This window comes from Equus caballus, chromosome 1 (assembly GCF_041296265.1).
Source record: "Equus caballus isolate H_3958 breed thoroughbred chromosome 1, TB-T2T, whole genome shotgun sequence".
NCBI classification, from domain to species: Eukaryota; Metazoa; Chordata; class Mammalia; order Perissodactyla; family Equidae; genus Equus; species Equus caballus.
Window position 1 is genome coordinate 139,956,176 of NC_091684.1, and position 118,113 is coordinate 140,074,288.

At 43.7% G+C, this 118,113-nt stretch overlaps 2 protein-coding genes across 10 annotated transcripts; both read left to right on the forward strand.

Annotated features, from left to right (window-relative positions):
- Positions 1–1,646: 1,646 nt before the first annotated feature.
- On the forward strand, positions 1,647–64,308 carry DPP8 (dipeptidyl peptidase 8). 9 transcript variants are annotated; one of them, XM_003363658.5, is made up of 21 exons: positions 1,647–1,942; positions 3,686–3,822; positions 6,053–6,322; positions 10,823–10,935; positions 25,994–26,167; positions 26,979–27,147; positions 32,117–32,227; positions 33,443–33,571; positions 34,139–34,200; positions 36,453–36,553; positions 37,469–37,646; positions 38,536–38,695; positions 42,007–42,086; positions 45,176–45,328; positions 45,615–45,750; positions 47,228–47,373; positions 52,784–52,930; positions 54,118–54,270; positions 55,696–55,838; positions 56,408–56,519; positions 60,099–64,308. In XM_003363658.5, the coding sequence occupies exons 2-21, from the start codon at positions 3,786–3,788 to the stop codon at positions 60,219–60,221; spliced, it is 2,697 nt and encodes an 898-aa protein (XP_003363706.1). In that variant the 5' UTR covers positions 1,647–1,942; positions 3,686–3,785; the 3' UTR covers positions 60,222–64,308. The 9 variants fall into 9 exon arrangements, with proteins under 9 accessions (XP_003363706.1, XP_001497921.1, XP_070090724.1 ...); XM_070234605.1 differs by lacking the exon at positions 1,647–1,942 and adding an exon at positions 1,947–2,216; XM_070234611.1 differs by lacking the exon at positions 1,647–1,942 and adding an exon at positions 1,969–2,194.
- A 13,867-nt stretch (positions 64,309–78,175) lies between these two features.
- On the forward strand, positions 78,176–116,128 carry IGDCC4 (immunoglobulin superfamily DCC subclass member 4). The gene is made up of 20 exons (XM_023655262.2): positions 78,176–78,311; positions 87,754–88,104; positions 88,793–88,934; positions 95,121–95,257; positions 96,608–96,748; positions 99,534–99,689; positions 100,503–100,916; positions 101,449–101,613; positions 102,153–102,290; positions 103,184–103,354; positions 104,367–104,603; positions 104,742–104,843; positions 106,786–106,969; positions 107,604–107,731; positions 109,308–109,478; positions 109,690–109,827; positions 110,608–110,713; positions 111,181–111,409; positions 112,198–112,359; positions 112,924–116,128. The coding sequence occupies exons 1-20, from the start codon at positions 78,242–78,244 to the stop codon at positions 113,332–113,334; spliced, it is 3,753 nt and encodes a 1,250-aa protein (XP_023511030.1). The 5' UTR covers positions 78,176–78,241; the 3' UTR covers positions 113,335–116,128.
- The last annotated feature ends 1,985 nt before the right edge of the window (positions 116,129–118,113 follow it).

Below are 118,113 nucleotides of genomic sequence, written 5' to 3' on the forward strand. Positions count from 1 at the left end.
ATGTAAACTGCACAAAGACAGGGATTTTGCCTACTCTGTTCACTGTTGTAGCCCCAGTGCTTAGAACAGTGACAGACACGTGGCAGAGATTCAATAAACACTTGGATGAATGAAATGAAGTGCAGGATATTTCACTGTATTTTGTTAGTATGTGCACGTGCATTCAAAATCTTAAAACCTACTTTTTTTCATTTGCAGAAAATTCATAGAGGAGTCCCGGTGAAAATGACTGTACCTTTCTTTTAGGAAAGCTCAACTAAAAGCCTGAGGGAAGACTCACTTCATCTCAGAGTGAGAAATTACATAACTGAATGTAACATGGCACCCAAATGGATCTATACTAGTGCAATTATTATAAATCTTAATGACACTGATGTGGATTAAGGCTGCCCCAGCTAGAGAAGCCCAAGGTGACCTGGCCTACATGCCAAACTATACGACCTGGTGGATTTTTTTTATGGTATGAATTAGGGCTGCCCCAGGGAGAGAAGCCCAGGGCATCCTCACCTACATGCCGATCTATATGGCCAGATTCGTATCTAAAAGTTATATGACCGCACAGTAACCAGACCCCATCTGCACTGAAATCATTTAATGACTTTTTACATCATCTTTTCTTTTTCCAGTAAAAGTAAGTCACGTACCCATGCCTTATAAAATTAGCCCTAATCCTCAACTCAGGGCAGCAGCAGGAGCTCTGACTGTCCATGGGTCCTGTCCCCATGCAGGAGCAGAAGCTCTGACTGCCCATGGGTCCTGTCCCCATGCAGGAGCAGAAGCTCTGACTGCCCATGGGTCCTGTCCCCATGCAGGAGCAGCAGCTCTGCCTGCCCATGGGTCCTGTCCCCATGCTATTCCACACTATTCTCTAAATAAAAGAGCACTACTGCCAGATCTTGAGAGTCCAAGAAATCTTTCTTTCGACTCCTCGGCTCACTGACCCCGCATCAAAACCTCTGGCACACAGTTTCCTGTAACAACAGAAATCGAGGAGGCCCAGCTTTTCCAGTGTCTTGTTCTATGCCTACCACTTTCCCAGTCACATCCCCAGCCTCCCTTTTTCTCTTTCTCTCAGCCAATGTATGGTATAGACAAGGAAAGAAATTGCAGGTCAAGGAACCTGCCTCTGGTTCTGATCACAGCATCATTTCCCTGCTCTACGCCCCAGTTTCTTCATTTTTATGTGTTTGTATGACACATAGTTTTCCCTAATTCCAAATAAGTGTTATTATATCTGCTTTACAGATAAAGAAACAATGGCTCAAAGGGATTGAATGACTTGCTGAAGATCACTTGTTAGTACTAGAGCCAAGCTCTCTCACTGAATGTTCACGTTTCTTTCCTCCTTAACAATGAGACGCTCAGAAGATCCCCAAGGCCCTGGTCCTTTCCCTCTCTCTGTCATCTCCATGAAGGGGCAGGGACTCTTGCCTGGCTTGCTCCCTGCTCTGATTTCAGGGTCTAGAACTCGGCCTGGCACATAACAGGTACTCGATATCTATCTGTTGAATGAAAAAAGTGGATGAGTCGAGACGAGCCACAATTCGTCCCGTGACCTCGAGCAAGTCGCCGCCCCTTGCCGGATTTCATCTTTGTCCCCGACCCTCGCCCAATCTCCTTCCCGCGCCTCGTGCGCTCCTCCGGCCACCAGACGGCACTGTCTTAACCGACCCAGCCCAGCAGGCAGCTGCTCTCTTCTTGGCCCCGCTGCGCTTTCGCAGGTTGGAGGGCGCGTTGCGAGGAACCGGAAGTGCCGGAGCCGCCGCCGCCGCCGCCTTCGCCTTCGCTTTTAAGCGCCGCGTTCGCGTCGCGGGTTTTCGCGGGCGTCGTCGCCGAGGAAGCCGCTGCAGCCGGGTTGGGAGTGGAGGCGGCGCGGCATGAAGCGGCGCAGGCCCGCTCCCTAGCGCGCGTCAGGACGGTCCGGGCGGGGCCGGGGGGGAAGGTGCAGTATCCGCTCCCTCTCCTTCCCCTTCGCCCGCGAGGCCTGGGCCCGAGCCCAGCGGGGCCCTCTCCGTCTCACGGAGGAACCGCCAGGCGCGTCCTCCCGGCTGCCCGCTCTGCGGTTTCCCCCGGCGCGCCGCCCCGCGCGGGCCGGAGCCGGAGCCGGTGGCGGGGCCCCACTTGCCGGAAGAGGAAGCCGGGGCGCTGAGATTTCGAGTCAGCCAGCGTTCACCGGGCGCCCACTGCGCGCTGGGTGCTGGCCTCCGGACTTTCACGTCCGTTATCTTAATTGAGCCTGGCTGGGGTTGGGAGCCGCGTATTCTCCGGGTTTACAGAGGAGGAAACGGAAGCCCACAGAGGCGAAGGGATTTGCCTAAAGTCCAGTGGTGGCAGATCGGATTCGAACCGAGATTTTCGGGTTTCCCAGCTGGTTTTCCTTTCTTTCTACTGCCTCACTCTAGGTCGATTCTCTCCTTGCTCGCTGGCCCCCTCTCATTCTATTTCACTCGCCCGGGGTAGGATAGATACTTTCCTTTTTCGAACTTCTCCGCTCACGCTTCTCGTAAGACTTGACCCCCCCGTCCCCCGTCCCGCTCCGCAACATTCTGCGCTGTACCTCTCTTCTTCTTCCTCATTCATATTTTTGAGATCTTTGCCCACTCTGTGGTGATGAACCTCTCCACCGGCAGTGGACCCTAAAGAGTGAAATAGTTAGGCTTCACTGAGGCTTGTGTTTGAGTGGACGACGGTTTGGCCCTTGGATTAAAAATTAAGGAATGACATTTGAGCCAAATTCAAGAGTCCTGAAGCTGTTTTCTAACCCAACGTGCTCTTCTCTCAGTGAGGGGCTTAGTGCATGGGAAGGTATCTTGACATCTTAGTCCGTTGTTGCAGGGCTAGCGTAACTTCACTGTTTTCCCTCCCTTTGCCACTGTGCTTTTCTCACCACATCTCTTTGCATCACTTACTGAGGCTATGAGAGCCCAGAATTAAAACTGATAAAAGTAGGGTGAAATCACACATCCTCCTTGCTTTTTTCTTTCACTCGGCCAGAATTTCGTTAAATTTAACGCTTACTTTTCTAGAAAAGTTACCTAATTCAATTGTTTTAAGATTATACGTGGAAAAGGAAAGAAGCGAAAGTGTAATGCACTTGAAATGGATAGTACGTTCTTTGTCTTGTGAAAATCTTAAATTATCAAATACAAGTTAGTTCTCTTTCCACAAGATGGCCTGCTGTATAATTCTTTTGGTTATTCTACTGAGTCTTCTTTCTCCAGCCAGCTCAATTATGTATTATGTAAAATAATACAAATGTATTATTATGTAAAAGATGGAAACAGGACTAGGCACCAGAAATAAATTTTATTAATCACCTGTCATTTTTGAGGATTTGCAATCACCATGGATAACATCACATCTGTATGCCTTTTATACTTTTTAAAATTCTTCCATAATTTTCCTTTGTTTGTATGTCTGGACATCAGGATTTACAGTATTTTTAGGATATTCTTTTGAGTAAATTGGGCTGTATACTTCTGAAATAAAATAATTTTATAATTTTCATAACTTAAAATGCAGATACAGGATAATTCAGACATCATCTATTACACCAAAAAGAATATTTCTGTATCAGTTTTAAGTACTATTTAAAACTTTTTAGATTTAATCTTTTTGGTCACATATGATCCATTTTGATAATGATCAACAGCCTTATGTCTTATTTCATTATCCTGGTGAGCAGGATTGGATGGTGAGAAAAGGAAAGACTCCTGTGAGAAGAGAGCAGGATGAGCGGAGGGATCTATGCTTGAAGTTGAGTCACTTGAAAAAGATCTCTTTGAATGTGGAAGAGATCTGAGCAGATGAAAATACAATCAGGTAGGCACCAGGGAAAGCCCTTAAGTGAAGAGGTAGGTGGGGCAGTGAAATATGCACTGTGCTGAGAATGCTTGCTGACCCTATTTTCTAATTTCTGAAATTAGAAAACTCAGGTCACATATTTTGAAAAGCATTTCTATGTAAGGTATTATGGAAATCTGGAAATTAATTTAATTACACATTTGTGTAAATTGCTAAAATTATATAATATCGTCTGTTAGAAAATGCAGGATGTACATTTACCATAAACGTAGAGAAGTACAGTATCATTTGAACTGTAAAATTTGTGTGTATATAGAGAGAAGTAGTGAGTTCAGGGACCTAGTACAATTTAGCAATACCAGATAATTTTGCTGAAGTGCCAGGAAATGCAGCTTTTACATAGGAGAGATGTCAAGTTAATGATGGCTCAAGAAGCTGGGCAGTAAGTCCTGGGAAGTCTGCTGAGCTTCTCTTTTCTGTTCACCAGCCCTATTCTTGCAAGCAGTGGTTTGGAGATGAAGTTCCAAATTTAACACGAGAGTTAAGAAAAATGAGCCTGGTCTGTAGCTTCTCTCACTTGTCCTTCACTTCGTTAGAAATAAAACTAGATCCCTTGACACATTTGATAGAAAATAGGGCCTCCCCTAGCTTTTAGACGGGCAACCAACTGCCACTGTCATATACTGCCACTTACTATCAGTCTGCCGAATACCAGTTGAGCTAAATGACTTTTTCCTCTCCTGAGCTGTTTGGATTTTAATTATTGGAGATAAATGCCCAGTTGTTATAATATTACAAATTATATACTTGGTATAACTCTCCAGTGGGTTTTCTGGCCACTTTTGCTGCTGTAATATTGAAAATGGTAGTATAGTTCACTGTAAGAAGAAAAAAGACACAATATCCTGGCCACACAGTTATGTTCATTTTGCATGCCGTAATGCACGCCTGATGGACTAATTCACAGACCTCACTTGCTAATTACTTTTTCTCTGTGGTTGTTAGTTCTTACCACAAACTCCTGTTAACCTGCAAAACAGCTTTAAAAAAGACATCATGTTAAATATACAGCCATGTATTGATTGTTCTAGAAGTAGTTAGTAATTATGTGAAATTGGTTCTTTAAAGGCAGTTTAGTTTATCTCCCAAGTCCACATGTTTTGACATTTATTAGTTCAAAAAGAGGTTGCTCCAGAATTTTTGTTTGTTACTTCTTTGTGATAGTGTCATGAATAATGCATGTCAGAATGTCACACAATGGCTTTTGATGACACTTCTTATTTTCTCTGATATTTTGTTCCTGTTACATTTAAATATTGAAATAGATAAAGGAAAAATACATCCTCTTCTGGATTTGTAAAATGAAAAGAAATATCAGTAGTAGATGAAATATTAACAGTTTTCGGGTTGAACTGGTATATTGGGTTCAGACTTTTATCAAAATATTGATAGGACAAACATTAAACGCTTTCTGCATCAACTACTTCAACTCATTAAAGCCACTTGAAGATAGTATTTTTTTCCTCATTTAATCATGAGAATAAAAGTTGTATAATCTGTAGTAATAGTCACATGAATGTTTTATAATATGCAGTCACCACAAGTGATCCTAAGATAGTGATGTCTAGGCAAGAGCAGAAGACAAAAATGTACCAGCCACTTAGGTCTTTTGTTGTTTGGAGTTCCATTTAAAAGGAAACAGTATTTATATTATCTGGGGTAAATGCCCTAGGAAGGTTATTACAAGTACATTGTTTGCAACAGTTTTATTGCTATTCTAATTGGTACTGATTATTTCTGTTAGCTAAAGGAGTCCACATTTATCACATGTGTTACTTTTTTAAGTGCAAAAACACTTAATTCCCTTGGCACATTTAACTTCACTGTTGACATGCTGTTGGATGGAGCATAGCAGCCAACTGGCATATGGCCTGTTTCCTTCCAGTGTGGGAAAGAAAAAAGGAATTTTGGCAAGAGATACCTAAGGAGAGCCTTTTATAAAAGTTCCCAAAGGGATTTATAGTCACTGTGAAATAGACGTGACCTCAATTTTTTAAAAATCTCATTTTTAAACAACACAGAGAAGGGGGAGCTGTTGCTTTTCTTACTAGGTTTCATTGCAGCTATGCTGAAAAGCATTTTCTTTTTTTTGCCTTTTTTGGGGGGAGGGGGTCCTCTCAGACTGTCATTCTGATTAATGTAAAAGAAGACAGGCCTGTGAACAGCTTCATGTGCCTTGTTTTTCTAGGAAAATGCAACATGGCAGCAGCGATGGAAACAGAACAGCTGGGTGTTGAGATCTTTGAAACCGCAGAGTGTGAGGAGAATATTGAATCACAGGATCAGCCTAAATTGGAGCCGTTTTATGTTGAGCGGTATTCCTGGAGTCAGCTTAAAAAGCTGCTTGCTGATACCAGAAAATATCATGGCTACATGATGGCTAAGGCACCACATGATTTTATGTTTGTCAAGAGGAATGATCCGGATGGGCCTCATTCGGACAGGATCTATTACCTTGGTGAGTATGAAGTCATAGTTTCTGAGAGGAAATGCTTTCTTAATTCAACCTTAGAGGCTAGATACAATTGGCACTCAAATTTCAGTGAATAAATAAATGAATCAGTGACCGTTCCATTAAAGGGGGAAAATACTGATTTGAAGAACTTCAGTTTTGGTGCTGTTTTAATTTTGATTTGTCCCATTAACTTTATTTTTACTTGCAAGTAACAAATCATGAATTGATTATGTTCTTACTTTCAAGGTCAAAGTTAAAGATGCCAGAAATTGCTTCTTCTAGTTCAAAATGCCTTTCCTTAGGAATGATCAGATTAGGAACACAAACAAATCATTGGTTTGTTCCCACTCTCAACAGCTGCTGCTTTCTTTCCTTTTCCTTTTTTTTTTTTTTTTGAGGAAGATTAGCCCTGAGCTACCTACTGCCAGTCCTCCTCTTTTTGCTGAGGAAGCCTGGCCCTGAGCTAACATCCATGCCCATCTTCTTTTACTTTATATGTGGGATGCCTACCACAGCATGGTGTGCCAAGCGGTGCCGTATCCACACCCGGGATCCGAACTGGCGAACCCCGGGCTGCTGAGAAGCGGAATGTGCGCACTTAACTGATGCGCCACCAGGCCAGCCCCTGCTTTCTTTTTTTTTAAAGTAAGGCTGGTTTTGATCTCTTCTTCCTGAGCCTGTTCATTCTAGATTTAAGGTCTGTCTAAATTAAATATATTATGCCAACAATTTACTATTTTTTGTTTATTAAATTTTTAAAAATAAGTTTCCTCCCCTCCTTCAAAGCTGTTTCATGTATGTATGTATATATAAATACACACTTTTTTTCTTTTTAGAGCTATTCTGTACATGAGTCCATATCAGTAATTGTAGAATCATTCATTCTAAGGACTCCAGAGTATTCCATTGTGTAACTGTGTCGTATTTTACTTAACCAGGCCTTTAACAATGTGCATTTAGATTTTTCTATTTTGCTGTTACAAAAGATGAGGCAGGGAATATCAGTGTATTAGATCATTTTGTACATGTGTGAATTTACTGATAGGACGAATGCCGAAGAGTGGAATTGCTGGGACGAAGGTGTATATATCCTGAATTTTGACTGATGTTGCCAAATTGCCCCTCCAATGAGATTGTAGAGTTTATATTTCTATCAGCATTGTCTCAGAGTGTCTGTCTCTATACCTGTACCAGTAGTGAGCGATCACTCGTTTGTGTCTTTCCCAGACTGCAGTCTCCCATTGTAGTTGTTTATTATTAAAGATTTTTTTTTTCTTTTTTCTCCCCAAAGCCCCCCGGTACATAGTTGTCTATTTTTAGTTGTGGGTCCTTCTAGTTGTGGCATGTGGGATGCTGCCTCAGCATGGCTTGACGAGCAGTGCCGTGTCTGTGCCCAGGATTCGAACTGGCGAAACCCTGGGCTGCTGAAGTGGAGCATGCGAACCTAACCACTCGGCCACGGGGCTGGCCGCTGTGGTTGTTTATTATTATTATTTTTAATTGAGGTATAATTGACATATAACATTATACTAGTTTCAGGGGTACAACATAATGATTTGACATTTGTATACCTAGCAAAATGATTACAATAAGTCTAGTTAACATCTGTCACCTTACATACTTAACAAAAAAATTTTTTTCTTGTGATGAGAACTTTGAAAATCTACTCTCTTTACAACTTTCAAATATGCAATATAATAGTATTAACTATTGTCACCATGCTATACATCTCCATATCTCATTATAGTTTTAATTATTTCCTTTATGAGTGAAGTTGAGCATCTTTTCACATATTTAAAAGACATTTATATTTCCTTCTCTGTGACTAATCTGTTTGTAATTGTTGTCTATTTTTTGTTGGATTGTGTGTTTTTCTTATTGTCTTAAAGCATTTTTTTAATATAATGAGGGAATTAACCCGTTGTGGTATTTTTCCCTGAGGTTTAATTTATTTATCTTTTGCCATGTAGAAATCTGTGAATTTTTTTTGTAGTTAAATTTTTACTTTTTTTAAGTTTTGTGTTGTATCTAGAAAGGCCATCCCAGCTCCAAGATTATATTTTTAAAAATCTTTATATATTTTGTTCCATTCACGTGTCTGTCAAATCAAGTGCCAATGCTACGCTGCTGCTGCTGTTATTATCATAGCTCTCTGTGTTTTAGTGTTTGATAGGACTGGTCACCCTTCATCACTCTTTTTCATACTTTGCTTGACTATTTTTACTTGCTCATTTTTCTTCAAGAACTTAAAATTATCTTGAATATCTCCTTCCTCCCAATCCTATTTGTACTGTTTTAGGGTTACATTATATTTATACATGAAGTTAGGGAAAATTGACAATCTTTAAAATGTTGAGCTTTTCAAGAAACCTGTATGCCTTTTCATTTGTTTGTCTTTTATATCCATCTGAATTTTAGGGTATTTTCCTCCATTTAAATCCGTTGTTTTAAAAATGTTAGTATTCTTTGAACACCAGTAAATACCAGTGAGTCATCAGGAAAGAAACAATGGGAAAAGCCCATTTCATGCTTATCCAGAACTGGTGTTTGTGTATGTAGAATGCCTTGGAAATTTTTATTGGTCATGGATGAAGCCGAGGAAGCCATGGAAAGGAGCAGTTTCAAGAGGGGCAACTGATTGATTGTGGGAATGGCTCTCATTTGAAGATAGAGGAGAACCAGTTTTTTTATATTTGAGGGCTGAAGGCTCTTAGAAGGAGAAGGCTTAAGGAGGATATGATCACATTTTGTAAAATTAGAATGGTATGGCTAGGTGACCACAATCTTAAGAATTCTATAATAGTAACTCTGGAATATAGCAAATAGGTTTAAGACAATCAAGTGCTGAAGTAAATGTCGACTGATATCTAGCTTTTTACTTCAAAAGGCAACACAGAGTAAGAAAGGTTTAAGAAAAGCTTTAAGAAAGGTTTAGGAAAATAAAGGAATTAAGGAAGATGTGGCTATTTGGGGGTTCATCCCCAACCTTTGCAAGGGTTAGCATGAAAGTTACCATGCCCTTCCACAGGTTACCTTCTTTTTATTTTTTTTAAAATAAATTAATTTTTTAGAGAAGAAATAAGGTTTGTGTTTTGTTTTTGTTTTTTTGAGGAAGATTAGCCTTGGGCTAACATCTGCCACCAATCCTCCTCTTTTTGCTGAGGAAGACTGGCCCTGAGCTAACATCCGTGCCCATCTTCCTCTACTTTAACGTGGCACGCCTGCCACAGCATAGCGTGATGAGCTGTGCGTAGGTCTGCACCTGGACTCCGGGCTGCTGAAGCGCAACCTGCGAACTTAACCACTGCACCACCAGGCCAGCCTAACATAGGCTACCTTCTTTGCCATTATCCAAGTACTAGATAGGATCTGTTCCGTCTGAGAGAGAGTTTCTTGTTCTTCTTGTGTGATTTGTTTTCTCCTTCCTAAACCCTCCCCTAGCTTTTTTGGAAGTGATTCCTTTCCAGCTCCTTTTAAGGTAGAAGGGCTTTATTTTACTTTGGGTTTTCTTTGGTTGACATCTTTATAACCGTAGTGTATTTCTATTACTTTCTTTTATAGGTAGCTCATTCCACACTGCTGTGATCTTCCCCTTTATTTATTGGATGATTTCACAGAATAGACCTGGTATCTACTTAGTGTAGACCTCTTTCTTTCACCTTTCCTCAATAAAGACAAAGAGATTTTTAGCAAATTAGATATCAGATTCTGTGATTTAATATGACTACTTTCTTTTTTTTAAAAAAAAGATTGGCACCTGAGCTAACAACTGTTGCCAATCTTCTTCTTTTTTTTTTTTTTCCCCAAAGCCCCCCCCGTACTTAGTTGTACATCCTGGTTGTGAGTGCCTCTGGTTGTGCTGTGTGGAACACCGCCTCAGCATGGCCTGATGAGCGGTGCCATGTCCGCGCCCAGGATCCAAACCGGCGAAACCCTGGGCTGCCAAAGCAGAGCGTGCGATCTTAACCACTTGGCCATGGGGCCAGCCCCTGAGTATACTTTCATTTGAAACTTATTAGTGATTACAGTTATAGAACATTTATAATGAAGAAAAACTAGAACTCAGTTAGACCTATGTATGTTTCTAAATCAATACTTTAAATGATTCAGAAAAAGAAGCAATTTAGTAATCTGAAGTTTGCACAAAGCACCCCCATTTGGAATCTCATGAGTCTGTTGACAACTTGTAAGAGACTAACAGTTTTCAAAAAAACAAAATGATACATGTCCTTAGATCATCTTATATAATTTTCTGTTTGTTTTGAGAGGGACTAAGATCTGAATATTGAAATGAAACCTGAGCATTTTTCTTTGAAGCCTGGGTTTTACTGAAGAAAATTTCCATGGCAGATGGCATGTGCATCTCCTGCTTGTTAACATTCATTATAGATCCCACAGAGTGCAAAGTTTTGCAGTATATAGAGGGCATTATGTACTTACTACTGTGATTGCAGTAGATTGCTACTTTTTAAAGTAATGAAAAATGATTGTTTTCTCTTATAGCTATGTCTGGTGAGAACAGAGAAAATACACTGTTTTATTCTGAAATTCCTAAAACCATCAATAGAGCAGCAGTTTTAATGCTCTCTTGGAAGCCTCTTTTGGATCTTTTTCAGGTAGGATTAAACATTGTTATTCCTGTGATTTGGTGTATGTTTTCAGATACTGTGTTTATTGAGAGGCAGAAATTCAACTGAAGCTTTATATTTGAAGTAGGTGTGAATTAAAAGGAATTAAAACATTTTTATGTTTTTGCATGTCTGACCCTTAAATTCCATTTAACTCTCAATATCTGAAACTAAGGGATATTAGAATTCAGATTTTTTTTTAAACTATCTTCTTCCCGTTTAAGCACCTTTCCCCTCTATAAACTTGCTCGTTATGTAGTTGTCACATTTTTGGGGAGGAGTTATTCACATGAAAGAAGTAGTATATATTTCCAGAAAGCTTTTTCTTTAAATCTTTAAATTGAATGTGTAGTTCTAATACTTAGTAACAGTATTCACTTAAGGGTTAAATAAAGGTATTAAGTTCAATTTTTGTTTCTAAATAATATAGTTCAGGGGCTGGCCCTGTGGCCTAGTGGTTAAGTTTGGCATGCTCCACTTCAGCACCCCAGGTTTAGTTCCCTGGTGCAGACCTACACCACTCATCAGTGGCCACGCTGTGGCAGCAACCCACTTATAGAATAGACGAAGAGTGGCACAGATATTAGCTCAGGGTGAATCTTCCTCAAGCAAAAAGAGGAGGACTGGCAATGGATGTCGGCTCAGGGCAAATCTTCCTAGCAAAAAAAAAAAAAGTTTAATTTAATTTATGAAAAATCAAAGCTTAGGGTTTTTTTTTTCAATATTTTATCTTTAGACAAAATGTAAATAGTTGAAAGTCATTCCAAGAACAAGATGATAGTTTGGGTGTGATTCTTTGCCTTTTTGGTCCTCATTTATTATTTTTACATTGCATATTTCCTTATTGAATAGCATGTTTGGGCTAAATGAACTAAAATGTGTTATTTCTCTTAGGAATTAAAAAAGATAAATTGTATGACAACTAATAATTTTGACTGCAACTGTTTATCATGGATGTTGTTTTTTATATAGTCTTATGACTTTTCTTTAAAACAGAAAAAAATTCCTAATTCTAAGAACAGTGTGTTAAACTGAAATAATGGTAGTTTTCTCATGGAACAGTTTGCAAATTAATGAGCCAAAGTTCTTATTTTTTAAAAACTTTTATTATGGAAAATTTCAGACCATAGAAAAGTAGAATCACATGTGAAATAATTTCAACAGTTATCAGTCTGGGCCATCAGTGTTTCATTGTAGCCCTCCCAGTCCCCCCTCCCAATCCCAGCCCCCTCTTCTTGGATTATTTTTAAGCAAATCCCAGCTATGTGATTTCACTCCTAAATAAGTCAGTTTGTATCTCTAAAGGGTACACATTCTTTTTAGACATTACCACAATATCATTATCAAATTTCGTAGAGATGGAAAGTAGGGTCGTGGTTGCCAGGGGCTGGGAGAAGGAAAAAATGGAAAGTTGTTTAATGAGTATAGAGTCAATTTTGCAAAATGAACAAGTTCTGGAGATGGATTGCACAACAATGTGAGTATACTTAACGCTACTGAACTGTACACTTAAAAATAGTTGGTAAATTTCATGTTATATATATTTTACCACAATTAACAAAGAAAAGGATACTTCGTAGATAATGTTGTGTGCTTCCATCAAGAGACATATAGAGGCTTATTTATCTTCTTGTGATGATAGCAGCCTTTGATCATTGCCTAGATCCATTAATTTATTAGGGGTTCTGAAACAGTGATAATTTATCATTCCTTCTTCATTTATTAATTGAAATATTTCTATAAAGAGAAACTGCTATTTGACAGCCATTCGTTTATCCTGATGTCCAGTTCACAATGGAAAGGCAGGATAATGTTTGACTCTTTTCATTTTTCAAATAATTTGTTTCCTACAGTCCTCCACTAGTTACATTAGAGTTTTTGGAGAGTTTTTTGGTATCTTTATAAACTTACAGAGTTAATTTATTTGATATATTTTGATGCATTGACGGTTATTATTCTTATTGTATAAATTGTCTTATTTTTGGCTGGTGGAATTCTCTTCAACTTGAGATGTCGAATTCTTTTGACATGACCCTGGTAATAGTTGATAGCTCTCTAGCTTGCTTGTATGATGATGATGTTCCGCGCTCATCGTACACATTGCCTATCCTGTGCTTGGAATCAGCCATTTCTCCAAGGCGCTCTGGTTCCTTTACGGGAAAGTGGTATTAAGAGACCATGATCTAGGCACTAGGGGTGCTCATTATTGCTAAGTTGGTAATTGTTTCTAGGTCTTTTGATTCGATAAACTAGGTAATACATACATTGCATGTGTGTATCTTTGAAATGTAGGTATTAATATGCACTCTATCAATTTAGATAAAGTAAGGTCAGACTGATATATCCAATTCAAATTCTGCATTACAGGTTTTTTTTTTAACCTCATTTATCTTACATATGAATCTCCTTTCTCTGATTTCAAAGATCCCAGTCTAAATAACAACATAATTACTCATTTGATTTACTCGGTACTACACACACAACAGTTTCAAAATGACAAATGAATCAACACTATGATTACTTACAATAGTAACTTGGAATTGTTTTCTGTGTGGTTACAATTCTACAGTGCTATATGATTAGATGCATTTGTTTCATTTTGTTTTCAACTGTTAAGAATTCCTTTATTTCTAATTACTTTTGTTTTATAAAATAGTTACATGATTACAAAGTCAAATCCACAAAACAAAGTATATTCTGAGAAGCTCCCTGTCTCCTCCATCCTGTTTCCCTCCCTCTCATTCTAGATAACCTTTGTTTTTAAATGGCTCATCTTTCCTTTTTAAAAAATATAAGCAAGTACGTAGATAGCCATATGCCCCCCTTAGATAAATAGTAACTTACAATATACATTTTTTCCACCTTGCAGTTTTCAAATAACAACATATCCCTCAGATCACTCCATAGGAATATATCCTTAATTTTTATTTCTCTTTACATCTATGTTGTGTTGTGCAGACAAATCATATTCAACCTGTTCTTTCTTAATGGACATTTCAGTTACATTCAGTCTTTCTCTTACAAAATAGTACTGCAATGAAATGGCTTGGGCATACAACATTTTACATTTTTGGCAGTATGTTTTTAAGCTAGAGTCTTACCAATGAAATCACTGGACCAAAAGGTATTTGCTTTGGCAGTTTTTCTAGGTATTACCAAATTTCCCTCCATAGGAACTGTGCCATTTTGAATTCTCACCAGCAAGGTATAAAGCTGTCTGTTTTCCCGTGAACTCTCCAACACAATATATGATCAAACGTTTGAATTTTTGCCAGTCGATAGATGGAAATGGTATCCCAGTGTAATTTAATTTTCATTTCTCTTATAGGCAAAGTTGATCATCTTTTTATGTAGTTAAAAGCTATTTGCATTTCTTTTTCTGTAAATTATTTATTCATATCTCTAACCTATTTTTCTATGGAGTGAATGGTCTTTTTCTTCATTTTTAGGAGCCTTTTACTGGGCATATTAACACTTTGTCTTTGATTTAGTTTGCAAATATTTTTCCCAGGTTGTCGTTTGTATTTTTACTTTCTTTATGGTGCGTGTGTTTGTGTTTTGGCCATGTGAAAGATTTTTATGTAATAAAATTTATTGATCTTTTTCTGTATTGCTGCTAGATTTTATTGCTTCTGGAATTTGTATCTTCTGTCATAGTTAGGACAGTTTTCCCTACACCCAGTTTGTGAAAGAATTCACCCATGTTTTCATCGTACTAGATGGTTTCATTTTTTAAAGCTTTATTGAGGTATAATTAACATATAATAAACTGCAAATATTAAAGTGTACAAGTTGATAGATCCAACATATATATGTACTTATGAAACCATTACCTCAATCATTACCCCCGAAAGTTTCCTTGTACCCCTTCCTAATCTCCCCTGCCCACCCATCCCCTGGCAGACATTGTGCCAGTCTTGTACAATCTTTCATAAGATTTATCTCTAAGTATTTCACATTTCTTAATCTATTGTAAATGTTGCTGTTTTCTAATTTCAATTTCTCGTTGTTCATTGCTAGGTTTTAGAAATACAATTAATTTTGTTTTGTTTTGTTTTGTTTTGTTTTGTTTGAGGAAGACTAGCCCTGAGCTAACTGCTGCCAATCCTCCTCTTTTCGCTGAGGAAGACTGGCCCTGAGCTAACATCCGTGCCCATCTTCCTTGACTTTATATGTGGGACGCCTACCACAGCATGGTGTGCCAAACAGTGCCATGCCTGCACCCGGGATCCGAACCCGCAAATCCCGGGCCGCCGAAGTGGAACGTGCACACTTAACCGCTGCACCACTGGGCTGGTCCTACAGTTGATTTTGTATAGTAATCTTATATCCTGCCACCTTGCTTAAACTCATTTATTCCATTAGTTTTTTTGTAGCTTCCATTGGATTTTTCTATGTAAACAATCATATTGTCTGCAAACACTACAATTTTACTTCTTTTCCATTGTAGTTGCCTTTTATTTCTTTTTCTTGCCTTATTCTACTGTCTAACTCCTCTAGTACAATATCGAATAGAAGTGGTGAAGGTAGATGTTCTTGTCTTCTTTCTGATCTTAGGAGGAGTCATTCAATCCTTTACCAGAAGGTCTATTAGCTGTAGGTTTTTCGTAAATGCCCTTTATTAGGCTGGGGAAGTTCCCTTTTATTTCTAGTTTGCTCAGTGGTTTTATCAGGAATAGTTACTCAATTTTGTCAACTGTTTTTTTCTGTGTCTTCTTCTTCTCCCTAAAGCCCCCTAGTACATAGTTATATATTTTAGTTGTGGGTCCTTCTAGTTGTGGCACATGGGATGCTGCCTCAGCATGGTCTGATGAGCATTGCCACGTCCATGCCCAGGATCCAAACCGGTGAAACCCTGGGCCACTGAAGCAGAGCGTGTGAACTTAACCACTCGGCCACAGGGCTGGCCCCAGGCTTTTTTAATTTGTTAATATGACAAAACATCACTTGATTATTCCATGTTAAACCAGCCTTGCATTCTTGGGGAAAAGCCCACTTGGTTATAAGTTATTATCCTTTTAAATATTAGTTAATATTAACTTGGTTATTAATTATTATCCTTTTACATTTACTAAAATTTTGTTTAGGTTTTTATGTCTGTCTTCATGAGAGATTTTGGTCTGTAGAGTTCTTTTCTTGTAATTTCTTTGTCAGATTTTGGTGGTAGTAGTATGCTAGCTGCAGTATAAATTGGAAGTTATTTCCTCCTTTTTAATTTTCTAGAAGAATTTTTTGGTAGAATTCACCAAAGCTATCTAGACCTGTAGTTTTCTTTGGGGAAAGATTTTTAACTACATGTTTAATTTCTTCATTAAATATAGTGCTATTCAGGTTATCTTTTTTTTTTCAGTGAGTTTTGTTTGTGTTTTTGAGGGAATGTTTCCATTTCATCTAACGTATTGAATTTATTAGCATAAGGTTCATAGTATTCCCAAATCTTTTTAATGTCTGTAGAATCTGTGGTGATCTCCCTTTCTCATTCCTGATTTTTCTTTTTAAAGATTTTTATTTTTATTCTTTTTCCTTTTTCTCCCCAAAGCCCCCCAGTACATAGTTGTACATTCTTCGTTGTGGGTCCTTCTAGTTGTGGCATGTGGGATGCTGCCTCAGCATGGTTTGATGAGCAGTGCCATGTCCACATCCAGGATTTGAACCAACGAAACACTGGGCCACCTGCAGCGGAGCGTGTGAACTTAACCACTCGGCCACGGGGCTAGCTCCTGATTTTTTTTTTTTTTAACCTGGGCTAACAACTGTTGCCAGTCTTTTTTTTTTTTTCTTTCTGCTTTTTCTCCTCAAATCCCCCCAGTACATAGTTGTATATTCTAGTTGTGGGTCCTTCTAGGTGTGGCACGTGGGACACCACCTTAACATGGCTTGATGAGCAGTGCCATGTCTGCACCCAGGAGCCGAACCAGCAAAACCCTGGGCTGCCAGAGAGGAGCGCGCAAACTTAACCACTTGGCCACGGGGCTGGCCCCCATTCCTGATATTTTATGTAATTTGTGTCTTCCCTCTCTTTTTCTTTTCCTGATCAGTCTGGCTAAGCGTTTATTGGTTTGGGTTCATTGATTTTTCTCTATTTCATTGTTTTATGCTCTCATCTTTATTATTTCTTTTCTTCTACTTACTTTGGATTTCATTTATTCTTTATTTTCTAGTTTCACAAGATGGTAGCTGAGGTTACTAGTTGGAGACCTTTCTTCTTTTCTTTTTTTTTCAAAGATTTTATTTTTCCTTTTTTCCCAAAGCCCCCCGGTTCATAGTTGTGTATTTTTAGTTGTGGGTCCTTCCAGCTGTGGCGTGTGGGATGCCGCCTCGGCATGGCTTGATGAGTGGTGCCATGTCCACACCCAGGATCCGAACCGGTGAAAACCTGGGCCGCCACAGTGGAGTATGAGAACTTAACCACTCGGCCACGGGGCCAGCCCCTCTTCTTTTCTTATATAAGCGTTTAGTGTTATAAATTTCCCTTTAAGTACCACATTAGCTACAGCCTGTACATTTTGATATGTTGTTTCCATTTTTACTTAGTCCAAATCTAGTTTCCCTGTGACCCATGAGTTATTTACAAGTATACTTTTTAGTTTCCAAATATGTGAGGATTTTTCAGAGATTTTATTTCTAGTTTAATTCCCTTGTGATCAGAGAACATACTTTGTATGACTTGAATCTTTTCCAATTTACTGAGTCTTGTTTTATGGCCCAGAATATGGTCCATCTTGGTAAATGTTCTCTGTTCACTTGAAAAACATATGTTCTGTTGTTGTTGGGTCTATGAATGACCATTACATCAGATTGACTTACTATGTTGTCCAAGTCTTCTATGTCTTTACTGATTTTCTACTTGTTCTGTCAGTTATTAAGAGAGAATGTTGAAATCTCCAACTATAATTGCAGATTTGACTATTTCTCTTTGTAGTTCTATTAGCTTTTGCTTTATATGTTTTGAAACTAAGTTATTAGGTGCATAACTGCATAGGATTGTTATGTCCTCCTGATAAACTGATTCCTTTATTGTTATGAAATGACCCTCTGTTTCTAGCAATATTCTTTACTCTGAAATTTACCTTAATATTAATGTAAACACTCCAGCTTTCTTTTGATTAGTTTTATCATGGATTATGCTTTTTCATTCTTTTATTTTTTTGCCAGCTTTATTGAGATATAATTCATATACCATACAATTCACTCATTCAAAGTATACAATTCAATGATTTTTAGTGTATTCACACAGTTGTGCAACTGTCATCACAGTCTAGTTTTAGAACACTCTGTCATCCCACAAAGAAACCCATTAGTAGTCGCTTCTCATCCCCCTACCCTCCCTACCCCCAGGCCTATGCAACTGCTAGTCTACTTTGAGTCTCTATAGATTTGCCTAGTCTGGACATTTCATATAAAAGGAATCGTAATACGTGGGCCTTCATGATTGGTTTCCTTCCCTTAGCACAATATTCTCTGGATTTATCCACATTGTAGCAGATAACAATACTTTACTTGTTTCTTTTTTTTTCTTTGAGGAAGATTAGCCCTGAGTTAACTGCTGCCAATCCTCCTCTTTTTGCCGAGGAAGACTGGCCCTGAGCTACCATCTGTGCCCATCTTCCTCTACTTTATGTGTGGGGTGGCTACCATAGCATGGTGTGCCAAGCGGTGCCATGTCTGTACTCGGGATCCGAACCAGCTAACCCTGGGCTACTGAAGTGGAACGTGTGCACTTAACCACTGCGCCACCAGGCTGGCCCCACTTTACTTGTTTTTATGGCTGAATAGTATTCCATTGTATGGCTATACTACAGTTTATTTATCTATCAGTTTATGGATATTTGGGTTGTTTCAGCTTTTGGGCTCTTATGAATAATGCTGCTTTTAACATTCATATGCAAGATTTTGTGTAGATCTATGTTTTCAGTTCTCTTGGGTATATATCTAGGAGTAGAATTGCTGGGTCGTGTGGTAATTCTATGTTTAAATTTTTAAGGAACTACTAAATTGCTTTCCACAGCAGCTGCACCATTTTACATTCCCAACAGCAATGTGTGTAGTTTCCTACGTCCTCACCAACACTTGTTATTATCCATCATTTTGATTATAGCCATCCCAGTGAGTGTGAAGTGGTATCTCATTGTGGTTTTGATTTGCATTTCCCTAATGATTAGCAATATTGAGCATCTTTTCATGTACTTATTGGCATTTGTTTATTTTCTTTAGAGAAATGACTGTTTAAATCCTTTGCCCGTTTTTTAATCAGGTTGTTTGTCCTGTTGTTTGAATATGGAGCACCAAAATGATATGTCCAAGTCCTAAAGGTGTCTGTGAATGTGACCATGTTTAGAAATAGGGTCTTTGCAGATATATTTAAGGATCTCAAGATGAGATAATCCTGGATTTAGGGTGGGCCAGAAATACAATGATTGGTGTTCTTATCAGAGAAAGGAGAGGGAGGTTTTTTTTCCCCTAAGATTGGCACCTGAGCTAATATCTGTTGCCAATCTTTTTTTTTTTTTCCTTTTCTTCTTCTCCCCAAAGCCCCCCAGTACACAGTTGTATATTCTAGTTGCAGGTCCTTCTAGTTGTGCTGTGTGGGACACCACCTCAGCATGGCCCAATGAGTGGTGCCATGTCCGCACCCAGGATCCGAACTGGTGAAACCCTGGGGCACAAAGCAGAGCGCACAAACCCAACCACTCAGCCACTGGGCCGGCCACAGGAGAGGCAGTTTTGACACAGAGGGTAAAGGCTATGTGAAGACATGGAGAGAGATTAGAGTTATGTTGCCACAAGCCAGTGAACCCCTGGAGCCACCAGAAGCTGGAAGAGGCACCAGAAGCCCAGAGCCTTTGGAGGAAGCCTGGCCTTGCTGACACGTTAACTTTGGGCTGCTGTCCTCCAGAACTGTAAGAGAATAAATTTCTGTTGTTTTCAGCCACCAAGTTTGTGGTAATTTGTTATAGCAGCCCTAGGAAACTAATACACATCCCTTGACGCACAAGGTTTTAAATTTTGTTGAAGTTCGGTCGATTTGTTTTTTCTTTGATTGCTTGTGCTTTGGTGTCATATCTAAGAAACTATTGCTTAACCCAAGGTCTGCAGATTATCATTTATGTTTTCTTATATAAGAGTTTCATAATATTATCTCTAACATTTAGATCTTTGATCCATTTTGAGTTAATTTTTGTATATGGTGTGATATCAGGGGTCCAAATTATTTCTTTTACATTTGGAATGCAGTTGTCCCAGCACCATTTATTGAAGGCTATTCTTTCCCTAGGAAATGATCTTAGCACCCTTGCTGAAAGTCAATTGACCATGTATAATTCTGGACTCTCAGTTCTATTCCAATGGCTTATGTGTCTATCCATATGCTAGTACCATGCTGTCTTGATTAATGTAGCTTTGTACTAACTTCTGAAACTGGAAAGTGTGAGTCCTCCATTACTGTTCTTCTTTTTCAAGATTATTTTGGAATTCCATGTGAATATTATTAGAATCATCTAGCTTATCCATATCTTGAAAAAAGGGAATTGGAACTTTGATAGGCATTCTCTTGAATCTCGGGATCAATTTGTGGTCTATTGCCATCTTTATACTCTTAAGTCTTCCAGTTCATGGGCATGGGATGTCTTTCTGTTTATTTAGATCTTCCTTAATTTCTTTCAACAGTGTTTTACAGTGTTCTGTATACAAGTCTTGTACTTCGATTAAATTTATTCCTAACTATTTTATTCCTTTTGAGGATATTTTTTTTATTGAGTTCATAATAGTTTACATCAATGTGAGATTTCAGTTGTATGTTATTTCTTGACTGTCACCACATAAGTGCTCTGCTTCACTCCCTGTGCCCACCCCCCACCCCGCTTCCCCCGGTAACCACTGAAGTGTTTTCTTTGTCCCAGTACTTGTTTATATTCCACATGTGAGTGAAATCATCTAGTGTTCGTCTTTCTCAGACTGGCTTATTTTGCTTAGCATAATTCCCTCTAGGTCCTTCCATGTTATTGCAAATGGGATGAATTTGTCTTTTTTTCTGGCTGAGTAGTATTCCCTTATATATATATACCACATCTTCTTTATCCAATCATCAGTCTGTGGGCACTTGGATTGTTTCCATGTCTTGGCTATTGTGATTAGTGCTACAATGAACATAGGGACACATATGTTACTTTGGATTGCTGATTTCAAGTTGTTTGGGTAGATACCCAGTAGTGGGATAGCTGGGTCATATGGTAGTTTTATTTTTAGTTTTTTGAGGAATCTCCATACTGTTTTCCATAGTGGCTGCACCAGTTTGTGTTCCCACCAGCATTGTATGAGGGTTCCCTTCTCTCCACACCCTCTCCAACACTTGTTATTTTTAGTCTTAGTGATTATAGCCATTTTAATAGGCATAAGGTGGTATCTTAGTGTAGTTTTGATTTGCATTTTCCTGACGATTAGTGATGTTGAACATCTTTTCATGTGTTTATTGGCCATCTGTATGTCTTCTTTGGAAAAATGTCTGTTCATCTCCTCTGCCCATTTTTTGATCGGGTTGTTTGTTTTTTTATTGTTCAATTGTGTGAGTTCCTTATATATTACGGAGATTAACTCCTTTTCAGATATATGATTTGCAAATATTTTCTCCCAATTATTGGGTTGTCTCTTTGTTTTGATTCTAGTTTCTTTTGCCTTGCAGAAGCTTATTAGTCTGATGAACTCCCACGTGTTTATTTTTTCTTTTGTTTCCCTTGTCTGAGAGGACGTGGTATTTGAAAGATCCTTTTTAGTTTGATGTCAAAGAGTTTACTACTGATACTATCTTCCAGGAGTTTTATAGTTTCAGGACGAATCTTCAGGTCTTTGATCCATTTTGAGTTTATTTTTGTGTATGGCTTGAGATAGTGGTCTACCTTTATTCTTTTGCATGCAGCTGTCCAGTTTTCCCAACACCATTTATTGAAGAGACTCTCTCTCTCTCTTTCTTTCTTTCTTTGAGGATTAGCCCTGACCTAAGATCTCCCAATTTGTCATGGAGCTGCCAATCCTCCTCTTTTTGCTGAGGAAGACTGGCCCTGAGCTAACATCCATGCCCATCTTCCTCCACCTTTTTTATATGTGGGACGCCTGCCACAGCATGGCTTGACAACTGGTGCATAGGTCCATACCTGGGATCCAAAGTTGCGAACCTCAGGCTGTGGAATGTGTGAAATTAACCACTGTGCCACTGGGCTGGCCCCTATGATCCTTTTAATATGCTGCTAGATTCAGTTTGCCAGTATTTCAGTGAGGACTTTTGCATCTGTAGTCATAAGGGATATTGGTCTATGGTTTTATTTCCTTGTGATGTCTTTGTCCGGTTTTGGTATCAGGGTAATGCTGACCTCATCAAATGTGTTAGTAAAGTGTTTCCTCCTGTTCTCTTTTTTTGGAAGAGTTGGAAAATGATCGGTCTGAATTCTTCATTAAATATTTGGAAGAAGAAATCATTAAGGCCATCTAGACCTGGGCTTTTCTTTGTGGGAAGTTTTTTGGTTACTAACTCAAACTCTTTACTCATTATAGATCTGTTGAGATTTTCTGTTTCTTCTTCAGTCAGTTTTGGTGGTTAGTATGTTTCTAGGAATTTAATCATTTCATCTACGTTATCTAATTTGTCAGCATATAATTGTTCATGCTATTTCCTTATCCCTAGAATATTGTTACTAACAATGCTCTTTCACTCTTGATTTTAGTAAATTAAGTCTTTTTGTGTTTTTTGATCATTCAAGCTAAATTTGTCAAATTTGTTGATCTTTTCAAACAATAAAGTTTTGGTTTTGTTAAGCTTTATTTTTCTATTCTCTAATTTCTTTATTTCTAATCTATTTTATATTATTTCCTTGCTTTGGATTCAATTTGCTCTTTTTTTCCATTGGTCTTAAGGTGGAAAGTTAGGTTATTGATTTGAGATCTCTTTTTTAATATAGGCATTTATAGTTATAAGTTTCCCTCTGAGCACTGCTTTTGCTGCATCCCTTAAGTTTTGGTAGATTGTGTTTTCTTTTGTCTCAGTATTTTCTGATTGCCTTTGGTATTTTTTCTTTGACCCATTGGCTTCTGACTGCTTGTGCCAACCTTTGGAAACTGTCAAGGCAGTTAGCTGGGACAACTGTAAAGGCTCACCTCTTTTGGTTCCCATTTCTCAGGGGTCACTGTCCTTTGTCATCTGATGTCCAGTGTTTTGAAAACATTATTTGACATATTTTGTCCATTTTCTCAGTTGTTTCAGATGGGAGATTAAATCTGGTCCCTTCTTACTTCATCTTGTCTAGAAGTGGAAGTTGGTTTCATTTTTAATGAATTTGAATCTCTGACCCATTTGGAATATGTAAGAAGTGGATCCAGTGTTATCTTTTTGCTGTGCAGTAATTTCAACCGATTTAAAATTTAAATCAATAATCACTGATTTTATTAGTACTATCTTTTCTATACCACTTTTTCCTATTAGTTTCTATATTCAGCTTTCTATTTTGTATTTTCTATTCTATATCCTTGTTCATTCTGTTTATTCATGTTTCATTTTTTAATACCTGGTAAAGCTAATCTTGTTCCCCATAATTGGTCTTTTTCAGGGTTCTTTTTATCATCTTGCTTGTTATTCTTTTACATAACAAATTATATAATCACAAAGTTATAAATACAGAGTTCTCTTGTGAAAATTAATTTCTTAGCTCTTAAATTTCTTGTGTTCTGATTATTAAGCATAAAGACATATCAAGTACCAAGTCTGGTGACATTAAAGGAGAATAAAAGGGGAGAAATTAAAATATAATTGTACACTCAGAATTGCTCTTGGCTTCAATGGAAACAGTCTTAAGAGATATTTAAAACAAAAAGATCAGAATTCATAAAACTATATGTTCATCGAATTTGCTAGTTTTTTTCTGTTAGAGCCTAACACATGCCTGTACAAATGTGTATATATGTAATTAAACACTAATTTTAAAAATTATACAATTAATACAAAACCTAGGTAGGTTTTTAGCAGGATTCCAAGGTTGTCTCATTTTTAACCTCACCTAACTTTTGTTTTTTGAGGAAGATTAGCCCTGAGCTAACATCTACTGCCAATCCTCCTCTTTTTTGCTAAGGAAGACTGGCCCTGAGCTAACATCCTTGCCCATCTTCCTCTACTTTATATGTGAGACACCTACCACAGCATGGCTTGCCAAGCGGTGCCATGTCCTGTCCCCACCCAGGATCCGAACTGGTGAACACCCGGCCGCTGAAGCGGAATGTGCACACTTTACCACTGCACCACTGGGCCAGCCCCCTCACCTGACATTATTTTAGGCTTGCAAGTATATACCTGTATTTGCCATCCTGGAACAATATTTACTTTCAGTGTGCTGGCTTAGTTCTAGAGTGATGCATCCCCGCCAATAAGCTTATCTAGACTCTTTTTAAAAGTGTTACTCTTTGGGGCTGGCCCCGTGGCTGAGTGGTTAAGTTCACGTGCTCTGCTGCAGGCAGCCCAGTGTTTCATTGGTTCGAATTCTGGGCGCGGACATGGTACTGCTCATCAAACCACGCTGAGGCAGCGTCCCACATGCCACAACTAGAAGGACCCACAACGAAGAATATGCAACTATGTACCAGGGGGCTTTGGGGAGAAAAAGGAAAAAAATAAAATCTTTAAAAAAAAAAAAAGTATTACTCCTTGATAGCAGAAACCATGTCTGTTTGCCTTATTTATCATTCTCAAATAAAGTGTAAAAACCTCTTAATGAGGGAAGATGTGGATGTAATTTTTTTTTTTTGGTGAGGAAGGTTGGCCCTGAGCTAACATCTGTCACAAATCTCCCTTTTTTTTTTTGTCTCCCCAAAGCCCCAGTACATAGTTGTACATCCTAATTGTAAGTCCTTTCACTTCTTCTCTGTGCGATGCTGCCACAGCATGGCTTAATGGGCGGCATGCAGGTCTGTGCCCAGGATCCAAACCAGCAAATCCCGGGCTGCCGAAGTGGAGCACATGAACTTAATCACTTGGTCACGGGTCCAGCCCCCCTAGCTTTGTTTCCTTTATATTCCTTTTAAAATTTTATACACATTATCAAATAATATTTCTGGCTTGAGGAAATCTCTCATCATCATCAGTCGTTAATTACAAATATTCTTTGAGAGAGATTTTAGCAGACGCTGTAGGTAGGAGAACAAAATGACGCAGATTCTGCTCTAAGTTGTTTTAAAATCTGTTTCTACTCAGAAATACTGAAAAAAAAAGAAAAACAATAACATACCCAAATGAGTGTATGTGAGTATAAATGAATACACCGTAATGGATCAGGGAACTTTCCTGGTCAGGGTTAACTTAAAACTAAGGTTTGGGGATGTCAGTAAAACTTGGATGGATAGAAAGAAAAATAGCCTTTCAAGGGTGGAAAATGAAACAGACAAAGGCCAAAAGGCAGAGCATCCCATATTGGGTTTTAAGTCAGTGATGTGACCAGCCTGACCTAGGGTTTTATTAGAGGAATATCAGTAGATGTAGTGGGAAGGTGCTAATGACAGCTGATAGTTGAGAACTCTCTCCGTGCCAGTCATTGTGCCATAAACACTTTACATATTTTTATCTAAGTTAATGTTCACAAAGCTGAAGTAGATGATTTATTCCTACTTTGAAAGTGAGGAAAACTGCTTTTGAAGAAATTAAGCTACTTGCCCGAAGTCAGACTTCTTGTGAGGGTCAAAGCTTAAATTCAAACCACTTGACTCCAAAGTCTGTGCTTTTAATTGCATGCAAAACTGCTAATTTATGTTTAGGTTTGGAAGATCTTGAGTGCCGAGCCAAGGTGATGAGACCTAATTCTTGTTCTCTAATGTGTACAGTAATCACCTAGAGACCTTTTACCAGGAAATCTTTCAGCAGACTTTCTGAAATTTATCTGCTTAAAGTTGCTGGCAACTTTCGGAGTCACTCAAAGTGTAGACTCAGTAGTATTGGAGACGCTAGGGTTTAGTGCTAAAAGCAAAAGGCGAGCCTTCAAAGACTGGAACGGATGGCTTCTCTTTCCTTTTGCATTAGGCAACGCTGGACTATGGAATGTATTCTCGAGAAGAAGAACTATTAAGAGAAAGAAAACGCATTGGTACAGTTGGAATTGCTTCTTATGATTATCACCAAGGAAGTGGAACATTTCTGTTTCAAGCTGGTAGTGGAATTTATCACGTAAAAGATGGAGGACCACAAGGATTTACTGTAAGTTGGTGTTACTGTTAAATCTGTTTTTGAGTCCTAAAGGCTATTTGCACCCAAATCAGAAAGGTAATTAAACAAACCAGAAAATTCTGTTTACCTACCAACTAAGAAATTTTGTAATAAAGAAAACAGGAAATATGGGTATTAATTTCCAGTTTTAAGAGTTAATTTTTCCAGTGACATTAATATACAATTTTTAAAATGCTAAAATAAAAGCACTTGCTATATAGAAAGATATAGTAAAGGACATCACTGCCCATTTTCTGAGTAAGTGCTGAGGGGGATTTTGGAAGACTGTGATGTCACAAGACAATACATTTTGCCTCCCTTAAAAGCTTAATTCATCTTAATAGATGGTTTTAATGTTTGGTTTTATTCCACGCAATTGTTTATGTGCTATTGAACTATTATTTTGATAGAATTGTGATGATCCTGGTTTTCATTCCATTTTTATGAGAAAACTATTTTATATAGGTAAAATTAATTTGAAATATTTATTAAATAAAATATTCAATAAATACAAGTATTTAACAAACAATAATTACTCTGTTAAACCAGCTTGGGCAACAAAATTTATGAAGTGCTGTTATGTTGTCTTTATTTCCTCTCCTATTACCCTTAGCTTTCTATAGTAAAAAACATGAGTCCTTCCTTATAAGTTAAGGCATATAAAAGTATATTTTTCTGGGGAGCAATTATCATAGTTGACATTTTACTTGGAATTATTATTCATTTTATAAGGAGGGTGCTGGCAAATGAATATGTAGGTAGTAGCCTGATACTTGCCTTAAAATGTTGTTTACTTTTCTAGCAACAACCCTTACGGCCTAATTTAGTGGAGACTAGTTGTCCTAACATTCGGATGGATCCGAAATTATGCCCAGCTGACCCAGACTGGATTGCTTTTATACATAGCAATGATATTTGGATATCCAACATTGTAACCAGAGAAGAAAGGAGGCTCACCTATGTGCACAATGGTAACGCAAAGTTCTTCAAATCTACGTTCCTGAAAAGTGTTTTTAAAATTTAATTTGCTTTTGCTTAACATTTTGAAATTGAAGCAAGCTAGATGATCTTTATATTTTAAATTCAGATCTTTAAAATTAAAAAAAACGTTGGGGCCGGCCCGGTGGCACAGCAGTTAAGTGTGCACATTCCACTTCAGTGGCCCAGGGTTCGCTGGTTCAGATCCCGGGTGTGGACATGACACCACTTGGCAAACCATGCTGTGGCAGGCGTCCCACATATAAAGTGGAGGAAGATGGGCAGGGATATTAGCTCAGGGTCAGTCTTCCTCAGTAAAAAGAGGAGGATTGGCGGGAGGTGTTAGTTTAGGGACAATCTTCCTCACCTCCCCACCCCCCAAAAATTAATCTTGTTGGGAAACAAACAGAACAACCTAATATGCATTACAGAAACTACCTGAAAATTTATCTCCCCTTTTTGGAAAGCCTACTTAGTTATTTTGTCATAATAGGAAAAACAATACTTTGTAGAACTGTGTGTATTGTGGAAATATTTAATTAATTAATTAATTAATTAATATATTTTTTTAGATTTTATTTTTCCTCTTTCTCCCAAAGCCCCCCTGGTACCTAGTTGTGTGTTTTTAGTTGTGGGTCCTTCTGGTTATGGCATGTGGGACGCCATCTCAGCATGGCTTGATGAGCAGTGCCATGTCCGCGCCCAGGATTCGAACTGGTGAAACCCTGGGCCGCCGAAGCAGAGCGCTCCAACTTAACCACTCGGCCACAGGGCCAGCCCCAAGAATATTTAATTTATTGAAGTGACTATAATAATACTAAGCACAACCAAAGCACAGAAAAGATGTGGATGTTTTTCTCTAAAGCTTTCATACAAATGAAAGGTGGGAAATAGTGTGTTGCTTTTTCTTTGAACATATGAAACAGAGATTAAGCTTAAGCTCTATAATGAAGGATGATCATTCGAAAATGTCATTTGTCCAACTTTTGCCTAATCTAATGGTCACAAAGCTGATTTATTGGACATCTTCCTTAATAAATTATTTTAGAATACAATAGTGTATTGACAGAAGATATTTTTCCATCATTAGGATAATCAGTGTTGTAGAAGAAGCCTTTTCCTAAACAATTTACATTGATAGAAAGAGCACTGAATTAGGAGTCAAGAAATCTGTTCTAACTAAACCACAAAGTCAACCACAAAAATACATTAAGTTCCCGTGTGCCAAGCAATGTGACAGGAACTAAGGATACAGAATTGAGTAAGACACAGTCCTTGCCCTCGAGGAAACTGTGTAAACAAATAACAACAAAACAGAATGCTAAGAAGCAACCATAGGGTGTTAAGAGGGTACCGATGAGGGGTAGTGGTCAGGAAAGGCTTCCCAGAAGAAATGACATCTAAACTGATTTAAAATATAACTGCACATTAGCCGCTATGCTCCAGGCCAGGGGACTACATGCAAAAGGTCTTGATGCAGAAGGCACTGTGAGGTATGTGAAGAGTTAGAAGCAGTCTGACGGTCCGAAAGCGTAAGGTCTGAGTCAAGGAGGGAAAGATAAAACTGGCAGCTAAGAAGAGCCAGGACATGGCTGGGCTGTATCTCACATAAATGAACATTGTCTTTATCCTGATGTAGGGGTCCTTGAAAAGTTTTTAGCAGTTCACTGGTGTGGTCAGAGTCATGTTATAGATAAATTATTCTGGGTACTCTGTGAAAGTTGTATTTGAGAAGCACAAGACTAGAGACAGGGACACCAAAGCTTAAATGTTGGAATTATCCAGGTTTTATGGTCTAAAACTAGAGCATAGGATAGAGAAAAGGGGATGGAGTAGGGAAAATTTTAAGTAAAAAGTACATGTTTTAGTGTTTAATGAGTCTCTATGTTGGGTCAGGGAATCAGAATAGCTACCAGTGACAGTAGATGATTAGGTTGATAGTTAATAAATCTGGGTTGGAAATCCTAGCCATTTGTTCATGCTTTCAACAAACATTAAACACTCCCTATGTACTAGTTGTTGTACTTGAGGCCGGGACTGCAAAGCTCTGACAATAACTCTTAGAATTAAGGTATTTTTTAGTTTATTTTTTTTTTTCTGTAGAATTGTTTTCCATTCAGGATTATTATAAAGATTGGCAGAATTTAAAGTAGAAAGCACTGAAACCCTGCAGGATGCTATAGTAGTGTTTTTTATTTTATTTTTTCTGTGCATGTGGGTATGTGGTATATTTATTATTTTCAGGATTAGTGTAGTAGTTAAAAATATAGTTTAGAACCAGACTGTCTGGCTTTGAGTCCCAGATCTACCATTTTTTTTAACCCTGTGACTTTGAGTAAGTTATTTAACCCATCTCTTTGTTTCCATATCTGTGAAAAAACTTAATGGCTTGTCATTATAGAGTTACGAGGTTTTAATGAGTTGATATTTGTGAAGTGTTCAGGGCAGTGTCTGAAACCTAGTAAGTGCTTTGTGTTTGTTTAGATAGAAAGGTAGGGAGTGAGCATCATCACTCTTAGTCCGTTTATTCACAATAGATTTCCAAGTAAAAGTCTGCCTTTAGATGGGTTTAGTCAATCAGCATGTGCATGTGTTTATTCTCTGCCTAGTATGATAGAGGAATTTAACAGTAATATAATACCAGCCTCTACTCTCAAATGGCATATTTTAGTAGGAGAACAAGATGATATTGTTTATTCATTTAATAAATAACTCTTAGTAATTGAGGTCTGGGGGCTGGCCTGGTGGCGCAGCAGTGAAGTTCGCACGTTCCACTTCGACAGCCCGGGGTTTGCCGGTTCAGATCCCAGGTGCGGACATGGCACCGCTTGGCAAGCCGTGCAGTGGCAGACATCCCACATATAAAGTAGAGGAAGATGGGCATGGATCTTAGCTCAGGGCCAGTCTTCCTCAGCAAAAAGAGGAGGATGGGTGGCAGATGTTAGCTCAGGGCTAATCTTCCTCAAAAAAAAAATAATAATTAAAAATAATTGAGGTCTGGAATAAGTGGTAGGGAGATACAAATGTGACTGTTACCTCTTCTCACATCTAAGGGAGAACAAAATATAAAACAGTTTTGGGAGGGGTGTAAGTTTGGGGAAGTTGAAAGATCCAAGAAAACTGGGAGCTGGTTTTGGCTGTATCATTAATTCCAAAATTTAAGAAACTGAAAACTGAGCTTAGTTTTCATTAGCTTGGTGCTAAAACCCATTTGGTGGCAAAACCTGACCTGAACTGACCTGAAGATATTTATAATCTTAATCCTACTTAGTGTGCTTATTCCTAAATTTGCTGCAGGAATATTGGTGTATTTGATTACAGGGTATTTGATTACCCTGCTGGCGATGTTATGTAATTATCTGGTAGTATATGAATAATCCCCAAATTCTGGGTTCCAAGCACTTCTGGACTCAGAATTTTTGGATAAGGGATTATTGGTTCATACTTCACATTTGTTTCAGACAATATGTAGAAAATACAGATAAGCAAAAAATAATATGTTGAAACTTACCTATAAAATTAAAATCACTATGGGATATTCCTACACACCCATCAGACTGGCTGAAGTGAAAAATATTAAGAACACCAAATTTTGGAGAGGAACTTTCATGCATTGCCAGTAAGAGTATAAAATAACACAGATACTTTGGAAAACTGTGGAGCAGTTTTTTATAAAGTTAAACTTATCGTACTACCCAGCCATTCCACTCCTAGGTTTTTTTCAAAGAGAAACAAAAATGTACATCCACAAAGATTCTTATACAAGAATGATCATAGCATCTTTAATCATAATAGCCAAAAACTGGAAGCAGCCCAGATGTCCACTAGTAGAATAAAAGAACTATGGTATACACTGGAATGCCACTCAGCAATAAACAGGAATGAATTACTGATACATGTAACGATGTTGATGAATCTCAAAAAGCAGACAGACACAAAGTATATACTATATGATTTCATTTATATGAAATTCTAGAATATGCAAAACTCACCTATGGTGATAGCAGATCAGCAGTTGCTTCTGGGTGGGAATGGACATTGACTGGGAAGGCACATGGGAAAACATTCTGGAGTGTTGGAAATATTCTGTGTCTTGACAGGGTGTGGTTATACAAGCATATGCATTTTTCAAAAATGAACAGTGTACTAAAGATTTTGTGTATTATAAAGCAGTTTTTTTAGAAAGCTTGTCTATAGTCTTACCATTTGGAGAGAACCACATTTTGGTTTATATCCCAACACTTTTTTAATTGTTTATTTGCGTAACATTTTTATAAATGCAATCACAGTGTACATGCCATTTAGTAATATGCTTTTTTTTTTAAATTCAAAGATATCGTAAACATTTCCCCATGTCATGAAATCTTATGTAATTATGGCTTTGGTGTTTTGGTTTTTGCTTTTAGAGCAAGAGTTCCCTTCAGACTATTTGCTGGAAACCTAAATGTAAAACAGATAAAACCTGAGCCCCTCTGGTTGAATGGGAGGAAAGAGAAGGAGGAAGAATGGTGACTTACATGATCTGTAAGGCCCATTCTAGGCCTAAAGATGTACTTCTCTGTGTAGGAGAGTCCAAGTCACCACGAACCTTTATATGTATTCTTTTTTCCATGATCCTAGCTAAATGAGTAAATAATAACTAACATCTATGGAGTACATCCTATGGTTCAGGCTTTGTTCTAAGTGCTTTATGTGCATTAACTCATTTAATCCTGGTAACAACCTTATAAGGTGGGTTCTTATTCCCATTTACAAAAGGGACCTGCAGTGGAACAAGATTGGCTGATTTGCCCAAGGTCAGTCAGTTAGTAAATGATGGAGTCCAGATTTGAATTCAGTCCATTTGGCTCCAGAGTTCACCACTATATTACAGCCTTTCAAAATAAATTGAATCATTCTGCTTTATACCTATAAAAAGATAGAGAACTTCTTGTGATAATTTTGCATTTTATGTTTGTCTAGAGCTGGCCAACATGGAAGAGGATCCCAGGTCAGCTGGAGTTGCTACCTTTGTTCTTCAAGAAGAATTTGATAGATATTCTGGCTATTGGTGGTGTCCAGAAGCTGAAACAAGTAAGGGGGTTCAAAATAATATAGGTCAAAGTATTGTGAGATTCAACTACCAATTAGGTAACTGCACGTACTCTAAAGTCTGAATAGTAGATTCTGAAGTGATGAAGATTGGATCCTACCACTAGTTATTTAGAATAATCAGCCTATATCCTACCATAATGAATTCTAAGAAAAACAATTGTATTGTCATTCAGTGCCTTAGTCCTTCAACTCCCCTTGTCAATTTTTCTTCTAGAAACTGGTCTTGATAATACTGGTGGTGACATTGGTGGCAAAATAAAAAATACCACACCTTAATGAGTTGGTATAAAAACTAGGATTGACTACAGAGTCTGCATGAACAGATGGCCAAATTAGTGTATGAATGAATCAGAAAAAAGGGCACAAAATTCCTCCTTTTTCTTGGTGAATTCAGAAATATTTTACTGCCTGAAAAACAGCTCTCTAAAGCAGTGACTTTCAAACTTTTTGACCATGATTCAGTTTGTAATTTGCTTTACTTTCTAGCCTAATACATTGTACATATACTGTATACATAAAACTGAAAAATTTCATGAAGCAATACTTATCCTTATGTGTAATGCACTCTGATATTGTATATTTTCTTTGTTATATTTTTAAAATGCTAGTTATGACCCATTAATAGATTTCATGACCCACTAATGAATTGCAGATGGCATTCTGAACACTTCTCTAAGGGACCATAAAAAATATTTATTTTTAAGCCACGTCCTACATTTGGACATTTTGAGATGTAAAATGTTTCACCATAGCTGTATTTGTTGTAACAAGATTTTGACATAAATTAGAGAAACCATTAAAAAAAACTGGACTCTATTTAAATAGCATTTATTTTGTTATAGGAAATATTATAAATGTAATTAAATAATTCATTTTTCAACAAGGAATGCATTTTAAGTTATGCAAGGACTGAAGTCCTTCATAAGTGTGTTTCCTGTTTCAAATATGTATGTATACATATTTATCTTCAACTTTTGCCCTCTAAAAGGAGTAACGTTTAACTAGTCAAAGTGGCTTAGCGGTAACTCACCTTGCTACTGCAAAGACTAGTGATATTTTCATACATAAAAGGTAGCATATTTTATACATAAATTATTTTTCACTGTGGGAAATATAGTACAACAGGGAATGGTCAGTTATGATCACTTTCTGGAATAATTCTTCTAAATTTTCAATATTTGAATTCTTTTTAAGCTCCTAATGGCAGCAAGATTCTTAGAATTCTGTATGAAGAAAATGATGAATCCGAAGTGGAAATTATTCATGTTACATCTCCTATGTTGGAAACAAGGAGGGCGGATTCATTTCGTTATCCTAAAACAGGTACTATATCCATTGGTATTTATATTCAGTCATTTCTATTTTCCAAACAAGATTCTCTCTGCAATCATCAAAGATATGGTTAACATTGGTCGTTTACAGCCTTAGTAAGGATGGATTATTTCTTAAGTGTTAACTGAAGTAGATTTTTAAATTACAGGTTAATCCTTTTTAATTATTTTCAAATGTAGGGAAGTGCGAAAAACTGGTTATTTCAAGGAATGAATAAAAAAATGTCTTTGCCAGGAAATAAAGATTTTTAAAGAATTAGGTTCTTAATAAATTAGTAATTTTTTTTCCATTTTGCTCTTTACAGCATTTCAATTGTAAAGTGATCCTGCATTTCTCTTCTTTATTTCATATTGACTAGTGATGTTTTTCAGCCTCTTTTTTTCATACACATATTAAAAATAATGAATTTGAGATGGAATCCTAAGATTCTTATGCAATAAAGCCCTGACTCTATACAGTATTCCTGACTTAACTAAAGTGTAAGGAGGATTGATCTGGCAAAATTAGTTTGAAGAATTTTGGACATGCTTTACTATTCACTTTTGTCTTTTTCTAAAGGCACAGCAAATCCAAAAGTCACTTTTAAGATGTCAGAAATAATGATTGATGCTGAAGGAAGGGTAAGTATAAAATGTTGAGTTGACTTTTTGTGTCATTTGACTAATCTAGTCAGTCTAGTAGAGATCTTAGATAGCCTTTTTTATTTTTCGGATTTGTTGAACTTGCTGAGACATCTGTGGATCATGATTTCAGGCTGACCTAATTTTCTACTTTGAAAACTTGCCGATGGTTCCCAAGATAGGACTATGGGGATATGCATATTTGCCACTCCTTTCCAATAGTTTTTCTTCTTTGCCTTTGTTAAATCTTCAGATCAATATTTAAAAAAACAGTGGTTATTGACAGTGGTTATTCCTTCTGTGCCAGATAGATGTCTTTGGTAGATTAAATATCCTACGTCGCTCTTGTATTGCTGCTTTCCATTTGGACAGTTGAATGCTTATAAGTTGAATGCACACAAGATTAATTAAAAAGCAGTGAACTCTGCTAGGTTTTTTTTTTTTAGCAGCTTTATTGAGGTCTAATTCACATACAACACAATTTGCTCATTTAAAGTTTAAAATTACTTTTAGTATTTTCAGAGTTGTGCAACCATCAACATAGTCAATTTTAGAACATTTTCATCACCCTAAAAAGAAATCCCACATCTCTTAATCTTTAGCTCCCAACCTCCCCATACCTCCGAGCTCTAGGCAACCACTAATCTAACTCTCTGCCTGTAGATACGCCTATTCTAGACATTTTATATAAATGGAATCATATAGTATCCAGTCTGGTTTCTTTCACTTAGCATCATATTTTCAAGCTCCCTCTATGTTGCATAATATATCAACACTTCATTACTTTTTATCACCTAATATTATTCCACTGTATGGATATACCATACTTTATTTATCCACTCATCAGTTATATGTGACATTTGGGTTGTTTCCACTTTTTAGGTATTATGAATAATAGCCAAATTATGAATAATAGCTCTGAATGTGTATATAAGTTTTTGTGCAGGCATACATTTTCATTTCTCCTGGTTAGATACCTAGGAGTGAAATTATTGGGTCATATGATAACTCTATGTTTAACCTTTGAGGAACTGCCAAACTGTTTTACAAAGCAGCTGCACTATTTTATATTCCCATCAACAGTGTATGAGGTTTCCAGTTTCTCCACATCTTCATCAACATTTCTTATTGTTCATCTTATTTTTTTTTTTTTAAGATTTTTTTTTTATTTTTTCCTTTTTCTCCCCAAAGCCCCCCGGTACATAGTTGTGTATTCTTCGTTGTGGGTTCTTCTAGTTGTGGCATGTGGGACGCTGCCTCAGCGTGGTCTGATGAGCAGTGCCATGTCTGCGCCCAGTATTCGAACTAACGAAACACTGGGCCGCCTGCAGCGGAGCGCGCAAACTTAACCGCTCGGCCACGGGGCCAGCCCCTGTTCATCTTATTTGTTATAGCCATCCTACCAGGTTTGAAGTTGTATCTCATTGTGTTTTTGATTTACATTTTCTTTCTTTGTGTGTATGTGTGAGGAAGATTGGCCCTGAGCTAATATCTGTTGCCAGTCTTCCTCTTTTTGCTTGAGGAAGATTGTCGCTGAGCTGAAGTCTGTGCCAGTCTTCCTCTATTTTATGTGGGATGTCGCCACAGCATGGCTTGATGAGTAGTGCTGGGTCCACGCTGGGATCCGAACCTGTGAGCCCCAGGCCGCTGAAGTGGAACATAGAACTTAACCACTACGCCACCAGCTGGCCCCCTGATTTACGTTTTCTTGATGGCTAATGATATTAAACATCTTTTCATGTGTTTATTGGCCATTTGTATATCTTCTTTGGAGAACTGTCTATTCAGACCCTTTGCCTGTTTTTTAAATTTATTTTTTTAATTGTGTCGGCTAGACTTTTAAAGGGAAAAAGATTTGCTTGCCCAAGGCCATTTCACTAATATATGTCACAAATGATATTTTAGGCTAAAATATAGGGAACTAGGGACTACTATTTTTCTTAAATACTAGAGTCTAAAGTAATTAAAACTTGCTTTACCAGTTATTATCGGGGATCCTATTAGTACAAGCTCATGAGAAAAGACTTTTAGACTGTACTAATTCTTGTGGTTAGAACATTTTTAGGCATAAAAAACACCAGAATAGATAGCCCACAGTATACTGCTGGTTTTACTGTATCCTTTGTGTGCCTTTTTAAATACCTAAGTCTGAAAAAGTATCATGCTGTTAAAGATAATCATTTAAGTAGACTAGTAAGCTAGTTATTTATGTAAGTCTTCTATAACTAGGTTCCTTTTTTCTTTTTTAATAGATTATAGATGTCATAGATAAGGAACTAATTCAGCCTTTTGAGATTCTCTTTGAAGGAGTTGAATATATTGCCAGAGCTGGATGGACTCCAGAGGGAAAATAGTGCGTATGTTAAATTGTCACTTCTTTACAAATAATTTAGGATCCAGAACTTTAGAAATGTCTATGCTATTAGGTTTGCCTTTCGGTTGGAGCTACCTTCACGTGTAAATTTGCAGTGTAGTTATTTCTGCACAAAGAATATTTCCTGAACTAAGTGGACTTGTGGATTTGTAACCCTATAAGCATAGGTACATTGCATTTTTAATTCTCTCTCTTACTTAGCCAGTCATGGTTTCAGTGTTATTTGTGGTTAAATTGTGTGACTTTTAAGGCTCACATATAAGTGTGTTTTTTTAATTATTTAATTTAAGCAGAAATATTTGGAGAGCCTTATATCAAGATGATAACGTACATTTCCTGTTTCTAATGTAGACAACAGGAGTTTCACAAAGCTGGCGTTTGTTGACACTAAAGGGAGGAAACAATTTCAAAGGCCATCTGTGGTTTTGGAAATGTAAAGAAAACCACTTTTAAAGATTTTATTTTTCCTTTTTCTCCCAAAGCTCCCTGGTACATAGTTGCGTATTTTTAGTGGTGGGTCCTTCTAGTTGTGGCGTGTGGGATGCCGCCTCAGCATGGCTTGATGAGGGGTGCCATGTCTGCACTCAGGATTCGATCTGGTGAAACCCTGGGCTGCTGGAGCAGAGTGTGCAGACTTCAGCACTCGGCCACGGGGCCGGCCCCAAGAAAATCACTTTTAAAAACTCTGTTGAAGCCTAACTTTTAAAAATAAGTGTAGAATAAGCTAATACTTTTAATTAGAGATTTGTAAGTGATAATTTAACATATACTAAAGCAATTCTTTCATTATGATTATAGAAATAACTGATGGGTGCTAGAGGAGAGAGTAAGGGAATATTTATTTTCTGAGAGCTTGCTTTATTTTTGGTGCTTTTCTTTTATTTGTTTAAATAGTGCTTGGTCCATCCTACTAGATCGCTCCCAAACTCGCCTACAGATAGTCTTGATCTCACCTGAATTATTTATCCCAGTAGAAGATGATGCCATGGAAAGACAGAGACTCATTGAGTCAGTGCCTGACTCTGTGACGCCATTAATTATCTATGAAGAAACAACAGACATCTGGATAAATGTATGTGTGTTTTCCTGTACTTGGTTAAATAGTTTCTCAGAATGCTAAAGCAAGTGAAGTTTTAGAGCAGACTATCTAAGTGTATTTTTTAAGTTCAAAGTAACTGTGAATGTTATTTGCTTAGTTTGAACATTTCGGAGTCTAATGATGGTTCTAGAATGGAATGGTTTATAGATAGAAAGTAGATGCCATTGAAATGACATCTCCTTGGCTGCAGGTTTGCCCTTGTTCTTGGACACATCAGATACTGAAAAAACAGCCTCATCAGTGCCTCTGAGAGCACCCCAAGAGTCCTGTCTAGAAAATACTTTCTCTTTTGAGTTGGCAAACTCTATGAAAATATACCAGTTTTGGATTGAATTTTGCATTTTCCAATTTAGTGAAAAAAACTTAAGATACAAAATAAATAAAACCAGCTCACTCTCTGGCTGAATATAGGCTTCATATGATTCACCTAAACCAGATGAACATCTGTTTTCTCTTCAACTGTTAGAATATTTCTCTTTTGAAAATAAAAGCGAAACAAATTTTTCCTCATCATTTCTGTAATAAGATTTATATCATTAAACAAACCTCATGTCATGTTTCAAAGGATTACAGAAATGGTGAGTAAGAAAAAGCTTTTGGTCGTATATTTTTCTTTTTTCTCCATTAAGTCTCCAATTCTCCATTGGAAACTTATTTCTCAATCGATGAAGTCTTTGACTAAAGTAAAATAAATCTGAAAGGCCCTGGCAAAATCTATAACTGTAAATATACCAGACCCCCAGCACTGACATTTATATTTCAGAGTGTGTTTATCAAGTAATTCTTCTTTCTCTAGTTTATTGAATTGTTTATATAGTATTTTCATTAATGTGTATAGTAAATTAAGCTATTCATTTTACAGATCCATGACATCTTTCATGTTTTTCCCCAAAGTCATGAAGACGAAATTGAATTTATTTTTGCCTCTGAATGCAAAACAGGTTTCCGTCATTTATATAAAATCACATCCATTTTAAAGGAGAGCAAATATAAACGATCCAGTGGTGGGCTTCCAGCCCCAAGTAAGAAATCTTTTTTTATTTAAAAAAGAAAAAATGTTGGGGGCAGAAGATGGGAGGGGCAGGATAATTTAATGTTTCTTTTGTGTACTTTATAAGCATTAATACTTGCTTTATTAAACTTAATACATAAGTTAAACTAAAATGTAAATATAGGCATGTGTAAAAACATAGGTCAAAGTTCTTGATAGATACATAATCAACTATCAATAGTGAGAAATCTATGGGTAGTGAGATTACTTTTTTTTTTTTTTGCTGAGGAATATTCATCCTGAGATAATATATCCATGTCAGTCTTTCTCTATTTTTTAGTATGTGGGCCTCCAGCACAGTGTGGCCACTAACAGAGCAGTGTAGGTCTGCACCAGGAACTGAACCCAGGTCACCAAAGCAGAACAGTCTGAACTTAACCACTAGGCCACCGCGGCTGGCCTGAGATTACTTGTTTTTACTTTCTGCTTTTGCCTTGACTGTAATTTTAGTTTGTTTAAAGTGAGCCCATAACATTTTTAGATTAAAAAAGCTATTTTTAAAATCTTACATAGTTATTAGATACTATATACTAGATTTTTTTAGACTGTCCGCATGTACAGCAAAGTTAATTTATAGTTAATAGCTCTTCAGATTGATATAATTATGTTGCCCAAGTGAAATTAAATAGTGTCAGCTGAAGTTAATTTCTCTTTAAAGAGTGATGGTTTTCCTTCTGGGAAATGTAATACAGAATGGATGTGTAAGCCTAGAAGAAGTGAAATGGTACATCAAATACTTCTCCTGGGTTTTTTAAAAATTGCGTTAATGGTTTTCTACTTTAATAATATAGAGTTGGTTTTGGAATAGTAGCCACTTTACGTTGTTATGTTATATACTTAACTGCTATGTGTAACTTAACATAGCAGTTTTTTAAAAATTGTGGTAAAATATATGTATCAAAATTTAGCATTTTAACCGTTTTTAAGTATACAGTTTAGTGGCATTAAGTATATTCATACTCTTATGCAACCATCATCACCATCCATCTCCAGAATTTTTCATCTTCCAAAACTGAAACTACCCAATAAATAATACCCAGTTCAGCCAAAAATAATTAATTACTCCTCATTCCTCCTTCCTCTTGGCACCTGGCAACCACTCTCTGTCTCTATGAATTTGACTACTCTAGATACCTCATTCAAGTGGAATCATACAGTATTTGTCCTTTTATGACTGGCTTATTTCTCTTAGCATAATGTCCTTAAGGTTCATCTGTGTTGTAGTATGTGTCAGAATGTCCTTCCTTTTTAAGGCTGAATAATATTCCATTGTGTGTATATATATATATATATATATACACACACACTACATTTTGTTTATCTATTCATCTATCCATGAACACTTAGGTTGCTTCCACCTTTTGGCTATTGTGAATAATGCTGCCATGAACATGGGTGTACAAATATCTATTTGAGACCCTGCTTTCAATTCTTTTGGGTATATATGCAGAAGTGAAATGCCAGATCATATGGTCATTCTATTTTAAAATTTTTTGAAGAACCTCACCATACTCTTTTCCATAGTAACTGCACCATTTTACATTCCCATAAGCAGTGCACAAGGGTTCCAATTTCTCCACATCCTTGCCAAAACTTATTTTGTTTTATATTTTTATAGTAGCCATCCTGGTGAGTGTGAAGTGGTATGTCATTGTGGTTTTTATTTGCATTTTCCTAATGACTAGTAACGTTGTGCCTCTTTTTGTGTGCTTATTGGCCATTTATATATCTTCTTTGGAGAAATGTCTATTCAAATCCTTTGTCAGCTTTCTAATTGGGTTGTTTATTTTTTTAATATGGCCTTTTAAACATCATTCTTATTTGGGAAACAGTGAGCTACATGTTCTGACTAGCAAAGGAGATACTTCTGTGACTCTGCTCCTTCTTTAGCCTAATTTTCTTTTAAAGCAGACAAAATCTTACATATCCAAGATGGAAAATGTCTTCCCTGAGAGTCTTAGTTTAACTTAGCCCTTAGTGTGAAATTGCCATTACCAGTTCCTCTGTTGTTCAGAAATTAAATCCACTTATGGAATTCCAGAAAGTTTAGTAAGGAAGACTAGTCAGAGCTGTAAATAGTAGTTAATTAACTAAAACAGTATTTTGGCAACTAATAAAAAAGATGATAACTTAAAATTTTGTACACCAATTGAAGAGTGTAAGAAGAGCTGTTTCCTCAGTTAACATTCATGTTAGAATACCTAGGCTCTGTTCCCTCTCAGTGTCTATTTCTGGGCTCCTCTGTTGTCTACTGCTTCTTTCCCTCTTGCTCCTTTTTTTCTTAGTTTTTCTTGCTCCAAATCTTCCTCCTTTTCCTTGATGTCTACTTTATTTTCCTTCTCTCTTCTTCCTTAAATGGCTATGGTGTGAAATAATTAGTATTTGTTATATATAATATTTAATAAAATATATTTAATTAAAAATATAATATTTAATGAAAATATAATATTTAATAAAAATAATATAATAAATAATATTTATTTTCTGGCCATAAAATTTAAAGTTGAATTTTTGTATCTAAGAAAAAATAAGTTGATTTTTTTTTTAACTTGAATGGAACCCTAATTAAGACCCTGTACCATCTCACCATCTCAGCCTGTCCTTGGCTGTCACTCCCCACAGCCGTAGCTAGCAGCAGCTAGGCAAAGAGAAACGGTTTCCATCTTTTACCCTCCTCCTTAGGCCACTGAGAGAACCTCATCTGCCAAGACAAATGGGCCATGTTGGCATTTACTATGGTAATACAAGTTTGTTTTTTGGCAAATGAAGAACAGTTATATTAAAGTTTTCCTTCTGTGACTTTTTAAGTAGTTTGTTGCATTTCTGGAAGAAATGCCTTGTCGACCTATTAGACTTCTTTGTCTAACCAAAGATCTAGGAATAAAGTGCTTTTGAATTTTTTCCTTGCTTTACCATAAGACTCATTTTGCCATTTTCACTTTATTTACATGGATCATTCCATCATTATTCTAGAGTATTGTGAAGACTCATAACCTTAAATTTTTTTAATTGTAGACTTTTTTTGTTAAGGTGACATTCACATAACATTAAATTAACCGTTTTAAAATGAACATTTAAAAATGAACAGTGGTATTTAGTACAATGACAATGTTGTGCTACCACCATCTCTATCTAGTTCCAAAACATTTTCATTGCCCTAGACCAAACTGGAATTTTTTAATGCACCTCTTTGGAGGAAAGAGTTTAGAATACTATTCTTCATTGTTTCATTTGCTTATAGTTTCCTATAAAGTGCTGAATTATGACTGTATTTATCTTTAGGTGATTTCAAGTGTCCTGTCAAAGAGGAAATAGCAATTACCAGTGGTGAATGGGAAGTTCTTGGCCGGCATGGATCTAACGTATGTTCTTTTATTCAACTGATATGTTTGATCAACATCTGCTGTGTATATGCAGTGCTAAAAATCAGCAGTGCAGCTCCATATGATGCCAGTGTTTTGAAAATACTGAGTTAGGACCTAAAAGAATGCAAGTTGTTAGAAAGGAAGAATTTTAGTTTAAATTATAAATCCCACCCAATATATACCCCTAGTTTTAGATGTGTTCTGGTTACTAAAGGTCACTATTTTCAAATATAGTGTTGCTACTTATTAAGGAAAGGGCGTCCATGTTTCTCAAGTCCAGCAAAAGTTGTGAGTTAGGATATAGTTTGAAAAGTATTTTTAAATCTCTTATAGACTACTCATGTCATTTCTACATTCGAAATTGTATTTACTACTTCTGAGGTAGTGGTTCTCTTTCATTCACATGTCTATCGTATTTCACAAATTTAAAGTTTCATCCACTGCCTACAAGGAGTAATGGACATTTATACAGAGTGTAGTTTGATAAGGAAAAGGAGGGAAATCCACCCTCTGTTTCACTCTTAGCATGTGGCTTTCTGTAGCATTTCAGTGACTTCTAATTTTTTTCTTTTGCTTTCATAGTGCCTTGTATTTGTTTCAGTTTTCAGTTAGGTGGTCAGTTTCATGAGATCTCTAGGAACCTCCCTCCTTTACATGTGTGATACATACAGTTAGGTTGATGTATACTACCAGGATTTAGTGAAGGCCTGTGCTTCCTCAGATTGGTTCAGAGACTTACTGAAGGATTATGTATAGAAGTCACTCGTAGTCCCCAAGGTGATTAAGGAGAAGGAATGAAGATCCAGGTCCCAGGTTTGTTTTTGGTAAAAGCTTTAGAATACCGTAGGCGACCTTTTTTTTGTTTGAGGTAACATTGGTTTGTAACATATAAATTTCAGATGTACGTCATTTTTTTTCGATTTCTGTGTAGATTGCATCATGTTTACCACCCAGAGACTAGTTGTCATCCTTCACCATACACACGTGCATAGGTAAACTTTAAAGTGTAATTTCCACTGAGAATCTCACATGGCCTTTTGGTTATATATCCAAATATATTTTTTTTCTGTTTAGGAACCTTGGATGTTATTGTCACCTGAGAAAAATCTTGTTGTGGAATTCTAAGTTCTGACAACAAAAAATTAACACTAATGTAAACTTCATGCTGTGTAATGGTTGGATAATACTGAGGGAACCCCCAAAATTGTATTTATGCAGGTCTGAACCTTATTTGAGCAATCTAAATGTCTTTCTACTACTTGCTATTAAGTGCATCAATTTTCTTCTTTGTTTATGTCAGGGTCATTAATGTGATATATTTGTCTCTCTTTCTTAACTCTCCTATTTTCCCTCTATCCTTGCTTTGTTTATTTTTTAAGTTACCGTTTTCTTCCCTACTTTTGCCAGTGCACCTTGTTCCCACCCAACAATTTCTAATGGTAGTAATTGGGTAAAGCTTTGAGACTTTTAAGCCCATGTGCCCCCTACTGTTGAGGAGTGGTTCTCAAAGTGTGGTCCCTGGACCAGCAGCAAAGCATCAGCAACTGGGAACTTTTTAGAAATGTAACTTCTTGGGCCCACCCCAGGTCTCCTGAATCAGAAATTATGGTTGGGGGTGAAGAATTAACTAATTACTTCTTCCATTTCGAAAGGCCTGACTCCCAGCAGCTAGGTCAAGAGCAGAACCAGTCCTCCAATCTCTTCTCTATATCCGTGTGTTTGTTTGTTGTTTTATCTTCCACATCAATGAAGTCATACAGTATTTGGCTTTCTCCATCTGACTATGTAGTCTCTGCAGAAGTCGAAATATAATGATCTACACCTGAAATTTATATGATGTTATAAACCAGTGTTACTTCAATAAAAAAATAAGTTCAAAAAAAATTTAAAAAGAGCAGAACCAGTCCTAACCTTTTGCACAGATTAACACATACCTTAAAGCTTCATGAATGCTTGTTCTGCCAGTTCCTATGACCTGTCCTTTCTGTATGTCATATGGGACTACTTAATCTCAACTGTGTTTATTTCTGTATCCATGTATGCTAAAAGATGTTTAATGTTGAAGAAAAAGTTTCTTGAAGAAAATGTGGCTTTTAATAACACTTGCTTTTAGAAAGGTATCTGTTTTCTTTGCTGTGTAAAAAAAATTTTAATATTATTAAACATTGTTTGAGTAGGCTGATAGATTTTAAAAGGCTTTTATTAAAGCCTTTTATTTAGAATCTTACTACAATTTGGGAAGACTATTAAGTGAGTTCAGCTGTGAGTTTATTTGCAAATTTTTTTGAGTTCTAAATGAAGACTTAAAAGATCTTATCCATACTTAATATACCAATATTGAAACTGTGATTGAGTTCAGTTATTCCCCAACCAATAGATAAAATGCTTTTGCAAGTTTGTACAAAAGACCAAAAAAGTACTGCCTAAGGTAATACTGCACTAATTGAGAAATATACAGGATGCCAAAATTAGGCTCTTAAGTACGCATGAATGGTTGACCTACACTGCATTTTAGGTATTTTTTTCCCTATAAAGGATTGTAATTTTAATGAAATAATTCTGTTTTTTTTAAAAGATTTTATTTTTCCTTTTTCTCCCCAAAGTTCCCCGGTACATAGTTGTGCATTTTTAGTTGTGGGTCCTTCTAGTTGTGGCATGTGGGATGCCTCCTCAGCATGGCCTGATGAGCGGTGCCATGTCTGCCCCAGGATTTGAACCAGCGAAACCCTGGGCCGCCAAAGCGGAGCGCGTGAACTTAACCACTCGGCCACGTGGCCGGCCCCTGAAATAATTCTTGTATTTTAAGAAAAGCACACATTCTGACCATACAGGAAAGTCTACAAATAGCATGCAACTCAGGTGTCCTTTTTCCTTCTGGACAGGATCTATTCTTAGCTATAAGTCATAAACAAAACTGACTCCGGTTTGTTAACATTTGTGGCAAAATTCTTAAAAAGAGACACAAAGAGTGACTTAATGATTCTGGATTAAAATTGGGGATTGATTTATGTAAAATTGGAGGTTGAATTACTGGCCTTGCCAAGATCATGCTAGCATTGATTTTTTTGTTGTTGTTATTTTGGCAGATCCAGGTTGATGAAGTCAGAAAACTGGTTTATTTTGAAGGCACTAAAGACTCTCCTTTAGAACATCACCTGTACGTGGTCAGTTATATAAATCCTGGAGAAGTGACAAGGCTGACCGACCGTGGCTATTCCCACTCTTGCTGCATCAGCCAGGTATTAAGTCTCTGTTTGAAAAGGGTTTCCTGTCATATAAAAAGAAAATAAAAACCCACTGCTCATGTAATACTCCTTTTGAGTACTGTGAAAATTGGTGAAATTGGCCTACAAGAGTCTGATTCTGTTAGGAAAGGTTAAAAAGCTTAGCTTTAACTTCAACATTGTATGTATGCATAAGTGGTCAGACTCTCTTACTCCTGCTATAGCATCAGTGCAGATGTAGCAGCAGACAGCCCTTTGTACTTTTCCCTGGGGAAAAACTAACTGTTTCTTCTTTCTCTAGCATTGTGACTTCTTTATAAGTAAATATAGTAACCAGAAGAATCCACACTGTGTGTCCCTTTACAAGCTATCAAGTCCTGACGATGACCCAACTTGCAAAACAAAGGAATTTTGGGCCACCATTTTGGATTCAGCAGGTACTCATTTCCCTGAACCTGATCTTAAGTAAGGTTAGTGCACTAAACCTGTGTCATATGTCCACATTCCTGGACAGAATCTTCCCATCTCTCACTGCTGCTTTTCCCTGAGCTGCTGGGTTCCTATTGATCCCCACCCCCCCCCCGCCCCGCCCCTCATATCAACTCCTGAATAAGATGGGTTACCTTCCACTCTAGGCAGGAGCAGGTCTGGAAGGCCTTTTTGAAAATGAAATTAAAATGGTGAAGATATCAGCTAGGAAATGATTTATTCATGTTTTTGGGTGATTTTCCAGATAAACAAATGAACTTGAAAATAATGTATACTGAACTAGTAAGATTGAGCAGGGAAGCTGCAGCTTTAGGAAATAACCAGCCGGTGCTTTCTTAAACTTTTAAAGCACTTGCAGTGGGCATCTTAATAAAAGAACACTCATTCTGTATAGGAGTGAGGATCACTGTGAATTATGTATTTTTTAAATGCTTGATTTCTTAAACATAAAGAATGGACTGATTTTGTGGGGTATTTTTTTTGTTTTTTGTGTGTGGAAGATTCGCCCTGCGCTAACATCCATTGCCAATCTTCCTCTTTTTTTTTCCCTGAGGAAGATTAGCCCTGAGCTGACATCTGTGCCAGTCTTCCTCTACTTTGTATGTGAGATGCCTCCACAGCATAGCTGACGAGTGGAGCAGGTCCGTGCCTGGGATCTGAACCCATGAACCCAGGCTGCTGAAGCAGAGCACACAGAACTTTAACCACTCAACCACAGGGCCAACCCCTAAATTTATGTATTTTTTAATCCACTTTATCCCCAAATCCTTTTCCCTGTTAAGTATTTTCACTCATTAATATCTGCTAAGAGATTAAGAAATTAGTGCAAAACCACAGAGTATAAGTATGTTCCAATGTCCACACGCAGAATTTGTAATATTTCGATGATCTCTGCTTAGACTGTAACATCATCCAGTATACACAGACTTAGGATAGGTCTGTATAGCTTCGGTAAACCAGAGACTGATCGTGACTTTCTTCTTTTCTGGATTCTGGTTAGGCTTATATAATCTCTAACGATCAGAAACAAATGTTTATTGAGCACCTGCCATGAGCAAAGTTAAATTGACTTAAGTTAAATTTCTCCTTCCAGTTTGTAGTGAGGTATAAGGCTTAACCATCAGTAAATTACACTGAACCAAGCACAAAGTACTTGTGTAGTTCTGCATGTAAATAACTCCTAGGTTCTAAGGATTATTCACGGTACTGTGGGTCTGCTTCTGAAATAGATAACTTGATATGTTCATTAGATTTTCTTTTTTAAAGACAAATGTTCTTGCTTAATTTCTTGCTTATCATCTGAAAGGGGGATGGTCAGTTATTTGTATGTAGGGTTGTGGGTTTATAGTGTCTTTTTCTTAGTCCCAGATTATAGAGCTCCTGTAGGAACTCCTTTTACAGACTCTGTGTGTCACCTCTGTGCAGGTCCTCTTCCTGACTATACCCCTCCTGAAATTTTCTCTTTTGAAAGTACTACTGGATTTACATTGTATGGGATGCTGTACAAACCTCATGATCTACAACCTGGAAAGAAATACCCCACTGTGTTGTTCATATATGGTGGTCCTCAGGTGGGCATATTTATATACCTGTGTGTGTGTATATTTTTAACGTGATTTGTGTTTTAAATATCTAGACAATTGTTTAAGTTAAGATTTGAGCATTGTTGGGCCTCTGCTATTATTGACCCTAGCTATATTCTAATTATCCAGTTTAGGAGTTCAGGAAACTGGAATTTTTTTTTTTTTTTTTTTTTTGAGGAAGATTAGCCCTGAGCTAGCATCTGCCACCCATCCTCCTCTTTTTGCTGAGGAAGACTGGCCCTGAGCTAACATCCATGCCCATCTTCCTCTACTTAATATGTGGGACGCCTACCACAGCATGGCTTGCCAAGCAGTGCCGTGTCTGCACCCAGGATCTGAACTGGCGAACCTCGGGCCGCCGAAGTAGAAGGTGCCAACTTAACCGCTGCTCCACGGGGCCGGCCCCAGGAAGCTGGGTTTTGTTAGACAGTTAATTTGTAAATCAATGTCAATTTCTTAATTTACAGTGAGGACTATAACTGTCATAGGGAATGGAATATTCATGTCAGTAGGTAAATGTATTGTTTTCTATATAGAGAAACTTGTTTGGGAAATGAAGTTAAATAATTAAATGCCTTGGTAAATAAAAAGAGTCTTAATGGATATATTTTCAGAAATCCTTGGTAGCCTAATGAATTCCCCCTCTTAATTCTAAGGCTATATCTCTCAAGCAGAGTAGAATAGAATCTTTTCTTGTAACAGCTAGTTAAGGTAACTGCTTACTACTATTGAGCCCTGTAAGAAGTTTACACCTTGGTTTTCCTTTTTTGTATTAAATATTAACATATGAGTAGTAAGTAAATTCTCTTGACTATCAGTAAAATATTTTGGGTAGATGAATTGGTTAATTGGTAATTTTTAAAAGTATTTATTCTTGATTGTATATCTTACATTGAGCCCTTGAAGAAATTAGAATATAATTACACTGTTTTTATAATGCAACTCTTGGACTCAGTAAATATCCTCTATTCCTAGTTATTCAGTATCTGGAAATGTATCTAGATGCCAAATCATCCAAAAAATAAAATAAAAGTAAAATAACTATATAAGCCATAAAAATCTCAGCAGTGGCGGTCATATATCAAGTTAAATCACCTTGCCATCGTTAATTGTGTTTTACAAACAAACAAAACATGATTCACTTTTGTGTTATAATGATCTACACATAAATCATGAAAGAATTAAATTAGATATTTGTTAAAAACTTGAAGCCAAATCTTTGTAAACTTAAAAAAAAAGGCTTAATGCGGGGCTGGCCCCGTGGCCGAGTGGTTAGGTTCGCGCGCTCCGCTGCAGGCGGCCCAGTGTTTCGTCGGTTCGAATCCTGGGCGCGGACATGGCACTGCTCGTCAGACCACGCTGAGGCGGCGTCCCACATGCCACAACTAGAAGGACCCACAACGAAGAATATACAACTATGTACTGGGGGGCTTTGGGGAGAAAAAGGAAAAAAATAAAATCTTTAAAAAAAAAAAAAAAAAAAAGGCTTAATGCAAAGAAATTCAAGAGAAAATTACAGGACACTCTCAGAAGCTTCACATGTTTTGTTATATTGTTTGCATGTTAAGGCCAAGTAAGAAGGGTGTCTCTCCTTCCCAATGAAGAAATGATATGTGAGATATGTGAAAAATACACTATAAAAACTAGTTGGTTACCTAGATTTTAAGACTAAAGGGCTCCTTATATTAGTAATTAAGTTGAAGAAGTCTAAGCCACATTAAAAGATACTCAGTATCACTAGTCAGGGAAATGCAAGTCAAAATCACAATGAGACACCATTTCACATCCATTAGGATTGCTATTATCAAAAAAAGGGGAAAATAACAAATGCTGATGAGGCTATAGAGAATTGAAACTCTGATGCATTGCTGATGGGAATGTAAAATGGTGCAGCTGCTATGAAAAAAAATATGGCAGTTCTTTAAAAAGTTAAATGCAGAATTCCAGTGTGATCCAGCACTTCCATTGCTGGGTATATACTCAAAAGAATTGAAAGCAGAGACTTGAACAGATGCTTGCACACCAGTGTTCATTGCAGCATTATTTACAGTAGCCAAAAGGTAGAAGCACCCCAAGTGTCCACTGACAGATGAATGGCTAAACAAAATGTGGTGTATATTGGAATATTATAGAGCCTTTAAAAAGGGAGGAAATTCTGACACATGCTATAGCATGGATGAACCTTGAGGACATTATGCTAAGTGAAATAAGCCTGATAAGAAAGGACAGTTATTGTATTATTCCGCTGGTATGAGGTATCTACAATAAGCAAATTCATAGAGACAGAAAGTAGAATAGAGGTTGCCAGGGATAGGGGTAGGGATAGGGAGTTAGTGTTTAATAGGTATGGAGTTTCTGTTTAGGATGATGAAAAAGTTCTGGAAATGGATGGTGATGATAGTTGTACAGCAGTGTGAATGTACTTAATGCCACTGAATTGTACACTTAAAATGGTTGAAATGGTAAATTTTATGTTACGGATATTCTACCATAATAAAGTTTTACCTAATGCAATTAAAACAAAATTATTTAATTATTTGGAGTGCTTTATGAATACAGCTGTACTTTTTTGCACTTATAAAAACAGTTTCTTTCTCAAAGTATTCTTTGGAAGCATTCAGATTTGGTGAGGCCTTTGGAGAACCTGGTGTTCAGTTTGCAGGAAGATTTCCCCATGCGTGATAGAATGCTTCTTGCACTTCAGCTCCCTGGGGGATCATTCATCCTCTTGTGTGATGACTCCATTGGGGTAAATTATGAAGAGGCTCCTTAATGTAAGACCAGGTCTTTCTAATACCACACAATATTGTGTGAAATTTGATTACATCTTATAAGTGGTCCAGGCTGTGTTCTTTCTTGGTGTATATTCAGGTCAAAGTGGGAATCTACTGAACAGCAGCAGCGTCACAATTCATCACATGAAGTGAATTATTTTGTCATTAAATGCAACGATAGCTGTGGTCTGACAAAAGTGAAATCCAAGAAAAGCAATGAATATTTCCCATTAAAGTCAACAAGGCTTAGTTCTTTAAACTCTTCATTAATAACAGCTATATGTTTTAAAATGTTTATTTAATAAATTCTTACGATGCTTCGTATGTGCCAGACACTGTTCTGAAAATATAAATGCCCAGGAGAGCAGGCTAGGTGATAGCAGGACACAGGTTCTGAAGAATTGATACTGAAGGAGATTTTTGAATTCTCAGTGGCAAAGGGCATTATGTTTAAGTACCTTCTTCCAGAAGTAGCAGGCCTCCAGGCTGCAAAGGCAGAAACACTGTCTCTGAGGGAAAATGTTCATATCAGGCAGTTGAGGCCATCTGTATGAAAGTAGAGAAAGAAGTAAGGGAGTTTTCTTTAAATGCTCACATTTGTGTTCTACGCCTAGTACTTCTTTCAGCTCCCTCCCTTTTAAAAAAGCACCTTTGCCCACCAAACCCCTCCTCCCAAGGTCAGAAGGGAAAAACATCATTCTCCCATCTCTATTTTTCATTCATTCGTTCAGCAAATAGTTACTGAGTTCTTATTATGTATCAGGTAGTATTCTAGGCAATGAGGATACCACAGTGAACAAGTCAGACTAATATCTCACCCTCATGGAACTTAAAGAGGAAGACAGTAAACAAGTAGACATATAAATGATATAACTTCTTATAATGGGAGTGCTATGAATAATTGCTGGGAAAGAGGATGGCAAGGTGACTAAAATGGGGGTTCTGATAGGAAGGTCAGGGAAGGTCTCTGAGGGTGCAGAGGATGAGAAGGAATGAGCCAGGTTAAAGATCTGAGAGAAGAGCATTTAGATGGAGGGAACAGTAAATGTCAAGGTCCTGGGGCTAGAATCAACTTGATATAGTTGATAATATAGTCAGAGGACAGTGTGCAAAGGAGAAGTGTTGTGAGATGAGATCAGAGAAATAGCCAAGAACCAGATGATGTAGAGTCTCAAAGGCAATGGTAAGGAATTTTGATCTTATTCTGATCTAAGCGCCATACCATTAGAGGGAGCCAAGCTATAAAGTCGTATCTGATTTACATTTTTTTTTTTTTAGATTTTTATTTTTCCTTCTTCTCCCCAAAGCCCCTGGTACATAGTTGTATATTTTCAGTTGTGGATCCTTCTAGTTGTGGCATGTGGGATGACTCCTCAGCATGGCCTGGTGAGTGGTGCTAGGTTCGCACCCAGGATCCGAACCGGTGAAACCCTAGGTCACCAAAGTGGAGCATGAGAACTTAACCTCTCTGCCACGGGGAGGCCCCCTATTTTTTTACGCTTTTAAAACATCACTCTGCTACCATGTAAACAGACTGTAGAAGAATAAGAATAGAACCAAGAAGACCAGATTAGCAGTTGTTGCGGTGGTACTCAACCTCCAAAGTTCAAAAAGAAAAGATTCTCCATGCTGCCCCCAGCCCCAGCCCATCTAGCCCAATAAATAAATACTCAGTAGATTATTTATTGAGTGAAGATGGGATCAATTCTTACTTAACTCCTGGCTGACTTGGTTTTCCAGTTGGTTTCAGCCAGAGAAAATTTCTTTCTCATTTTTACCAGAACCTTTTTTTGTTGTTTAATATCTTATTGTCCACCAAACCTTGAAGTTCTGTAACTTTCTGTCCACTCATTAAAGTCCTCTTTTTACTAGATAGTTTATTTCTGGTGAGGCACTAAACTGCTTTTAATTTCTCAGTCATTTTGAAGTCTAGTTTCTAGGGCAATAAAGTGATTTAAGAATTATCCTACCTTTTGTACTCATTTTTGTAACAGGAAAAGGGAAGCTGGACTGGTCACAGTGTTTCATTAAAATACTAAATTTTCCCATTACTGGTAGGAGACAATCCCAGAAAGGATAAGTAGGGAGGAAAAATTATCTTATTTGTCCTTGTTTCCATCATTTGAACACACAGTTCAGGGTAGAGGTAATCATTTTAGTAACATGTTCTATGGGATAGGTTAAATCTCTTGTCTTATGTGTAATATCTGGGTTATAGTTTTAAAGTCTATAGTTACTCAGTAATTGCATTGAACCTTAAGTGTGAAGTTAAGAAAAGAAGCAACGTAAACATGAAAAGATTTAAGTTAATTTGAAAATAAATCAAGGAGAGAGAAAATGGAGAGTTCCTAATCAACGGACATAAAGTCTCAATTATGAAAGATGAGTAAGACCTAGAGATTGGCTGTACAACATTGTCCTATAATTAATGATACTGTATTGTACACTTAATTTTGTTGAGAGGGTGGATCTCACTGTAAGTGTTCTTGGCACAAGAAAATAAAATTTCAAAGGCAAAATAACAAAAAAATTTAAGCTTTCTACTTTTCGCAGCATCCTGCCTCTCTCATACATTTGTATGCTACCATATAACAAATTTCACTGAAGCTGTATTTCTTCCTCAGGTGCAGTTGGTGAATAATCGGTTTAAAGGAGTCAAGTATTTCCGCTTGAATACCCTAGCCTCTCTGGGTTATGTGGTTGTAGTGATAGACAACAGGGGATCCTGTCACCGAGGGCTTAAATTTGAAGGCGCCTTTAAATATAAAATGGTGTGTGAACATACATTTTTCTTTTAAAGATATTTACATTTTCTGGTACATTCTTTAGTGTGAAATCCCAGGGAGAGAGTTGGGGGAAAGGGCTGTGAGTGTGTGTGTATGTGTGTGTGTGGTAGAGTTTGGGGGTGGGAGATAAGATGCAACTTGAACTCACTAGGCTAGCTCATGTCTACCTGTAGATAACTTTGGGGAGTGAGAGAGAACCACTTTTATAAAAAAATAGCCTCTCTGTTTTGTTGTGTCCAGTTTAGCCAGAAGGCAGCACCATTTAGTGTTCAGCACCCTTGCACTGTTGAGAGGAATAATTGAGATTTGTTCTGTCCTCTGTGAAGAGAGAAACCAACTGGTTAGTGCCTTCCTTGTGACAAGCCTCTTTCTCTCTACAGGAAGCTTAAAATGCTACCTTTTAGAGATGCCCCAGGTCCTTTCTGCTGCTTTGGGAAATGATGAGAATCCGATGTTCCTTTTGCACAGTAAGGCAGTTACTGTGTTTGCCAGTGTATTGGACATGCTGAGTAAGACATGGGGATTTTCTCCCACAGCCAGTTCTTTGACCTTATGTTGTATTCTCATGTAAGTTTTTTTGTTTTTGTTTTTGTTTTTGGCTCAGTGAAGTGAAATTGTGTGCACTGGCAGGCCTAGTAATACAGACAGGGTGGTGGTGGTAGGAATTAGGACTTTAAAGAAATAGTATTTTCAGTTCCTAGAGGAAGATGATGGGGAAATAGGAGGATAAGACCTCAAGAGTGTTTCCTTCTGCTTTACTGCATTGTTTTAAAAAGAAGAGATAAAATTAGTCAGCCACTTACGGGGGCTAATTTTTTATCTTTGGGTATAGGAAGGCTTGTTACAAGGAAAGTGCTGACCTCTTAGCAGACAACAGAACAAATGGAAATGGGGGATACCCATATAGCAAGAGACAGTTTGGATTGCAATAGGAAAGAACTTTATGACTAAGGGGTGACTAAACTCTACGAGAGGGTGGCAACAGAAGCAATAGGCCCCTATGTAAATAGAGTTTTTTTTCTTTTCGGGCAACAGAATCTCAATTGATAATGAATTCTAATCTAAAAAAACTACAGGTATTTTTAGTAAAAACATTTGTTAGCTTTAAAAGTACTCTTATAGTGAGACTTTTAGTCATCAGAATCAGTGAAATGTTCTTGCTTTTTTGACAGGGTCAAATAGAAATTGATGATCAGGTGGAAGGACTCCAATATCTAGCTTCTCGATATGATTTCATTGACTTAGATCGTGTGGGCATCCATGGCTGGTCCTATGGAGGATACCTGTCCCTGATGGCATTGATGCAGAGGTCAGATATCTTCAGGGTATGTGATTTCCTATTGTACTTCTTTTGGCAATGAGGGTAGAATTTTCTATAAATTGAGGTATTTCTATAAATTCTATAAATTGAGATATTTCTTGTCGACTTGTGATATCCATGTAAGATATATATTTACATATCTCTATGTATCTATCTATCTATCTCTCTCTCTATATATATATATAAACACATCAACTTGATGACCAGTTTTTGGCTATTTATAGACATATGCCAACGATTATGGGAGATAGTCATGATTAGTAAAACACACACATATACATATTGGATTGTAATTACTTGTTTAAATGTTGAACTGCAAGTTGAGGGCAGACCTGTCACTGTATCCTCAGTAGTCAGGCACAATACTTGATACATAGTAGGTCCTAAGTAAATCTGTATTGAATGAATAAATTATTAAATATATAAATGATGGTTACAATTCTGTAAACAACTTCTTAGAAAAATATGCTAGAAGAAAAATATAAAGATGGTAACAGTTGTTAAGGATGTGGGAATTATGGGTAGTGTTTTTCTTTTTTTAATAGTTCAATAACATGATTTTATTTTACAGTGAAAAATAAAATTCTTTTATTTTATTTTTTTTTAAGATTGGCACCTGAGCTACTATCTGTTGCCAATCTTTTCTTTTTTCCTTCTTCTTTTTCTCCCCAAAGCCCCCCAGCACATAGTTGTATATTCTAGTTGTGGTCCTGCTGGTTGTGCTATGTGGGATGCCACCTCAGCATGGCCTGATGAGCGGTGCCATGTTTGCACCCAGAATCTAAACCAGCAAAACCCAGGGCCGCCAATGTGGAGTCCGCAAACTTAACTAGTTGGCCGTGGGGCTGGCCCCTAAAATTTATGTTCACAAAATGAACTCTGAAAACTGCCATAATTTTCCCAGGCTTGCAGCTGTCAAGAAAGTAATTAGAATATTTAAGTATAAAACTGTATGTGGGAACCTTAAAATGAGGCAAATGTTTAGTGCTTAAATATATTTCATTCATTGTTTTAAATTCTGTACTGCCAACAGAGGCTACCGAAAAATGACAGTTTTTTCTATATAAAGCTGACACTTGTCACACATTTTTTTCCCAGTAGCAGAAATGAGTGTACGCTGAGGCATTCATATATTCTAGTTCAGTCTCCCCTTTTAACAAAGCGGCCCATGTTTATTTTTCAACTAGCCCAGGTTATAAGGTTGGGATGCGGCAAGCCTAGGGAACGTGAAGCCAACTGACTCACAAAGTGTCAAGTTCTTGACCTTGGTACTCTGCTTTGATTCTCTGAGTTGCTTGAGACCAGGTGTGTACCACTCGTGGGGCTAAAGCCTAAGGATAATTTTAGTCTGTAAATTTGCAGTTACAAATTCTCATGGCTGGCCCTTCTTTTCTGGACCACATTTGACTGTCACTGTTGTCTTACGTAGGTTGCTATTGCTGGGGCTCCAGTTACTCTGTGGATCTTCTATGATACAGGCTACACAGAACGTTATATGGGTCACCCTGACCAGAATGAACAGGGCTATTACTTAGGATCTGTGGCCATGCAAGCAGAAAAGTTTCCCTCTGAGTAAGTTCAAGCTTTAAAATTAATATTATAAATTTTAAATTGTCTAAACATTTAAAAATTGTCTTTAATAATCATGAGAACTACAAATTCTGCAAAACCAAGACTAATATTTTATAGAATACTGGAATAGCATGGCTGTTTCTCAGAGCTGAATTACAGGCCTGTTCATATAATTTGGTCTTTTCACAAGTTGTATTTGAAGCAATTGCTTGTGCTGGGAGAAGTTTTAGTACACAGCTGTTTCATGATGGAAAAATTCTATTTCTGCTTAAATATATTTTACAAATAAGGTTTATGATTTTTCTTTTTCTAGGGACATGCTAATAATTATTGATGTGTGCTAATATCTTAATAGGAAATTGAACACATGATCTTTTTATTTTTTTAATCTTTCATTACATGTAGCATCTGGTTAATATACTAAAAATTGAATACTGAAAATGTTGAATCCTTATTCTAACATTACAGTATAAGGAAGTTAATAGTTAATTGTAATTAGTTTAAAGGCATTAAGTGTTTTTCCCAAATACTCTATTTTGCCTATTCCTCTGTTATTTCTCTCTCTCCAGACCAAATCGTTTACTACTCTTACATGGGTTCTTGGATGAGAATGTCCATTTTGCACACACCAGTATATTACTGAGTTTTTTAGTCAGGGCTGGAAAGCCATATGATTTACAGGTAAGTTCTACATTTCCTAATTAAATTAAATAGCGATTAGTGATTGATTACTTTGAAATATAATAGTGTAAGGCTGAATTTTCAGCTGTGGCCACTCTCTGCTTAAGACAACTAAAGTAATAGACATAGTTAATAGGTGCCTCTAGTTGGATAAAAATTAAGATTCTGTTGAAGTCCAGGCTGAAAACCAGCCTATTGGATTACATGACTTGTGTGTCTGTATCTGCTTTCAGTTTGTAATCATGGAAAAGATGACAGGAGTCCATTCACTATCCTCCTTGCTTTTCTTCTTCCCCATGGAAGGGTGAGGAAATGCTGCTTGATTTCTTTGTCGTAAAAGGATTTTTAGGACCTGATTACACAGTCTTTTAATTTTATTTTGTATTGACATCAGAGCAGAAACCAACAAGTTACCCACCTTCATTCTTCCATTACTCTAAAGGTTTTAAGAGAAACTGTTTCTCCTTTCTTCCTCCTTTCTACTCCTTATACAGCGTATGTGCTTATAAGAAATGAAAAATATTACTTTTTTCTTTTTTTGTTTCAGTTGATATTTATGTAGGTAAAGTATGAAATATTTGTCTATAGCAGCAGTTTTCAAGCATTTTGGTCTCAAGACCCCTTTACATATCAAAGAGCTTTTGTTTATATGAGTTATGTCTATCAGTATTTCTCATATAAGATATTAAAATTAAAAATTTTAAATATTTATTTATTTTTAAAAAACAATAATAAACTATTACATGTTAACACAAATGGGGGGGTGGGGAGTCTTTTCCAAAACAAAACAAAAATTTACTGAGAAAAGTAGCTTTGTTCAATACATATTTTTGTAAATCTCTTTAATGTCTGGCTTAATAAGGGAGACACCTGGATTTTCATATTGACTTCCACGTGCAATCTGTTGTGAAATGTTATTTTGGCTAAGGTATATAAAGAAAATTCAGCCTCATAGCGTAAGCAGTTAAGAAATGGGAGTATCAGGGCTGGCCTGGTAGCACAGTGGTTAAGTTTGCATACTCTGCTTCAGCGACCTAGGGTTTGTTGGTTCGGATCCCAGGTACAGACATGGCACCGCTTGGCAAGCCATGCTGTGGTAGGCGTCCCACATATAAAGTAGAGGAAAGATGGGCACGGATGTTAGCTCAGGGCCAGGCTTACTCAAAAAAAAAAAAAAGTACTGGGAGGAATATTTTAGCCTTTTCAGATAATTGTGGATATTCTTCTTTGACACTGCACCAAAACTGGGCAAATGGTAGTTTGTTTGTTTTTTTTTTTAAAGATTTTATTTTTTCCTTTTTCTCCCCAAAGCCCCCCGGTACATAGTTGTGTATTCTTTGTTGTGGGTTCTTCTAGTTGTGGCATGTGGGACGCTGCCTCAGCGTGGTCTGACGAGCAGTGCCATGTCCGCGCCCAGGATTCGAACCAACGAAACACTGCGCCGCCTGCAGCGGAGCGCGCGAACTTAACCACTCGGCCACGGGGCCAGCCCCAAATGGTAGTTTTTTTTGTTTTTTTTTTTTTAAAGATTTTTTATTTTTTCCTTTTTCTCCCCAAAGCCCCCCGGTACATAGTTGTGTATTCTTCGTTGTGGGTTCTTCTAGTTGTGGCATGTGGGACGCTGCCTCAGCGTGGCCCGACGAGCAGTGCCATGTCCGCACCCAGGATTCGAACTAACGAAACACTGGGCCGCCTGCAGCTGAGCGCGCGAACTTAACCACTCGGCCACGGGGCCAGCCCCCGCAAATGGTAGTTTTTTTAAAGGTTAGTTTTAGTGTGGAATCTGAAGCCGTATCTATAAATTTTTCATACTCTGGTACATTAATATCTATTGGACATTGTACTTCAAATGGGTCTTTTACCCATGCGTTGGTCATCTAGAAAGTATTGGCTCGCTGTATTACGCCAATCTTCTAGATGTTGACTCATTTCATTATACAATATTTTTAAAACCACATATATCAATATTATCACTGATCTCATCAGAAAAATCTCTAAGTATTGGGAAGCTCATGAGCTAGTAGTGCTAGATGCAAGTTTTCCAAAATTCTAATTTTCACTTAAAAGGTCAGAGTTTATCATTGGCAATAAATACTGTCAATGTTGTCCTTGAATTGACTGGCTCACTTCATTCGTTTTTGAGAAAATATTTGCCAGATACCCAAGTCTGAATTACCATAGTTGTTGTTATTCTTTTTCTTTTTTTTAAAGATTTAATTTTTTTCTTTTTCTCCCCAAAGCCCCCCGGTACATAGTTGTGCATTTTTAGTTGTGGGTCTTGCTAGCCATGGCATGTGGGATGCCGCCCCAGCATGGCCCGACAAGTGGTGCCACGTCCGTGCCCAGGATCAGAACCTGTGAAACCCTGGGCTGCCAAAGCAGAGTGTGTAAACTCAACCACTCGGCCACAGGTCCAACCCCATTGTTGTTATTCTTTGAAGTTAAAAATGAAGTTCCATTTTGGGGCCGGCCTGGTGGCGTAGTGGTTGAGTTTGTGTGCTCTGCTTTGGCGGCCCAGGGATTCACAGGTTTGGATCCTGTGTGCAGACCTACACACCACTCATCAAGCCATGCTGTGGTGGTGTCACGTATGCAAGGTGGAGGGAGGGCACACATGTTAGCTCAGGGACAATATTCCTCAAGCAAAAAGGAGGATTGGCAATGGATGTTAGATCGGGGCCAATCTTCCTCACCAAAAAAATAAATAAAATAAATGAAGTTCCACTTAAAAAGTGGCTGTTCAGGGGCTGGCCCGGTTGTGTAGTGGTTAAGTTTGCGTGCTCTGCTTTGGCGACCCCAGGATTCACATGTTCTGATCCTGGGTGCAGACCTACACACCACTTATCAAGCTGTGCTGTGGCGGCATCCAATATAGAAAAAGTAGGGAAGATGGCACAGATGTTAGCTCAGCAACAATTTTCCTCACCCCCCCCCCCCCAAAAAAAGTGGCAATTCAGCTTGCAGCTCAGTTGCACAAGCACTTTCCTCGAGACTTCTGTAGCAGAAGTGCTTTATGCGTTCTTCCCATTTCCACAGAATATTAAAAAAGACATCTACTCAAGGGATGCAGTTTGATGAAATTCTGATTTTTACAGCTACTTAAGTGAAATTGACGTTTTTCTTTTTTCCTGCAAGTGTGTGGTGGTGAAGGATGCTGTGACTTCTGGTACCGTTTAACGTCACTGCCTTGTTCATGCTAAGGCACCAGCACTTTTACCCACCGTTGCTTTTGCATTATCAGTGCAAATGCCAACACAGTGAATAAAGACAAGTAATGTCTTAGTATTGTTCTGGAAGTAATTTTAACTGTGTATCCTTTGAAAGGGTTTCTGAGGACCCCAGAAGTCTGCAGACCACATTTGGAGAACCATTGGTCTGCAGATAAAGCCTTCTATAAGCCTGGTGGTATATAGGGAATTACAAATAGAGGAGAGGGACCTTTAGATAGGAGTATATGTGTAATATCTTGGAGAGGCTGTGCTCCATATTATTAATCCTTTTGAAAATCTCTGGAAAGCTTTGGAAGATGTATTATGAAGTTCTTATTTTTTGTATTTTGATTTTTTTGTTGTTGTTAAGATCTATCCTCAGGAGAGACACAGCATAAGAGTTCCTGAATCTGGAGAACATTATGAACTGCATCTTTTGCACTACCTTCAAGAAAACCTTGGATCGCGTATTGCTGCTCTGAAAGTGATATAATTTGGACCTGTGTAGAACTCTGATATACACTGGCTGTTTAACCAAATGAGGAGGTTTAATCAACAGAGAACATAAAATTGACCATCACCTTTTGGTACCTGCCATATAACATCTACTTCTAAAGTATATTTGGTGCCATGCAGGCGTCTACAGCTTGTGGATAGTAATCTGATAACTTAATCGTACACACAAAAAATTGAATGACACGTATTTCTAAGGGACCCAGCAGTACCATGAGAATTACTGAAAGAAATAAGACATTAGCACCATGTATCCATACTACCTTATTTTCACTTTTAATAGCATTATAAACCTCATGGACTTAATTAGTGTATTTTTACAGTATACTTCGAACTTTCTTAAAATATGATGATATTAGATTGGTTTGGTTCAATTCCAGAATCTCTGACTAGTTACAGATTTGATAGCACTTAAATGTAATTGAATAGCTTATGCTTCATTGCTTGGGGTGTATCCAGCATGTTATGAACTAATCACTATTAAACCTATGACTTAACCAGTCATTAATGATTTTTCAAGGATAACTTAGTGGCCTCCTAAAGACACTTATTTTGTTTCATTCAAGCTCTGACCAGTTTTTAGCCAATTTAAACTGTATCTAGTATAAATAGTTCTCTTTGATGATATGACAGAGTGGGTTTTTCCTTTCGCATAAAAGCGAGTAACTGTATATGTAGCATGGATTTAATTAGTCTTATAATACTGATAATTACAGGCTGAAAAATTTTAAATGATTAGAGCTTAAATATTTGCAGGCAGTTTCTTTTCCTTTAGGAAAAGAAAAAAGTACACGTTCACTTGTATTCTTCAGAAAACTTAGTGGTGCCAGTTTCCATTGAGTATTTCCTTAGTAAAAGTCCCAGCGTTTTAGGGCGATGGAAGGGAATCGCAGTGGAGTCAGGGAGACCAGGGTGTGGAGAATGACAGGGAGAGGAGAAGGCAAGGGTCTGCTGAAGAACTAAGCAGAAGTATAATTTGACCAAAAATATTCCTGAAAAAATTTGAGAAGTGACATTTAAACTCTTAGAATGTTAGTTAAGGAAAGCAGAGTTAAGAAATCACCCCCTTGCCAACCCAGTTACAGACTGACATCATTCAGAGGTGGGGAAGTCCCCAGAGTTACTTTTATAATTCTAAGTTTTTGTTATTCTTAATTTTGGAGACCTTAAAATTGTAAACTGTCTTTATCCTTTTTAAATTATTTGAGCATAATTTAGTTATCATGAGCTTAAAATAAAGAGGTTTCCAGACAACTTCTTTACCAGAGACTGATCCCTGGCAAAGCCATGGCTCTGTTTTTCAGTGTTCAAAGCCTATAAACAATTTCTTGAATGGCCGTGACATTTTCCTGGTCTAGCGCTAGCACTTGACTATTAAGGGAGCTCACAGGCTTTCCGGTGCTGATTGGGATCTGTCCTTGTAGAGTCTTGAGGTGCTAGATGGGTCACGTTGGAGCCAGTGGCAGAGAAGGCACCGTTGTTATCACAAGCTTCAGTGTTTGGAAAGTTGTTACCAGTTCTTTTAAACAACGCTCCAAGAAACATTGCATCTTTTCTTTCTCACCACTATGCAAAGAGTATCTTTCTCCCATAGAGAGCACAGCCTCCGTTAGTAAGCATGGTGGCTGTGCATCAGAGCTGGACTTCATCATTGAGGTCCAGGTGGGAAGTGAGGGGAGTCCAGAAATGTCAGGTGACCTGGTGGTTCTGTCCGTGGGAAAGGAATTGGGTTTTGCTGTTTGTGTATTTATACTGTATAATAGGTACCACACTTTTCCTTATTTTCTGTATATGTATTGATTTTCTTGTTTATGATATTTTCCCATGCCAAGATTTGTTTATATTTTTTCAATGTTAAATTAAATTGATTTGGGTAACTTTCTTTCCCCAAGAAAGTATTTTCCCCCATGACTTAAGTATGTATCTGACTGTTGAAGGTGGTTTTTTTGTGAACTAATTGACTTCCAAGGATATATCCTTATATAATATGCAAAGTAGAAATGGTATACAGTGGCTTTTAGACAACTACTCATTTGAAACTTCTTACCCATTAAGGCTGTTTCTTCAAAATAGCATCTCTTATTTTACCAAAACAAACCTTAAACAACTTCTTGCATTCACAGGTTTTTTCCTTTTGCATCTTGCCTTCTCCTTTCCTCCTCTCACAAGGAATGCTTCTGCCTAAATCCTAGTCACTTAAATGCCATTCTCCTTCTATAGGGGGAAAAATACCTGACTGAATTCACTTGCAAAAAGACAGCTTGACTGAATTTGATTTTTAAAACTGACATGGAAAACATCATTGTCAATTCAAGCAATCAGTAGAAATCTCACTAAAATTATTTGTACCCTATCTATGGGTAACAACTTAAAAGGCAAGAGTATACAAAAGTAGCAACAGTTTTGGTGAGAGCCAAAAAGCACTAGGTTAAACATCAAATGGGGTTTTTGTGGGCTTGATAAATAGGTGCACTTGAGCAACCGTCAACAGGTATAGTTGCTTGTGCATTGTTGAGCAGCAGGGTTCAAAGTCTGATTCATCTGGGATGCTTACTAAAGAAATGCAGTCTTGAACCTCACTCTTAGAAATTTAGATATGGTTGATTTGGGTGGTAACCAGGAATCTGCATTTCTAACAAGCTTTCCATGTGATTCTAAAGCAAGTCATTTGTGGGCTACTTTAAGAAACTCTTCTGTGGAGAATGGAGTTAGATTAAGAAAATAATAGGTGATTTTTACACTGGATTGATTTACAAGGACCTGCAACAATAGTCCAGACAGCTGCTCATCTGTGATAATTATTGGCCCCTTCTCACTCTGAAAGAAGCAGAAGGTATCGTTAACTGTGTATCCGCCTTGTCTGGAGATTCATTTTGGAATGAAGGTTTTTCCCTTTATGCCGTTCCTGGCTCATTTCCAAAGCCTCATACAGTAGGATGAAGTCACAACACATGCGTTACCTTTTAAAAGAATGAGGTATAGATACTGACGCTCACTTTTTTTACTACATCTTTTATTCCTTACAGAAGGTGTATTGCACCTCTCTGTAACACCATTCTCTCTTTAGGTGGAATGATTCCTATAAGATCTCTCATTATTATAGAATCATACATTTTTCAAGCTATTATATCTTTGATATAATCTAATGTTCTCATTTGTTAGAGGAGGAACCTACATAGAGAGAGAGGAAAAAAATATACCCATGGCCACACAGCCCGTTACTGTTCAGTTGGTACTAGACTCCATCCAGATGTCTTGACTCATGGTAGTTAAATGATATGTAGAAAAGGCAAATTTTTAAAGAAGTATTTATTAATATATTCCTATGAAACATTTTAAAGATAACATAAAATGGTTAATTTTTCCATTCTAAAGTAAATGCTAAGCATGCTTATTAATGAAGCAGTACTTCTAATTAGTATATGACATTTTCAAGTTAATTAAAATTGTTACACTAAATGTGTCTTCCTTGGTGCAGTGGGGGATTTGGGGATTGGGATAGAGAGTAGAGTGCTTGCCTAAGCCTGAGAGCCCAATTTATAGCTATTTGAGGTAAGAAAAGAGACATGGCCATATCTAAACTAAAATATGTAAGGTGAGTGTCCATTTTGAGCAGACAAAGGAATAAGAAAACTTCCCTGGCTCCCACCTTCCCAACCCCTCCCCGCCTCACCATCCATCTTGCAGCCTAAAATATGGAGACATGTTCATGCACGGTGCTGGCTCCTGCTTTTCTTACTTTGTCAAGAGACAGCTCCAGGTAATCGTTGCAGAAGTCCCTCACAGAGAGAGAAAAAGTAGTGTTTGTATGTTTGTTTTTAAATAACCCAAATACAAATTTATGTTGTATTCAGCACAATTGGAGTTCAGGTCTTTAATTTTAGAACATAAAGTGCCTGCTGTTTTAAGCATTGACTTGTATAAAAAGAATTGCATGTCTCACTCGAGTACGTTTATGGGTTTTCTCATTTTCAGCTACATGGCTTTTAATCATGTAAAGTGAAATATTAGTTTTGTTGCATTTTATTACAGGTTCTTTGTTGCAATAAAGATGCTGCTAAAATTAATTGATGTAAATATTCCTTTCCCCCTCATTCCTCATTTGTGCAATCTTGCCTTGATTAGCGCCCACTGTGGAGTCATTAATAAACGTGAACAAGGTCATGTGCTTGCTGTGGAGAAGGGAGACTACAAGGTGATTACCTGGAGTTTCTAGTGCAAACACTAACCAAAAATGCATCCAAACCCAAAGGGAGGTGTGCAGAGAACTGCTTTGTACCTGCAAGTGGGTCCAACAACCAGCAGTTGGTACTGCAGGGGTAGGTAGTGTTTGGAGCCGGTGATTGGCATACCCTCCCTGAGCAGCTGGGAGCTCTTTGAGAACGCCACTTGGAGTGGAGGGTGGTTTCGGCACATTGCACTGGAAATTTCATGTGACTCAGTATAATACTTTTTTCAGAGGTTTCTTTGACAATTCTCTGGTCTTTTGAAGCTGTACTAGGGAAAGGGAGAGGGGATAAGCAGCTGAACCCCTCTAAAATTAGTAAATTTGGATTTGTCTGTTAATCCTTCCAGAATCTGGAATTAATCTGGATTCTATAACTCTCTGAGGTTGTATGCAAAGTACTGCATGCATGAGTGGAGGTGCATTCTGGGGAGACGGGCTTTGGCTTTATCACATTCTCAAAGGGATGATGATCCAAAAAAAAAGAACCACTGCTATATTATGTATTATGGTCTTAAACTTAATTTGTATACAATTATTAGAAATAAAGATGACAGGGGCCAGCCCCGTGGCCGAGTGGTTAAGTTTGTGCACTCCGCTTTGGCGGCCCAGGGTTTCGCTGGTTCAGATCCTGGGCGCGGACCTGTCACTGCTCATCAGGCCACAGTGAGGCTGCGTCCCACGTGCCACAACTAGAAGGACCCACAACTAAAATATACAACTATATACTGGGGGGATCTGGGGAGTAAAAAAGCAGGAAAAAAAAAAAAGATTGGTAACAGTTGTTAGCTCAGGTGCCAATCTAAAAAAATTAAAAAAATAAAAAGATGACGGGGTAATGCTGTAGATCAGTGCCTCCTAACCTTTTCATGACTCAAAAAAAAGACATTTGTATGACACTCTGGGATAAACTGAGGTATACTGGGTTAACCTGTTGAGGCTGCTTGCAGCCAGAAGTGACCTGCTTGCAGCCAGAAGTGACCCGCCAGGCCCACCCAAGCTCTAAAGAGATTAATATCCCAGCATTTGTATAATCCTTTTATGGCACTCTGGTTGGGAAACTTTTATAGACTACCTTGGTCTCTTTAATTCAGCCCGGATTTATTGCTAATCAAAACTCAGCTTTCAACCTGGCCATGAGCATCCCGCAAAGACTATGCTGGAGGTGCAGACTTCCCAGTGGCTCTAGGGCTCCAGTGCTCCAGGGTCATATCAAAGCAGATGCTATTGCCTTGAAACCTTTGGACTTCCCTTTGGCCTAGCCTCAGCCACTCAGTAGTAATGAGGGAACAATGATTAATCCCTTAGTGCTTTTTGGGAGAGTTGAAACAGCTGCAGCATGAGAATCTCATAACCATAATTTGATTTTTGGGCTTGGAGGGTTTGGGGAATTAACCAGGATTTAAATGTTCGTCAGCCTGGTTCTGCCTACAGACTGGCACCCTGGCCCTGCCTTCCTGGAAGAGGTTGAGCTCCCATTGAAATGGATTAATGGGATTCAGCTCCAACACAGGCAATGAGATTGAGATTCTGCTCCTTACTGAAAACGTACTCTAAATTGGCTCCCAAACTTGAGTTCTTGAAATAGAAGTTTGGGGAAACAATTATCCAGGATAGTTGTCCTTAGCCAGTTCCAGGAATTGGGCCCCTCCATCCCCCATCTTCACGGGAAAAGCACCCTGCAGAAGTGGCGTAGTTTAACATTCTACTCACAGGTGACAGTTCGTTGCAGGAAGGTCCTCTGGCCAGGTAGGTTCTGGAAACCAAACCGCTCTTCTATAAAATGAACTCTCCATGTTGGCTTGGTTTCTGGGCACACATGTGGTCATAGTTGCATCCCTAAGCACGCACGTGAATGCTGCTGTCTGTAGTTCAGTTGGATATTTAAGGATGTGTTGCCTCACCAGTTAATTGCTTTGCATTGTCTCACCTGTCTATTCTTCCTCATTCCTACTGCTGCTCCTGCCTCAGGCTAGGACCTGTAATGTCATGCTGGGTAACTGCAGCAGCTCTCTAAGGAGCCTGAGTTGGAGGTGAAGATTAAGAATGCCAAGTGACTTCAAAGAATCAGTTCTCAACTTTCATTCAGCAAATATTTAGTAACAACATGTGCCAGGCCTATGTTGGGTCATGAGAAAACAAAGATGAAGAGGACACAGCCCTTGCCCTCAGTAGGTTCTCAGGACCAACTTCACCTGCCACCCAGGTGAACTTCACTAGCACGCCCCGCAGAACACTGCCACTTTCCTAAAGGCACGACAAATTCTCACTTTCCTGCTCCAGTCCCTAATCAAATCCAAGTTGTGCCTGACATTCAAGGCCCTGTGTCTCCTGACCTATCCTCACCCCCTCACCAAGGATCTTCACTCATCCTGAGCATTTCCTCTTTCAATTAGAGCCCATGCCTTCAAGTCAGACCCAGGTTCCTCTTGGCACCCTACGGAGCTTATATGGGAATCTCCCCACCTGAGATAAGAGAGATGGCAAAGTGGTCCCAGCATTGGCTTTGGAGCATTTGATTGGGCATGTTAGCGTAACATCCTGAGCCTCAGTTTCCTTAGGTGTGAAATAGGAATAATGACAGAACGCTCTTCAACAGATTATTGTGAGGATTAAATTCATTTAATACGCTATAAAGCACTTGGTGACTGGCATGCAATAAAAGTGCTGAATGAAGGTTATCTCAGATTTAGCACTTAATTTTGTACCATACCGTTGGTCCCGGGGTTTGTTTCTCCAGTGAGATTACAGACTCTGTGAGAGTAGACGCTGTATGATGCTTGGCTAATTCTCCCCATCGCACCTACTACAGTCAGATATGCAGGAGCTGATACTTGAGTACCGACAAATTTCCAAATAAAAAAAATATTTTGACCTCCCCCATTTAGGGTTGTCTAATTGATAGATTATTGGTTCCTAAGCACCCATCTACCAATTCACTTGTAGGATTACGAAAGAAACCAAATCCTTCCTAATTTACGCTTTTTGGCCTCCTCCTTTGAAATGTCGCTGTAATTTTTATTTTTTGTCCCCCACTGAGGCTTTGGGTCTAGAGGAGTGCTGCTTCTCAGCCCTGGTTACTATCACAATTGCCTGGGGAGCTTTTAAAAACGTAAGATCTGAGTCCCTCAGAGGATCAATTACGTCAACATGGGGGGTGGGGAGGAAGCCTGCCATCTTTTAATTTTTTTTTATAAGCTCCCTAGGTGATCCTAATGTGTAACCAGAGTAAAGAGCCTCTGAGGTAGAGCAGCGGAGGATTCTATTCACAGAATGTTAGGGCCAGAACAGATTCTTAGAAATCATCTCATCTACTGCTTTGCGTTACAGATGAGAAGCTGAAGCCCAGAGCCAGGAAGTGATTATATCTTAGCCGTCCCGGCTGCTGAGAGGGAGTCCGCACTGGAGCCCAGGTCTTCCAGCTCTGCATTCACCTCCCAGAGCAATGTTCTCCCAAACAGAGCTCTGCAGAGGAATTTGCCAAAGTGGGGAAGCTGAGCTGCTGCCCGGATGGCCCGGCAGAGGTGGAGGGAGTAGAGGAAACCACAGGGTCCTGGATCTTCCAACCCTTATTTCATCCAGAGCAGCTTAGCTTTTTACTTCTGAATTATTGGGGAAACGTTTTCTGCAGCTTAAAAGAAGAGATAAAAAAAATCAATGACCCCTCCCTCATTTTCAGATGGGAAAACTGAGGCCCAGAGAAGACTGCAAAACCATTCAGCTGTCAAGTGGCAGAGCTGGTACCAAAAGTCAGGTGGACTAAACTTCCTGAGGTCCAGGATGGTAAAGTGACTTCCCCAAAGGCACAAAACAAATTGGTAGCTGAACGGAGACACCTGGACGCCAACTCTAGGACTCCTACTAAATTTCCTAAAATCTAAGATGTTACCGTTTGTAAGATCCTGATATCAGAAACATAAAAATGTGACTAAGAATGTGTCATTGAATCAAGGAAATTTGGTGTTTGCCTGAAATCTGATTTCCTTCGGGGACTGAGCTCATGCTGAGAAAGCATGTACGGGGTGATTCTTGGATATAAATCTCCCTAAATTTGCCCAGAGAAAGAAGGGGGAGCATGGGAAAGACTAGAGAATTTGGCGTCTGATAGACTTGGGTTCAAGTCCAGCAACTGTGATCTTGAGCAAGCCCTTTGCTTCTCTAAACTTGGACTCTCACGTGGGGCTCCACCCCTCCTTCAGAGAGTTGCGGTGAGGCCAAAGTGCTGAGCACAGGCCTGGCCTGGGGTGGAGGCTTAGAGGTTATTTATGAAGTTGAAGTTGGGAAGAAGATAGATGCTGGGTGGGGAGAGGAACGTGACTCAGCCCCAGGGATCTTGGGAGAAAAGCAAGTTCTGGGACATGAGCAAGGAGGGTGGGTATACAGAAGCCTCCAGGGAGGGGACCGGACTCTGCCTTGGCCACAGATACTGCCCACCTGCCTGACCCTAGGGCTGATCTTCCAGTATTGCACATTATCAGGACGAGGGTATCATTAAGTGTGAGGCATTTGTTAGGGATAACATGTCTTACCTGTAAGCAGGTGACATATTTCCATCTGAATACCAACTGCTAACATTTGTATGGTGCGTGTCCCGCCACTTATAGAACGTTTCCTCATGACAGCGTGTCATGTTCAATTTGATCTTCACAATAAGTTAGGAGACATCAGTTAGGTGGTATTATTCCCTCCATGGGTTTGTATTTGTGGGGGTTTTCTCCCCAGAGAAAGAACTTAGAGCTCAGAGAGGTTGTATGCCTTGCCCAAGGTCACAGGGCAGAAGCGGAATACTAATCCTGGCTTCACTCAACCATTAGCAAGCAACATGAACTGAGCAGCTGCCATGGGCCTGGCTCATGCTGAGGGATCCAGGGATCTGGGGATGCTCAGAAGAGCCAGAAACATTCTCTACTCTCAAAGCGTTCTCAGTCCACAAGTGGAGATGGACATGTAAACAAAAGAGGGTCAGGGGCCAGCCCGGTGGCGCAGTGGTCAAGTGTGCACATTCCGCTTCAGCAGCCCGGTGTTCGTTGGTTCGGATCCTGGGTGCGGACATTGCACCGTTTGGCAAGCCATGCTGTGGCAGGCGTCCCATATCTAAAGTAGAAGAAGATGGACATGGATGTTAGCTTAGGGCCAGTCTTCCTCAGCAAAAAGAGGAGGATTGGCAGCTGACGTTAGCTCAGGGCTAATCTTCCTCAAAAAAAAAAAAAAGAGGGTCAGCACAAACAGAGATGTTGAGTGTTGTGTGAGCCCCCAGGAAAAGAGCAGTTAGAGCAAAACAGCAGTTAGCAGTGTGGGCTTTGACCCAGAGAGCCTGCTGTCCCGTCTCCCATTGAACCACTTCCTACTGGGTGACTTTGGGCAAGTTACTTAGCCTCTCTGTGCTTCAGCTTCCTCTTCTGTGATATAGAACTAATGATGGTACTACTTGATGGAGTCGCAGTAAGCTTCTATATGAGAAAACACATACAGAGTTCCTACTACCTGGCATATAGCACTCAACAAACATGAGCTATTATTTTCTCTGGACAGTGGAAAAGAGGATGGTCAGGGAAGGCTGCACAACGGAAGTAGCCTTTGGATTAAGTATTAAGGAGTGAGTTTCCCCAGGTGGGAGGAAGTCATTCCAGGCAAAGAGAATACTTTACACACAGACACCAAGGGATAAATGGGGTGTGTGTGTGGGGGTGCTGGCACACTGGGAGGCAGGAACCTGAGTATGTCGGGGGATGATGGGAAAAAGTGGGAGTGCTAGGGATGGCGTGTGAAGGGTCTGGAATAAGGGCAGCTCAGCGGGTTGCCCCCAGCTCTTCTGCTTGCTTCACCTCAACAGGTTTAGTTTGTCTGAAAGACCAGAGAAACCAGGAGAGGGCAGGTCAGGGGGTGGACGTGCTTTCATGGGGAAAGTGAGAGGAAAAAGGCTGTTGGGTAGGACAGGCCTAGGCGGAGGACCGTGGCCCCCCAGGCGCTGTGGGAGGACACAGTCTCCAGCAGGTGGGGGGACAGCTTCCAAAGAGGGGTGGACAGTGTGACCTGTGTCACCTACCTTTCAGTTCTGCTGCCCATCCTGCCATGGTCAGTGTGTCCAGCTGCAGGCAGAGCATCCAGAGACCCTGGGAGAGAGCCGGTCCCACCCATGCAGGGCCCTCATACAGGGCGACCAGACAGGAGCCACCTGAATCCCAGGCTCCTGGGAGCGGCTGGCCTTGAGCAGAGGTGGGCGTTGAGGAGCAGGGGTTCCAGGCAGGAACTAGCTGTTGGGCACAGCAAGGCAGCGATGGGAACGGGGAGATGGAGCAGCGTCTGCCTAGAGCACTGAGGAGGAGGACGGTTAGGGTGGGAGGGCGTGAGTCTGAAGGATACAGAGACTGCATCACCTTTTTTTTTTCAGTCTTAACTTTATCGTGGTTACACAGGCACGTAGCTTAAGGAGTCAAGTTCTAAAACAAATCTCCAAATAACATGTTTGTAATGTTACTCTGTGACTTTTTTCAGTTTTTATGCATTATCTAGAAGCATCCCATTATGAAAGATTAGAATTTAGCTGTTTTCTCTCCCATTTCCACCAAACACACATACTTCTCATACCTCTTATCTCTTAAATATACAGTAGTTCTACTGTAATTTTACCTAGACCAATATTCAGTGTTTACATCATTATAACCATGTAAATGGATTCAGAGATGAGTCATGGAATACACTCTGAATCATTTTCATTCATGCAGAACTTTCTGTTTTACCTAGTTAATAATTATCTTTTTCTAGTGCATATATTTATTAGTAATTCAATCCCAAACTCATCAACCTTTCCATTGATTTTTCTGTTTTTTTTTTTAAAGATTGGCAACTGAGCTAACAACTGTTGCCAATCTTTTTTTTTTCTTCTGCTTTTTCTCCCCAAATCCCCCAATACATAGTTGTATATCTTAGTTGTGGGTCCTTCTAGTCGTGGTATGTGGGACGCCACTTCAACATGGCCTGATGAGTGGTGCCATGTCCGCGCCCAGGATCCGAACCGGTGAAACCCCAGGCCTCAGAAGCAGAGCATGTGAACCCAACCACTCGGCCACCGGGCCGGCCCCTCTGTTTTGTGTAATAGCTAGTATTTCCAGTGTTTTCCTGCAATATATTTTTATTGCCAATATATAACATTTCAGATATTTAATGAGTTAAATAGGTTTTGATTGGCCAGTCTGAGAACATAGCCATCATTTGTAGTGTCGATTATTTAGAGAATTGGGTTCTGGTTTCCAGGCAGTTGGTTTATACATGTACCGTAGGCATGACCACCTGTATAATGCCAGTTTCAGCCCTCAAGCAGCTTCCAGTGTCATCAGAGACACAACACTGAGACAAATGAATTACATAAATGAAGAAATCATTGTACAAGGCAGAAATAATCCAGTGCCTAGTGAGAGTTACTGACAGACGGGGGAGAACTGGATGGCCACCTTGAAGGAACTGGGGCTCGAGATGAGTTTTAAGGGATTGTATACTTTCCTATTGTACTACAACGTGCATAACATAAAATTTACCATTTTAGCCATTTTTAAGTGTACAGTTCAGTGGCCTTAAGGGCATTCACTTTGTTGTGCAACCATAACCACTCTTTATCTCCAGGACTTTTTCATCATTCCACACTGAAGATTGCATGTATTTTCCAAGTTACATTTGCTATTTCTGATTACAAAAATAATATGTGTTCAATGTAGACAATTTGGAAAAAACAAAGAAAAGCGCAAAGAAGAAAATTAAAATATCCTACAATTCCACAAATTGGTTAGTGATTTGGTGATAAGAAAGGAGTGAAAAGACATATTCAGTTTTGCATATGAAGGGTGAAGATATCGTAAATATATCTATCTTTTGCATCTTCCTTAAAAGGGGATAAGTGGGGGAGGCAGTGAGCGGTTCTACTGGTGAAAATAACCCAGTAAAGACTCCAGTTGTTCTGGTTATCTAGTACTAAATAACAAACCACCCCAACTTAGTGGTGTAAAATAACAACCGTTTCTTATTATTACTTCTCTTTCACAGTGCTGGGGGTTAACTGGTCTCAGGTCTTCTACGTGGTTGCAGTCAGACAGGGGCTGGGGCTCGATGTCGAGAAGCCTCCCTCACTTACACAGCCAGGCTCCTCCAGTATCTCTGTCTCCGTGTGATCTCCCCACACGGTCTCTCCAGCATGGTGGCTTCAAGGTGGCCAGACTTCTGACATGATGGCTCAGGGCTCCAAAGATAAAGCCAGGTGGGAACTGTATCTTCTTTTAGGACAAACCTCAGAAGGCATCAGTATCACCTCCACCACATTCCATCCTTTAGAAATGAGTCACTAAGGCCAGCCTATATTCAAGGGGAGGGGAAGTAGATTCTACTTCTTGAAGGGAAGAGGGTCAAAGAACTTGTACACATATTTCAAAATCATCACAATGGTGGGTTCTGTTAGCTATTCTAGGATGATATGATTGCCACACCCCCCACTGCGGGTCCTACTAAGCAAGTGGTCCATAAATTCCTGATTTAGAGTCATAGAGCCTACCAAGATCTTAGCGATGACTCAGGCAAGTGCTTCCCGACATTTTTCAATGTTCAAACTCCTATCACAGTACTATGCTATCTTGAGAACTCCCTCTGTGATTGAAAACTTTCATCATTTTTGGATGGCATATGATAAAGGAGTAACTTTTTTTAAAAAGCCACTCATTTAGGAAACATTCATTGGGATCTTACTATACGCTGTGCACTGTGCTAGATGCCAGGAAAACAAGAGTGAGCAAGATCCACATGGTCGCTCCTGCAAGGAGCTTACTGTCTAGCCATAGAGCCAGACAGTTTAATAAAGAATATTATAATAAAGTGTCTTAGGTGCTCTGATGCGAGAATTGCCTGCTTACAAAATAATGTCTCCAGTTCTGATCTCTCTGCTCAGATCAAAACGGCATTTCCAGGGCTTTGACATTTTCACTTGGATGCTACGCAGGTATCTCACATTCATCATGTTTAAAAGCTGATTACCTTCCTTCTCCTCTGTCTAGCTCTCTCCCATGTTCTTTTGCTTAATAGCACCCCGCCCACCCGGTCATACCAATAGAAAGTGCAGTCCTCCAGCCTTTTCCTGATCTCTCGACCCCAGCATTGACCTATCCCCAAGATATTACTTCTTATAACAGTCTCAAAGAAGTTATTTTAAGAACACAAAAATTTATAATATTATTTTGTTAGTTGATGGCAATATTAACATATTTAATTTAAAAACTTTGTTCCCCAATTAAGAAATGATGCATGCTGATTTTAAATTAATTGCAAAAACAAAGCATGATTTGTCAACAAACAAGACTATGTGTCAAATTTGGGGACCAAATGTATATTGAAATTTAACCACATGTTATAGGGTCAAAAATAGACAAAAATTGCCTTCACATCTATTGGGAAGTACTTCTCCACAAATAACATTGTAGGTACAATCCGTCTGCCTTTCTGGTAAATAAAAAGCCAGATTAGATCAAATGATCGTTAGATTTTTTTTTTTAAAGATTTTATTTTTCCTTCTTCTCCCCAAAGCCCCCCAGTCCGTACTTGTATATTCTAGTTGCAGGTCCTTCTGGTTGTGCTGTGTGGGATGCCACCTCAGCATGGCCTGATGAGCGGTGCCATGTCCACGCCCAGGATTCGAAAAGGCGAAACCCTGGGCTGCCGAAGCAGAGCGCAGGAACTTAACCACTCGGCCACAGGGCCCGCACTAGGTTTTATTTTTAAACATTGGCTTTGGATATATTAATAACTAATGACTTTTGGTTAGAAGACTATAACATTCTTTCCTGATGCAGATCAACTCGAGGCAAATTTGCAAAATTATCATTTTCTCTTCCATCAGCTTTTTGTAGTGTAGCTATCAGTGCTCCTCCTACTTCCTGTCATATATCACTCATGGTCCAACATGGCTATACATTAAACAATATAAGAATAACTAAGACCGAGAACAATTTAAGCTGTTTAATAGTAAAAACCAGGGGCCGGCCCCCGTGGCCAAGTGGTTTAGTTCGTGTGCTCCACTTCGGTGGCCCAGGGTTTCGCCCGTTCAGATCCTGGGCCAGACATGGCACCACTCATCAGGCCATGTTGAGGTGGCATCCCACATGCCACAACTAGAGAGACTCACAACTAAAAATATACAACTATGTACCAGGGGGCTTTGGGGAGAAAAAGAAAAAAAAAATAGTAAAAACCATGACAGTGGCTAATGATGTTCACTTGAGCGTGTCCATTGGCCCTCCATGGCCCTCCACCCGTGAACACCCCATACATACTTGGAGGCATTCCATGGTAACATCTGAAAGGGGAAAAGAATAGAATATTTATTGATTGATTTAAAAAGAGAGTAATTAAGGCAAGTGCCATATCCACTTTTAATGATGTGAACTTTTTGGAACTTCTGGTTAGAAATGTGCATCATACTCTAGCTCTCTAATTTTTCTCACTGGTGAAGCTGAGGCTCAAGGAGAGGAAGAAAGTTGCCCAAGGTCACATGGCAAGTCTGTAACAGAGGCAGGACAAGGACCGTGGCTCTTATTCCTTACCCTGAATTTGGCTGGCCTGAGCCTGTCACACCTCACACCTTCTCCTGACCCAGAGCCTGTGTGCTGAGATATGAATACAAAGAAATTAATTGGATTTTTGTGTGTGGCTTGTGGAATCAGTGACACTCTTTCTATGTTGACACCTTCTTCATTCATTTATTCATTCAATTGACTATTAAATCATCAACTGCTTTCTAGGCAACACATGAGACCTGCCCCATCTAGCCCCAGCCTTTCTGTTGGGCTTCATCTCCCACTCCCGCCTTCCTGTTTAATAGTTCATGCCTCCTAGATTCTGCTTGCACTGATTCAGGTATTTGTTTCCTCCAGAAACCTTCCCTGCCTCCCCCCAAGTCTGGCCTGGGTGCCCCTCCTCCCCGTTTCCCAGCACAGCCTGTATGGCAGAGTGCTACAGTTGTCTGTCTCCCTCACTAACTAAACGCCATGCACTTGTTCACCACTGCGCCCCCAGTGCCCAGAGCAGGCCCTGACCCGCAACAGGTGGCCCGGGAATATCTGTGCAGTTAATTATTGGATCTGCCATTTCCTCTGCTCTCACACGGCAGGGCCTCTGCAGAGTGTGTTTCTTCCCCCACCATCATGTCTACCCTCCTTAAATTGTCAAGACCCAGGTCAAACATCTGCACCCATCCACAGTTCTTCCTCAACGTGCCCCCACCACACAGTTAGTCCCTCCCCTCTCTTGCTCCCATTCGGAACACTGAGGCCACTTGGGACACTACTCTCCCTGTGGAAAGTGACTTGTATATTTTATCCTGGTCCCCTGGCACCTACACAGTGCCAGATACTGGTCTAGCTGCTTAGAATTCAGAAGTGAGGGGCAGGCCCGGTGGCGCAGTGGTTAAGTTCATATCTTCCACTTCAGCAGCCCAGGGTTTGCCGGTCCAGATCCCGGGTGCAGACCCACTCACCGCTCATCAAGCCATGCTGTGGCAGGCATCCCACATATAAAGTAGAGGAAGATGGGCACGGATGTTAGCTCAGGGCCAGTCTTCCTCAGCAAAAAGAGGATTGACAGTAGATGTTAGCTCAGGGCTAATCTTCCTCAAAAAACAAAACAAAACAAAAGAATTCAGAAGTGAACCTAGTAGGCAAAAATCCCTGTCCTCACGACAGACTATAAGAAAAATGTAGAGGATGTTAGAAAGAAGGGGGACAAGGAGAGTAGGGGAAGTTGTGAGGACAGGAGGGGTGGAGGGACAGAGTTCCAGACCTGCACTAGCTGGGCAAAGGTCGAGAAGCTGGAGGGAGGGGGCTGGCCCCAATCAAGTTGCAGCAAGGAGGCTACTGTGGCTGGAGGGGCAGTGAGCAAAGCGGATGGTGTAGGAGGTAAGGTCAGAGAGGTACAACAGGCCTCCAGATCAGACAGGCCTTCTCCTCATAAGGACTTTGGCTTTTGCTCTGAGATAGGAGACACTGGTTCACATTTTAACAGGATCACTCTTGATGCTGTATTGAGAAAAGACTGAGGGGGGCCAAGGACAGAAACAGGGAGACCCGTGGGGGGCTACTGCTACACTCCAGGTGAGAGGTGATGATACTCGGGTCAAGGCCGTAGTGGGAAGGCGGAATGTGAAGGATGTGAAAGTAAAGAGTCAAGCATGACTCCAATGTTTCTGACCCGAGAAACAGGAAGGCTGGAACTGCTAGGAACTGAGATGGGGAGACTGTGGCAGGAGCGGGTTTAATAGGGAAGATCAGAGCTCCGTTTTGGACATGTTAAATTTCAGATGCCTATTACCAACGGAAATATTGAGCAGGTAGCTGGATACACAAGTCTGGGGTTTAAGGGATATGGTCCAAGCTGGAGGTCTAAATCTGGGCATCTTCAGCATAAAGATGTCATTTAAAGCCTTGATGACTAGATGTGATCCGTAAGAAAAACAAGTGTGAGTGATCAGCTAAGTCAAATGCTGCTGACGGGCCTGGGAATGAATGGATACATGCCAGATCCCGTTAGGTGTGCAAAGTGCAGGTCACTATTAGGGGTTAACTAGCAATAGATGGGTAAGTCACCTACTAGGTCCAGAGACAAAACGGCCCTAAGTCATAGGAACACTGGCGACACAGGGGATGAATAACCACAGCATCTTGGTCTTGGAAGGGACCTTAAACAGGTCATTTAATCTGTACTTCCCTCTCTACCCTAGCTTGACGATTGAATTCCTGGCTTTAGAACAAGAAATATTTCTGGGATACTGAGGCAACCAGTCTGGCTAGGACAGAGAAAGCACAGTTGAAGAATGAGTGAGAAATAACTTTCTGGAGTCAGAAAACCAGGGTTTTGGGACCTGCATCTGCTGCTCCCTAGCCCCATGTCCTTAGGCAAATCACTTCCCCTCCTCCAGCCTCAGTTTCCTCGTGTGTGAAATGGGAGCAATCAAACCTTCCTTGTCCCTCCCAGGGTTGCAGAGTGGTTTGAATGGGGGCAGCGCTTGGGGTAGAGTAAATGCCCTGCCTGGGTTGGTCATTGCAAGAGCAAGAGAAGGAGGCCAAGAGAAGCCTTCAGCTTGGAACAGCAATGGAAATGGGGATGAGGAGGGAACTGTCATGTCCTCAGTGGGTCTGATGGTGCAGGGTGTGGAGAAGCTAACCAGGATTCAGGCCAGGACCTGAGCTGGAATGGACCGGGCTCAGGTGGCAAGATGGGACCATCGGGACAGAGACCGAGGCCTTGAATTTGCCTCCACTGAGCCTGGAACCGAGATGGAGGAGACCCTGAGGCAGCGATAAGGAAAAGAAACGGAGACACCAAGGCAGAAAGAGACCCGGAGACCCAGAGACAGGGAGACTGAGACAAACAGACGCGGAAACAAGCGGTCCAACAGGAGCCCAAGGCGACCCGGAGAGGGCGAGACACTGGGGGGCAGACGCCAGCAGAGCAGAGCCCCCGCGCGGCGCAGGGTCACGGCGCGCGGGCCCGGGGTCTCCGGCGGGGCCCGGGCGGCCGCCCTCGCAGGGCACCCCCGCCCCGGCTGATCGCCCAAGATGGCGATGGAGGGGCGGGCGAGGCGGCGGCGGCCCCGGCCCCCGCGCCGGCCCCCGCTCGGGCCCGGGCCCCCGAGGCCGCGCCCCCGCCCGCGGCGCCGCGCCTCCCCGGGCCATTGACGCCCGGCGCGCCCTCCCCCGGCGGCGGCGGCCGAGGCGCGGGGCGGCGGCGGCGGCCGGGCCGGCCCCATGGCGCGGGGGGACGCTGGCCGCGGTGGCGGGCTCCTCGCGCTGACCTTCTGCCTGCTGGCCGCGCGCGGTAAGGGCGGGCGCCGCGGCGGCGGCCGGAGCGGCTGCGGGTGTCGGTGCGCCCGCGCGGGGGCTGCGCGCGGCTGGGGGCTGGCGGGCGTCCCGGGTCCCGAGCGAGTGCGGGGCCGTGCGGCGCGGGCTGCGCGTCCCTGTGCCTGGGATGCCTGTGTGCTCTCGGGGGTCTGCGAGCTGTGGCCTGGGGCGCGTTTGCGGCGCGAACTAGTACTAGTCCGCAGGGGGTGTGTGTCCTTGGTTTAGCGGAGTCTGGAGTGAGTGAGTGTGTGTGTGTGTGTGTGTCTGTCTGTGTGTCTGTGCGCGCAGGGGGTGGGAGCGGGGGCTTCTGCGGGCGTCCGCGTCTGCAGCGCGTGCCACGGTCGCGGCGTGGGATCGCGGGGCCGGGGCTGCGATGCTGATGGCTCGTGCGGGGTGGGCTCTGCCGGGCCCGCGCGTGTCTCCGGGTTGAGAGTATGTGTGAAAGAGGAGGGTGTGGGGGTGTGTGTCTGCACCTCCATCTGTGTCGAGACCGTGTGTAATTGTGTTTATGGGGCTGAGCTAATATTTGGCCTTGGCTTTTGGGGAGTGTCCTTGCCCGTGGTGGGGGCACAGAGCAGGAGATTCCGGATTGACGCGGGATAGTGATGATAAAACACTCAACTTTGCCCAGTGGGTGTGGTCCCTGAGGCTGGGTGGGGCGGGGGGGCGGGGGTGGGAGTGTTGCTCCCCAGACCTGTGGCCCGGAATGGGCTGGGGGAGGGGGCAGGAAACCAGTTGCCTTCGTGGACGTGTCCAACACTCGCTCTCAGGATGGACGCGTGTCACTCCTGCCCCACCCCCCCAGGGGCAGATGAGGGAAGCGTTGTTGAGGTCAGCCAGGCCTCCTCCAGCCCCCCACCTCAGTGCGGGGTAGGGGTGGGGGTAGGAGTCAGAGTTGGCCACGCTGGAGAAAGGGCTGGGGATGGGGGGCACGGAGTCCCAAGTCTCTATGCCTGGGGCTCCTTCTTCCACCCCCAGCCCTCTCGCTTTCTGTCCTGTGTGCGTTTGGGGGGCGGCCGGTAGGGAAGGTAGATGGTAGGGCTGGTGAGGGGGATGGGCTGCCCGCTTTGTTCGCCTACTTCTTGCCTTCCCTGCCGAGGAGGGAGCTGAGGATGTGTCCGGGGCGAGTCGGGGAGGGACTTGGAGGTGGGGGTGGGGAGGGGGATTTCTCTCCAGCTGCCGCGGCTTTCCAGAGAGACTCAGCCAGGCCACGTGGGAGGGAGGCAGGGACGGCGGAGTGGGGAAGGAGCCTGCGCCTGGCCGGCCCCAGGCCCATCTCCAGGAAACCCAAACAGCGGGTGGGAAAGTGGCGGGGGCTGCTTGGACCCCTTCTCCCCCTACAAAGACACGCCCCTTTCCAGCTGGGACTGCGGACCGACCGGAGGCCGCCTGGGGGCAGGGTCTGGGTGGCTGGGCTCTGGAAATGGGGGGCTCCGGGTTGTCAGGTGAAGGGGCGGGCAAATGCCAGAGAAGCGTCTGTCCTCCCTCAGCCCAGGAGATTAAGGAATGTTGTGCCCACCTTCTTTCGCTCTTCCAGGAGCTCCGGGAGCGGGCTCAGGGTTACCCAGTAAAGCAGGACTATCGAGTACCGGTGGGGCCTCCCTCCTGCAAGGGGCTCAGTTTGCTTCGGAAACCGGGCCTCTCCCTGCGCCCGATTCACAAGGCAGGGGCTGGTCCGAGGTGGGGCTCCCTTGGCAACGGTGTGCGTGGCTAAAGCAACTACTCTATTGGCCCTCAGTCCTAAACTCTTTGTGCAAAGCTCAGCGGCCTCGGGACACTCCTATAGAGTTCTGACTAGTCACCCTGATCTGGAGCCAGGTCATTCATTCATTCAACAAATATTTATTGAGCACTTGTTTTGGCTAGCATGTGCCTGGTGCCTGGAATATAGTAAGTTAGGAGGCCCACCTGGTCCCTGGTGCAAAGCTTTCAGTCTGGTGAGAGGAGACTGACAGGTACCCTGGAAAGGTCAGGAAAGACATCCTTCCAGAAGAGGTGCATAGCAGAGCTCAATGCAGAACGTGAGGTAGCCCTGTAGAAGGGAGTGTCTAATGATGGGAAATGTTCCAGGGAGAACAGCATGTGCAAACACTCAGAGGTGCCTTTGTTTAGACCATTGAATGAAGCTAAATCTGGCTAGAGTTTAGAATGCAAGGGGTGACAGCAGGACATATTGGGGAGAGATGCGACGGGGGCCATGGAGTGTCGAGAGAGAATGGCGAAGATGAGGACTGGACCCAGGTCATGAAGGGCCTTGTAAGTCCCACCAGGGTTTCTGGCCTGAGAGTCCCTGTGAGCCCTTGGCGGGTTTTAAGATCAGCTTTGCATCAGCTCACTCCAGCCAGCGTGGAGAATCAATTGGGCAGGGCTGGAGGCAGGAAGCTCCAGCTTCTTGGAAGTCTGTCATAGTAATCCAGAAGGGAGGATGGTGGCAACTAGCACAGTGGCACCACCCGTAGTAGCCTGGTGACCAGAGTAGCTGAATTCCAGAGACATTTAGGAAGTAGAATCAGTAGGACTTGAGGATGGATTGAGTTTGTAGGAGTGAAGGAGAGGGAAGTCAAAAATAATAGACACTTCAGCAACCTCAACATGGCAGAATGAAGGGCTAGTGTTGGGGTCGGGCTGGTGACTGTCCCTCTCTCTCCTAACACTGCTCTTGACTCAGGGAGTGGGACTGTGAGACTTTTTATAGGAATGGGACTCCTGTCTGGCCACAGTGGTGGAATACTGGGTGTGCTGTTTTCACCATATGCAAGAGGTGGGGCTGTCCCTTCCACCCAATCAAGCAATCAAAATTTGGGGAGTGGGAAAGCCAGAGGTCAGTAATAGGAGGTCTCTAAGATCATGAAAACTGCCTTCTCCTCACCCGTGGGCTCAGAGGCTTTTCCTCAGTCAGTTGGGTGTTGCGATGGCCCTCTCTGACCCTACCTTCAGAGGTTAGGAACCAGGTCAAATATAGTTTCTCTTTTTTTTTATTTTACAGAATTCTTTTTCCCCTTGAGGAAGAGTAGGCCTGAGCTAACATCTGGGCCGTCTTCCTCTGTTTTATATATGGGACGCCTGCCACAGCACGGCTTGATGAGTGGTGCATAGGTCCGTGCCTGGGATCAACCCAGAGAACCCATGGCCGCCAAAGCAGAGTGTGCAAACTTAACCGCTCCGCCACCAGGCGGCCCCTATAGTTTCTCTTAATGGTGAATCTTATCCAGAGGTTATCTAAACCTTCATTGATCCTGTACATACTTTCAGGCCCAATTAATCACACATTATGTGTAAATTAGCATTTCCTTTCTTTTCTCCGAAAGGTACCGCTTTCAATTTAAGCGATCTCACAATTAGATTGTCATAGAATGTCAGCTCTCAAGGGAATTTAGAATTAATTTTGTCACGAACCCATTTTACAGGTGAGAAAACTGAGTGGCTTCCCAAAGTTACAGGGATAGGGACTGAGCCGGGGCTGGAACCAGTCTCCTGGCTCTCGGAACAGCCACACTTTCCTGGGGTCCGGTACACACAGACCCTGGTTCAGTCTCTCTGCTCCCCCTCCCCCTCCCAGGAGAAGTTCTCAGCTTTGGGCTTGGCCCCCTCAGTCAGTCTGTCTGGGCTCTGGGATCCACCCTCCTCCACCCATCCCCACTTGCTGCCTCCTGTTCGGCCTTCACTGTTTCTGAGGTACAGCAAGCAGACTTGACACGGAATTCCAGATGTAGAACAGATGTCATTGCCAGGCAGGCAAAGGGGCTCCCAGCTTCCCAGGGTCGGGGGAGGAGTAAGAGTGGCTCTGATGGGGGAGGACCCCAACCCCAGCCTGGTCAGAGGGGCGTGATGGGAGCTGGAGGGTAAGGAAAACCAGAGGGATGATGTTCTGGGCTTGACGTGCAGAGAAATGGAATCCTTGTCTTATAGGCTATCTGGACTGCTGCGGCTGAGGCAGCCCCTGGATTTGAGGGGCTGTGGGGGGGTCATTGGGGTCAGGGAAGCAGAGGCTCAGTGAGCTCTCTCTCAGGTACAGACTTGAGCATGCAATCTGGTGCGGAGCCCAGACTTCTGGATGGTTCGATAAGGGGCTCATTACCTTGTCATGTAGTTTGGAGACAGAACTCTGGCAAGTGAGCAGAGCATACAGGGAGACAGAGGTGGGCACAAGAGGAAGATATTTTTAATCATTTAAGAACATGGGAGGTAGTGCGCCCCCCAGTGCTAGTAATGTTTAAGTACAGTGTTTCAGTGTGAATTTGCTGTTCTGTCTCTGTGCTTTCTTAGCATCTTGTTAGGTGTCTGCTAGGCGCCCCATAGTGTGCTGGGCAGTTTCCACATATATTATTCACGTCATCGCCAGCCCTGAAGGGAGTTCCTGTAATTTTTACAGATAAGGAAATTAAGGCCTGGAAAAGCATGAGTGACTCTGTGTCTTACCTTTTTGAGTGTGTCTCTGCATGTCCACTCATCTGTTCAAGGATTTGAACATTTGAATATTTTAAATATTTGAATATTTGTTGAGCACCTACTATGTGCCAGGCACTGTTTTAGGTATTGGAGATTTAGAAAGCTCACTAGGACATAATCTCCAGCTGTTGCCTAGCTGGGGAGAAAAGCAAATCAAAAATCTAAAATGATAACTGCCATGACGGAGGTGCCCAGGGTTCTGTGGGGCAGAAAAAGGAGAGGCGTCTAAGTCAGACCCAGGGATGGCACAGCTTATAGGGAAAGGGAGCAGCACGAACAACACATGGAACAGCAATGTGCTTTCAGAGAACTGATGTGGTTGGGTCTGGTGGGGACAGAGCGTTGAAGGGAACAGGAGGTGGGCAGATCGGGCTGAGTGTGGCTTTGCTGTCAAGTTGACTGAGGCTGAGCCACTCTCCTCAGGATCACAGATGAAGGGAGCCCTGCAGCCTTCCCTGTGTCCCAGGCCACCATCCTAAGCTCTCCTTCCAGCTGTTGGTGGGAGGGGCTTAGTGTGTGGTAAGGGAGGTGGCTAAGGTGGGGGGCGGGGAGTGAGGTTTCTGGAAGAAACTGACTTGTGTCTCCTGGGAACGGAGAGTAGTGATGGTGTCATGGAGAATTGCCCCTACATGGAAAACAAGTTGTAAATCTGTTGGGCTCTGAAATTCAGCAGTGACAAGGCACTGATGTTTGTGGCAAGTTCTTGGCTTAATGAAGGAGGCATCTCGGCTTTGTTCTCCTCCCTCCCACTCACCTGTTTCCTGAGAGTTCATTGAAAAATGGCACCCTGGCTTACACCAGGCCCCACTAATGCCACGAAACAGCATTGAGCTGGCCCTGGGGCTCAGCAGTGAATCTCCTTTCTGTCTGGGTTCTAATTGGCCTCATAAAATCTAATTTATCCTGTAAGTGGGTAAAATAATCTGTCAGAAAAAGGAGATTGAGAGATGGCCCTGGGGCTCCCAAGCATAGACGCTGTGTGTGTGGCAGGATCTCACCGAGCAGACTGAGGAGAAGGGACTGTGGGAGAGGGAGGCCCCCTCGAGGCAGAAAGCTGGCAGGCAGCAAGTGTCCACTGCGTCCCCTGTCTGTCCTGAGAGGGACAGCTGAGAAGTGCTCATGGGAGGGGCTTTGGGGTCAGCCCATGGCAGTGGGCTTGGAGTGGCAGGAGAGGGGTGGCCATGAAGCCACTGGACAAACAAGGCCCACTCCCCAGAGCATCACTTTTACAAAGAGATTTGGTGGTGTGGGAACCATGTTTATATTAAAACAAACATAGCTGTGTAATGCAGGAGAATGCAAAATGTGCCAAAGGTTTAAAAATAAAAACAGTTCAGGCAGTCAGCAAGCCTCCTGAGTATGCTCTCCGCTACTGCTGGGAGAATTTTGGTGAAAATGAGAAATGTGGAGACTCTTCATTTTAAGACTCGGGAAACAGAGGCCGAAGGGAAGAAAGTACAGACCCAAGGTCATACAACAAATGATGGACCCAGGACTCTGCTCCAGGCCAAAGCTTGTCCCACTGCATCTCATTGTCCATCTAGATAAGAAGAAGGACGGGAAGGGACCTCCAGGTGTCTGTGCGGTGTCTGCTGGGGAAGGCAGGGTGGCTTCCTGCAGGGCTGGTGCCTGGGCTGAGCCCTGAGGAGGCGTGTCCTGGGCTCAGAAGTTGGGCTGGGCACTGAGGCAGAGAGAACTCTCTTATTTGGGAGCCACTGTCTCCTCAATGCTGGGTTCATCCTCAGAAGGTCAAAGGACAGTTTCCCCAGGCCATTCCTCAGAGAGATGAGACCCCTCTTCTGTGCCTCAGTTTCCCGGTCTAGAAAATGAGGAATCTCAGGCTTTGCAGACATTTTCACCAACATGGGCTTCTGGCACAGCCCTGTGCTATTTGAGGGAGACCCCCAGTTCTCTCCAGATCTGTACCCCTGTTGGGTTCTCATTCTGCCTTATTGTATGAGGAGCTGGGCTCCTCAGAGGTGGGGAAGCCAGACATCTGCTGATCCATGAATATTCAGGAAGGGAATTGGAGCCTCCTCTGGGCTCCCGAGCCAGCCGCCGGCCCCTCTGGCCACCGTCCTGCCCGCCAGAGCCCAGGCTGCTGACATACCCAGCAGCTGCTAGGGCCCCAACTGTTCGCATTGTTTGTTCAGCGCGGCAGGGGATTTTCCAAGCCCCGGACATGCTTTGGGGGGCGGGGAGGCTGCCGGAGGGCTCAGGGATTCGTGTCATGTGGGGCTTTTCTCCCCTGAAACTCAAACTGACTGCTCAGCGGCTGGAACGAGGCATTTGGAAACGACTGGGCTGACAGCCTGGGCTGGCCTTCTCCCTACCCTATGTTTGAATCATAGAATCAAGGGCCTCAGAGAGAGAAGGGACTGGGTGTTACGAACAGCCACTAGCATTTGTACAACCTTTTGCCGTGTGTTTAAAGAGTGAGCCTGTTCCTTGAGTGAGGTCCATTTGGCTCCAGGCTGGAGCCCTGACATACAGCACCTTGTTTAATCCTCACAGGCTTGCTAGTATCATCTTCATTTTACAGATGTGGAAACTGAGGCCCAGAGAGGTTAAGCCGCTTGTCACACAGCTGGTAGGTGGAGCTGCGAGACTGGGAGCTTGATCTTCTGTCCCAAGGTCAAATGCTCTTTCCCCCACAGCACATGGCCTGCAGTGGTGGGAAACGCCGGTTTGGTTTTCCCAGTTAGAGTGGAAACTGGGTGAGGGCAAGGGCTACCTTCTCCTCCCTGCATCCACTGGTAATGCTGAGCCCAGCTGTGTAGCTGGACATGCCAGCAGAGCCTTTCTGATGGATTAAGAAAGGCAGAGGCCTGGTAAAGACACCATCTGTCTGTCCGTCCTTCACACAGCAGTGTCAGAGCCCTGGCCTCTGCCCTGGCCTCCTGATCTCAGCCACTTGGGACTTCTGTTTGTGCCTCAGTCTTGTTCTCCTTTGAGGTTGGTGGGAAGGGAGCCTGGGGACGGACAGGAATTCTAAGTGTGGGCATCTCTGGGTCCAGGAGTTGATGAGCGTGGCAGATACCAGGGTGCATCTGTTCGGGTGTGGATGGTTGTACACAGTTTTGTCTGTGTTCAGATGATGTTCTCTGTTTGCTCAGGATTAGATGTGTCCAGTTCACTGAATAGTCCTAAAATCATAGACCCTCAGACATCACCTACATTTGCATAAACTAAGACCCAGAAGGAGAAGTAACTGGCCCAAGGTCACACAGCTAGACTGTGACAGAGCTGAGTCTAGAACTGAGGGTTGTCTGATTCCCGAGTCACTGTGCTTTCTACCTGCCCCCACATGGCTCTGTCAGCCCAGACCTGCCTCATAATGAGTATGGGCTGTTGTCCCCACCTCTGTCCCTGGTTCACTCTCAGACACACCGTTCTACCTTGAAGGAAGGAGTCAGGCCAGAGGATAAGAAGGGACCTTGGGCCATTGAGCTTTGAAGGGACAGAGAGGCAGCAGGTCAACGTTCTGGAAGACACAACTGGGATAACCAACCATTTCTCCGTGAATAATGGTTACTGGGTGCTACTGAAATGCTGGTTAAAATAATCAGCATTTTCCCTTGTGTGTTTTTGCCCTAACCCTGGGATGGCGTTCCCGTCCTCCAGTGTTCCTCTACTCTTCCCTTTGTGGCAAGGGCAGTGTTGGAGCTGCAGGCTCTTCTGTGTCCTCTAGAGGGAAAAGAGCCCTGGATGGGGTCAGGAGACTGGGTTCTGGGTCTGGCTTGCCATGTGGCCTTGGGGAACTTAGCTGCAGGAAGCAGTGTTTAGCTCTTCTCGTCACTGGGGCAGAAGAGACAGCTGGCCCCCAGATGCCCCATGAACCAGGGAGGCCCCTCTTGGGCTTGCTCTGAATCTAGCATGAGTCTGGCCCCTACCTGATGGGGCTGGAGCTCTTAGCTTTGCCCAGTGTGGTCTACTCACTTTGTCCATTGTGGGGCAGGAGGGGGACTTCCCATCATCCAGGTGACTCCATAAACCAGCTGAGATTTATTTTTGTTTTGTTTATTCAAGATATATATGTATACACACACATGCACTTTCTCACACTCACAATACATTTTCAATGATTCTTAGGTACAGTGCTTTTCTAGCCTATTGTCTATTTTGGTTGGGTAATAATGGTTGAAATGATCTGTAAGGTTCCAGAGATGGGAATGACATTACTGAGCCCCGTTCTGTGCCAGGTCAGACACTGTGCTATACTCCTTTCCCACACATCCTCCCATTTAATGTCGTAACAGCCCCATGAGGAAGGAATTCATATGTCTTTTTTTATTGAGGTGCAGTTCACATACCACCAAATCCACCATTTAAAGTGTGCAAATCAGTGGGTTTTAGCATTTTCACAAGGTTGTACAACCATTACCAATATCTAATTCTAGAAAATTTTCACCATCCAAGAAAGAAACCTCATATCTGTTAATCATCCCTCCTCATTCTTCCCTCTCCCCGGTCCCTGGCAGCCATTAATCTACTTTCTGTCTCTGTGGATTTGTCTATTGTGGACATATCATAGAAATGAGGTCATACAATATGTGTCATTTTGTGACTGGCTCCTTGCACATGGCATAAGGTTTTCAAGGTTCATCCACATTGTAGCATGAATTAGTGCCCCATTCCTTTTGATGGCTGAGAACATACTTATCCATTCGTCAGGTGATGGGCATTTGGGTTGTTTCCACTTTTTGCCTAATATGAATAATGTTGCTATGAACTCTGATTTTTTTTGTGGATGAGGAAATTGAGCAGCCGAGGAAGATGGGCATGGAGAAGTGCAGTGGTTTGCCCGAGATCACAGTAAGGGGCAGAGCCTGGATCCAGACATAGGTGTTTCCATGAGTCCACTTTCTCCGTGATTTGCCGCAGCCGCTGGTTGGGTGACTCAGTTGCTTGGGTCGGTGGGAGGTGGGAGGACACACACTGATGGCCCTGGTGCCCCCTCCTCTACACAGGGGAGCTGCCGTTGCCCCCGGAGATGACTGTGGAGCTGAGCTGTGGAGCAGGGCCACTGCAGGTGATCCTGGGCCCAGAGCAGGCCGTGCTGCTGGACTGTAGTCTGGGTTCTGCCGCTGCCGGACCCCCCACCAGCGTCACGTGGAGCAAGGATGGAGGTGTCCTGCCAGAGTATGACTACCTGCGCCTGCTGCCCAATGGCTCCCTGTGGCTGTCCCAGCCGCTATCACCCGCTGGCAGTGATGAGGCAGCCCCTGGGGCCTCTGAAGTCATCGAGGGAAGCTATTCCTGCCTGGCCCATGGCCCCCTAGGAGTGGTGGCCAGCCAGGCTGCGGTGGTCAAGCTTGCCAGTAAGTGCCAGCATCTGGGGGCTGAGCTGAGACCCACGAGACCTTGGGTGTGGGAAGTGGGATCTGCAGTTAGTTGCTTGCACAAAGGCTTATCTCTTGAGCCCACTCCCCTTTCCCTGCCTCCCGTCCTGCTCAGCGAGTCCCTTCCTGGTGTTATCTGCCTCACTGCTCAGTAGTCCCTGTTCTTCTCCACTCCTCTGTTCCTCCTCCTTTTCTTTTCCTTTGAGTTTGAGAGTCTAGAGTTGTGCTCTCCTCCAGGAAGCCTGCCAAAGAGGGTCAGGGGCACAAAGGTGCCTCCTCAGGGAGCTCTCCACCCTCACAGCAGGTGGAGTGTGTGGCTTCATGACCCATGCTCCAGCCCACCCCCAGGGGGCTCTCAGGAGGCACAGACCACCACGAAATAATTTTCAGGCCAGAAGAAATGTGCATCTCCCTGTAGTCGGACCATCAGGGTGATGTCAGGCAGGGGGACATTGGAATTCACCCTGCCTGCAGCATCTGACCAACGATCACCACTTCTTACCCTCTGGCTGCCTCTCTACTGTGTCTCTGTTGGTCTGAATTTGCTCATGTTTCTATTACCCTGTGTTTCTCTGTCCATGTGTCCGTGTGTGTGTTTCACTGTCTCTGCTCGCTGTGGCCTCTCTCTCTCGTGTCCCTGCCCCTGTCTCACTGTCCTCATCCCCAGCACTCGCAGGCTTCTCTCTGCACCCGGAGTCTCAGACGGTGGAGGAGAACGGCACAGCTCGATTTGAGTGCCACATTGAAGGGCTGCCAGCACCCATCATTACTTGGGAGAAGGACCAGGTGACAGTGCCTGAGGAGCCTCGGTGAGTGGCCTGTAGGGGAGTGGGGAGCGGCTCCCAGTGGGCAGGCCAGAGAGGGCTCTGGGATGTGCTCAGGAGCTGGGATTCTTACAGTCAGGGTGGCCCCGTTTGCCCAAATTGACTAGGAGCCAACCACCACCTGGCTCTCAGCTCATTTCTGGTCCTAAAGAGAAGTTGGGCAAGGTTTTGCTCCTTGGGAGGAAAGCCACCCACCGAGCTGTGGAGCTTGAGTAGGGAGTAGCGATAGAGTCCTTCAGAGCATATCTAGTCCAACCCCTTGCTTTATTGCGAAGGCGACTGCGGTCCAGAAAGGAGCTATGTTTTATCCAAGGCCACCCGGCGAGGCATCGGCAGAACGTTCGTTGTTGGCTCAGGTTTTCTCTTTGCAGAGATCCTCTGGAGTTTCTACCCTCCATGCGTAACTTCTCTTCCTCTGTCAGTCCCACCCAGTGAGGTGCAGCATCTGATAGATGGGGTGTGGAGGTCCTTCCTGCTTCACCCCCCTCTCTCCCCATAAAGGCAGCGGGTAGGCGGAACAATCCCAGGGGAGCATTTGTCGGGTGGAAGAGAAGCCGCAGCTCCACTCAGGACTTGATCCCCACGGTGGCCTCCTGGGTGGCTCAGATGTGCACACCGCATGACCAGATGGGGCAAGGCTCTTTTGCGTTTATGGTCTCTGAATTGGTCTCGTGGCTCGGTTGTCACCCCGTGGATTCTCACATCTTGGAAATGCGACTCCAGAGGCCTTTCCCAGCCACCCTACAATCCTCTCCCTGTGTCTCTCTAGCTGAGTTACCGGCTCGCTCTCTCCTTCCCTCCTGGTGGAGGTGGGGTTCTGAAATGCTGGTTTCCACATCTCCCTGCCCTGGGACTAACCCATCTTGAGTGTGTTCAGTTGTCCCAGCTCCTCTGACTTCTGCCCACGTCTAGGAAGGGGTGAAGGTGTAGGAGAGACTTCTGGGTGGAAAAGCCACAGGACACATCCCTGCAACAGTCGTGAGGGAAGAAGGATGAAAGGTCAAGACATTAAGGGACCCTGTGGACTTTGGCTAACTTTTGGTTTGCCCCATTGGTCCTCAGCAAGTTGCTCCTCACTCAACTTCATTCTCCCCATCTATAAAATTAAAGGGGGAAAAAAAAAATGAAAGAGTTGGATCAGATCATGGTTTCCCAAAGTGTGTTCTTTGCAGAACATTAGTCCTAAAGATGCTCCTTGAAAAAAGTATTCTGTGATTGAATCAGATCAGGAAACTGCCTATAGCTCTCCCTCTTGGAGTTGCCAAGGCCCTGATGAGTCCTGTACTGAATGCCTGTTAGACTTGTTTAACCAAGGGCTTCCTGGACTCCCTTGCCCAGAGCCGCTCTTGCAGCAGCCCTGTGAGCATCCCATGGACGAGCGTTCCAGGGAGCGGGCCTTCAGGATGCTGACCCAGCCTTTCCAGCACAGACAGTTTAAGTTCTCTGCCTTCCTAACTGCGGGGCCTCTCACCACTGTTCGAGGGGTGCTCCCTGGGAGTGGCTGGTGAGAACCAAGTGAGAACCCACTTGGCAGCCCCCAGAGAGAGTGGGAGAGAGCAGAAAAATCTGCCTGCATTGAGGTCACGACAGGCACCGCTTAATGAGAGCTATGTTTTCTCACTTAATCCTTCACATTATCCTTCAAGGTAGGTGTTTCTTATTTTTCATGTTTTCCTCCATTTACTTTTAGTTTATATTCCTAGTCGATCCATTTTCCAAATTCATATAAACAAAAAAGAAGCAAAAGTTACTCATCATCCTTTCACCCATGTAAAACCACTGTTAGTTCTGATGTCTATCCTCTGGATTTTTTCCCCCTATGTGTTTATAAATATTTCCTTTAAAAATTTGGATTATATTGTACCTACTAGGTTTTTTGTTCAATCATCTTTTTCTCTAAACAAAAATGGGATTATATTGCAACTTTTACTTTTCTTCACTTAACACATGAGGAGCATCCTTCCCAGTCTGTACGTATGGTTGTGGCAGATATTATCTGGATTGTTAAATGAGGGAACTGAGGATCAGAGACAGAAGTAACTCACCCCAGGTCACACAGCTAGTGCCCAGAGTGTCGGACACTGGAGCCCCAGTGTGGATGACACATAAGCCTCTTGTGATTTGGTGGTTGGGGTGGGGAAGCTACAGGCTCTGTAGAAGTTCCTGCTGTAGATGGGCTTAGAGATCAGGTGGTCCAGCTGTGACTTAGCAGAGAAGTTACTTCCCCAAAGTTTCTCAGCAAAAGGTGAGTTCAGACCTCACCTCCCAACAGCTAGTTCAGGCATCATTCCATGAAGCCACAGGCCTCTCCCAAGAGGCTGGAGCTGCCAGTTCTTGAGTTCTTGGAGTGTTTGCCCCGGGTCCTCTGAAAAGTGATCCTCATCTATAAATAAGCCAGGCTCACATGTCCCAGCACATTGTGTGGGAGGAATAAAGAAATGTCTCAAACAGCAACTTGATTCTGCCCAAGGTATGTATTTTTACACGTGCCCAGATATAGTACATGTGCAAATATGCTATTCATAAACTCAGCCCAGTGGTTGGAAGGAGACCATATGCCTGGGTGTAGGCTGTGCACATGTGCAGTTAATAAACACACTCTCTCACGGTATATGTACATATTTTTGGAACTGATGGTGAAGACTAGACATTGAGGCAATTCCCTGGTACTTATGCTAATTTCTAGTGATAGGGGATCATTTTTCTTCCATGAGAACCCGTAATCAATGAGAGCAATATTCCCCGAGTCCCAGGCATTCACAAACCCCATTCCTAATTTTGGCCATTCCTAAACCATTTATACAATCACTTACTTAATACATTTCCTTAAATCAACGTTCTCTTTTGTAACTTTAACATGTACTGAAAAGGAATCTTATCTTAGGGCAGCAAAATGGAAAACCAGCAACACTTACCGTAAATAGAAGGTAGCCATAAAAATGAATACATAACCACTGGAATAAAAAATGTGTGTCTGGATCCACTTGAAATCATTTTGTTATCACCATTCACTCACACTATAAAAACATGGCGCGAATGGACTTAAATACCGTAGGCTCCCTCCTCCAGTCTTCTGCCCTACCCATCTCCTGGTATCCATCATGCCTGTCAACCTCATGTGACCCTCGGCTGGTGTCCCTTTTCCCTGGGTGGATCTCTAAAGGGCTTAGGGTGGGTGCTCCTTGGCCCTCAGCAAATTCAGAGCAGCTGTGTCATTTCTTCTGCGTTCTTGGATCCCTGGGTCCAAGTGGCCTTTTGGGGTGGGAGCAGAAGGCTCGAGCTCAGGCTTGGAGAAGGAATGATCCCTTCCTTTTGGGTAGAGGTTGCTTTTCACTCTATGATTCTATTTTGTTTTATTTGAAACTTGAATTAATTTTAAAATGATAAAATATACCAACTTAAAGGGAAAAAAAGTCACCTACCAACTGAACACAGACAGCTATTACTCTTTTGAGTGTTCCTTCCCAGTCTTTAAATATGTGTACAGTTTATACCATTGTAAACATGTATTCAGAGTTTGTGATTCATAAATAGTGTTTATATCCATTATCTAATGTGGGCTTCTAACACATTAAAAGGGTAAGGGTTGTGAAGTAGGCAGGACAGGAATTATTTAACCCATTTTTCAGATGAGAAACCTGAGGCCCAGACATGGGATTATCACTTGCTGAAATCACATATGTTGGACCCATTTCTCTCCACATTGCCACAGCTGCTTCTCCGTTACAGCCCGGAGTCACAAAAGAAAGTGTACAAGGACACATGCTTCATTCAATTTAAAATTTTAAAAGTTTTATATTTCCAAATAAATATTCACTGTAAAAAAAATTTTTTTTAAACACAACGAATTAAGAGTGCCAGTAACTCCACTCCCAGAGAAAACCTCCACGAATGACGTGAGCTTTACCACCCTTGGCTTTTTCTGCGCATATCCTAACATATCATTTATCTACTTTCCAAAAATAGAATTGCTTCATAAACATTGTTTTGTGACTTTTTTTTCCACTAACCAATATATCTTGGACATCGTTCTAAGGACAGAGCCTCTAAAAACACATTTTAACAAAACAGAAAAGATTTTAGATGAACACCAAAAGTGGTTCCATCTCGCTTCTGTTGGCTGCAGCAAAAGCACCACATCCAAGGAAAGGTCTCCATTCTTTCCTCCCTTCCTGCCTTCCTTCCCTCCTTCCCTCCTTCCTGCCTGCCTTCCTTCAACACACATAATTAAGGAAATGTGACTTGTCAAAGGAGGTATTGGCTCTTGGCACCTAGAACAGTTTCCCTGGAAAGACACAGAACCTTTGGGGTTAGGAAGTGTGGGCAGCTCCTGGCGGGAACCCTGCAGGCATAGTCAGCTAGCTAGACTGGGGGAGGGGGCAGGGGTTTGGGTGCAGAGTACAGGAGGTGGAGGAGACCTGGATGGGGATGGGGGCCTTGTTTCCCAGATGGGTCCTGCTTGTCCTTTCCCATCAGATTTTCCATGGCAGTACGCTGGGGCCTGGCCCAGGAGTTCCCCTCCAGCACCCTTTGCTCCTTGTCGCTTCTCCCCCACGGGCCCCTGCACTGACACGGGAGCTGTTGGAGCTGAGAGTGGGGTGCTGGGGCCGATGTGCTTTTGCCTGTGGGGTGAGGGAGGAGTGATGCAAGTTTACGTTTTTGCTCTAAGTCTTTGGCCAACAGCAGGTTCCCAGGCCTGAGGCCTGAATTCTCTCCAACACCCTTGAGCTAGTCCTCTCCTGTGTTTAGATTTTCTCATACCCCAGTTCCCATGAGCCAAAGGATCTTCATCAAGTGCACAGCTGCCCTATCCCTCTCTGACCTTGGCCCAGCCTACATCCTGGGGCCAGCACTGTTTTCTCTGTTGAGAAACTAGACTGTCAACCTGGAGCTGACCCTGCAGGGACCACAGTTGGAGGATTCAGGAGGACCCGCTGACCCCCTGCTTGGGCCAGAGCCCACTTGGCTCCCTACCACCCCGGCCCCCAAGGACACTTCCCTGCCCCAGACTGTGTTGTCTCTCAAGCAAGGTCTCTGAGCCTTTCTAACCTGAGCTGATTTCCAACCCTCTCACCAAGAGGGCAGAGAACACCACCCTCATCCATCCTGCCCCTCCTCAGTAATGTATGTGTTGACTGGGGCTTGCTGGGGACCACATCCCTCTCAGTGGTGTTCTCGGCCGTCTAATGGCTGCTGAGACAGGCAAGTGGGAAGAACATGGGATTTGGCACCAGAAGACCTGGGTTCAAGTTTTAACTCTGCTCCAGCTGTGAGGCCCCGGGAAAATATCCTCCCTCCGAGCCTTAGTTTTGTCACCAATAAAATGAAGATGTGATCCCTTCTATCTCTTGGGCTTGTTTCTCGAGAGTCAGATGAGATAGTGTGAATAAAATGGATTTCATCATGGGGCAGAGGAAGTGATACGGGCAGGGGTGAACAAATTCAAACTGTGTAGAAGCCTGTCTAATAAAAAGCAAGCCTTCTCCCACTGTCAGCTCCCAGGATCCCAGGTCCCCTCCCCAGAGACAACCACCATTACCAGGGACATTCAGTGCAAGCATAAAAGTGTGCATGTCCCCCCCACACACTGTTCTGCACTGTACACATTTTGGAGATTGTCCTACATCAGCACACATGGAGCTGCCTCCTTTTTAACAGCTGCCTAGCATTCCATCGTATGCACGTAGCCACGCCGAGTTAGCTAGTTCTTGCCTGCAGATGGACTGGGATTGTTTCCAGCCTTTTGCTATTACAGTCAGTGCTGGAGTGAACATCGTTAAGCATACATTTGTGTACATGCATGAGAATATCTGTGGGGTAGAGTTCTCCAAGTGGCATTGCTGGGTGAAAAGACACGGGCAGGTTTGATTTTAAGATGTCACCAGCTTGCCCTTGAAAGAGGGTGTATTGATTGGCAGGGCCACCGACAAGACAGGAGTGCCTTGCCCCCGTCCCCTCATCCACATAGGGTGTTATTAAACCTTTTCACCTTTGCCAGTGGGATAGGTGAAAATGGTATCTTATGGTTTTAATTTGCATTTTTAAAACAGTGAGTGAAGCTTGAAAGTGAGATGCTGTAGGTATTTCAGGCTGGAGCGGGCCAGCTTGGGCACGACACCCTCCCTGAGGAGCTCCTGCCCACCTCACAGGTGCCCTCTCCCCTTTCCCAAGGCTCATTACTCTTCCCAACGGGGTCCTCCAGATCCTGGACGTTCAGGAGAGTGACGCAGGCTCCTACCGCTGTGTAGCCACCAACTCAGCCCGCCGGCGCTTCAGCCAGGAGGCCTTACTCAGCGTGGCCGGGAGAGGTAAGGAGTCTGGCTGGGTGGGAACACCTGGAGGTTTCTGGAGTCTGCCACCTCAGAGCTTGGAGGGCCTCAGGAGGTCCAAGCCCTGCCTTCAAATAGGTGACAGGGTATTAGTCCCATCAGAGAAGTGAGGCGATGAAGCCCAAGGAAGGCAGTGCCACCTAGCAAGTCAGAGAAGGAGCCGGGGCTGGAAACCAAGACTCCCTCCCGGTCAGGTTCCCTTCCTGCGGAGGCTGTGTGTTCCCTTGGGTTGGATCAGCATCCAGGACTGGGGACAAGGGTGGGGAGGTGAGGCATCTGAGGAGGGTATCAGTGCCCTGAAGCCCTGGTTCCCACCCCTCTGTGTGCCCTGAGGGCTGTGCTTCGCCCCTTGCTGCTTGCTGTGCACAGGGAATCTGGCTCCCTGAGGTCTGGTGCTCCTGTCCTCTCCATTTCTCTCAGAGGCTCCTGCCCCAGTGAGATGCAGAAGGAAGGGCACAGGCTTTGGGGTCGGAAAGGCCTGGTCTGAATCCTGGCTTATCTACTCACCATCTGTGTGACCCTGGGCTCATTATCAAATGTCCAGCACAGGGAGGTCGTGCGAATAGCTGAGATTAAGAGTGGAAAGTGCCTGGCACCTAGCAGGTGCCCAACAGATCTTACTTCAGGCCTCCCCCATGCGCCTCTCACTTGCCTCCCTTTGCCATGGCATCTCCCCCCACCCCTGCCCCTCTGAACATCTCTTCCCATCCCTGTCCTCCTCTCCCCACCCTTCCCTCCCACCCTCCGTCCTCTGAGGCTTAACTTAGCTCCTGAGCTGCTCTCCCTTCTGTGCTCAGGGTCTCTGCCTCCACCTGCTGGACAGATCAGGTATTCACCATGCTGACCCAGGGGGCCAGGGTCACACTGAGAATGTCGCAGGAAATCTGTGCTCAGGGAGCTGCCAAGCTGGCAGAAACTGGAGCCCGCCCCGTGCCTATTCCACACAGGAACCTGAAGCCCTTTGGAGAAGGGATTTACCTAAGGTCACACAGCACATTAATGGCAGTGCCAGAACTAGAAACTATGACTGTTGACTCCAAGTCCAGACTCCAAGACTACCCATGACCCTGACGGTCCTCTGTCTGGCGGGTGGGTTTGATTTGGCAGGGAAGACGGGGGGTGGTGTGTCCGAGGCCAGGTTTTTCCTCTCCTGATCCAAGAGAAAGAGCTCTGAGTTCCAGTCAGCTCTGCTGAACCATGCGGCTGCTTACTCCACGTATCAGGTGGAACCCTGGCCGCTCCCTGCCCCACCTGCCTCACCAGGTGACTGTGTACTGCATGTGAAGATGCCTAATGATAAGGCTGCCTGCTGGCCTGCTCTCTCTCCAGAGTCCCTGGCATCCACCAGGGGACAGGACGTGGTCATTGTGGCAGCCCCCGAGAACACCACCGTGGTGTCTGGCCAGAGTGTGGTGATGGAATGTGTGGCCTCGGCTGACCCCACCCCTTTCGTGTCCTGGGTCCGACAGGGTAAGTGGAAGGAGGGGACCAGAGGGCATGGGAAAGGAGGGGTGTGGCATCTCACATGTCCCCAGGTCAGGGAGCTATAAGCGTGACCACTCCATGGTCACCGACCTTTGGTATGGCGGGAACTCCTCTCCCATGGCTGAGTGTGGGAGGGAGAACCTGGACAAACTTAATCATCAATCTGAGTAGCACGTTTCCTTTATGAGACACTTTGAGTCTGCCACTCACGAAATTGTCGTTGAGACCTTCTTAGGGTGGTCACTGGGCTAGGTTCTCCACCTTACTTATTTCCATTCCTCACAACTGTGTTGCAAGTGAGTGTATGAGAGCTGGAAAGGTGCCACACAGCCAGTGAGTCAAGGAGAACTAGGACCCCACTGCGGTCTAAGTACAAAGCCACCTCTTGGTCCACCCCGGGTGCTGCTGCCCTTGTGTGGCTGGCTTCCTGCTGGACACAGTGAATAAAATACCCAGATGAGAGAGCCAGGGACTCTGCCCTTGGAACTCACAGTCTGGCTGAGGGAGACCAAACACACACCCATGAAGACAGGCTTGATGGTATCAGGAGCAAGTGATAAGTGCCAAGTGGGACTGCATTACAGGAGATGCTATAAGGGTAACGAGAGCACTGGGCTGAATGTCACCTTGCAGTCTCCTGAGCACTCACAGCCATTCTCCTGCTGGAGCTACCAAGAGCCCTTTGAGGAGGGTAGAGGCCAAAACTATTATTCCCAGTGGGCAGATGAGGAAACTGCGGCTCAGGGAGGCAGGTGGAAAGCCAGGACCCGAACTTTGGAGCCTGTTCTCTTTCCAGTGCATCACTCCCTACAGTCCTGTATGGAAGAAAAGCAAGGATTGTTTTTGTTTCCATTTATCTATAAGGAGTGACTTGTCCCAAGTTGATAGCAGAAGTCAGTCTCAAACTCAGCTCTCTTTACCCTGGCTCAGTCTATTACCCTACACTGCCTCCTTTTTTGTAAGTTTATATCTTATATTCAAGAGTATATAATGAATACATAGAGTTTAAAGGAAAATAATAAACCAAACAACCATGCACCCCCCGCCAAGCTGATGAGATAGAACAGTGCTGGTATCTTTGCGCCTCCCTGACCTGCACGACCTCATTGGACTTGTGACACTTGCCCAGTTAGGGGGATCCTGGGGCCAGCAGGCCCCTCCTGTTATTGAGGTAAGCCTGTGGTGTTGCCTGGTAGTTTTAGTCAATATTTCTCAAATCCTGACCCTGTATCAGAATGACCCTGGGAGACTGTTTAACCTGAAGACTCCCTCCCTTCACACCTAGAGAGTTACGCCCCAGGAATCTTAATGCTTAACAAATGCCCTAGGTCCTTGCTACTGAAAGTGTGGTCTTTGGACCTACCTCCTGGACCTAGATAGAAATGCAGAATCCAGGGCCTGCCCTAGGCCTCTGCATCTTAACAAGGTCCCCTGCAATTCTGTGATTCGTGTGCACAGTGAGGATTTCAGAATTGCTGTCCCAGAGGATCCTGACACCTGTGGTTCCAGCAACTTACTTGGAGAAACTCGGCTAATAGCACTCCTGGGCAGAGACTGGAAAGAGAAAGGCTGGGAAAGAACTTAATTCCTGCCCCCGGGCACTGTTCTTTTTGTAAGAACTTACTCCACTAAGACAGGGAAAGGGCATGGCTTTTTGCTTTGCTTTGTTTTCTGATTGCAAAAGTTGTACGTGTTCATGGTAGAAAACTAGGGAAAAGCAAGAACAGAAAACATCCCACCACTCAGAGATTAAAATTGTTAACATATGAGTGTATTTTCTTCCAGATTTTTTAATGCACATGTACATTTTTCCCCAAAATTGAGAGCATGCTCTGTTTACAGTTCCAAGTTCTATTTTCATTCAACAGTATATCGTAAGCATTTCCCCATCTTTAAAACTTTTTCAGACGATAATTTTAATGACTATATGATATTCCCTCATTTGAATGTAATCTGCCAGTTCCTACTGTTGAATTTTCAAGTCCATCCCAGTTGTCCACTATTACAGTTAGCATTCCGGTGATTGGCCCTGTTCACATCTCCACAGGACAGGTGACCACAAGTGGACTCCCTGGCTTCGAGGTCTAGGTGGGGCCCCTGTATAGTCCTATCAACATGTACCCTTTCTCCAGCATTGCAACTTACTATTTTTAAAAACATGCCCAATTTGATAGGTGAAAAATTAACATCTGTGATTTGATATTCATTTCTTTGATTACGTGAAGTTGAACGCTCTCCTTGTGTGTTTCTTAGTCATTTGCATTTCTTCTCTGGGTTTTCTGTTCACATCCATAAGGCAAGGGCTTTTAAAATGGTTTTCATTTCACATCAAGATAACATGTCTCAGCACATATTCAAAGTTTTGGTTCTGGTCAGACCTCACCAGCCATATCGTCATCATGGTACTGGGCTAAGACCATACGAGAGGAGTGTGTCCTTCTTGAGAGAAATGAAGTTAATAATAATGGTAATGGTAATAACTGGCTAGTGGACTGAGCACCTATATGTGCCTGCATTGTGCAAGGCGTTCTCACAAACCTTGTTCGTTCCACCCTCATAGCAGCCCTTCCAGCTAGGGACTATCTCCCCATTTTACAGACAGAGGCAGGTGGGCTCAGAGAGAGTCACTGGTCTAGCACGTGGAGGAACTGACAGAACCAGGGACTGTTGTGTTGTCTTAACCCGGGTGTAGAGGGGCCCCTGGGTCGGGAGAGTGGAAGGAGGGGCGTCCTCAGTGACCCCCTCCAGCGCTCTCCCTCTCCTTCCCCAGACGGGAAGCCCATCTCCACGGATGTCATCGTCCTGGGCCGTACCAACCTACTAATCGCCAGCGCGCAGCCCCGGCACTCTGGCGTCTATGTCTGCCGCGCCAACAAGCCCCGCACGCGCGACTTCGCCACCGCCGCCGCGGAGCTCCGCGTGCTGGGTGAGGCGGGGTGACGGGAGAGGCGGGGCGGAGGCCCCAGGAGTGGGTGTTGGGGCGACCTGATCGGAGCGAGTTAGCTGGAGCTAAGGGAAGAACAGGGAGAGGGGAAGTGGGCAGTGTGTTAGAGGAAATTGAGGGGGTGATCCTGGAGGATGTAAAAAGGATAGCGCTGGGGGGTCGAGCTCGTGGGGAGGAGTCCTACATTGGGGGGGCGCACTGGAGGGGAGAGACTATGTAATTGAGGAGAAGTGGCAGAAAGTTTGGCAGACGGGGTGGGGAGAGTTGAATTAGAGAGAAAAGAGGGATGACTAGGACTTGGCTCGGGTGATTGAGGGGTAGGGGGTGGTCTGGGGGGACCTAGGTAAGGGAGGGAAGGGTGAGACTGAGGGTCTTGGGGGAGATAGTGGAGTGGCCTGGGTGGTTCTAAGAAAACTGGGGGCAGGGGTGCTCAGGGCTGCCATAACTGTGGAGGGGGCTCAGTCTGATAGGTGTGGGAGACACTGGAGGGTAGGGGAAGAGGAGGTGGTCAATGAGGGACTGGGGTTAGATCCAGGAAGAGCGAGGGTATTTGGGGAAGGCCGAGAAGGCCTGGGGACCACTGGGGAGAGGAAGAGAATGTCAGTGTGGGACTGGGGTGACTGCGGGAGAAGAGGTGGAGCTCCGCCGCACTGTTTGGGGGGAGGGGTGAGTCAGGGAGAGAGTAGAGTGAGGGGAGGGGATGCGGGAGTCCGTCAGGGCGTCAGGGCGTTTAGGGGCGGGGGAGGGCCCCTGGGGGCGGGGGCGCGCGGTCAGCGTCCCCCTCCCCGCCCCCAGCGGCCCCTGCCATCTCGCAGGCGCCCGAGGCGCTGTCGCGGACGCGGGCCAGCACGGCGCGCTTCGTGTGCCGCGCGTCCGGAGAGCCGCGGCCCGTGCTGCGCTGGCTGCACGACGGGGCGCCGCTGCGGCCCAACGGGCGCGTCAAGGTGCAGGGCGGCGGCGGCAGCCTGGTCATCACGCAGATTGGCCTGCAGGACGCCGGCTACTACCAGTGCGTGGCCGAGAATGGCGCGGGCACGGCGTGCGCCGCAGCACCGCTGGCCGTGGTGGTGCGCGAGGGGCTGCCCAGCGCCCCCACCCGGGTCACGGCCACGCCGCTGAGCAGCTCCGCGGTGCTGGTGGCCTGGGAGCGGCCAGAGCTGCACAGCGAGCAGATCATCGGCTTCTCCCTGCACTACCAGAAGGCACGGGGTACGTCTGCTGGGGGCTCGAGATGTCCCAGCAAAGGCCCACGTGGGGGCGCCGTGAGGGGGCTACATGTTGGATGACTGAAAGTTTGCCTGGTGGGTACCTTTGGGGTTAAGATGGGATGAGGTGGGAGTCCTCAGGAGAGACCCGCGTAGATGGGGGTTAGGACTGGTGAGAGGGGTGGAGTGTGGCACATTTCCCTCTCAGCCGGTAGTTGGTTATGAGAGGAGAGAGAGGGTGCTTCTCCTCCCAGGGAAGATGCCTGGGCATTCCTGAAGCCAGCTCATAACTGCAGCAGGAGTCACTTCACTTAGACGCTAAAAAGAACTTCCTAACCAATGGAGGAATTAATACAGTGGGGCTAGAAGCCAAGAGAGTTTATACTCTCCAACTCAGATGATCTGGGATGATTTAGCTATAAATAGACTATTCCAGAGACTAGAACAATATGAGGGCTCCCTGGTCAGCCTCTAGCTAGTTACCCCCTGGGGGTGGCCCTGTGACAGTCTCTTTGTCCCCTGTGTCACTGCCCCAGGCATGGACAACGTGGAATACCAGTTTGCAGTGAACAATGACACCACAGAGCTCCAGGTTCGGGACCTGGAACCCAACACTGATTATGAGTTCTACGTGGTGGCCTACTCCCAGTTGGGGGCCAGCCGCACCTCCACCCCGGCGCTGGTCCACACGCCGGATGATGGTAAGGCCTCTGAACCTGCAATGGGCACCTTGGGACCCAGAGAATTCCCTGGGGGTGGTTGCACACTTCTCTCTACCAGCGTAAGCTAAGGCACTTTTACCTGCCTTGTGTCATCTTTTGTGCCCAATAAGGGAGTGGACAAGGGTTCTTCTCCCCAACTTACAGTTGGGAAAACTGAGGCCCAGAAAATGAGAGTGACTTGCCCAAGGTCAGTAGTACAGCAGGGACTTGAGCCCAGGTCTCATGATTCCCTAAATCTTATGGCCCTTCTCTCCAAAAACTGTACCATCCAGTCAGGCAGGGGCCAGTGACATTAACCCACTGGATGTGGAAGATTGTGCCCCAAACCTTTTTCAGGGTAGGAGGGATGTCCCCTCATCATCTCCAGCTTGGGGCTCCCCTGAGAGGCTCCCTTTCCTCCCTCAGATCCTGGGCCTACTTCTGACTTGCCGTGTGACCTGGGCAAGTCTCTGACCGCTCCTGGGCCTCACCTTCCACGTCGGTGGAGCAGAGCTCACGCTGATGTTCTTCTGTCTCAGTCCCCAGCGCAGCACCCCAGCTCTCCCTGTCCAGCCCCAACCCCTCGGACATCAGGGTGGCGTGGCTGCCCCTGCCTCCCAGCCTGAGCAATGGGCAGGTGGTGAAGTACAAGATAGAGTACAGTTTGGGAAGGGAAGGTGAGTGGGGGCAGGGTGTGGGCTCCACCTGCTGGGGAACTGTCCATATGAAGGGTGGGTCAGAGCAGCTGGGGTCCTGAGCAGAGTGGGGTGGGGAGTCTGAGGAAATTAGGCAGCCCAGTGGAGCAGGGAGAGGTGAACCTGAAAAGAGAGTGTGGACTAGGGGGAGGGGTGGCAGGGATGAAAAGGGAAGGTGAAGAGGGCCAGCTCAAGACAGAGGGAGGCCTGGGCGATAGCCCCACCTCCTCTGCAGCCACGGTGTGTGATCCTTCCACAGTGAGTCCCTTCCTCAGTGTCCTTATCTGTGAAATGAGGCAGTGAGCCTGTGCCATCCCTGGGGTGGCTTCCAGCTCAAAAGCAGATGAGGGATAGGGAGGTAGAGGCTGTGCTTGTAGGACTGGGGAAAATGGCGCACTGGGGAAGGCATGTTAGGGCAGGTGTTGGTAATCTAGGGAAGGGTGTCTAAGAGGGATAAAGGGTTAGAAGGCAAGTGGCCTGGGGGCCAGGGTGAGGGTGAGGAGGGAGGGAAGGGTGAGGAAGGGCTCTGGAAGGTGGGTGGTGCCTCGTGTCTCCATAGCCAACGCCTTGTGCCTGCGCCCTGGTGTATGTGGGGGTGGTCACGGACAGCTTATGGGGAAGTGGGGAGAGCATGCCATGATTCTCCCCACTCTGAGACGAGGCTGATGGCCTGTGTCAGCCAGGGTTGGAGGCCCAGGAGTCACCCCAGGAGCCATGGAGTCTGTCCAGACACCGAGGGGTCAGTGCTGAGAGGGCCTCAGGCTCTGATGGGCACTGAGGAATCAGGATCTGAGGTGGAAGATTTGGTGTAGGGGAGTTTAAGGGTCGTGGTCCTCAGGTGGCCATCCAGCAGCCAGTCTTTTCTGTCCCAGCAGATCAGATTTTCTCCACCGAGGTGCCAGGGAATGAGACACAGCTTACACTGGACTCGCTTCAGCCCAACAAGGTGTATCGAGTGCGGATTTCGGCTGGCACAGGGGCTGGCTATGGGGCCCCCTCCCAGTGGATGCAACACAGAACGCCCAGTATGCACAACCAGAGCCACGGTACGGGGTTGGAGGGGACAGGACAGGGCGGTATACATGACTGTGTGGGTGTATGTGTGCTCTTGGAACCCAGACCCAACCACGTCCTCCATCAGAGTCCTTCCACGGCTCCCCCTGCTTGACAGGTGAGGGACGAGGGGTGTAGAGGTGAAGGGGTGGCCTTGCAGATGCACCTGGGCTCACCCTTCTGCCACTATGTGAGCTTGGACAAACCATTCACTCCTCTAAGTCTTCATTACTGCGAGGCGTTGGCGTGAGGATTACTGAGGCGTTATAAACAAGATGTTTAGTACATAATAAGAACTTGTTAAATGGTAGCTGCCTCCATAGTTATGATTGTTGTTGGTTTTGTTGAGAGGCCCAGTAGCAGAGTGATTAAATGCAGACAGAACCTGGTGCACATACTATCTCTGTGACTTTGGGCAAGTTATCTAACTTCTCTGAGCCTCGGTATTCTTGTGTATAAAATAGAGGTAATAGTATTTTCGTTATTTGTTAGGGTTCTGAGAATAAAGTTAAAATACACGTACAAAGTGCTCAGAACTGACAGAGAGTAAGCCCTCTTCACTCTTGAGCTCCAAGAAGGGCTCCTCACTCCAATGGTTCCATCCCTCCTTCCTGGCCTCAGCATCCCCTGTTACCCCCTTGCCTGCCAGTATCCATGCATCCATTCCTTCAGGAGAATCATAGGCCCCTCCCCTGTGCCAGGTACTGTCAGCCCCGCCCCACAGTGCTCCTTGCTAACCTCTTTGCAAATGCCCAGGAGACATCCCTACATTCTCAGCACTCTGGGCTTGTAGACTAGTGAGTTCACCTCTAGGCCCCACCCAGGCCTGGCACTTAGGATGGTGGCTGAGGGGTGATGCACTGGGAGAAGGCTGGCAAGGTTCTCACTCAATGCCATCTTCCTGCTTTTTGCTTCCTCTCGCCTCTTCCCCCTCTCCCATCCCTGGCCTCTTCCTCCATGGTCCCCATTCTCTTTCTTCTTCCCATCCCGCTCTTCTGTCCCCAGTCCCTTTTGCCCCTGCAGAGTTGAAGGTACGGGCAAGGATGGAGTCCCTGGTCGTGTCGTGGCAGCCACCCCCTCACCCCGCCCAGATCTCTGGCTACAAACTGTACTGGCGGGAGGTGGGGGCCGAGGAAGAGGCCAATGGTGAGAGCCCCCCAGGGGGCCGTGGAGACCAGGCTTGGGATGTGGGGCCTGTCCGGCTCAAGAAGAAGGTGAAGCAGTATGAGCTGACCCAGCTAGGTGAGGTGGGCTGGGGGAGCTTCGTTGGGGGACTGGACAAGCTGGACGTGGGAGTTGGAGCTAGAATTCTCTCTGGGGATGAGAGAGTGACCTCAGAGATCCCTCTAGCCAGTGAGTGACTCCCATGACCTTCCCTAGTCCCTGGTCAGCTGTACGAGGTGAAGCTTGTGGCATTCAACAAACATGAGGACGGCTATGCAGCAGTGTGGAAGGGCAAAACGGAGAAGGCTCCCACGCCAGGTGAGGGGGCTCAGTCGAGGGGTCTATGTGTGGCTTCCTTTCCCTTTCCTCTGAGTCGGCCCTGATGGTCAGGCCATCTGGTAGCCTCAGCCACCCCCAAACCCATTCTCCTAGGCTCAGGGGTCCTCTTCTAGCTCCAGACAGCCTCTGTCATAGAAAGAAGCTCCAGTTTGTGCACTGTCTTTAGGCCTGCTACTGTATTTTCGTTGTGCGTGAGCAGTGCTAATTTGAAAGCACTGGACAGAGAGAAACCTCATGGTTGATCAGTGACTCCTGACCCCAAGTTTAACCTTTAAACAATTTCTAAAACACATCCACCTGTATCACACTGTCTATCAGATTATCCCTCCCCTCTAGGCCGGGAGAGTATCCCTATGTGGCCCACCAGGAAACTGAGGCTGAGAGGTAACCAGACTCGTCCAAGGTCACACGGAGCCTAGACCAGAACCAGGCCTCCTGGCTGCCAGCAGAAGTCTTCCCACTGCAATCTGTTGCCTCCTGGCCCTGTGCTGGATGCCTCAGTTGCCCATCATGACACTTCCTCACTCCTAACTTTCCAGGCTGATTTTCAGTCATGTGGTTTAGTGGAAGGAGCACTCAACTAGGAGCCAAGGAACCTGGGTTTTAACTCTAGTTTGTTCCTCCAGCAAATCTTTTACTGAATGTCTACTACATGCCAGCTCTGTTCTGGGAATTTAGTGATGAAAACACAAATGAGGTACCTGTTCTCGCGGAGTTTATTTTATTTAATGTTTCTGTAATAAACACTTATCATCCTATAGTACTTACTATATATGTCTCAGTTCAGGCGGCTGTAACAAAAATACCATAGACTCGGGGGCTTAAACAGCCAACATTCATTTCTCACAGTTCTGGAGGCTGGGAAACCCAAGATCACAGTGCCCCCAGAGTTAGTGTCTGGTGAGAGCCCCTTCCTGGTTCATAGACCATAGGCCATCTTCTCACTGTGTCCCCAAATGGCAGAAGGAGGGCTGGAGCGCTCTCTGGGGTCTCTTCTTTAAGGGCACTGGTATGGACTGAAAGTGTGTGTCCCCCTGAAATTCATATGTTGAAACCCTACCCTCCAATGTGATGTCTTAGGAGGTCATTAGGATTAGATGAGGTCATGAGGGTGTAGCCCTCATTAATGGGATTAGTGCCCTTATAGGATTGAGAGAGCTTGCTGTCTCTCTGCTCTCCGCCGCTTGACCGTACATTGAGAAATGGGCAGTCTGCAACTCGGAGGAGGGCCCTCGCCAGAACTTGACTGTGCTGGCACCCTGATCTCAGCCTTCAGCCTCCAGAACTGTGAGAAATAAATTTTTTGTTTATAAGCCACCCTGTGTATGGTACTTTGTCATAGCAGCCTGAATGGACAAAACCAGGCACTCATCCCATTCATGAGGGCTCCACCATATGTTCAAATTTCAACATATGATCTTGGGGGGACACACACAGTCAATCCACAACAATATGCCGGACACTTTTTTATATACTTTACAAATGTTAACTAATTTAATTCTCCTAACAACTCTATGCGATAGGCACTATTATCAGCCCCACTGACAGAATAGGGAATGGAGGCAAAGAGAGGTTAAGTGTCTTCTCCATGGTCACACAGCTAGTAAGTAGCAGAGCTGGAATTTGAACCAAGGCAGCCTGGCCCCGGAATCTGTGCTCTTAATTGCCCTGATTTGCTGCCTCTTTTTATTATATTCTTACATACTAGTGTTCCGCAGTCTGCTACATGTATGACCTTGGCAAAAATCACTTAAATTCTTGGGAGCCTCAGTTTCCTCATTTGTAAAGTAAGCATGATGCTACCCAGCTCAAGATCAAAAGAGAGAGGGTAAAAGGAAGTGCCTGGGCACTGTAAACCACTATACATATTTAGGGATGAGCACCCTCCCTCCCTTCCCACACTCTAGTTTTCACCTTCCAGACCTGCCCATCCAGAGGGGGCCGCCGCTGCCTCCTGCCCACGTCCACGCGGAATCAAACAGCTCCACGTCCATTTGGCTTCGGTGGAAAAAGCCAGACTTCACAACAGTCAAGATTGTCAACTACACTGTGCGCTTCAGCCCCTGGGGGCTCAGGAATGCCTCTCTGGTCACCTATTACACCAGGTGGGGAGAGGGGCTAACGCTGTGAGGGGGAGGAAGAGCAGAAAAGGGGGAAGAAGGCAGCAGATGAGGAGGAGGAGAGGGACCCTGGGGGTTCAGGAACGTTTCATGGCTCACCTGTTAGATTGGGGTCTGATGACCTGTTGTGACAGATGGAAAAGGGGACTCCATCCCATACCATTGACTCACAACAGAGCCTTGTACTCAACCCTGGGGAACGTGATGCAGGACAGACTGACCTACTTGTGCAACCTCAGAGGGCTCCAAATATAATGGGGAGGAGACAGCCCAGCTGTTGTCCTGACAGGGCCCCCAGTTGGATGGGGAGACAGGAAGTCAAGGAAAAGGTATATCAGAGATGGTTCCTTGGGTGGAGAATGGCTTGGATTAATCCAGGAAGGTTTCCTAGAGGAGGAGACCTGGCTTGGAGATTGGACACGATACCCTGGGAGCAATGTACATCCAGACCCCTCTGTGGGTCCTCTGGATGGTGTTAGTGGCCCCCATGCAGGGAACAGATTCCCTTCCCAGGGCAGAACCTGAGGCTGTGGCTAGGGGTAGGGGAGTAGATTTGGAGGGGCCTGCCCAGCTAGGAGGGTGTGCTTCAGAGCACTAGTCACATTTCTTGCCTCGGCAGCTCTGGAGAAGACATCCTCATTGGCGGGCTGAAGCCATTCACCAAATACGAGTTTGCCATACAGTCCCACGGCGTGGACATGGATGGGCCTTTTGGCTCCGTGGTAGAGCGCTCCACCCTGCCTGACCGTGAGTGGCCCCTCAGCCCTCTGGCCACCAACCCATCTTTTACCCAACTCCTTCTTGCCCCAGCAGCCCTCTTTTCTAAAACCTCCCTCAGAACCCCACAAGTGTCTGTCATTCCCTTTGCATTTACATAGGCCAGTCCTGTGCTGGTCTTAACCATTTACTCATAAACGTAATAACATATGATTTAGAGGAGCAGCTTCTTTTAAAGGCTGTGCCAAGACCTCTCTGAGCTGGTGAAGAGGGGCCAGGTCAGGGAGACAGGCATCCTGGATTCTGCATTCAGATCGCCATCCTGCCCCTGACACACAGGGAGACGTGGGAAGGTCCCTTCCCCACCCAGGGCCTCCGTGTCCTCATCTGTAAAAAGAGAGGATGGCACCATTCTCTCGGCAAGTCTGTGACTCTGGAACCCTCTAGAAATGGCATTCCAAGGCAAATGAACTTTTATTCTTACAGCAGAGGCTCCTCGGTCCTGCCGGCCCTAAGATCATCCCATCGACAGAAGACCTTTGTCCCAGGATCTGAAATAGGAACATGTGTGTGGGTGGGGTGTGGAGGCCCTCCACTCTCACGAATTTGCTTTTTAAAAAACTGCTTACAAATTATTTCCCACCCACCCATGACCTCAGTCATGATGGTCTTAAGCTGCATATGGAGTTGAGGGAGACCTGCTCTTTTCTCAAAAGAGACTTCGTGACACTGCATCCCCAGCACAACCAACCATACTGCAGAGGGGGGATGTTTTCTCCTTTTGCAGGTGGGGACACTGGAGCCTGAGAAGCGGAGAGTCACTGAGTGTCAGAGAGGGTTCTGGCAGCCTGTGGTGCTGTGGCTCTGTTCCACCTTAGAGCCCTGGGTCCCCATCCCCCCTCTGTTGGGCCTTGAAGACCTGAGCCCCCAAATCTCTGTCCCTTCTCAACTCACCAGCCGCCACGTGTCCCTCCTTCTCTCCCTTCCTCATTTGCTCCCCCTGCCCCGCCTCAGATTCAGCTGCTTCTCTAAAAACAAAACAAAGTCTTCTAAGATGGTCCTTCTCACACTGGGGTTCCTGTGACCCTGTAGGCCCTGTGCTGGGGGCAGACACAGGCAAAGGCTGCTCAGGGCATTGGCCAAGTTGACTTGAAGGTTTGGGGTGGAAGGAGAGATGGGCACCTTAAATGATAAATATGTTTAAACACTATTTTTGTATTAAGCTTTACCGTGGAATAGATGGCAAACTTAGTAGGAGAGTATAAAATAAACTGTAAGCCTTCCTAAAAATTTTGAGCTCTGCCCCCAGGTCCCCAGAACACCAGACAATCTCCTCAACCCCGGGAGGCGTTTGGGTGTGGAAGTAAGAAGCTCTGCTCCAAGGAGTGGAGAGGAGTTTCCAGAAGGGGAGGGATGGGGATGAAGCCCTCTTTCCCAACTGTGTTCCAGAAATCCCCCATTTAGGGATCAGACCTCATTTTGCTTTGTGGTTTGCTCCAGTGAAGGAGGAAGAAGGGAGGCCATGTCCTCATGCCTGTCCCCCAGCTGCCCCAGAGCTGGGCTCTCAGTGACCCTGCCTCTCCCCATCTCCTCCCCTGCACCCCAGGGCCGTCGACACCCCCATCTGACCTGCGCCTGAGCCCTCTGACGCCGTCCACCGTGCGGCTGCACTGGTGCCCTCCCACAGAGCCCAACGGCGAGATCGTGGAGTATCTGATCCTGTACAGCACCAACCACACGCAGCCTGAGCACCAGTGGACCCTGCTCACCACGGAGGGTGAGAGCTCCCACCCCAGGGCATCTGAGCAAGAGCTTACCTACCCTCTCCCGCCTTCCCACCCTCTCCAGTGGCTGAGTTAGTAGTGAGAGTGATGCTAAGATTTGTCCTTAGGAGGAGCAGACTTTCTCAGTCCTACTTCCCAGACTATCCTTGCATCCCACCCCACCCCATCCATCAACCCTGCTCTCCCTGCCTCCTCACCCCTCAGGGAACATCTTCAGTGCTGAAGTACACGGGCTCGAGAGTGACACTAGGTACTTCTTCAAGATGGGGGCACGCACAGAGGTGGGGCCAGGGCCCTTCTCTGGCCTGCAGGATGTGATCACCCTCCAAGAGAAGCTCTCAGGTACAAGGGCAGGAAGGGAGGAGTGGGGGCCATCCTGGGGCAGCCCGAGGTCCCCAGAGGCCCCTGGGGTTGACTTCTAACCTTAAAGTCATCTCTTCCAAGGCTGTGCCGCTGGGCATGACTACATTTCACTGTTTTGGCCAGTTGCCCTTCTGGTTTGGTGGGGAGAGGACAAATGAAGGGGAAATGGGTGTGGTTCAGTGGTGGTTCGGTTAAGAGGTCAAATTTATGGGATGCTGGCTTTTTGCTTTGGGGGATTGCTTTGATTGGAGGATTGGCTGGGAGAGGTGACGAGATTTATGAGGTGGAGCTGCACAACCAGACCAACGATGACGTGATTTGCATGGCCTAGTGTGAAATGAAAATGCGAGGCCCCTTATTAAAAGATTAGGAAGAATTTCAAGATGGTGACCACAGAGCGTTAAAACAAGCACAGAGCCCTTCTAAGCATGGGCCCCGTGTGACCACACTTGTTGCACACTTGTGAAACCAGCCCTGGTGGGCAGGCAACACATGTGTTTCACTGAAAGGCCAGGTTGAGGGGGAGGGACCACAACTTCCAGATGTCCAGTGGAGAGGACAGTTGGAGAGAGAGGTAGTGGTGGTCCCTGTGAGGCTGTGGGTCCCTCCTCTCCTTGCATCAGAAGATTTCAAGTGTTCAAAGGATGAGACTCAGGCCAGTGGTCTCCTGAGGAAGCCACAAGAAGTCTTGATCTATGAACCCTGGGCCTTCTCCTGTCCTTGACCTGTTCTGTCCCCTCTCTCTCCCTCCCTCCCCAGACTCCTTGGACGTGCACTCAGTCACTGGCATCATCGTGGGTGTCTGCCTCGGCCTCCTTTGCCTCCTGGCTTGCATGTGTGCTGGTCTGCGCCGCAGCCCCCACAGGTGGGCAAAGGAGCCAGTGTGACCGCAGAGGAGAGATTTCCAGAAGGGCTGCAGAGATGAGAGAGCAAGGAAAGTGGCCATGACTTGCCCTAGGCACCCCCAGAAGCCCCATTAAAGTTAGGACTCTGGGATGAAGGGATTGGGGGTGGGCTTAGGGGAGCCCTCGACCTCCTCTCTCAGGGAGGGCGGGCAGAGGCAGAGCTGCCTTTCTGCTGCTTCCTCTGTAGCTGCCAGCATCTTGGAAAGAGGGCCCCCGAATCTCCAGATGTCTAGAGCCAAGGGAGGAAGGGTGCCATCTGCAGTCGTGGTTGTTTTGAACAGAGTTTCTCACTCATTGCACACACCAGGAAACTGAGGCCCAGGGGTGAGCGGGAACCTGCCCAGGGACATAGGCTGGCCTGGATCCCAGTCCTGCCTCCATCCCTCACTCTTTGACCCCTGTGCCTGTCCCCCATCTTCCCTTCCAGGGAGGCCCTCCCTGGCCTGTCCTCCACGGCCACCACTGGGAACCCCACGCTGTACTCCCGAGCCCACCTTGGCCCCCCTAGTCCCCCAGCTGCCCATGAACTGGAGTCCCTTGTACACCCTCGTCCCCAAGACTGGTCCCCACCGCCCTCAGACATCGAGGACAGAGCTGAAGTGCACAGCCTTATGGGTGGTGGCGTTTCAGACTGCCGGGGTCACTCCAAGAGAAAGGTGAGCTTGGAGCTTGGGTAGGTCAAGCAGCCCCACATTGAGGCTCATTCCCAAATGGGACACCAGGGGGCGCAAGAGGACAAAGTGTGACCCAGTGAGAGTAACCCCTCTCCCCTCCCCCGCCTTCCCTAGGCCAGCTGCAGAAGAAAAGGCACTCTCCCCCTCCTCCATGAAAGCTTTGGCAGGGCAGGGAAGCAGATGGGCCTCCATCTCTGGCAGAATAGATCAGCCTGGTTCTCACGGAAGGAGGGGAGGGCCCCCGATGGGCTGTTTGCAGGTGACTCAGGGTGGCCAGAACACCCAGATCCCTCCTCATCCTGGGACCCCAGGAGACTGCTGAGACCCAGCCCTCCCCGACACAGAGAAAAGAGGCTGGTCAGCTTGGCTGTGGCCAAGTGGGACCGGGACCCGGATAAGGTGGGCCCACGTAGGTCAGGCCCCCCCATGCTGGCAGTAGTGACCCATCCCGCCCTTTTCTGGCCAGCCTGCTCGAACCCCTGAGTCCTTCCTCGCTCTTTCCTTGCCTCTGTGGTGACAGAGATCCTACCTGGCTTGGAAGCCTCTGGGCATTTCCAGAGCATCTGGTATTAGGCTTTTCTGCAGGAAGACTTCTCCATCCTCAGATTCACCCCCAAACTCTCAGCTCATTCTGTGCTCCTCCCCACAGCCTTGGAGAGAGAGAAAGCAACGGGGCTGAGAGTCTGTGGAGGGGCTCCACCCACTGCCCTCTCTCATGCTTCCTTCTCCCAGCCAACGTCTCAGAGCTGCTGCTTCTTTCCCCTGTGCAGATCTCCTGGGCTCAGCCAGGTGGGCCGAGCTGGGCAGGTTCCTGGGCAGGCTGTGAGCTGCCCCAGGCAGGCCCCATGCCCTCCCTGACCCGGGCCCTGCTGCCCCCTGCTGGAACTGGGCAGACGCTGTTGCTGCAGGCTCTGGTGTATGATGCCATAAAGGTCAGTGTCCTGGGAGGAAAGGAGAAAAGGGTCCCCATGCTTGTCCACAGCAAGTAGTGAGTTCCCTACTCACCACAGGAGTAGAGACCCCTGATGGTAACTTCCCTGGGGATAGAAGTCTAGCCGGGAGACCCCTGGACCCTCTAATGGTGAGTGGGGAAAGGCAGGCCAGTTTGCAGGCATCCCTGTTTCACCTGGGTTGGGGACAGACCCTCCTCTACCTAGATCTAAGCGAGTCACAGCAGAATACCATGGACCTGAGGGTGGCCCCGCCCGAGTGCGTTCAGCCCTTCCTCCTCTTTACTGAGGCCCTGACTGTATCTGGTGTTTCTGGAACTCCTGGGCAAGGGCAAGTGGGTAGTATTCCGCTTCTCCCTGCCTTCCCATGGGTCTGATCATCATCTCTTGTAGGACAGTCACTGTGCTTCCTTTACCAACAACTCCCATGTAATATACACTCTGGGGCCGGGGGCTCAATCTCTCCACCCCCGGTATATAGGTCATTCTTCTGATGATCACTCTCAGTGATGGTCACCTTGTCTTTGTGTTCTCTGCTCTGACCAGGGCAACGGGAGGAAGAAGCCTCCCCCAGCCTGCAGGAACCAGGTGGAGGCTGAAGTCATTGTCCACTCTGACTTTAGTGCATCCAAGGGGAACCTTCACCTCCAGCTCCGAGACCTGGAACCCGAGGATCCCCTGCCTTCGGAGGCTCCTGACCTCACTTCGAGTGTTGTGGATCTAGGGCAAGGGGCAGACTGGCTGGACAGGGAGCTGGGAGGGTGTGGGCAGACAACCACTGGGCCGGACAGACTTACCTGCCTGCCAGAGGCAGCCAATGTTTCTTGCACCTACCCGGACCTCCAGCCCAGTGAGGCTCTGGAGGAGGCCCCTGGGAACAGCTGCCAGCCAAAGGCCACCCCCTGCCCTCTAGGAGCCAGCCCAGGCCTGCCCAGAGCCCCACTCCCCTCTGCTTAGCTCCCCCAGAGGGTACAGTTTGGAGCAGGCTGGTATGGATCATGGGACGTGACACATGTGGCCATGCGTGTACACGTGTGTACCTGCAGATGCTGAACATCAAGCCATTTGGAGCCTCCTAGGGTGCTCTGGCTGGGGGAGAGGAAGAAATGGATTATTCACTCCCCTCATATTCTGTGACACGTGATATATGAGAGACATGTGAGGCACAGCTATATGTGATGTACACATGTGTGAAGCACATGTGTGTGTGCTGGTTGGTGAGCTGGAAAACCTTAGTCCAGGCAGTGGTCACTAAGGCCTAATTGATCCTCCAGGTCAGGACAGTACCCCAGAGAGGTCAGCCCCTAGCCCTGTGGGCCCCCCACCTCCATCATCCAGCCTTTTATTACACACTCTGAGAGTGTCTCCAATGCCCTGTCTACAAAGACAGCCCCAGCTCACTTTCCTGTTTGGCTGGGCTGAGTGCAAGTAGACTCTGAATGCCTAAATTTTTTTTTCTTTTTTGGTGAGAAAGATTGGCCCTGAGCTAACATCTATTGCTAATCTCCCTCTTTTTGCTTGAGGAAGATTGTTGTTGAGCTAACATCTGTGCCAGTCCTCCTCTATTTTGTATGTGGGATGCCACCACATCATGGCTTGATGAGCAGTATGCAGGTCCGCACTGGGGATCCAAACCCGCAAACCCCGGGCTGCCAAAGCAGAGTGCGGGAACTTAACCACTACACTACCGGGCTGGCCCCTGAATGCCTAACATTTTGGATGCATCATCTCCCATCTCCCATGTGCCCATTGCTCAGATTGTGAGGGTGATTCTGGCTCCCCTCAAAGCAACTCTGCCTTGCATTTTGTAATTTGGGAAGTGCCTGGTTTTGAAAGTCTGTTTTCTCTTGCTCTCCCCTCCTGCCCTCCCCTTCACTACACTAGTGGTTTGTCTCCCAGTCCACTTGTTCTCCCAATTCTAGAGCCCCTCTCCTCCTCCCTGATGCTCTTTCCTGTCCTCTCCGCTGTTCCCGGTCTCTGCTGCCTCTCCCACACTGCCACATGGTTCTCCTGCCTGCGTTCAGTCTCTGCATCCTTCCCTCACAACACGACTACCTCATGTCTGCTTCTAGGAGGCAGCTGCGTGGCTCCCATGTCCACCGTTCACTTCACCATTATCCTCCTGCTCCCTCCTCTCTCTGTGCCTCCTCTGCCCCCTCCCCAGCAGACTGCCCATCCCCAGTGCAGATTTGGAGAAGACCGTCCAGCTTCCCTTGCATCTTTCTCTCTGGGATTGAGATAGGAGGGTTCTCCTAGGAGGTGATGAATCCACGTCACACAAGGGGATTTTTGAGACAGTGAAAGGGGAACGTGACCCAGAGGCTCAGGATAAAATTACTCCCTCCCTTCTGTGCAGGCCGGCAGGTCTGCTGGATGGCGGGGGTTTGGGACCTTCCTTCCCAGCTGAAGCTTATGGGGGAGAAGGGGATTGGGGATTAGGGGTGCCACATTCTGGCCGCTTCCCACTCTGTGCTCCTTGAACATGAGCTGATGGGGTAGGGATGAAGAGAATCTCATTCTCTAGGTGCTGGAAGGGAGGTCTTTGCACAGGACAAGGGTCATTGGCTCATTTCATTTTGTTTTTTCTTTAAATTCAATCCTGAAGTCATTTTCTGTTGACCCACCACACAGGGACAAGCTTGACGACTATTTTCTGTGTAGAGAAAACAATGTCATTTATTTGATTTTGCCCCTCCGCCTCTCATAGGAGCATAGAATGTGGGATCTTTTCTCCTAAGTGCCATCTTTTTAACTGATCGGCACATCAAGGGTTAACTCTGGCTTCTGGGCCAAATTAGAAATAACCAGTCTCTCTCTCTCTCTCTCTCTCTTTTTCTTTAATGGTGAACTGTCTCTCAGCAGAGTTGCAGCTTCCTCAGACCCTTGCAGCATTTGTGTTTATTACACTCGGGTGTCACTCACATCTGACATCCGCACCTACATCTTCTCCCCTCCCCCTCCCTCAACCAGCCTGTGATAACACTAAGGATTATTAATGTTGGTTTTGTATCTCGTTAAGGACTGAACTGTCACTTGTACTCTTCTGTAGCATTCAGCGTTGCTGTGGCTAACACCACTGTATATGTTTCATCATTGCTCTGAAGGTCAAAAGCCTCGTTTTATTTTTCTGGTTTGATTTTTTTTCTAAAGGAAAAAAACTGCCCTGAATTAAATGGCTGTTTTAATAGTAGGCTCTTAGCATTACACCACATAGTCATTTTTCATGTTCTTGTTTAACAGGCACTGAGGTTCTGGTTTAAATTAAATAGCTGCAAATGAGACAATTTATAACCCATTAGGTTGGGTGGAAAATTGTTTCTCAAAAGCAAATAAGTAATAAATCTGGTATCTGCCTATAACTCACAGTTGATAAGAAAGTGGCCATTACTCACTAGCATTATATATGATTTGGGCTCTGGGTAATTTGGAAGTGTTAGGTTTGTGTCTTTGTAGCAGTATTTTTATTAGAAAACAGTCTATTGGCCTTTTACAGGGTATTAATCCCTTTGTCACCTACCATCGATGCCTTATATTTTTTGAGTCTCGTTTAAAAACCTTCTTTTTCTTGATGCATGACAAGTGTAATCAGTACCTGCTCATTTATTTGTCTGTATTTAGTTTATGCTATATTATTTAATTATTTGTTCCAGCATTTTTTCTCTCCTTACAAATATGATATTCTTTAGTGTCAGGCCAAGGCATTGATCATGTATCTGTCCCTATAATGGCTTAATAAACTATTTTCCAAAAATGTGGAATTCTCTTTTGGAACCCATGACTAGAATTTCCTCAGCCTTTCTGCCCTAGAGAATGTATTTCCTACCAGGATGGGAAATGTTGGGTTTTGAGGGTAGAGAGCAAGTGGTCATGGGAAAGAACTGAACCATCTTCCTCCCCCAACAGGCACTTAGGAAAAAGACTTAAACCTAGGAAAGATGATTTCTTTGATGGTACTCTTTTAGGCTCTCTGGGGTCTCTTTCCATCTGGGCATATTTTTTGTTTGTTTGTTTTGTGAGGAAGATTGGCCCTGAGCTAACATCTGTTGTCAATCTTCCTCTTTTTTTTTTCTCCCCAAAGCTCCAGTACATAGTTGTGTATCCTAGTTGCAAGTCATTCTAGTTCTTCTATGTGGGATGCTGCCACAGCATGGCTTGATGAGCGGTGTGTAGGTCCGTGGCCAGGATCCAGACTGGTGAACTCTGGGCTGCTGAAGCAGAGCACAAGAACTTAATCACTTGGCCACGGGGCCGGCCCCTGGGCATACATTCTTTGAACTTTCTTGGGTGCAAGGGAGGATTGAATGAACAACTCCAGAGATTTGGGCTCAACAACTATTCTTCTGTATAACTCTGGTCCCAAACTGTGCATGGCTGCACATTCACACATATGGCACTGTGCCTACAGGCTCAGAGACCCACATGTGAACCCTCACCTTCACAAACACCCTTGTGTCCATTAACTCAAACATGGGCACACAGTCACACACAAAACTCCACACTCACACCCCACACACATCTCAGGATCACAATTGGCAGCTGTTCTGCTAAGATGTTTACAGATCCTGGACCATGCATGATTTTCTACTGGAGGGAACCAAGAACCAGAGGCTGCCCTGCCCAGGACCACCCCCCAAGTGGCTGGTGGGCCAGACCCGAGTTAATTGACAGATCATAGGGAGAGATACTGCGAATTTTACACGCAGCAGAATAGCCATTATTTGCATATCACTCTCAGACCAAGGGTTGTGATAAAGACGAATTAAACACTTGTCAAAATGAATTTAAAATGACAGCAACTCAGGACACCAATTTGACCTCTCCCGATCTAGGACAAGCCAAGAAGGGGTTGTTGAGAATTCAAGCCCTGCAGGAGGGAGTTACAGGACTGTGGGCCCCTGGGAGGGGCCCCCTTCCCTCCCTTTCCTATGGCCAGTAGAGCCCGTTCCTGCCCTTCCTCACAAGGAAATCAGTTTAGGGCTTTGGTATGACGGGGTCCCTGGCCGTGAATTTCTCCACTGCCTCCTTCCGCTCATTCATATGCCTCATGTCCTGCCTCACAAACTCATCTTCCAATTGCTACTACAGAGAAAGGAGTCCCTGGGCAGCACACACCCCATTATTAGTAAACTTACCCCGTTTCTGGAGGACCGCACTTCTTTACTCATCTGAACCAAAGTTAGTTTTATGTGTGGTTAACAGTCCTAATCCCAAGATTCCAGAATTGGTATCAAAAGAGAGACTTAGTTACTCCTCTGCCATTCCAGTCCAACACCAGAGGAGCAAATAGCTGAGCAAGGCAGAGACTACCACCTTCAAATCTCCTACTCCTGGACTTAGTAGATGCTGGGTTATTTTGATGGACTAGCCCAACATGCTGGACTCATAAGAAGATTATTCAATAGTGAGTGGCCCACATTCAAGATTTTCGAGGACTAGCGTGGATATGTACCTCCAAAGAGGCAGGCCTATCTTCTATAACCTTCTTACCTGGGACCTATGTTGTCTCCTTATATTGTGACATGAAACATTGAAAGTCTCCTCTGTGGCATAGAAATGTTACTGGGAATTTTAACTTTCAATGTGCTTTTCCAGTTACCAGGTCATTGGTCAGGACCTGTGTCTTTAAGGGTCTCTAGGGGTGGAAGAAATGATTACCTTTACCTTGCAGATGAGCTCAGAGAGTGACTTGCCCGGCTGTTGGCTGGGCTGGACCGCAGGCGGACCCGGGGTCGGAAC

Coding starts and splice junctions, on each gene's coding strand:
- DPP8 (XM_003363658.5), top strand. CDS start 3,786: ATGTGGAAGAGATCTGAGCAGATGAAAATACAATCAG. Junction 6,323..10,822: donor GGACAGGATCTATTACCTTG/GTGAGTATGAAG, acceptor TTTCTCTTATAG/CTATGTCTGGTGAGAACAGA. Junction 54,271..55,695: donor AGAGGTCAGATATCTTCAGG/GTATGTGATTTC, acceptor TGTCTTACGTAG/GTTGCTATTGCTGGGGCTCC.
- IGDCC4 (XM_023655262.2), top strand. CDS start 78,242: ATGGCGCGGGGGGACGCTGGCCGCGGTGGCGGGCTCCTCGCGCTGACC. Junction 78,312..87,753: donor CTGCCTGCTGGCCGCGCGCG/GTAAGGGCGGGC, acceptor TCCTCTACACAG/GGGAGCTGCCGTTGCCCCCG. Junction 106,970..107,603: donor CTGGTCACCTATTACACCAG/GTGGGGAGAGGG, acceptor TTGCCTCGGCAG/CTCTGGAGAAGACATCCTCA.